Raw genomic sequence first — 143,740 nt, 5'->3', positions numbered from 1 at the left:
AACCGTGTCCCCTGCATCGGCAGGCGGACTCTCAACCACTGCGCCACCAGGGAAGCCCCTAAAAGTTGATTTTGTAAGACACTAAAGTCCTGCTCTCAATTAAGGTTACAATGTAAAAAGCAAAAACTGTGCGTGTGTGTGTGTGTGTGTGTGTGTGTGTGTGTGTATTTGCCCAGGGGTTGGGAGCTGAGGATTGGGGAAACAAATGGGAGAAAATTTTTAAGGCCAACATTTGGAAATATTAGTCTTTTTCCCTTTAGGGGCTTAATTTGAACCTGTGTAACATTATTGCTTTAAAAAAAAATCTAGGTTCTTTATCACTATTTTGTTTTCAAGTATAAAAACTAACTACATATAAAATTGCTAATACTGCTCAATTCAAAGACTAAAATGTGAAAATGTAGGCAAAATACAAATGAATTAAATTTGAAAAGTCTTTCAAGTAATAGAACAACAACCTATGGAAGAAAATCCCAAAAGTTAAAAATAAACTCTGACTTTACAGAATATACTGGCTTTTCCTTCCCAAGTATTATAATTAACTTGCCCTGAGTAGTCTCTATTCATATTTTCATATTATTTCCCTAGATATCTCTGACCTAAAATAGGAATTGATATTTTTTCCCAGTTCCAAAGATTTATTTTTAAAGCACTGAAATGCTTAACATATTAATCAAACTACTCTTAATCACACAGACATGGATGTGTAAATGTACACGTAAGCCCTAAGACAAATTTTTTAAAAATCAGTGGCTTTGTATATCCTTCTCTTAATGTTTAAAAGTCAAATACTTTTGAATTCTATTTATAGATGCTGAAATTCTCCTTCCTTCTCTCCTACCACTCTTTGTTCCTCTGTGGCTCTGAATTTGAGCGTGAAAATAAATATATTTATGCTCTTGTTGACAGAAAATTTTACTTATATAAAAGGAGAAGCTACATCAAAATCCATTAAAGCTCAGTTTGCAATAAGGTCTCATGATTCATCAGAGTGTAATAATATTATTTCTTTATAGGACTAAAGCATTTTCATCCTGTGGAGGAGGCAACCATGGTTATAACAATGAGTTTAAGAGCATGGAGGTAACTTACTGCCTTTTTTTTTTTTAACAAATATTTATTGAGCACCTACTTTGTGACAATGTTCAGGACTCTTGAATACCTTTGTGAACAACACAGATAAAGACCCCTGCCCTCATGAAGTTTTCATTCTAACAAGTGGATATAGACAATTGACATAACAAAGCAATGTATGGCTGGTATGTTAGGAGATAAGTGCTACAGGAAATAAAGAAAAAGTAAAGCAGAGTAGGTGGAAACTGGGGGTGTTTTGGGGTGACATGGGGGCAGAGTGCAACTTTAAATAAGATGGAGATGGTAAGATTCATTGAGATGACGGCTGAGCAGAGACTTGAAGAAGGTGCAAGAATTAACCTTTCAAGTATTCAGGGGACAGGTGTCCAAGGCAGAAGAAACAGCCAGTGTCAAGGGCCTAAGGTGGGAACGTGTCTGATATGTTGGAGGTGAGAGAACTTTTGTTAGGCTGTTGGGATATTGGACCATGGCTGCAGCTGATTGGAGAGGAAAGAGGGAGAGTTAGTTTGATATGTTAAATTCAAGATATTTATTAGACATGCAAGTGGAGATGTTACATATAGGCAATTAGAGAGTCTACCTAAAGGGATAAAAAAATTGAGTTTTGGGTATATAAATTATTTCAAAGATATGTGACTAGATAACATTCTCAGGGATTGAGCGTAGGTGGAGAGGAAGAGCAGGTACTGAGCCTTAAGCACTTTTCCTTGAAGAGATTGGGAGACATAGAGTTACTAGCAAAGAGACCTGGGAGTAGAGCCAGTGAGGGAAGAAGAAAACCAGGAGAGTGTGCTGTCCTTGGAGCCCAGGGAGGAAACTATTTGAAGGAGCCCATGAGTAAAGTGTAGCCAATATTCCGCCCTCGGTAAAGCTTCATGATTTTGCAACCTGATTGTCTTATCTAGTTCCATTTGTCACACACACACATGCCACTTTCCAAAGAAAGAAAAATGTGTTAGGCTCTATATGAATATACTGCCTCTTAACATTGTCATGATGAATTATATCTCTTTGTAAATACTTGAGAAGTTTCTGGAGACAGCATCCTTCTCTATTAATTAGGGTTCTATTTGATAATTGAGTTAATTACCGCAAGAAAAACCTATGCCTCCAATTCTTTGCTGATTATCTTGGGAAAATATATATGTGTATATTTATATTCCTGTTGCCTGAAAAGAATTGCCTATCCGTGTTTGATACTGTTCTTCTAGATATTTACAATCTAAAACAAATTAGATCTGTTATAAATAATATAATTAAGTTACCTTTAATTATTTAAACATAAATAAAAATATTTAGGTCTCTTCATCCCAAAAGTAAATGGGAGATGTCTTTGAGGAATCAGTGGGCAAGTTTAAGTTGTGCAAAAATATTTAATGCTTAGAAATGTCAACATTTTTTGTCATGTAGTAGTAATATATGTGAACAATGATAAGAAAGGAGTATAAAAAGAATATATGATGTTGTATGATGAATTTCTACTTTCTGTTGTCCAGATGTTGTAGAATTGTGTGGGCATCGGTTGTCCAGTGTTGCTTGTATTCTCCTAGTCTGTTGACATAGGAGGTGCTATGGAAGCAGGTGGATTTAGAAGTAAACACAGTATGGATTATATTTGATTGGACTTGCTACAACATCTCAGGTGGAAATGTTGCAAAAATCATTTTCGAATCTGGAAAGCAGCCAATATTTTACAATAACTATAAATGGAGCATTTAAAAATTGTGAATCACTATATTGCACACCTGTAACCTTTAATATTGTACAGCAAATGTACTTCAATAATAAAAAAAATCATACTGTTAAAAAAAATCTGGAAAGGAATTCTTAAAGAGGCTTAAGATACAAATAGAAGAGCTGTTAGAAAAAGAAAATTGTGTCTCTTCCAACATCTGTTTTTGAGATTACGTGGCATCAAGTAATAGGTGGACTATTACCGCCTAGGCTATCTTTCTGGCACATGGACCCAGTTTTAAACAGCAGACTGAAGTTGAACCATTTGACAATATTGAAATCTATAACCTAATGTGTGGTAAGTATACCTATATAACTTCAACAATCATATATGAATTGAGTTTTAAAAATATGAATTTTGAAGCTGGTGATAAATTGAATCCCAGAAGTAGATGCTCTGTCCTAAGGAGATGGAAAGTAGAAAGATGAGGTAGAATTATTTACTATTCAGAATTATTTAGCGGTCAATGTGAGTTCTTTTCATTTTGTTTTGTTTTAGTAATGATAAACATCAGACCCTGGGAGACCAACTTTTCTGTTAGTTACTACATGAAAATTTAATTTAATAGAACTTAGATAAATAAAATTACACTTCCAACTTTTCAGAGCAGGGATAGCATAGCAAAAAACAAGTATTTTCTTGTAATTACAGAGAGAAAGCTTCTGGAATAAAAGGATGGTAAAAAAGTCCTATTTGGATCGACACATTACACTCAATGTTAAAAAACCGTAAAGAATTAGAGTTTTGGGGAATCTAACCTACCTTCCTGCCTATGTGCTTACCTCAGACCACACATCATTTAGCTAGGCAAGGCAATAAATTGAGTTGCAATTTCACCTTTAGCTATAGGAATTTGGGAACATAAGTACGCTCGCAGTTGTCACTCTTAATCTTGCCACTGGCCTGTGGTAATTGAATGTAACTTAGAGACCAAAGAGTATCCATTTAAAAATAATGTGTTGTAGCATTAACTTAAATTCTTTGTTTCCAAGGCTGAGTTTATGGTCAGGGCTACTGGCCCTTTCCAGGAAAGGTTTAAAAAGAACTAGTTAGGATTGCAGTTCTAGGAGAGATCTCTTTGGTAGTCCATAGCAGGAACCACTTACAAGGCTATGTTTGTGCAATATTTGTATGTTCTGTTTTTATAGGAAAAACTATAAAAAGTTCTCTAAATTTGAAGCAAAATTCACTAGTTTAATACTTAAAAAGTATCCGTACTTAGAGTATTTTCCTATAATTAAATAAATATACTACAAGTAAGATTGTAAATTATTTAAGTTCTTTAAACTTGTTTTTACTAAAAGTATAGCTTTTTTTATGCTAGAAAACCATGATATGCTTAAGGCACAAAGTGATCATTTAAGCAAAGATGCTTTTCTCTGGAGGAACAGAAACAGTTCATAAACATTCCTGTGGCTCATTTACAGCAACTGTTCCTATTTTCTAGAAAGACTAGGTATGGAAATTGGGAGGGGAGGGGGACGTTGCTAAACTGAATGGTGTATGCAGCAGAATTTATTAAAGGAAGTGAACACTAAGTGTTTGTTTTCTTCCATCTTCTGCATAGATGTTGTTGCCTTCTAATTTAAAACTACTTTGAATTTAATTTTTAAACAGATCTTCTACACATTCAACCAGCACCAAACAATGGTACCCACGGTAGTTTAAACTATCTTCTGAAGGTGCCTTTTTATGAACCATCTCATGCAGAGGAAGTGTCAAAGTTTTCTGTTTGTGGCTTTACTGTTCCATTGCCCACAGATACTCTAGGATGTTCATGCCCCAGGCTACAAAGTGTAAGTAATAACTTCATGTATCCATAAGACTGTAAAGGGGCAAACTCATCTACAACAGAGTAGCTAACAACCAGGTTTGTGTTCTAGCTCAGATATTTACTAAGAGAATATGTGGTTTCTCTGAACCTTATCTGGAAATGAGAGGTACATTGTAAGATTAAGTATGTGAATATGTTTTGTAAACTGGAAAGCATTATTTGGCAATTGTTAATCCATGGTGAGCTAACTGTCCGTAATCGTTCAAAACAGTGGAATCCTGGGGCTCTCTTTGATTTCCCTCATAAACCATCTCTCTTACAGCTTAAGAATCAGATGGTCATACTCGGTTATTTCAGAGCAGAAATAGCTGGCGGGGGCAGGGACTGAGATCTGGCATCTGACACACCCACTAGGGTAGGTGCTTCGGAGTCTGCTCAGCAGGAAGCCTAGCATTTAAAGTGGGAGGTATTCTTTTGGGTAGTAGTGAAGAACCCTTTGATGAGAGGACGCTTGGAGGCTGGCTGACAAACAGTCAGCATTGGGAAGGTATTTCTAGTGGATCAGATGCCCAGCTGAGTTCAGGAGCGGGATTTCAGATCCCAGGAGACTCTCAACCAGGTGAAATTCCAGTGCTAAGAGGGGTCTCCCAAAGGCAAGCAATCAGAACAGGAGCTCAAAATGCAAGGACCAAGCCCCGCTGTGAGAATTAAAGCACATGGGTGGGGCTGGGATATCGGAATGGAATTGGAGCCCACTATCAAGAGTCCATCAAGCTAAAACTAATGTCAAGGTACATTTGATGCCAAGTTCCAAGGGTGGTTGTAAAGCTAAATAAACACCAGCTGCCTCAGGTAAGAATTGTTCCTTAGAGCCAGGGGACAGGGAAGACTTTCCATTCTCTGATCCTCAAAATAACATCATATCACAGAAATAAAAGCATAAGTAAATTACCAACCAAAAAAGATTTAAAGGGGCAAAAGTCTAAACTTCCCAGTAGAAATCAAATCCATCCTGAAGATCAGAGTAAATGTGTGGCTTTCCTACTGCTCCAGATAACCTGAATGGAACCACTATTTAAAGTAATAATAATAAATATTATAAAGTGGGTGTTTTCTTCCCCACTTTAGAGATAAAGAGGGCTCCGAAAAGTTAGGTAAATTGTCCAGTGTCACAGAAGCTCGGTCTATGTGACTGCAAACCCCAAGTTCTTCTCTGTAAGGAAGGTCCCTTCCTGCTCAGAGTGTGGTCCCAGGATCAACATCTGCATCACTTGCAAGCGCATTGGAGATCCAGAATCTCAGTCCTCCCCGAGCTTGGGCTTACACTGAATCAGAATGTACATTTTAGCAAGACTCTCAAGGGAGTTTCGTGTGTGTGTGTGTGTATATATATATATAAAAGCTTGAGAAACCCTGGATGTTGTCATCCTAGCTTAGTAGTTGATTCCAGCTATGGTCAGAATGATCTGCCCCATTATCAATTACATCTTTGCAGACTCCCACACAAAAAATGTGTTCCTGGGAGTAGCAATGTCTCTATACTTCTGAGATAGTGGCGGAACTGGAATTTAAACTCAAGTTAGTCTGGCTTTTTTGTTCCGTAGTGAAACATTCATGTGACTACTGCAGAAATAATCTTGATCACCTTTTAAATCATGTGTTGTTACTATGATTCACTTTCTCCCCATCTCCCACGTTATCTTGCAGAATGCTGACCTTGAACGCGTGAATCAAATGCTAAATCTCACCCAAGATGAAAGTAGGTCAATAGAAAGCATGTTAAGTCTTCCATGTTTAGACCTAACAGAATACCATATTGCCTTTTGGAGGTTCTCCAAAATAAGCTTACAGGTTCTTTTGAACATAAAGATTTTCTTGCCAATATACAAGAGGGAAAAATGCCCCAGATTTAATAACAACAGTAGCAGCATGGAATAGTTATGATGGTCCCAAACACTCAACAATTCCTTGAAATGGTGGTGCATAGTCTACAGTTCCCTATTCACTTTTTTAGATGGGAAGAGACAAACTGCCTGGGTTTAAGTCCTCTGCCTGGGTTTAAGTCCTATGTCTACTTCTTCCCCTCTGTGCAACCTGGGCCAAATTACTTAACCTCTCTGTGCCTCAGTCTCTTCATCTATAATAATGGTACTCACCTCACATAATTGAAAAGATTAAAAGAGTTAATCCATGACATGTACACACTGCTATATTTAAAATAGATAACCAACAAGAACCTACTGTATAGCAGAGGGAATGCTACTCAATATTTTGTAATGACCTAAATGGGAAAAGAATTTGAAAAAGAATAGATACATGAATATATGTATAACTGAATCACTTTGCTGCACACCTGAAACTAACACAACATTGTTAATCAACTGTGCTCTGACATAAAATAAAAATTTTAAAAAAAGAGCTAACCCTTGGAAAGAATGTAGAACAGTGTCTGCCCTGGAGCAATATTATTATTACCTGTTATCCCTTTTATTTTTTACTTTTAAAAATTTTTAACTGAAGTATAATTGACGTATAACATTTTATTAGTTTCAAGTGTACAATATAATGATTCAATATATGTATATATTGCGAAATGACCACCACAATAAGTCTAGTTAAGATCTGTCCCCATAAATAGTTATAAAAAATTTATTTTTCTTGTGATGAGGATTTTTAAGATTTACTCTCTTAGTGACTTTCAAATGTGCAATACTGTGTTATTAACTACAATCAACCTGTTATCTTTCAAGTATTCTTGTATTGAACTCTCTAGGCCTGTTTCGTCACTGTAAAATGGAAATACCTACTTTTAGAGTTGTTATGAAGACTAAATGAGTAAACATATGTGTGTATTTAGAATGGTGCCTGGTACACAGTAACAGTTCAGTAAATACGTTGGCTGTTTTGACAATCTTCTTATAATCTACTGAGTGTTATTCCATGGCATGAATACCCTGCACATTTTTTAACTATCAGTAATTGGTGGAATTTAGACTAATGGCAGACAATTAAAAATGAACAAATACAGTAGGCATACTTTTAATAAAATTCCAATTTCTTTCCTAGGACAATTATTAAAATAAGTCATCTTTGTTATAAAGTATGTGCTTTTGATTTTAAGGTTTTACCTCTTCAGATATGTCTTGTGAACTGTTAGCTGTTTAGCTAAATAATTTATCTAAGACTTAGTTTTATAATTTATAGAATGGAATAATAACACCTACTTCATAGGGTTGTTGTAAGACTTGAAAGAGGTTAAATATGTAAAATAGTTATCAGAGTACCTGGAAAATAATAATCCATCAGAGATGGGTAGTTACTATACATAGAAACATTTGCTAATTTTCACAAACATTTTTATTTTATGTTATTTTTATTTTAGTAACAACAACAGAGAAAGTAAATTTGCCATTTGGAAGGCCCAGGGTTATACAGAAGAACAAGGAACCCTGTCTTCTTTATCACAGGGAATATGTCAGTGGATTTGACAAAACTAGCAGGATGCCCCTTTGGAGTTCATATACAGTCCCTAAACCGGTAAGTTCCTGTGTCCATTGATTCACGCAGGCTGGAAAGAAATTGTAGTTCTTTACTATACTAAAAGTTGAATTTTGATTTGCAGTAGAGATCCCAAAGGGAGCTCAACGGACCTGTGGCTTGTATTGATAAGACAGCGTCCCAGGTTTTACTTACAAGTACTTGTAGGTGCTACATGGGTGCAAAAGAGGAATACATTGTGCTTTGCCTGGAGAAAGCAGAGTGTTTCCAGGCCAATTGGCTAATTGGTATGGCAGGTAGAAAAAAAGATTTCAAAGAGAAGCAACAGGAAGTACAGAGGCACACATTTCATTTGGTATTTCCCAAGTATATGGTGGGTGCACCTAAAAGGTGATGGTAACTAAGCTATAAAGGGTTTTGTTATTTATTTGATTACTTTAAAATACTATACTATCTGCTGTGTACCGTGGGAGGCACAGTAAACACAATGTGAATAAGAGGTAATCCTTCCCTAAAGGATCTAGTACTCTAAAAAGCCAGGCTAGACTTACATGTATAGGTGTCCTATGTTACAGGTCTCTGCAGATTGAGGTTGAGAATCCAATTGTTCAAATCCTCTTACCTCTTTCACTATCTGGCAAAAGCTCCTTTTCAATTAATGTCACCGGGATAATTGGCTACCATAGCAAAAAGAAATATTAGATCCCTACCTCATACCACATACAAAATTAAATTGATGATGAATTTATAGACTTGAATGTGAACAGCAAATCCATATTTTCCTTTGTGTATATCTTTATGACCTCAGGATAGGGAAGGATTTCTTAGGATACAGAACAACAACAAAAACAAAAATTACATAGAGGAAACTGATTAATTTACTACATTAACGTTAATGTGTGACCAAAAAAATGAAGTTATGGGTGGGACAATATATTTGCACCGCATATAAGAAGCAAGTGATGAGTATACAGAATACTAATTAGGATCCGGAATGGCTAGTAAATTTCTACCAATAAACAAGAGAATGGCAAGCATCTTAGTTAATAAATGGGCAAAGGATATGAACCAAGCAATTGAAACTTATTAGCAATCAGGGAAATGTAAATTAAAGCAAAAATCAAAGTTGGCCAAAAATCAGCCCAAACACTCCTTCATGGCAGGAATGGTTTTATTTAATGTATTCCCTGGCACAATACCGCTGCCCAGTAAATGGTTATTGAGTGAATGCATTAGATAAATTAATCCCAACCATTATTTTTAAAGAACTAAAGATGAAGCAGTACTTCCAACCAGAAGGGTAAATAAATAATCAGGAAGCTGTTTTTGTAGAGAAAATCTTAGTATTTTAGATACAAAGATTCTGATGACAAACCCCTACCTATTACTGTTCTTGTTAAGGGTACAGATCTTCCATCTCTTTTTATGGAAAGGAAATGATCGGTTGTATCCAGTTTATTTACTCTTCTTGTTCCAATTCAAGATTTCTGGAATAAGCATATTTTCCCACTACTAATTATGGCTTTATGTGTTCTGAAATTCAACTCGCCCGCTGACAATGGTTTAATTATGGTCAGTGGTAGGAGAGCACTAATGTTGTTTTCCAATGTGGGCAAGTATTTTACAAAGTTACCTGAGTTCATATGTATGGTTAATGGCAACATCACTTTCTTAATATGCACAGTGTTCAGTTGTCTGTGATTTTCTTCAACATGCTATGAAGCATACTATGAAACAATAATATGAAGTTATTTATTCCTTAAAATAATTTTTATTTTATTTTTGATTTTGAGAGGGGCAGTATATTCAAGGACAGTTTTATTATTCAATTCTCTATTTTGAAAAGTCCAGGTACCAGAGATTATGTGGAGTTAAGGGGAATGTTTATGTTTTTAATACTTTCCCCTGCTGTCTTGCATTCCTGAATTTATATGAGCTTTAGCGGAAACCAAAGGCAGAGAGATTTCAAGTGGGCTCAGACTCAGAGTTTAGTACAATTCTTTTTTTGTTATTGTTTTAAAACTAGCTTCTTTGTTACACAAAGTTCCTGTCCTTTCAGGATCCCACAGAACTACTTGTGTATTTCTCCTTCCATGTGAGAGGATGGAATTCTAGCAATTTTCTGCTTTCTAATTCAGAAATTACTCTGTTAGTATGTCGTGGTTCAAGAAAATTACATACAAGGATGTTTTGAGATTCACATAGAAATGTTGTAAATCAGCTCTGTGTTTGAAAAATCAGACGTTAAATAAGCACTTTTTGGAGCATGGACCCAATTGGCTTGTGTCTTTAAGTTTTATGGAACTTTTGTTCTTCTGTGGTTTTGGTGGGTTTTCTAATTGTTGTTGTTGTTATTATTTCAGAAGAGTTTGGGGGAAGTAGTTGTGATTTGAAATCACGGTCCTACAGCAGTTGCTTCAAAACCATTAAGGTTGATCAGACTGTATAAGGGTTTTGCTTCTGGCCCTCCTCAGTAGGAAGATGAGAATTGTTTTTTCTGTTGCTAGGTGGAAAATTAAAAATAATAGCAAGAATTACAATTATTTAGCCTATCTAATTCAGAATTTGAATATGAAGTCGAAAGGCTTTTTCAGAGAAGAAAATCTAGTACACTTTGAAAAATCTCTCCCTCTCTCTCTGTATATACATATGTATATATTGCCCATAACTAAATTTTTACAAAGTATTTTTTGTTTGTAAAGCTTCTTAGCACTGATATTGTAAATTATGACCCAACTGTGTTTTGTGAATCTCTAAAAACTAGGGACATTATTGTGTATTGCAAAAGGTTTTTTTTGTTTTTTGAACTATAAGAAATAGTTTTCCCTATAGAAAAAAATGACGACCAGAAAAATAATTTAAACATGTGTATAATTATTATCCTTACCATAAGGCAAGATCACAATTATCCAATCTTCAAATAAATACGTTTTAGCTTTGACATTCAGTCTACAGATAAGGAGAGTCTATATAACTTCAATAAAAATAGTTTTATCCCTTGTTTAAGCTCTATTTTGTCTCCATGCCAGACTAGAAATGAAAGTATCTCACTTTCCTGTCTGTGCTTATCATCTACTTCCCTTGAAGAATTTTGAGAGCTAGAGTTCAGATTTCATCTGAGTATCTGAATTCTATTTATCATTTTCCTGACTTTCTATCCCCTGGCTTAAAAAACTCTAAGGAACTCTGAACAGATGGAAGGATGAAACTATTTGTGTGTGTGTGTGTGTCTGTGTGTGTGTGTGTGTCTGTTTGTGTGTGTCTGTGTCTGTAGGGGAGTGGTGGGGTGGTAAGGTGGTAGTTCACTATGCCTTTTCTCAAGAGCCCAAGATTCAGAAATGATGTGACTATACCTCCCCTCCATCCTTCTAGAGAGCTGCCTACTGCATGATCTCACCTTTATAAAGGAGGCCATATCCTGTCTTTCCCAGTCTTGATGTATTTATATTTGGGGGTTCAAGTTTGATATATAAGAAACACATCTAAGATTTTCAGTTAGTAGAAAATGTGTAACTTTTATTAGTACTTTCTGACTAAAGCCATCCTGGTCCTTTTCTCCCAACCCAAAGTCTATGCCACTTTGAGAAAATAGTAAAAATTTTGCCTCAAACAACTGAATTGTTTGAGCACAACTTCCATAGCTGCAGGCTCATTAAAATTACAATAAACTTCCCTCCTTAAGATTTTTATAATTTTAACTATTGAATATAGGCATTTCACTTTCCTTATATTATGGAAAATGCATCAATGCCTATATTCATGTATTATATATTTCTTGAAGTAAAATGGTAAGGTGTGTGGTAGGAAACATCAACTCACAATATTCTGGGTGTCTATAGGGCTGACTGGGTCAGCTGTCAATCTCCCTAGTTCTCCCACTTTGCATCATCTCTATGTGCCCCTTTACACCAAATGAAGAAACCTGGTCATTCAGAATTGTTCACTATATGTTTTTGAAAGAATATAAACAAATGTTTTTAACTTTCTAGTATCTGCACCAGAAGGAGAATGAAATAAATGGTGGGAGCGGATACACTGCATCTAATACTAATATCTTCATATTTCTTGGTCTACTCCTTGTTTTGGTGACTATATCACTGAGGAGCTTCCTAAGAAAGGAAGAAGAGAAGATACATATTTGAGACTTTGTGCATCTCAAAATGTTTTTATTCTATCTATATGCTTAATTGATGGCTTAGCTTTAGAATTTTAGAAACAGTTTTTCTTCAAAATTAATAGGACATTAGACTTCTAATGTGTTTATATGTGCCTTCCTTTTTTCCGTCTCTTGTCTTTAACTCACTTTTTGACAAATATCTGCAATTTCATCTTCTAGAGCTTATTGAAAATTTTATTTCTGCTGTCATATTTTTAAATCCCAAGAGCTCTTTCTGTTATCTCTTTCCTTTTTAAATGCTTTCTGCTCTTTCTCTATGGATGCCATACATACTCTCATCTCTCTGAGAAGTGAGTTTTCTTCTGCTGTCTGTATTGTCTCTTTTTCTTCTTGGTTCCTCTCCCCAACCCCAATGCATATCTGGTGGTCCTTGGCTGTCAGTTCATATTTTAAGGGTGAGGCACTAAGCTACAGGGCTGAGCTTGCCAGCTGATAGGCTTCATTATAGGTTAATCAGGAGGAGAACCAGACATTTTGTTGGGGACTCCCAATTGTATCTAGTTTTCTTTTCAAGCTGGTTTGTTTTTCAAAGAAAGGACACTTCTCATGTGAACCAACATACATGAGGGTGATGAGACTGGAGGGAATCTTACCATTCAGTACATAGATTTTAAAATTTAATTCCATTGCTTTCACCTGCTTTCCAGGGTGCCTTGTGTCCTTTAGTCTGGTTGTCTCTTTGGATCAACTTCTCCAGTGAGTAAAGCTTCTGTCTGGCCTCTTTTACAGACTTTCAACCTATCCTCTTCTTTCCAACTTTACATACATCCCCTGTCTTTAGGAGACTCCAAGTTCTATGCTTCTGGTGTTCTACAGAAGGAATCAGTTTCTTTGGGTTTTTCCCAACCAGAGGCTCTTTGTTATCAGTGTTTACTGGTTTGCCAAGTCAAGGTTACAGTAGTAAACAAATATGCTTATCTGACTACCAGTTTCTGAAAATTTCTTATCATCTCTTATGTGTCTTCATCATTACTGTTCTTTTAATGGGATTTCAGAGGGGAGCAGAGATAAATGTTTGTGTACAATCAAGTTGAGAAATTTACTCCACTGCTGTATAGTGTTTTCCAACCGGAGTGTTGCAGCATGTTAGGGGTACATCCTCTGCTTGTGTTTCCCCTCATCTTCATCTCCTTCCTGTCCTATATCTCATCATGGGGCTCTCCTGCCTATGAATATAGCACACAGTGTATGTTGCCTTTTCCTTTGTGAATTGATCTTGTACATTTTATTTATTTATTTTCCCCCAGCTTTATTGAGATATAATTGACATACAACATTGTGTAAGTTTACAACGTGTACAATGTGATGATTTGATATATGCATATATTATAAAATAATTACCACATATGTTTTGGACACCATAGCTAATTTTTGCTTTTAGCACAATATAGTGAATAGAGGAAGAACATTCTAATTTAATTTAATCTTCTTTTTTATAAATTATAAAATATTATTTAAAGAAATATATATGTTGTGGGCAGTAGAGAGCATATAAATCAAAATTTCTGAAAAAATGAAATGAATAGCAAAATGTTTACATACTCATAATTATATGCTCATCAAAATATGATTATTAATACTGTATTACCTTAAGTACTTAGGCAGTGCATTTATAGATGCCTGCTAGTAAATAAATTATTGTGTTAGTCTTTAAAGTTGCAAAGAAAATTATAAAAAATATATTCCTATATTTCAAAATGAATAAAGCATAGCTACAAATTTATTAAAGTCCCCAAATAAGTAAATTTGTACAACTACAGCTTCTTTGAGTTAATCTTAGGTTAATTAGAAGTTCTTGCTCAACTGAAGATTATTATCCTTAAGTCATATCTGTATTTTAAAAATAGTTTATATTTTATTTTCAATTTTTATTTGCAAGCACAGTATATATCACCACCTAAAGTTAGAGCCTGAAATGGATTGGGGTTTTTAGCAGTAGTTCCCATTATCCCTCTGCACTCAATTCAGGTTTTAACCTGCAAATATTCCTTTCCAAGGTGTGTTTGATTTGCCCTTCCCGTGTCCCTAACCAGAAGGGAACCACAGAAGAAAACATTGCTGAAGACATCCATTTCCATTGCTTGCGTAGACCTGATTCACTAAGAAAATAAGAAAAGGTTAAATGAAAAACATTCTAGGGAAGTTACAAACCAAGTAAGGCGATGGGTGAGCCACAATGTGGGCGTCATTTTTTTTTTTCTTTTCTCTCTTTCAACAGGGAGACACATCGCCTCTTCCTCCCACTGTCCCAGACTGTCTGCGGGCTGATGTCAGGGTTGCTCCTTCTGAGAGCCAAAATTGTTCCTTCTATTTAGCAGACAAGAATATCACCCACGGCTTCCTCTATCCTCCTGGTTTGTATAACTCTTTTTTAGAGCAGCAGCTTAGAAAGCCCTCATCAGCTGGATGTGGGCATGTGCCCTAAACATATGCTCCCCACCAAAACTACCTGCTTGGGCTAAACTAGCTGCCCAAGAGGCTTCCAGTGATTGTGGGCTGGCCTGGAGCAGTGCAACAGCTATAATAAAGACTAATAAATTTTGCACTGGGAACCACACATCAGCTCTAATCTGGCCCAGATGTTCAGAGAGTTCGGTAGCTTTAAGTTTAATTTTAAAACTGAAGATTCTTTGGAGAGGGACACAAGTGTCTAAAAAACCATTTTTTTTTTCTTTTCTTTTTTTTTTTTTTTTTCTGGTGACTGGCCAAGCTAAGACTTGCACTGAGAATGCAGCTGTGCCTGTGAAGACGAATCAGGCTGGAATTTGGGCCTCTCGCTCAGGCTGTATATCCAACAGCTTTATGTGGATTAAGCAGCTGAATGAACTTGAAATATTTTTTCAGAAAGCTTCTCTCTTGGGAACATGCAAAAGCCAATGTGATTTTTCTAAAACCCAAATCTCTTCTCTGTTCAGCAGGGATTGTCATTTCCTTGATTTACTCATGAGATTTTCAACAATTTCAGCTTCTGAGAATGGGTTTTCTCCAGATATTTGGCTTCATTTTTCTGGAAGCCATGCCCAAAGAGGTCATTTTAGAGATTTGTAATTTAGAGGTTCTGAGATTTATAGTGGGAAAAAAAGCAAGTAGCACATCAATGTAAAATTCCTAACGGAGAATTAGGATAATAAACTGATATATCTTGTTACAATATCTAGAGACAATTAGAGCACCACCAAATTTATGTAAACCCTAGGATAAACCTTAAATAGTTGCAACATTTTATTAATAAAAAATTTTAAATTGGCATTATAAAATTGTATCTGTTAAGCCCTAATATATTGGTTGAGTTATAAATGTTTGTCTTGACAAGGAAATGAAATGAAAAACTAAACAGCTTGTCTCAAAAAATATTAAGCATTGAATGAAACCACCTTCTAACTCTCCATTACGAATTGTCAGCATTTCCATTATAAGCAAATTCTTATGTTTCCTGAAAAGAAGATAATGTTATGTTCATTGACTTTACAACTTTCAAAGTTTAGTTTAAAAAGTAGAAAATCCTTGTAGAGGATCTGAGGATGGTGAGCAGCATGAGAAATCTTAAAGAAAAAAACAAAAAAATCTTGCTTCTCCTTACCTTTTGGTTCCCATATATTGGCCTTTCATTTGAGTATTAGTTAAGGTAGCCAAGGGTAGTTTAAATATAAAAAACATTATAATAAACATTCATAGGCTTGCAGCAGTTTAAAATCCTCACAATATTTCAGTGAGAGAGATGCCATGAGACAAATGAAGTACAGAGGGACATAGCGCTTTGCCCAGGTGGGTCAGCTGGCGGGCAGTGGAGCTGAGATTCCAACCCGGGCAGGCTGGTTCCAGAGCATACAGGCTCAGCACACACTCCTCTAGAGGGCAAGTCCATGTGTCTTCAAAGCCGACCATTTGTGGTGCTGTCAGCAGTCTTCACTGAGTTAAAACCCACTTTCTTAAGAAAATTTTACTTTGGAAGAGTTATTTATCATAGCATTATTATTTTATGTGTATTCAATAATGATGCTTTCCTATCGGTATTATATTTGGTTTCTAGAGACTGCTGTAACAAATTACCCACAAACTTGGTGGCTTAAAACAACAGTGGTTTATTCTCTCAAAGTTCTAGAGGCCAGAAGTCTGAAATCAGGGTGTTGACAGGGCCACGCTCCCTTTGCAAGAGAGAATCTAGGGTAGAATCCTTCTTTACCTCTTCCAGCATCTGGGGGTTCCAGGTGTTGCTTGGCTTGTAGCTGCATCACTCCAATCTCTGCCTCCATCTTCACATAGATTTCTCCCCTGAGTCTCTCCTCTTCTCAATCCTCCTTCTCCTTATAGCGACACGAGTCACTGGATTTAGAACCCACCCTAAACCCAGGATAATCACATCTTGAACTTTTAATTACATTGCAAAGACACTATTTTCCTACCTATCACATTCAGAGGTAATGGGGGGGTTAGGACATGGACCTATCTTCTTGAGGGTCACCAGCCCCCTACAAGTATCACTCAAATGCATAAAACTGCCTGCATTATTGATGACTTCCACTGGAGAGTGCTTTGTATCTCTGTGTTTTGTGTGTTAATAAATTTACATTAGTATGTAATACTATTGGGCCTATTATGTGGAATGTCATACTTTCTCTTATAGCTAGATTTAATAAAATTCATTTGTTTTGCAGCAAACAATAGAACTTCTGAGAGTCAATATGATGCTTTAATTACAAGTAATTTGGTCCCTATGTATGAAGCATTCAAAAGTAAGTATATACTTAGATTATTAATTTTAAAATACCCAAGTGACTCCTTGAACTTCTAAACTAAACACATCTTTTATTGCAATTTGTTCCTGTTATCAGTCATTTTGTTCTAATTTTTTTTTTTTGGCCGCACCTTGTGGCATGGGGGATATTAGTTCCCCGACCAGGGATTGAACCTGCGCCCCCTGCAGTGGAAGCATGGAGTCTTAACCACTGGACCTCCAGGGAAGTCCCTGTTCTAATGTTTTAAATATTGAAACAGGAAGGATGTCTAACGCAAATTCTTTTCAACTTACTTCAACTTTGGGTGACTTGTTGCTAGAATTTTGATAATTTTTTAACCTTAATTTTACTGTAAAGAGCTAACCACAAAATAAAATTTTGCTGATACTCACCATAAGTAAATGAAAAATGTTTGTCCCTAGAGTCACAATTAATAAGGCAGTATGTGTGTTCTGACCATTTTTCAATACAGTCCCCAAAGCAACTCAGCCCTAGGGAGGCATTTGGAGACATATTTAACTGTAATTTCGAGACTGTAACTACATCAACAACAAAAAGCCATCATGGATGTGGCTGTTTATTTTTGTTGCATAGACTATTTTGCAGTATTACTCAATGACCACTGACAAGTATTAAAGCAGAATTGGATGCTATTTAAATGTACCCGTTTATAATAGAAAATATTTCCATGTTCAATAGAGGCAGACATTTTAACGCTTTATTCTTTTATTTTTAGCAATGTGGAATTACTTCCATAGTGTTCTTCTTGTAAAACATGCCATGGAAAGAAATGGAGTCAATGTGGTTAGTGGACCAATATTTGATTATAATTACGATGGTCATTTTGATGCTCCAGATGAAATTACAGAGTAAGTAATTTGAAACAAAATGGACTTTTGATTTGGCAATAGGGTATCATAAGGGGAAACCTCAATATTTAAAATTAAAGCTCAGTATTCTAAACGTTACATAACATATTTATATAGCGATGCAATTGTTGACTATTTTCAACTAGTCTATCTAAATATTTAGCAAAAATTTTATATGGCAAAGATTTAAACTAATAGGCAAAGAAAAAAATGTCCAGGAATAGTTTAGAAAAATTTTTATTTGGAAAATTTCTAAAGTAATGTGAAAGGGAAAACGTGGTTTTGTCAAGGTTAAGGAGGTAGGGAAGACTCACTGTGCTATCAGTAAATAGAGAACCAGTTCATCAATAAATAAAAAAAAAAAATCAAGAAGTGACTATTCAAAGTATTGCCCAATAGTTTGGATAGTGGATGATTCATAAAAGTATCTCCCAGGAGATAGTGTAGGCTTCCTATAGAAAACTAGTCCTACTAAACTGTACATCTTTGTACTAAACCTGGTCATACGTATTGCTAAGAATTACTTTTGATCCCAGCACACAGGAATAGAGAGTTTTAGAAGTGTCATCCATGATTTCTCTTTATTATCAAAATGGACAGTACTAAACTATTGTACTAAGCCTAGATTATGTAAAACAATGATTTCTACTTATACCTTCTGATAAGATAACATTCATCATCACTAAGTGTGTGGCCTTAAATTTTGTTTGCCTTGTCCTTATTTCAGTGTTTATTGATCCTGTCTTTCACCATTTAATAATCCTAGCAAACAATTTGATAGCACTTTACTTCATGCTAGGTATGCGTCTAAGAATTTACAGATACTTCATTTAATCTGAAAAACATCCACATGTTAGATTCCATTAGTTCCCATTAGGAAAGGAACCTGAGGCACAGAGAGGTTAACTAACTTGTCTAAGTTCCACAGCTAAGTAGTAAAGCCAGAACCCAGACAAGTCTAGCTCTGATTCTAAATCACAGTAATACATTACTACTTATACCAGTTCATTTTCCTTTTAGTGGTCTCATACTAATAGCTTACCTTTATTTTGCACTTGAAACTTTTAAAAGTACTTTCATGTTTGTTATCTGAGACTAAAGGACTGTCATATCGGTTGTATGGATTTGTCCCCGTCTATGCTGCGAAGTTGGTAGCATAGGAAAACCTCCATGTTAAAGTTGAGGAAAGTTAGAAAGTCATAGACTATTAGAGGATTTATTAGTACACATCCAAACGACTAGTAGAAGTACGCAGCTACAGTTGGAATCCCAGCTCCTTCATTTCCAGCCCCTGCTCTATTAGGAAACATCACTGTGATGTATAAGTCAACAAAGCTGGGAGGCAGAATACCATGCTCTGCTTTTCATTGTATTTTAATATTTTCCCATGATGTTAAAATGACCAGGCTTGGATTTCTATAAATCTTGATTCAGGCTCATTAAGGTTTAAAAATGTGTGGTAAGATTTTGTATTTTCTATTTATTTACTTTCTTTTACTATAATTTTACTTTGACATTTCTTTAAAAATATATAAAGACATTTCTAATCTTGAGAAGCAAAAGTATAATAACAACAAATCTTTTCAATTATGTTTTTAGATATGTAGTCAACACCAGTATTCCCATCCCAACACACTACTTCGTGGTGTTGACCAGTTGTAAAAATAAGAGCCAAACCCCTGATGCCTGCCCTGGGTGGTTGGACGTCTTACCTTTTGTCATCCCTCACCGACCTACCAACGTGGAGAGCTGTCCTGTGAGTCTGCTCCTGGAGAGGCCCTGGGCCCTGAGAAAATGATTAGTCAGAGCTCATCTGGGCTTTCATGAAAGTGGCTCTGACTACAGTATATTTTTTAGGTGTTTCATGGGTTAGAGTTGTAGTAAATATGACCTCAGTTTTGAACTTTTCCTTAGACTGTTGATCTCTATGTAATTAATATCAATTTAAACATGTATATGCTTACATGAACATGTGTTTATATATGCATGTCATATATTTTATTTAGATATATTTTATTCACATTCACTAATAAGGAAAGGGGTTGTATCTTATTAGGCTTTTTATTCTGAATGCAAACCTTAAGGTTCTGTCCCAAAGTTGGCACTAAATTAATGTTTCTTAAATGAATATGTAAATATAAAAATTCCATCAACTTGAAACATGAAGTCTGAAAATATATATATATATAGTGTGTATATATATGTGTATATATATTTACCTAAATACATATATACATATATGTATTTACAAAATAAGTTAGTTCGAATAACATTCCTTTTTCTTTTTTTATGCGGGCCTCTCACTGCTGTGGCCTCTCCCGTTGCGGAGCACAGGCTCCGGACGGGCAGGCTCAGCGGCCATGGCTCACGGGCCCAGCCGCTCCGCGGCATGTGGGATCTTCCCGGACCGGGGCACGAACCCGTGTGCCCTGCATCGGCAGGCGGACTCTCAGCCACTGCGCCACCAGGGAAGCCCAACATTCCTTTTTTAACATCATGTATTAGGCCACCTCAAAACCTTTTGGTTCAAGGCAAATTATATGTAAAAAGTTACTTCAACTTCATATATGTTCTTTATAGAAAAACATACGTATTCTGGTAATTGGGTTTTACTGAAGTCATTCAGCTAGTATATTGAATACCTTAAGTAAACAGTATCATGATAGAAGCTTTTTGGAATGTACCAAGGAAGAATACATTGTCTCTGCCCTCATGGAGTTCATGTATAACTTTGATATATAAATGAGATACAGACACATAAATGAGCCAGTCGATCATATAAGAATTATTTTAAAAATTAGAAGAAAGAGATATTACAAAGTTGGGATTCATTGTCAGATACTGTTGTAAGTATTTAGTGTTTCAAATTCAAAACACTTTTGGCTGGAATAGCCAATAAAGTTTACATAAGCTGAGGTGGGAGTAGGGCTAGGCCCTGAAGGATGGGCAGAATTTGAACAGATTGAAAGGATTTGGAAGACTCTTCTGTGGAGGAAATGAAGAAGGGAGGGACTTGGCCACTGGCTGGATGCAAGAGCCAAAGGAAAAGGGAGACTCAAAGCTGAATCAGAGATTTTAAATGCAGGTAATTAGGAGAAAAAAAAGAGGGAAGTTAGGAATGAGAACTGTTTTGACAGGTAGGTAGGATAATTAAGTGTAGGTAAATCTGGTTTGTAGAAATGGGCGTTCACATGGAAAATCCCATGAGCTAGGAGAGATGGAAATTAAAGCTTAGGTTCTAAGCCAGGTTGGGATTCATCTCTATTCTTTCATCTGTTCAACACATAACTGCCTTCACCATACTGTGTGCTATGGGCGATACACAGATAAATCAGACATGAATTCTAGCAAAAAAGGCTCATAGTCTATCACTTAGAAGCCTAGTAAAATAAAAGAAAGAAAAATAAGTCACACAAAGAGGGACAGATAAAATGTAGTAGGATTTCAAAGGAAAAATACTTTCTGGCAAGGAAGATGACATTCTAGCTGAGTCTTGAAGATAGGATTTGCACTTGAGTGTTGAATGGTTGCTTTCAGTGACTCAAGATGGATAACAAAGTTTAGAGGCTAAGCAGCGGGTCACTCATAGTCCTAGAATGAGGAAGAGTTTCCAAACAAGAAGCTATCAGGAAATGTTGTGTAGTTGAATCTCTTCCTATTTGTCCTGTCAGAAGTTTATTTAGTCGAGACAAGGGGAAGCCGTCATTCTTCACTTCCTCTTCCAGTGGCAGACTTTGGTGACTGATACGGTGTGGTGCTCTTTTCCACTGGATCAGGAATAAATAGTTCTTTATCACAGAGGTTTTAGGTAGCCATTTTGGATTGGTTAGAATGGGTGCGAAAAGAAGAAATGATTTGCAATCCCTGGTCTAGGCCCTTATTGTCTTCTATCAGGACTTTTGAAAATGAATCTTAAGTAGTTTTACTGTCTCCTGTCCTCTTCCCCTTCACCTCTGTATTTCACTATCAAGTTGCTCATCTTAAGATTTAGTTTTTCATGATGACATCCTTTCTCATCCATTTGATTATCTAGCTACCCTGAATAAAACTACAAAAATAAACAAACAAAAATCTCCCAGCCTGTACTTAAGGCTCTTCACAATTTACCCTCAGTTGACTTTGCAGACCCAAGTTCCAGGCCAACTGAGGTTCTTGAAATTACTTGAACACCCCCTGATTTTCCCTCTACCTCCATGTTTTTGCTCATGCTCTTCTCTCTTCTAGAGTGCCCTTCTTTTCCATCTGCTAAAAATTCCACCTACACTTCAAGGTAAAGTGCAAATGGTATGAAGCTTTCCCTGAACATCCAATGTGGAGATGATCTTGAAATTAACAGGGCATCATCTCTATTGAATAAGACATGATCACTAATAAATTGGACATATTCCAAAATTTTAAGGAATGGGCAGTATAGTAATCAGGCTATGATATCTATAAAGATAACTATGCGGCATAAGATGATGAGTATGAAACAAACTTAAACCAAGCTATAATTATAAGAGAGATTGTGACATTAATAAGATGTGACTGTCAATTAGATATAGGGAGGGAAGAGAGGATGATAGAGCCAAAGGTGACTGAAAATGTAGGTGTGATTGGCCAGGAAATGTATAAGACAATCAGTTGTTTTGGGAAGGATACATTTGCTCTTGGTGGTCTTCCGATTAAGAAACTAGTTGAATATCTAGGAGGGTATGTGAGAAGCAGTACAGAATAGAACGCAAATGCATGAGTTTTGGAGTTGGATATCTGGGTTCAGTTACTGATTTGGCCTCTTTGGGTAAACAACTGAGTGTCACTTTCTTCAAATGTATAAAAAACTCACCCCCTCATGATGTTGTTTTGAAAATTAAATAAGATATTTCATATAAACCCCTAAGAATTCTAAATAAATAGTAAGCAAATAGTAGTCATTATAAAGAAATCACATTTTATTAAGGAATTACATTCTAAAGTCAACATAAAGTGAAACTGTTTACAGATAAAATCACCCAGAATCAAATCACCCACAAAGTACTGTACATACACAAGCTGTACCTTAATAAGTGCAATTCAGCCAACATTTCCACAAGCATTAGAACAGGTAGTTGTGCTTTAAGCCCCCAATGAGATAGGCTTTCTTTAAGGGTCATGGTGTAAGAAAATTCTGCACTTTTAAATATTCTAATCACTGAGTGGGAGGAAGGTACTCGCACTATAAAATGTTTAAGGGAACAGATACCAGTTGTAGAAATGATAGATTCACAATTCCACCTCACACTTGGTGTAGGGAACTAGATTCTTATTTCCTTATATATTTTCTGTCTTCCTTTGTTCTTCCATCATTTCTTTCCTCCTCCTTTTTCTTTTTTTCCCCTCAACTTTGTATTGCTGAATTCCTGTCAGATAAATGAGAACGCTGCCATAACTCCAAGTGACTATCATTATTGTAACTTAGTATATATTGGAAATGCAATTGGGGGTACACAGTTGTACTGTAAATAGAATTAGGGGTAGACAATACAGGTATGGAACTTGGAAGAGAACAGAACTATAGAGATAGATTTGGTATTAAATCACGGGAGTGAAATAAAACTTCCAATGGGAAGAAAATAGAGAGAAGAGATCCAAAGATCAGATGGAGGGAAATGTCTATTCTTCCAGGATGGAAAAAACTAAAGTCAGCTGAGGAAACAGAAGGTGTCACCAAACAAGTAAGCAGAGGTATGGAAGACAAAGAAGGTACTTTCAGAAGCTTGGGTTAATAGCTAAGTGAAAGGTCTACAAAAATTCTACTCAGTTAGGTCATCCTTGACAAAATGGTTTTATTAGTGTGACGACAGTGATAACGAGACTGTAAGTGAATAAGGAAGAGATTAAGGAGGTGGTTAGGGGAGAAAAATACTGAAACTGGTATCGCCTCAAAAAACTAACAAATTGAGTTGTATTTTAGGTGTATACAATACTTCTATTTATGTAACAGGTCTAATACATGTGTAATCAACCAATAAATTATATATATATATAAATCTAAAAGTATATATTTAAATATGGCTCATAAAACCTCAATATACACAAGGCTTTTATTCTCTTGGGATGCAGTGGTACAGCTAGAGCAGTTGTCTACAGCTGGCTTCTGTTCAGATTGGTTGGTGCTGGTGAACTATCTGATATGGAATAGCTTGAGTATCACCCCTGCCTAGTTATAATTATGTTGTACTTAAGATCATTTAAGTACATTTCATTTCATTTAAGATCATTAAGATCATTTCATTGCAGTTTTAAAAAAGTGAATACTGTCAGGTGTTCCCTAAACATTCAGTTAGATGGATACCAAATAAGCTGGGAGAAAATAGAGTTATAAAAGCCACAGGGGGGGAAACTTTATGAAAAAAAGTCATCAAAACTATTAAATGTTACTAAAATGTGAAATAGTGCAGGCAAGAAAAAAACACTGAATTGGATTCCCATTAGAAATATGAGTTAATATTAGTACATCACATATTTATTTAAAAAAATAATAACTCACCTCATGAATCTCACATGGAGAAATACTTTAGAGGTTCGAAACAAACTGATTTCATCTTATACTTCCTCTGGCTCAAATAGTAGCTGCCTATTTTAATCTTGCATATTTAAAAAACAAGTGAACCAGTATGCTGAAGTCAACTGAAAGTCACTTAAGCAGACTCATCTAATTAAACAAACTTGTAAACTTTCTTACTTTTTAAAAATTTAACTGGAAATTTAGTAATATCATATGACTATCAGAAAATGAATAAATAAAGAATAAGGAATTTCACAGAAATCCATGGCTCTAAATTATTGCACTAACCTTTATATATACAGTATATATAGTATAAAAAATTTTTTTACTATATTATTTATTATACTATTTTTAACTATACTGTTTTTTATATGTAGTTAAAAACCTATTGAAAGTCAAATGGCCAAGAAATATCTGAAAAGATACTCAATAAAACTCAGGGTAATAACACAAACAGGGATAAAGCACTATTTCACATCATGGTTTGGTAAGGATGTGGGGAAATGGGGATTATCCTCCATTGCCAATGGAACTATAAATTGGTATAAACACTTTGAGGAGTGCTAGGTTTAATATCTGGTAAAGTTAAAGTTACATGTACTCTATGACCCAGCATCTCCATTTCTATATCCTAGAAACTCATGTTCTTGAACACAAAAGATGTGGTAATTTATCATGACACTATTATTTATAATGCCAAAAATACTAGCAATATGGCAATGAAAAAAATAAACTGTGCTACCACAAACCATAGCTAAAAACAAATGATTTAACTAGATCTAGATATTTCACTATGAATAGATTACAAACATAATATTGAATGAAAAAGTAATTATAGAATGGCACTTACATGATTTCTATAAATTTGAAAACATAAATCAATGCTATATATTGTATACTGATGTGCAGTAAAAGTGTAAAAACACAGACTGGATTCACACTGACTCATGATAACGATTAACTCTTAGTAGAGGAAGGTGGGGACTTAACTTCATCTTCAATGTCTCATTTAAAAAAAAAATTTGTATCTGAAGTAAATATAAAGATGGCTGGGGGCTTCCCTGGTGGCGCAGTGGTTGAGAGTCCGCCTGCCGATGCAGGGGACACGGATTCGTGCCCCGGTCTGGGAAGATCCCACATGCCGCGGAGCGGCTGGGCCCGTGAGCCATGGCCGCTGGGCCTGCGCGTCTGGAGCCTGTGCTCCGCAACGGGAGAGGCCACAACAGGGAGAGGCCCGCGTACCACACACACAAAAAAATGGCTGTACTTTATGACTTTATGGCAGTCTGTATTTGTTATAGTATACTTTGTACTTTTTCTTTTAATATACAACAAAATTTAGCTGTATCAAATTAAGGTTTAAGGCAATAAAAGCCACAAGAACAAACACTGAATCATTATGTTGTACACTTAAAACTAATATAATGCTGTTGATGTCAATTATACCTCAGTAAAAAAACAAAAACAACAACCAAAAAAACACAGGAAAAACGACAACTTCTAAGTAATAAAAGATCTTTCTGTTAATGAAAAATCATGCCCCAGGGAAAATAGTCTTTTGTTTTTCTTCTTCAGAAAAATAAACCAGAAGCTCTTTGGATTGAAGAAAGATTCAACGCACATGTTGCCCGGGTCCGTGATGTGGAACTTCTTACTGGGCTTGACTTTTATCAGGAAAAATTACAGCCTGTCTCTGAAATTTTGCAACTAAAGACATATTTGCCCACATTTGAAACAATTATTTAACTTAATATATAAAACAACTTTGGCAAACTGTAAATGATTTTTTCTGCTGAAGAATGTAAAACAAAGTTTTCTATTTTTCCTTAACTCCTCTAAAAGCCATGTTGTATAATTTTCATTATTCTCTTCTCTTTTTCATTTCAATAAAAATATATCATTTTAAAGTTACACTTTTTTTGCCAGAGATTATGCTATGTTGTTCCTTCTTTATTATATTTATTATCTCACTTATCCTGGGCTATATTTTTCTTCCCAGCATTATCTAAATAGAAGGGAGAGTAGGAGAAGTAGGTCTCCCTTTTGAATCAGTTCTACATCAGTTTTGTTATAAAACGTTTTATACTTGGCAATCAGGCAATATTTATTAAAATAAAAAGTACACATTACCTTTATTTAGTAATTTCATTTGTAAAAGTGGTGCCAACAGATATACTTTGCACAAATGCATGAAAATATCATCTTTTACGAAGACCAGAAAATAACCTAAAAGACTTGTTGAGCAAATTCTGGAGTTTATTTAAGCAATCAATGGGATGAGATTCCACTACTAGAAAGAAAGAAGTTGATCTACATATTGACTGTATGACTATTGCTAAATGAAGAGAAGTGGTAGAATAGCATGTATAATATACTATCATTTTTCAGGGGCTGGCAAAACTTCTCTTTAAGTGTTGGATAATAAAATGTTTCAGGCTGTACAGACTCTGCTGCAACTATTTAACTCTGCCATTACACCAAGGAAGTAGTCATAGATAATATGTAAAAAGAATTGGAGTAACTGGTGTCCAATAAAACTTTATTTACAAAAGTAGATGGGGGGCTAGAGTTGGCCCATGGTCTGAAGTTTGTCAACCTTGATTTGTACACTAAAGCCTGGGTGGAGAGAGGCAGGAATTAATACTAAGAGACAGAGGGAGATAAAATTTTTATCTTGTGACTTTTGGCATTGCATAAAAATTTTTTAAAACTCTCTATATATGTATCTCTTTAATTTTTCAAAATGTAATTATTAAGCAAAGAGATCCCAGTACTTATTTGGGAGGCAATACCATTGGTCAGATTTTTGGATTTGCAGACTGGCAATGTTCCAGATTCATTTCTGATATATATAGACCAGTTCATACAGGGGACACAGGCTTTGCTGGTGAGAAAAAAATCTTGTGGCACGAGCTTCAAAAGAACAAATTATTTCTATTAGGACTTCAATGGAATTATGGTCATTACAAGTAATTTAAATATTAGCTTAGGGCCATTAGGTTTTTTTTTTTTAAACTCTACTTATAGTGTTAGTTTTTAAATGTACAATTCAGAGAAGCTGAAAGACAAGAAAAAAATTGGAAACTATTTCCAGCTATGTGGCAAAAATGTTGATGCCCTGTATATAGACAGAATTCCTCCAATCAGTGGTCCCCTGCCCCACTGTGGCCTGGAAACTAGCTAAGATAACCTGGAATTTAGACTCCACTATGGGGGGAGACAAGTGAAGGATGGTTACAACCTTGAACTGAGTTTAACTCTGGTTGCCCTCATTGCTTCTGAGTTTCTCTTAAAGCAACTAAATTGTTTTTGATATCAGATCAAATGGGTGCTCAACATAGAAATAAAAATTTCAGTCAGAGAAACATTAAAATTGCATATTTTGCATAGAGAGAGTGTAATCTTTTTTGGTATAATCTTATCCCATTAAAAAGAAATATGTATGTGTAAAATCATTCTGAAGGAAAGACACCACTGATTTAACAATTCATGGAATTACAGGGGATTTACAATCGTTACTTTATAACTTTCAGTATGTAGCCTACTTTTTAAATAATGATTTTATCTTATTTTAAAAATCTGAAAATGTAAATAATAAAGTTAGTTGCATTTAAAAAATATTTATTTAGAAAGAACTTCAAAGATACAGAAAGGTTGTGAGAATAGTATAAAGAACTCTGTATAACCTTCACCCATCTTCACTGATTGTAAATATTCTCTCTGTGTATGTTTATGGATAGCTTTATTTTTTTCCCTGAACTTTCTGAGAGTACATTGGAGTCATTATACCCATTTACCCCCCCCAGAACTTTAAGGTGTATCTCCTAAGACCAAGGACATTAAGTCACACAACCACAGTCAGGAAGTTTAATGTTGATACAGTATCATTATTTAATTTCCAGATCAAATTTAATTTTTTCTCATTTTCAATAATGTCCTTTAAAATATTTTATTTTCTGGGATGCAAAACAGAATCATGCATTGCATTAAGTTTTCTTTCCTCTTTGGTACAACAGTTCCTCAGCCTTTACCGAATAAGGTCAACGTTTTGAAGAGTCCAGGCTATTTATTTTGTAGGCTGTCCCTCAGTTGGGGTTTGTCTGATATGTCCTTATGATTGGACCCATGTTTTGCATTTTTGGAAGGAACACTACATCGGTGATAGTGTGTCCTTGGTGCTTCACTTCTGGAAGCACAAGATGTTCAATTTTGCCATTATTATTGATGCCAAATTTGGTCAGTTGGTTAAGTTGGTGTTCACCAGGTTTCTCTGCTGCAAAGATAGTACTTTCTCCATATAATTTAGAAGTTATTTGTGGGGAGATACTCGAGCCCCTATAAATATTCTGTTTCTCATTAAATTTTCACCTGTCTTTAGTACCCAGTAATAATTCTTCCCTGATTCAATTTTTACGATGACAATTGCAAAAGGGTGATTTTAAAAACTGCCATTATTCCTTCTACATTTATTAGCTTTCTACTGTAAGGAAAAGCTTTCCCTTCTTATTTTTGTTTGTTTGTTTATTATTTGTTTCTTTTTTAAAATTTATTTTTATTTTTGGCTGCTTTGGGTCTTTGTTGCTGTGTGCGGGCTTTCTCTGGTTGCGGTGAGCGGGGGCTACTCTTCGTTGCGGTGCACGGGCTTCTCATTGCAGTGGCTTCTCTTATTGCGGAGCACAGGCTCTAGGCCCGTGGCCTTCAGTAGTTGTGGTGCAGGGGCTCAGCAGTTGTGGCGCGTGGGCTTAGCTGCTCCGCGGCATGTGGGATCTTCCCGGACCAGGGCTCGAACCCGTGTCCCCTGTATTGGCAGGCGGATTCTTAACAACTGTGCCACCAGGGAAGCCCTATTACTTGTTTCTTATTTATATAGACTCATGGATTCTTTTTTATTCCAATTGATTAAAATACATGGAATCATTGTTTAGTTAAGTACTCAAATTGCCCCAGATTTGGCCTGTGCAAGCTCCTACAGGTGGGTTCTTGTGTCCTTTTGACATATCCTCATTATTTTCTGAGCACTTCCTTACTTTCTGATACCAAAAATAATGTTTTAAGCTCGTCTTGTACTTATCTGTGCTAATTCTGGAATCAGCCATTTCTCCAAGGAGCCCTGGTTCCATTTAGTGGGTGCTGGTGCCCTAATTACTTCTGGCGTATCATTGTATCTAGGCTCCTTTAGTCAGCAAGAGTACAATCTATAGCTACATCTCTTTGTCTATGTATCTCTATTTATATTTATAATTACATGTATAAAATGCAATGAGTTCAATTACCATTCAGTACTACATGCTTCTTTCTAACCCTTTCCCATTTCATAATGGTATCTTCCTTCTCCAACAGTGAGAAACTTAGTGCCCAACATTATCAACATATTTACTCATTTGCTCAATCCTATAATATGAAGAATGAAGGAATTACTAACCAACACCATTGAGAGAAACAAATCTACTAAGTAGAATTCAAGAAATGTTTTTAGTTCTTTGTGTCTCTAGACTAAAAAATTATAATCACAATTCTGTGTTCCAGAATGACTTGTATTAATTTTTCCCCCTTCAGTGTAGTTATGTTATTCTTTCATGGATCACGCCTTTGGTGTTGTATCTAAAATGTCATCACCATACCCAAGGCCATCTAGGTTTTCTGCTATGCTCTCTTCTAGGAGTTTATAATTTTGTGTTTTACATTTACGTCTATGATCCATTTGGAGTTAATTTTGTGAAGGGTGTAAGGTCTAGATTAATTTTTTTTCTTTGCAAGTGGGTGTCCACTTGTTCTAGCACCATTTGTTGAAATGACTACCTTTGCTCCATTGTATTGCCTTCACTCCTTTGTCAAAGATCTGTTGACTACCATAGTTAATTAAGTCAATCTCCTATGTAAGGGCCTTTAACTGTTTCCAATATTTTGTAGTTACAAATATACAGCAATGAATAACCTAATCCATATGTAATTTTGTTCAAAGTGTATCTTCTGTGAAAATTCCTAGAAGTTGGTAAACATGTATACGGCACTTTTATTTTTTAAAAATAAAATTTTTTTAAATATTAAAATAAAAATATTAAATATTTTTTAAAAATAAAAGTACTATATTGACACAACTTTAATTCCTAAATTGGTATATTCAAAATCTGAATTTACTGAGATGTAGTTTTCCCCCACCAAGAACGGAAATAATTTATTTTTTCTAAATCATAAAAGAAACACATACTCATTGTAACACTAACCAAACTACATGTATATATTTATACTATTTATCTACATATACAAACATTTTATATATAAACTACATTTACATACAAAAAATATATAATATATATTACACATTATTAAAATCATACATAATCACATCAACCAATGATTATAACAGTTAAACTCTATTAATTCATGGCCCCTGGGCATAGCTCTCCTTTGAATGTAATATTTGAACATAGGATTTGGAGAAATGTCAATCCACATTACTTTGGTTCAGAGTCAAATGTTTTTCTCAGGTGAATTTCAAAATTTTCAGGAAAATACTTATGTTTTAAGGATTCAAAAAACCCTTTCTATCAGAAAATTTAACTTATTGGAGTAAGTCAGGAAATGACTACTTGATATTTCAGTAAATGCCTTGATTTTTTACAAATTGGTACCCAAAATGTGTAGCTGAGAATTAATGGGGCCTTAGGTGGGTGTAGTAAGAATCTGTGTTAGCATCCATGACCAGTCATCACCCCAAGTCTCCTTGAGTTATTTTTTGTCTTTTGGCCAATAGAACTATATCATCTCTCAGGTGATGCAGTTGTCTTTCCTTTCTATTCTGCTGACATCAAAGTATGTGATCAGCTAAAGTTTTGACAAGTGCTTTGGATATAAATGATAATTTAATTCTACAGAATTACTTGCTTTTTAAATAGAGTAAACTCATATTACTTCTGTTTTTAGTTGTACGTGTTTGGGTAGACAGGCATATAAGAGTGACATTTTTGTGAGTTCCAATGTTACTGAATCAAGGATTACAATTAATTCTTGTTTGTAGAAAGAGAACATTCTAACCCAAATGGGGTCAGCTAAGGTCTTGGGAGCAGACTTGGAAATTTTAAATGTTGGCTTATTTTCCAGATTTAGTTAAGATTATGGAAATTTATTTTTTCAATGTCTTTCTCCGTTCGTCCTTCTCTTTTTTTTCTTTCTTTCCTTCCTCTCTTTCTTCCTCTTTCTTTCTTTCTTCCTTCCTTCCTTTCTCTCTTTCTCTCTCTTTCTCTCTCTCTCTCTTTCTTTCTTTCTTTCTTTCCTTCCTTCCTTCCTTCCTTTCTTCCCTTCCCTTCCCCTGCTCTTCCCTCCCCTCCCCTCCCTCCCTCCCTTCCTCCTTTTCTTCCTTCCTTCCTTCTTTGCTTTCCTTTCATGGTTTTTAGTGCCATAGTCTGAACTAAGGAAGCTCAGATTCTGTTCTTCCATAAAACATCAGAAACAAATGAGTTTTCTGGGCAAGTAGAAGCAGATGGGTGGAGATGAATCGGATAAAGAGGTATACCTATTTATGTGCCAAGAATTCATCTTTAGCCATTAATTTAGCTGGCATTTAGTATAAGAATGTCCATCAGTGTTTGATCATTTTAGAATAAGTACATGAAACTTCTCTCAGTCTATATTTATGCTTATAGATTTGACTGATCTTGATGCTATAAATCCCATCTGGTTTTGGCACTTGAGTTTATTTCCAAATTACATTTGGGTTCTTTGAAAATCTTCTTGCCCTAGGGACATCTCTTTCCTTCCTCCACCTCCATCCCCACCCCTGCATCACCACTACCCTACCACTACTGCTTGTCATCTGTTTACTTTGAGAGGGCTGGGCCTGGGAATGGAGACAGGACATAAACTGAAACAGTTTTCAAAAACACAAACAAGGCTGTTGGAAGAAACAACTTCCGTTTTACACAGCACCCTTGGAAGACCACAATCACTCCCTCAATCAGTGGACTCACGCTTGAACAAACTTCAAGACAGGAACAAACCTCAGCCTTCCAACAACAGAGGATTCATGCAATTCTGACTTGTCCCAAATCCATGTTGTAAACGTAGTTGAATAACAACTAGTAAATCATGACACCAGACTTAGACCTAGGCTGGTTCTGTTATTCTACGATATTATGTTTCTCAGTGTGTAAATTAAAGATGCGTAGGTGTAGAAGAAATCTGGAGTGGCTAGCTAGTCCATCTCATATGGCTCACTCCACTAAAGTATAATGTTTTATATGTCTAAGGGTTAAACAAAGACCTTAAACAATTTTTCCTATTTCTTAAAATTAAGAAATTTTGCCTAATGATTTGCATAGTGTCTTCTCTATTTAATGTGTTAGCTGTAAAGTTTGTTTATAATAGTCTCCCAAGGAATCATCTCTTCTCTGTTGTGTTATGAGGTGGTAGTGAATTGATAAGACCATGAATTCCTAAGTTACAGACACCGGGGTTTAAATCCTGGCTTCCTAGCTGTGTGACCTGGAGCAAGTTTCTTAAACCTACAACTTAGTTTTCTCATCTGTAAAAGGAGAATCATTTAGTACCTACCTCATAGAGTTGTTATGAGGATTCAATAAGTTACCAGATCTAGAATATGTGCAACAGAGGCTCTGCCATGGTAGCATTGCCCTCTCTCAATCACATAGGAAGCACTCTTCTTGAATGAACAAGGCAATTGTTTCTGCTTCACTCAGGTTTGGGCACAATTTCAGTGACTCAAATTTGTGGATTGTGTCAGGTTGATCTTTGCCCTGTGATTTGGAGGTTTGACTCCTATATTTCCTGCCAGGATGAGTTAGTCACATTAACAGCATCCTCCATTATGGTTTGTGGTTGCCCTGATCTTTAAATTTGGTCTGCCTCTATTACAGTCCTTCTTCATTGGTTAGGTCCAAGAATATTTTTATAAGTTATGCACACATTAGCAATTTAAGGGGGAAGAAAAAGGAACCGTGGCATGCTTAATCTTGTTACCCTGGGATACTGAAAAAACTGGAAACAGATTGTCCACAGTGGCTCTTATCAACTGGCTTTGGCAGTAGATTCATATGTTTCCTCCGGATCTGTCTGGATGTCATCTCAGAAAATGGACTTATCCTGATGAGTTCATCATCAGCTATCAGCTCAGACTGTGACTTCAGTCTCTTACAGCATTTAAGCAGAGTTTTCCACAAATTAAAAACAGAAATTTAGGGGTTTCCCTGGTGGCGCAGTGGTTGAGAATCTGCCTGCTAATGCAGGGGACACGGGTTCGAGCCCTGGTCTGGGAGGATCCCACATGCCGCGGAGCAACTAGGCCCGTGAGCCACAACTACTGAGCCTGCGCGTCTGGAGCCTGTGCTCCGCAACAAGAGAGGCTGCGATAGTGAGAGGCCCGCGCACCGTGATGAAGAGTGGCCCCCGCTTGCTGCAACTAGAGAAAGTCCTCGCACAGAAACAAAGACCCAACACAGCAAAAATACATAAATTAATTAATAAATCATATAAAACAAAAAACCCCCAGAAATTTAGAATCAAATATGTAATCGATTACTTTGATATGAAATATCTTCCTCTCTTGCTGTCCCTTTGAGTCTGGAACCAACTACCATTTCCTAGTCATTCAACAACACATCTTGCCTGTTCAAGATCTTCTCATTAAATTTATTTATTCAACTAATGTTTACTGAGCTCTTACTATGTTCCAGACACTGTTCTAGGGGCTTTGGATAATCAGTGAACAAAATCAACAAAGATCCCTGCCCTTGAGAAGCTTATATGCTAGTGAGGAAGATAAACAATAAATAATAGGTACAACAAATAAGAAAACTAAATTGTATATGTTAGATAAGAGATAAATGCTATGGATAAAAAGGAAAAGTAAGGCAGAATAAAAAAGGACCAGGACAATGGGTAGTGGAAATGTGGAGGATAGTTTGCTAAAAATAATAAATAGGGTGGTCAGGGTAGGCCTCCTTGAGAAGGCGAGATCTGATAAAGAATTGGGGGAGATGAGGTGTTAGCCAGGCAGATGCATGGGGGAAGCTATGACGTAATGTGCCTGGTATGTTCAAGGAGCAGTGAGAAGCCAGAATGGCTATTAAGAAAAGTTTCTTGTCCCCTCAGACCTCTCATAACCATTTCCTGTGATACACGGTAAGAATAAAAAACTAGATAAAGGAGATTTTTTAAAAAGTTGCCACCAAATCAAAAAAGTAATCAAATTTTTTTCTTTCAGTTCTGTTTGACACTCTGAGTCATTCGGTCCCAGAATAAAATCTTCTTGTAGGCAGAGACGATAATGAATGGGGCCTACCAAGTCCTAATTAGCAATAACAAGTCTGTTAGCTATAATAATCTCAAGTATAACCCTGCATTTTACCACCTATTCATATTAGGATAAACCAAATGAAATTGCCCTTCTTGTAACTCAAAAACTGCTAAACATTGACAATTTCATATGTTTTGACCTATACCCCACTTTGGTAACATTAAAATGACATGTGTTTCATTTCTGGCTAAAAAACAAAATGAATAAATATTGATAACAGAAAAAAATAACATGAAGTGTATTGATTTTCAGAGATATACTTTGACATTGTCATGGAGTTTTAATTGTTTGCTTTATGAAACATTTCAAAATTCATAAGTGTATGTACCAAACACTTTCACATACCTTCTCATTTAATTTGATATAGTTATGATTACTCCCAGTCCGCATGTAACAAACCTGATAAGAATAGAGATTGAATTATTTCCTTGAGACCACAAAGTTACTAGAATGTTGAGCTAGGAATGGACTCCACGTTTTTTGATTCTAAGTCCAGTGCTCATTCCATTTTATCATAATTACAGTCTTTTACTATCAATTAATCAAGATATTGAAGGATACAAGGACTTAAAAACACAGGTCTTGCCATTAAGGAGCTGATAATCCAGCCAGGGCAGTGTTTTCTAAGGTGATTTCTGTGGAATCCTAAAGTACCGGTGTGACAGCTAATTTTACGTATTAGTTTGCCTGGGTCTATTCTGGGTATTTCTGTGAAGGTATTTGTGCCCCATTTAAATCTGTGGACTTTGAGAAAAGCAGATTGTTTTTCATAATGTGGTGGGCCTCATCCAATCAGTTGATGGACTGAATAGAACAAAAGTCTGCCGTCCTCAAGCAAGAGGGAATTCTCCAGACGACTTCCATCAGGTCTTCAGACTTGAACTGTATATTGTGTCCTCCCTGGGCCCCTAGAGTGTTGGCCCACCCTACAGACTTTGGACTCGCCAGCCTCCAAATTGTGTGAGCCAATCCTTAAAATCAATAAATCAATAAATATTATATATATTTAATATATATGTAATATACTATATATGCTGTTTATATCTTATTAGTTCTGTTTCTCTAGAGAAACCTAATAGACCTGGAAAGCTCCATTACAAAACAGTCTATATGTTTAGAAAGTACTAAACAGTATTATGTCCTTTGGAAATATACACAGTACACATTAATATATCAAAAGCTTCAAGGATTAGTTTTACTGAAAACAAACTTTAATCAAAACAGAAAGTACCAGCAACCTATGCGTAGAGTTCTAGTGTTCTAAAGAATACACCTTGGTAAATGTGGAGCAACAAAGCCAATTTGTATAAACTAGTACTACATGGAAAGACCTGCCAAGTGCTTTAGGCAAAGCACAGGGAAGAGGAAGTGTGCACAGTGGTCAGAGGCGGACTCTTGCATCACGTTGCATGAACTCCATGTGGTTCATTTTCATTGATAACAGGGGATAATTTAATGCCCGTTGTAAGCATTAAGTGAAATAACACATGAAATAAGCTTAGAAAAGTGAAACGTGCTTCAATTATAGGTTGATACTTCCCCTGAAAATTTATAGCAAGCCTATAGGTCCCAATGTGATAGAATTTAGACTAGTCTTAAAAATTAGATTGCAGAAAAAAAGGCATTTTAATGACCGTGTAAAACAACCCATGAATTTTAAAATATAATTTTTGAAACCACAGTAGAGGTACTATTAGACACATTACTGAGATTCAGTTACATTGTCAACTAGAGTCTTAGTGAAAGACTGGCTGATAGATCTTTGTTCTGTTCTGATGGACCTTAACTTCAGAACTTACGTTGACATCACTGTCTTTTAAAGTAATTTTAGTGCATATATTGTATCACAATGATTTACTTAGATGCTTGTGAGCAATTTGAGAGTAAGAACCTTGTCTTACTCATCTTTGTACCAGTAACTACCAATGTGTCTCATTGAGAAGGGCTCAATAAATGCTAAGTTAAACTTATCTGCACCCGTTTAAGCTTATTTTAGAAAAACGCTAAGAGCTTCGGCTACACTAAACTATGCTTAGAGAGACTTTAGATGTAAGGATGTAATAACATGATTTGTCCTGTCATATGTTTCAACCTGAGTGAGAACAAATTCTGCTCAATTCTGATCTTTCTTCTTTCCTCTAGCCACCCAGGTACCCTGTAGATTGCCTGTAGTTTATAAGACACATGGACAGCAGACTAAAAAATTTATCTCATAATTAACTGCATTATATTCAGGTATGCAGAGGAGTCACCATATGCTGGTTGACAGGGAAAAAAATTAACCAAACTCCAGTCCTTTTTAAAGCCTAGTGTGACCTTATAATGTAAGTGATGTTTTGGGGTAGTGTTCAGACACCCTAGGATGAAAATATTTAGTTCTCATATAGTGTCTCCCCTCTTCTTCTCTCTTGGTTGGAGCCCAGGTTTAAAAGAAGTGGAGTTTCTGACCTTGTGGGGCTGCGGGGAGAGATCCCTGGCCTCCTGTTGTCCGTGAGCCTGCGCTGGCTGGCATCTTCTGGCCTCAGAAGTAAGTTCCTTTCTGCCTTTCATGGAATTGCCCTATTCATCTCCAGGCTTAAAATCTACCAGTGGTGAACTCAAGGTCCATCCATTTGGCTTGGCCACCTCAGTCTCTGAGTCTCTCACGACATCCTCCGTCTTTCTGGCTGGCCCTGAAATCCAGTCTTATCCCCTATTGTGGGATTTCCTCTCTCACACTGCTGGCCCTGAGCTCAGGATCCAGGCCACGGGAAAACTGAGTAGCTCAGGAAAGCTAACTTCAGGGGCTCCAGCTGTCTACCACTCTGCTCTGTGTCTATGACTGTGCCTTACATTGGATCAGGATAGCTTCCTCCCCAAGTTCACAATGCAAGACCACCTCCCCTGTACCACCATAAGTTATTGCCTCATGAACCTAACATGTTTTGGGCTGCCAGAGATATAAAAACGGATACAAATATCTGATTGCTTCTTCTACTCGTTCTTTTTTCTCCTCCTTTCTGCAGTTCACTGAGGCCAAAAAGGAGCAGTCTTTTCTCCTTCTGGAGCTTCCTCAATGAAAGCTCTATGTTTTGGCAATCAAGTCAGTCCCTGAATATGTTAAAGGGGAGATGGAGGAATTTAGACAATCGTTTCCCCAAATAATAATCTGCCATAAAGGTCTAGTTGTCTTTATGCAAAGTCCTATTTTTGAATATTAGAACATCAGACTTTCTTTTGGTATTTGATAAAAGAATGCAAAACATTAATTTCTTCACTTCACCCGTATCCATATTTGGGCAAGTCAGGATGATGGCTTGTGCTCAAAATAGGCAAAAGAGAAAAATCACCTTAATGCTTTTCAAGATGAATTTTTTTGGAGAATTAAAGATGCTTCTTGCTTAATGAGTTTATGGGGGGGTAGTTATTATTAGTTACTTAAAAATGTTGCACACAGTACTTAGGGACATAAAAGATACTGGAAATGAGGTGGGTAAAACTTTAGTATTTCTTTAACTCACTGTACCTTTCTAGGAAGACTTTAAAATCCTTTCTCACTATTTTTCCACGCACACACAAAAATTATATTTGAAATAATTATAGACTCACAGGAAGTTCAAAAAATAGTACAAGAGTCCAGTATGCTCTTCACCCAGCTTTCCCCAGCGGTAACATCTTACACGACTATAGTAAAATACCAAAACCAGGAAATGTCATTGTACGATATTGTTAACTAGCCCATTGGCCTTATTCAGATTTCACCAGTTTTCACGTGCACTCATAAAATATTACTCGTTTATATTTACACAGTACCGTTTTTCTACACAACCCTGAGAGTAGGTACAGATGCAGCAAGTGAGGTTCAGAGAACGTAGAGTGTTGTCCCTTGTCCAATATGATGCCCCCCTCTGAAGAGTATATGGTGGCCAACAGGGTGAAACCAACTGGTATTAAGGGCCCTGCCCTGAGACAATTTCCTTCTGGAGTCTTAACTATGCCAATCAGAGAGTTGCTAAATTCACCTGAAACCTTTGCGCCTTTTTTGAACTGCATATATTCCTAAGAGATTAACTCACTCAGTTCTTTATTTTTTTTCTGGGATCTCAAGAAATGATAGATGGCTGAGATGTGGGTAACGCTTGGAGGATAAGATGCTGATGATAATGGGGGAAGCACTAGCAAAGGGGAGTCAGAGGCTATCCAGGGCTAACATGCTCTCCTCCTTCACAGATTTGCTGTGGGAAAGCTGTATTCATTAGGTACTTCTGGGACAACTGTGGAATGTGGCCGCCCCAGACAGAGTGGGTAACTTGGGTTTTGAGACGCAATGGCATATGAAGAAGTCGGCTATTAAAACCTAAAATTGTGATTGTCTTTATTTTAAAATAAGAATAACGTAGATAATATGTGAGCATAAATTTTGAAACCCCCAAAACAGCAAGGATGAAAGTGGAAGGGTTACACTCTTATGTTTCAAAAAGCAATTAGGGAAAAACAGCACAGTGCACCATAAGGCTGGAAACCAGTGGTCTGGAGGTTTGAGTAGTGCCAATGAGGAGAAAAAATTTCCATAGAATTTCAATAACCAAGCAGAGTCAGAGTGACTCAAGACACGTCTGGAGTTTAGACTTATTTGATGGAAACTTTGTAGGCTGGGTTTTCCTCTCTCCCACTCTGACTTTACAAGCCAGAGCCCACATACTTGGAAACAGTAACTGGGCAGTTACTAAATGGTTGCTGAGTGATGGTGTAAATAGTTGGAAAAAAGCTTGAATTTGGATTCATGACAGCTATCAAGGTAAGTCTTCCTACCCTCATGTTATAGTTTATATACTAATAGGACACATGATTATTGAAGCAAAGTCAAAGTTTGCTATGTATTTCCAATTAAAATTCATCTTGATTTGTCAAGTGTTATACAAAAGTATAGAGGAAAATTTTTTTTTTAGATTTCTAAAAAAGTTTTCTTAAAAAAATACTTTGCATTGGGAGGCTCCATGTGTTCTCGGAAGCCACCGCAGTGTGCTTTCTGAGAGGGCATACAGAAGGCTCCCACGTAGAGGGAACTTAAGTTAAGGAGCCCCAGTCCTGTCACCAAGGGCTCCAGGAATGGCCAGCTCTTTCTTCTCGGGAGCCAAAGCTTGGGGCAAGGACAGGCTGAGAGCAGAATTGAAAGAGTTCTTGTCACTTTCATATTGTATATTTATTCATAGATGTTTATGGGTATACAATGACTTTGTGTATTTATCCATCTGGTGGAAATAATATTCTCTTAGCTACGAAATTTCACTTCCATCACCACCACCACACACACATACCTGTTTTGTTGGGTGAATATTTTGATAAACTGCCTGAGAAGGAACATAAAACACTCACGGGCCAGACTTAACCCATGCTAAGTAGTTATTGGTCTGTTTTTTATTGCAACGGTGAGGGCTGTTGTTTGTGGAGGGTATTGCTGGCAACAAGCCCAAGGCTGGATTTCGGACAGTAGAGAGGATTTTCTGACCGACACAGGAGAAGGGGGCAAACAGTGAAGATTAACTTTACTAAGTCTTTCTGGGTGATATATGATGTAATTTCCTTTCTTCATCTCCCCTAGAAATCTTCAGTAAAATTGGCATTACTTATGAATGAATTTTAGTGTCGGATTTCTTTTGGGGATGTGGCAAAGAGCTGAGTTTAGTTTCAGAGTAGACACAGGGTGAGAACAGAAGCCACCACAGAATTTCAGGCACACCTGGGTTACTTAGACTTTCAGGCAGTGATCCATCTCTCAACTGAAAATGTTGTTATGATGATCAGGTTATCCGCTATTAATACTTGTCTTCCAACCTAGAATGTTGAAGCAAAAAATGACTTCTTTCTTAGATGGGAAAGTATTTTCTTTCATGTATGCTTTATGGTTCTCTCTGTGTGTCACTAACAAAAATTTAAACACATGTCAAACTCCTAATGTTAATAGGACCCTTTTTGCAAATGGGTATTTTGGACTATCCACTTAGACGGGAAACTTCAGGTGTAAAGAGAGATGAATTAATAAACACTAGCACGGAATTTAAAATATTACCTTAAAAGCTAAAAATAACTTTTTAATTTTACTTGTTTTAAACTTATAAATGTTTACTGTAAACAGAGAAATATAGACAGGCAAAAGAAATAATACTCGAAATACTACCAAGCAGAGCAAATCACTGCTAATATCTGAATGCATATCCTTCGAGTGCTGCTTGTATAAGGCCATATTCTGTGTATTATGATTTGTCTCCTATATCCAAGTACTGAGCTAAGTGCTCTACATACAATATTTTATTAAACCTCTTTCTATACTATGAAATAAATGCGATCTTACATACATGGAAGCACTTGGTTCTTCCAAGAGGTAGAAATTAACCCCTTGGGAAGTTTTCCAAAGAGCAGTCTTATTTATTTATGGCCTATGGCACATTAAATAGGTAAGCTTTGTTGTCACTTATGTTGCAATGCTCACCATAATTCTAGCTGTCCAGACACTGGTCTAAGTTGAAGAATTCCACAAGGAGATTTCAGGAATATAAAGAAATTCAGACCAAATCCAAATCTCCTAATCTACTGAGGAAAGAATGTGGGAATATCCAACATACAAAGAGTTCTCTCTTTGTTAACTGGAATTGGAATATAATATCCTTATACTTGCCTCATTTTCAAATATGAAAGTGTTAGGATTGCCAAAGGAGGAGCTTAGCCATCCCAAATAATCAAGACCGTGTGTTTGAACCTTATATATATTTTGGGATATTTGTTAAAACAGTTAGCATTACCATAATTAATGCAATTACAATAATAGTTGTGGTTAAGAAATGAATATAGAGACAACATGATGATGTGAAAAAATCTTATGATACAAAAAGTATATAACATAACACTTTTTAGCTTTAACAAGCTATGCATTCTTTTACCATGTTTCAATTTCTTAACAGACACACTGTACATTTGGGAAACATGAAAACTTCTTTCCACATGAAATTGTTAAAGGCAAAATTTATGAAATATGAGTCACCTGACAGACTTCCAAGAAACCAATACTGGGTTTACATACACATGGTGATTCACTCTTCCAGGATGTTTAAGCGGATGTCCTAGAAGGTGGGTGACAAAGAAGTGAAGCTAAGAGCAAGAACAAGAATTAAAGAGTATAATGTGTCTTATTTTACACATATGGCTTCTCACCTGAATGTATGTTCCTGGTATTTTCACCCATTTTGGGGAACTACTTGATCTTTTGGTTTTTTTCATTTCTACTCTATGATCTGTGGTAATTTACTTTAATATGGAAGTTATCAGGAAACAATGGGACCACTGAGGGGCTGAGTCTTTTTAAGTAGCTAAATTTTTCATGTGCCTGGAGGTTTACTTTAAGAAGCAATATTTAAAACCATGTAACCATACTTGAAGGATTGCTTTATAAAATGTATTACAGCCTTTCCTGCTCCATTAAATAAGCTACGCTACACATAACCAGATATTTTCCTAAAGACCCTGTGTGTTTTCACGAACAGCAGTGCACGCTGCCCTTTGGTCGGTATCCTTTTATAAATGTCTTGTGTTTGTTCTTCACTGTGTTCTTCCCCCACCACTTATGGTCCCCACATCCACCATGTTCTCTCCCTTGGCTTCAGGTGGTTGGATATCACTTCTCTTTCTGCTGTTGTGTGACTGCTTAGACCAGACTTGCCTGCCATTTTTCTCATTAGCATAACAGAGATGGTTTTATAGGCTGAATTGTGTTTCCCCAAAATCCATATGTCGAAGTCCTAACCCCTGTTACTTCAGAATGTCATTTCATTTGGAAATAGGATCTTGGCAGGTATAATTAAATCGAGATGAGATCATTATGATGGGCCCCACTCCAATACGACTGGTGTCCTTATAAGCAAAGAAAATTTGGACACAGATACTTACAGAGGGAAGATGATGTCAAGTTAGAGAAAGAAGATGGCCATGTACAAGCCAAGGAGAGAGGTCTGGAACAGATCCTTCCCCCAGACCCCTTAGAAGGAACCAACCCTGCTGACATCCTATCTAGGACTTCCGGTCTCCAGAACTGTGGGAAAGTAAATTTCTGTTGTTTAAGCTACAGAGTCTGTGGTACTTTGTTACAGCAGCCCTAGCAAACTAATACAGGTTGACTTGGAAATCATTAATACCATGAAAACTAGCTATAAACAGACTATGAGGGAATGAAAGAATATATCTTCTGTGAGTAGCTCTTATGAGCTTTATGATATGAATATTGGCTACCCTGAGTCCTAGTCACATTATGTTGCCTTCTTAGATGCTAATCTTCATTCATCCAATTATGTATTTAATCAGTGAATATTTATTGAACTCTTTCTGTGTACCAGACATTGTGCCAGACATGTCTGGCACAATGAAGTGTTTGTACAAACTTCAGGGAGCTTAAAAGTTTCAGAAAGGAAGACGGTCATGTATGAAACTAGTTACAGTAAAGCACTACAGGTGCATAGGATGTTGGCGAGATTCAAAGGAAGAAGTGATTTATTTTACTTGAAATCTGTCTATGGAAATGGTGATTCTTGAGCACACAGAAGGGAAAAGAGGGAATCACACTTGGGGCATGATTTGGCCTGAATTGTGTCTCCCCAAAATGCATAAGTTGAAGCCCTCATCCCTAATGTGATGGTATTTAGAGGTGGGGACTTTGGGAGATATTAGGTTTGGATGAGTTCATGAAGGTGGGGCCATTATGTTGGGATTAGTGCCCTTATAAGAAGAGACACCAGAGAGCTTGCTCACTCTCTCTCTCTCTCCACCATGTGAGCATTCAGTGAGAAGGGTAACCATCTATAACCCAAGAAAAGAGCTCTTACCAAAACGTGACCATGCTGGTACATTGATGTTGGACTTCTAGCCTCTGCAATGTGATAAAATGAATTTCTATTGTTTAAACCTCCCAGTCTAAGGTATTTCGTTTTGGCAGCCTGAATTGACTAAGACAGGGTATGAAGCACAGGGCATAAACAAAGAGTCAAAAGAAACTCATGGCTCGAGGGCTTAACTGTTCATTAACTTGTTCATTCATGCATACATTTATTCATTTGTTCTATAAATATTTATTGAACACCAACTATGTGTCAGGAACTGTATTAAACCTTGGGAGTTCAGTGGTGAACTAGCAAAGTCTTTGCTCTTACAGAATTTATATTCTAATGAATATATAATAAACTAGTAAGCAAATAAACAAGATACTTTGAGACTGTGAAATGCTATCAAAAAAAGAAATAAGAATGAGGTGAAGAGTAACCAGGGGCTACTATAGATAGAATGCCCAGAGAAAGTTTCTATGAATGAGTGACATTTAGCTAAGTTCTGAAAAATAAGAGTCAGACAGCCATTCAAAGATCTGAGGGAGAGTGGTCCAGGTAGATGGACCTGCAAATCCCAAGGCAGAAAAGAGCTCCATGCATTCTAGGACCCAGAAGGAGGCCAGTGGGGCTGCAACACTGTGAATAAAGGGAGAGATAGGTGAGAAAAATTGGAGAGGTATAGAGTGGCGAGGTTATGGACAGTTTTGTGTGCCATGCCAAAGACAATCTTGTGGACAATGGGGAATGTTTGAGGATATTAAGCCAGGAATACCATAGTAAATTTTCTGCTCACTTTGATGACAATATCGAAGACGTGTTTGTAGGGTTGTTGGATAAATTATAGTCTTCCCATCAATATTTGGAAAATATTTTCACTAAAAATATTGATTGTTTATCTGGAATTCAGACTTAATTGGGCATCTTGTATATTTATTTACTAGAATTGTCAGTCCTGGTTGGAAAGCATAGAGCAGAGGTGAGGCTGCTATTGTGTTTTCCCAGAGAGAGATGACAAAGGCCTGAAAAGGTAGGCAAGTGGAGGATTGAATAAAAGAGAAGGGAAATAGACCTAATTGGATATGGTAGTTGACTATTCTGGTGGTAAACAGAAGTGGAAACTGAGGGAAGGGGAGGAGTCAAGAGTGACTTTAAGTTTTTTTGACTTGAGTGGGTGACATTTCCTGTCTCTTAGAGATACAAGAAAAAGAGAAGATTTGGGGGAAGGAGTGAGTTAGGTTTTAGAAATGCTGAATTTAAAGTTCCAGTGGCCTATTCAGGTGAACATATGCAGGAGGTAATTAGATATAAAGGTCTGGACGTCAAGAAGAGAATTCTGTGTTCCTGATTTGTGAGTTATCAGCACACTGTTTTCAGTTTTATCTATGAAAATGATCACACACGAAGTACACATTAGAGTGATAAAGGGGCCTGGACAGATTTTATGATAATTCTGATATTTAAGGGGCAAGAAATGGGAAGAGAAACAAAGAGGAAGAGAAGCAATAAAATGTGGACACATCAAAGAAAAGGGAAGTTTAGAGAGAAACAGAATAACTTCCCATTTCAGGCACTAAGAAGGACCAGCTAACCAGAAACATCTTTGCTAAGTAACACCTAGGTATGTTGGAGAAGATATGACAAACATGCTTTAAACGTGTAGCTAAATTTGCAAAAATTAGCTACAACTAATAGGTGTGTGCGTGCACCTGTAGGCCTGTGTGTGTGTGTGTGTGTGTGTGTGTGTTTATGTTGAAAGAGACTGCGAATGTTTTGGTAAGTTGTGTAGAAGACACCAGGGCAGGTTTATAGAAGTGAACATATGAATAAATGAATGAAAAGTGGCCTTAACTTCCTCTGTCAACCGCAGAGAGAAAAGAATCCAGAAGACTTGAGATGTGTGAAATTTAAGAATAGTTCTGTGGGGCTGTGTGTGTGTGTGTGTGTGTGTGTGTGTGTGTGTGTGTGTGTTTATGTTGAAAGAGACTGCGAATGTTTTGGTAAGTTGTGTAGAAGACACCAGGGCAGGTTTATAGAAGTGAACATATGAATAAATGAATGAAAAGTGGCCTTAACTTCCTCTGTCAACCGCAGAGAGAAAAGAATCCAGAAGACTTGAGATGTGTGAAATTTAAGAATAGTTCTGTGGGGCTTGGAAAAGAAAGCTTATTATTGGTGAGCAGATTGATAGATAGATAGATAGATAGATAGATAGATAGATAGATAGACCAACCAGGTGGTTTTGAGTTCTGGAAGGTGAGTTCCCCAGACGGTTGAATTCAAAATACATGAAATATTATGATGTGTGTGTCTAGATATTTATCTATCTATATAACTACCTATATCTTTTAATCTATTAGCATGCTTCCTCACATCTTTCCTTAGCTTCAAAGTCTGCTGCAAGCTTATGGATGCTAGTAGCTAGGACAGAGTGGGCAAGTAGTTAGAAGCCATGCATTATGTCCTGCTCTGTTATTTATCTAGTTGAGTGACCACAAACAAGTCACTTAGCCTTTCTAAGCCTCAATACCTTCCAAAGTGGTTGTTTTGGGGATTAAATGAGATGAAATATGTCACAGGGCTTTGCAAAGTATAAGACCTTACATAGTCCAGTTATGATTTATTAAAGAAAAATGAATCTTTCCAGACAAATAAATAGTTAAAATTAATAAGTGACAGATGAAACCAGGGCTAAATCAGGTACAGGGAACATGTTGCTATCTAAAATTATCTTAGTTATTTTAGGTATTAAGTGGCTTTTTGTGTGCAAAGTTTGGTCTTAGTTGTTTTTACTGTGTCAATACCAGTTAAATGGTGCTTCCCGCTTGATTGGAAAATTGAGTGCTTACTCCCCTGTATATGTGGAAGCAGTTGGAGATGCTCTTAGTGGGACTGCGGACATTCCCTGACGGGCAACGTTAGTTTGTAGTTAGACTCACGGACTCGAAAACTATCCCCAACAAGTTACTTAACCTCCTTGTAAAAATGAGGCTAAAAGCGGTATCTGCCTTATTATGGGATTGTTAGGGGAATTACATGATTTGAGATTTATAAAGCACTTAGAGTGGCTGGCACATAATAAATGCTGTATAAATATTTGATTAATAAATACTTTCTGCACCTCCAAACCGTCAGCTTTTATCAACTGCTGCCACCGAGCTTTTCACCAAATGCTGGCTTTTCCTCTGTTTTCTTAACAACGCTGAGCACTGAAGCAATGCCTTCTCAGAAGGCCCCCGGGACTCTCCATTGTTCTGGATAACAATCTAACTCTGCTGCTTTCTCATTTTACAAGCTTGGGATGGGGGCAACAGAGGGACAATCATTTATATTATCTCAGTGAATTGTCAGAGCCCCAGTGGAAGGGCCTCCTGGCAAAGCAGTGGATCTGCCTCTTCCCTCTCCTAGGATTGTTTTTGGGATCATTGGTTTACCCTGCTCTTTGAAAAGGCTTTATGGCATTTTTCAAACATTGCTAGTGAACTGTTGTTGGAGATCATCTTTCTGGAGGACAATGTCTCAGAAACCTCAGTAAATGTGCTGGTTTGAGTCTGGCAATGTATTTTGAATAATTGGCAAGTGCTCGAAAATGTATGAATGATTCTGTTGTGTTGTTGCTTAAAGTAATAGTGAAAAATGAGGAACTACCTAAATGTTCAACAATATTGAACAAATTAATAAATGATGGTATGCTCATCTATATAGATGGCAGTAAAATAAGATAAATTTTAATTTGTATATGAAAAGATCTATTGCTAAGTAAAAAGCAAGTTACAAAACCATGTGTAGAATTCGACACTTTTCTTAAAAGAGTTAACTTTTATATGTTTATATTTGAATAGAAAAGGCTTGGAAGAATTGGCACAACATTATTAATGATAATTACCTCTGGGTAGTGGTATTTTGAGTGGTTTTAATTTACTTATTTTCTTTTTGTTGATCTATATTTTCTAAACTTTCTTCAATGATCATGAATAGAATACACAAGGGCCAAAAAAGGAGAAAAATAGTTTAAAGAGGCATTTTATAACTTTGGCTAGTTTATGTCATCAAATTATTTGGGAAAAAAAGTTTCCATGCATTCCAAGAGGGCTATAGGGGAGGAAAAACTTGCTTTTACCCTGCTAGGTTCTGTGGACTGAAATTGACAGAAGACAGAGTCACAGGAGAAAAGCATACATATTTTTATGTGTATATGGGTGTCTTCTAAAGGAAAATGACAACCAGAAGAAGCCATTGGACCCCAAAGCTTATATGTCTTTTTAAGCAAAGAATGATAAATTGTAGGAATACAATAAGACAAAGGGGTTTGGGCTAGGGGGAGTAAATTGTGAGACAGCGATAGAGAATGTATGCAGGAACTAATGGAAGATGAGGGTTAATTTAGTAGGTTTGTTTGTACACCAGTCTCTGGTGATGAGGATGTTCTTCTCTTCCTGGTGTAGGGTGGGCACCTACCTCATGGGAAATTTTATCATGTGCTTTTAGGTAGAAAAAGGAGGTCAGAGAGCCCTTCCCGTACCTGCTATTTCTTGAGTGCTTTCAACTCAAAATAATCAGTATGTCAAAGCAGCATATTTTGGGGTGGCATGTTCTGAACCCCTTCAGGGCCATCAGTGGCCTTAGGATTGCCATGTTTTTCCCGACACTACTGGTGAGGGCCACATACCTGCGGGTTTAGTGAAGGCTGATGGGGCAAACGCAAGTGCCGAGAAGCAGTACAATGGACACGTACTTCTTCCCCCCTCCCTCCCCTTCCTCCCCGCATTATTCTCAATGGGAAAGAAGATCTCTATTGCACAAGGTCAAAAGTGCTTTACTATCTAAGGTCTCAAGAGGGAAAAAGGGAGAGAACAATCTTTATCTCGACCTAGTAATCAATGGTGAGCTCTCCAAACCACAGTGGCTCCCTTTTGCTAAACTAATTATCTTGGTTGAAAGAGTATCTTTGAGCTACTCCCAATGGACAAGTCTCAGTGATGAGAAGAGGATCTGGAAGCTTTTGGCTAACAACTCCTAGGGGTGCTGCCAACAGGTCTCCTAAGGCTGTTTGCAGGCTTTGCAGGCAGATTCCCAAAGGCCAGAAGCCTAAAAAAAATAAAAATAAAAATGAACAGAAAAAGACTAGATTCTTTTCTCAGGGCTTAGGCAGCCAGCCTTGCGCTCTTCTCTCAAGCCAAGGCTTGGGGGTGAACCTGCCAGAATAACTGATCTCACACGTGGTATTCTCTGATACTCCTGCCAGGGGGTTCTTTTTGTTTCTAGTGGCCAGAGATTTCAGGTTCCACTAACTCATTGCCTAGCTGGGATCTTCCTTTTCATTAGAACACTTCTGATTAAATTCAGGCATCCATGGACCCAGTGTATGTAGAAGGAACAAGGCGGAGAGAGGCATTTTAGGGTAACGGTGAAGGACTAGGGCTCTGAGCCTGAGTCACCACTTACCAGCAATTTTTTAAGCAGATTTTCTAAGCCTCAGTCTCTGTCTTTGTGAAATGGGAATAAAAACAGTACTCATTTCAAGAGGTCACTGTGAGGACTAAATTCAATTGTGTCCTTAAATGCCTGGCATATAATAAGTATTTAATAAAAGTTGACATTAGCAAAGAACAGCTGTGAGGGAGTTCAGGATTGGCCTGATTCTGGTTTGAGGGGTGGTGGAAGGACAGACGGGACTGAGTTGATGACCAGACTCCATCTCACTGGGGAATGTGACCACCCTACTCCCCTCCAGGGGAGTCTTCTAGGTACTTAAGTCTTCAGTAAATGTACTTCTTTCTATTCCAAAACCCCAAACCATAGTATTTCAAACAGCACTACTGTTTCATGGAGGTTATGTTTGGATGTCTGTTTTCTTGAATAGTTCTTAAAATTTATGCCTATAAATCTATGTTCTTTAACCACAGAACTTCAGATGTGCAGAAATCTGCTGGGAACGTTACCAGGGAAAAAAGAATGCTTCTTCTCATGCTCTCAGTTTCCTGGTAAAGCAAATACCAGAAAGCTCAGAATATTTAGGTTACTTGAGAATAGTAGGAAAAAGTGAACTATGAAATACTAAAAATAAAAAAAAGCCATTGCATCTACTTAAACTGATCACTGCAGCTGGCAGCAGCTCTTTGAAAGTCAGATGCAAAATGTTATAGCTTTCAAAGAACCTTTTCATATATTTTCTGAAGTCTCCCTGAAAGGATTCCTTTTTTCGTGAACATTGCTATTTAGGAGGATGTCTAGAAACCAAAATGAATTTGAAGGTAAGCATGGTTCTTAAAGGAACAGAAGCCTGATTCAGAAATGTTTATCGAACTGGAGAACTCCAACTGACTTTCCCATCCAGACACACCAATTTTTCTCATTTTCCAAGCAGACCCCATGTTTCAAAGTCCCATTTAGGAAATCTGCCAACAGCTCCTCGTACACGGGTTAGTGCTACGTGTCTACAGTTTTCTGTGAGATTGGGCTTCTACCTGTGACGTTTCAGGTGACACACACAATCCGTGTCCTTTCAGATTCTGAAATCACTTTTGATGGCTGGAATGGCTTCTCTACCTCCACTTCTCCATTAAATATTTGCCTCTCAGGCTAAAATACTTGTTTTTTTTCCTCTTTGGAATCCTCACTGACCTTCACTGCGCGGAAATTTTTACAAACAATGGGATTCTGTTAATACAAAAGCAGTAATTCTAAGCCTTGGAAGGTGAGCCTGGATGTACAGAAGTGGTGACTTCCAGCGTTCCCGATGTACTTGGGGAGAGATGTCAGGTACGTGCGTGCATCAGGGCTCAGGCACTTTAATGCTAAATATGAGGATTAAATGAGATAATGTACCTGAGGAGTGCCTGACTCAGAGATGGGCCCCAAATGTTCTGCCTGTTCCTCAAATTCCAGCCCACCCCGGCAGCACCCTTTCTATAACAGAGGAAGCTATTATGTGTCCCCTGGTCCTTCTTTTCTCTCAGGGCAAACACCTGGGGCTTTCTTCTTTTCAGTCACTCCCGATATGAGTCTCTGTACTTCCTCAGCATCTTTGTAGTGCCCTCAGATTAACAATATCTCTTTCCATTTCAATTTTGGCACCTGGAACTGAACTCAGTACCCAGGTGAGGTGACTTCCGCAGAAGGTGGCCTTGTCTATCCTTTCTGAACAGGATTTCTCTAACAAAGCAGATCATAATCACTTTTTGGTTCACTCAATGTGCTACTGATCTACATCAAGTCGCAGAGTCTACCTACACATTTCACCATTCGTTGGTCAGGGACTCGTCCTTCAGTCTGCTGAGAAGATAACTACGTTATGAGTATCCCATAAAAGTTGTTATCAAATGCTTTTTGGAGATCTAGCTCTGCTCTTAGGGCATTGCCTTTATTTACCAGTCTCCAGAAAAAAGAACAGCGTGTTATTTTCAATGAGGGTGGGAATTTTTTCTCATTCAAAAGACATTTATTGAGTGCCCAGCCCATGGTAAGCACTCAATAAGTGACTTTAGAATGAATGAATAAATGAATGAATGAATTTGTATTAATACTTCATGAATTATATTGGCTTCTGTTACTCCCTCAGACTAGCTTTTAGCATATATGTTTTAAAGTCAAGCTATGGCTCATGCAATTTACTTGAGGAAATTGTAACTAAAGCAGCCCTACTCTCATCTTCCATCTCTCAGAAAATATATTTCCTTTTGCTTCTCAAAAGTAATTGAAAGTGGCTCAGAAATCTTAAAGGCAGTTTTCCTGGATGCTCACCACTTTACTTTGTGGGGATGAACTGGTTCAGAATAGCGTCCCTTTCTCTCTCACAACCTCACATATCTTAGGCATCTACATCCTCTCACTGATGTTTGTTCTACCACTCTTGGTCTGAAGTTCATTCTTCCCGAAAGAAGACCAAAAAAAAAGAATCGAACAAAATTTTTATTTCTGTCATTTGTTACCATTTAACATAAATAAATGACAATGTCATCCGTCATTTATTTCTGTCTTCCTCTCTGTCACTTGTTAACATTTCACTATGTGCCACAAGGAATGAGCCTGTTTTCTCTAATTTTCTAACTTTGAATACTATTAATGAGACTATTTTTTGTCCTTAGGTGTTTATGGCTTAAGAAACTTTGTGTGTCTTTCAGCTGCTGTTACCTAGGCTGGGAAGGAAGAAACTTTCCTCTACTCTTCTAGGGTCTTCTTTCTGGTCTAAGAATTAAATTGATATGAGACAGATTAACAGGAGAAAAGCAAACAATAGTTTAATAACACGTATACATGGGAGAGACTGAGAAAAACTGAGTAACTCGCCAAAATGGTGACTCCCTTAACCTAAATACCTTCAGCTAAGGACAAAAGAGGATATTGGAGGTAGTGGTTTGGGACCTCAAAGGGGAGGAAGGCAATTCACATGGAGATGGAAAAGCAAATGTTTGGTAAAGAAATGTTTGCTGGGCCAGGCAGAGACAGTGGGACACAGAGAGAAATTTTAACCAACAGGCTTTGCTGGGTTCTACCCTGTCTACGACACCTGGCTCATACCATAGTTATGAATGGTGACAGCTCCCTTCCTAGAACTGTTCCTCTATACACATTCTTTTAGGCAGTTAGGGGGAAGGTCAGAGTTTCTTTCAGAGTCTTTTGGGCCTTGACTGTTTTCAGCTAGAAATAATCCACATGCCAAAGCGACATTTTGTTCCCCTACACCTTCCATTAACTGAACTGCTGAAGTTCTTACAGAGAAACCTGGAAGAATTTAACACAATTTATGAGCTTCACATTTTTAGTAGTATCTACAGTACCAAAATGAGCAAGTATTTTTAAGTATTCAAGGTATCTTTATGACTTATAGAACATTGTTTGAAAAAAACAGCGCATTAAATCTTTTGTTAACTATTTCAAATAAAAATATTGTGATCAGTCATTACTATATCTGTGAAGCCTATGTCACACTGGGTGATTCACGTGTAATTCTTATAATGACACTATTGTTTACATTTTTATGGGGGTGGGGACTGAAACTTCAGAGTGTGTAGTAACTCACCCAACTAAAAGTGCAGTCAGTCAGTATTAGAATTCAGGTTTGCTTCCTCAAGGCTTCTACTCATCCATGACATGACCCTGCCTACTGACTTCCGTTTATCTGTTTGAAAAATATTTATTGAATGCATACTAGATGCCAGGCACTGTTTTTAGTGCTTAGGATACATCAGTGAATAAAGACAAAGTCTCCTGCCCTTATGAGTTTTAGATTCCAGTGGGAGAGACAGACAAAAGAAACAATATAATTTCGTATAAAATTATATACACGTTAACAGGTGCTAAGTGCTGGGGCAAAAAGAAAAAGAAGAGCCCAATCAGAGGAATCAGGAATGCTGGGCAGTGGGAGCCAGGGCAGGTTGCCATATTAGAGAGTGAGCCTCATTGGAAGGTGGCATATTAGCCAAGACTGGAAGGTGAGGGAGCCAGGCAGATCTCTGAGGAAAGGATTTCCAGGCAGGGGGAACAGTGGGAGCAAGCGCTCTGGAGAGGGATGTGCCTGGCCAGTCTGAGGACCGGCAAGGAGGTCAGGATGCTGAGTAGAAGGAGTGAAGGACAGAGGAGCCAGAGGTTAGGTCAGAGGGGAAACGAGGCTCCATGTAGGGCTGTGAATTTAATGGGTGGGTAGGAGGCACTGGAATGTTTGGAGCGGAAGCGTCATACATTCTGCCTTAACTTTGAGCAGCGTCACTACATCATCCACATTGAGAACAGGCTGTTAACAGGGAGAATGTAGAAGGCAGGCCATTTAGGAGGTATTGCAAAACCCAGGCAAGATTTAATATCACTTGTATTCTGATAATCCCGACGTCAGTGGGATCAGTGGAGGGAATAAGTGGTCAGACTCTGCATGGATTTTGAAAATAGAGCCACAGATCTGCTGAAGGATTAGAGAAAAGGATTGAAGTAGAAAGAAAAGTCAAGATGACACCAAAGTATTTGTTCTACCTCAAAGGATAAAGTTGACATTAACTAAAACAGAAAAGGCTAGGGAGAAGACGAGGAGCTTAGTTTTGACACCTTGAGGTTCAGATATTGATCAGACATCAAAATGCAGTAGTTGAGTAAGCAGTTGGGTACGTCTCAATCAATTTTATGCATCCTAATAGTTTATCAATAAAAGTCATTTACCATATATATGATTTGAATTGTTGGTAAGCCCTGAGTACCTTTCCCTCATAGTCCTTACTTGCTTATAATTATATTGTTGGTATGATTCATTTATTAGCACCTTCATTAGACTCTAAACTCCAGGAGGGCAGGGATCACCTTTGTTTGTGCTCATTTGGTCACTCTATTACCATTGCTTAGCAGTAGTGCCTGGCAGGTGGTAGGTTTCAAGGCACATATCAACCACCCAGTAAGTATTTGTTGAATGAATTGATATTTGCTAAAAGAATGAATTTTTTTTTAATTTGCAAGAGGGATGTTGATCTGTAAATATTTGGAGATAAGAACAAACTATTTTTTCAATTTTTCAAATCTCATTACCATGCTATTTTACCAGAAGTATCCACTAACTTTAATCCAAGACTAAAAAAACAATTTTATCAGAAATTATATTTGTCCTAGATATGAGATTTCGACAAGTTTGAGGCATCAGGACATGTGACTATTAATATAGCTTGTAAATTAATAGATGTATATTAAATATTTGCATATATAAATATATAAATCAAAAAGATATATGTATACGTATAAATTGTTCTCTTCAAGTGAGATGGCATGTCTGAAATGACAATGCATCCCAGGGAAAAACATTAATAAGATTTATAAAAATTGCAAATAAGCAAATCAGAACTTTTCTAGAATGCTACAAGCTTGTAAAGAAAGACTCACTTTATGTAAACGTTATGGATTTAAGTAGATGGTACTGAAATAAGTGAACAAGGAAATGGTGTGGGGTGAAGTGGGTGGAGGATCTTGATGCAGAAACCATGGGGAGTTTGGATTCTGAGATACTTGGCCCTCTGTGTGCTTCTGAGGGACTCGACCACAAGGAAAGTAAACAACGTGTCCTTGGATTCACCAGTGTCCCCACAGGGGAGTTTTCTGGGGTCTCAGAACCACTTCTCTGTCTGCTGAGGTTGAAGAAAGGAATGGCCAAGACCCAAGTGAAACAAGTACATCCTACTTGTTTCACTTCTTAGGCATTTCTGAACTCCTCATCCTGAGATAAGGAAAGCGCAGCTAAATCCCAGAGGAGCAGTGCTGCATGAGGTCCAGCAGGACAACGGTGTACCTCGGTGTATCTCAGTTCATTCAGCTTATTTCCGTGATTTTTCCTGAAGCACACAATTCTGACCTTGGTTGAAACCGGACTCTGATGTGGAAAAAGTGAGATAACGTGTATCTATTTTTCCAAGGTTTTCAGGCCAATTCGTGGGCCTGTAAAACCTGAACAAGCCAAGATTTCCTACAGCTTTCCTGACCTACACCCAGCTCCTTAAGGGAATGTCTCCCTCATCCATCAGAGAAATCCATCAGAGAATAAACTCTTGATAGATTAAATATCACAGACAGATCTAATGATATTGGTATCATTATCTAATGAAAATGGTATTGCTTATTGAGATTTGAATATATTTTACCAGTTCTCCATGCCTCCCTCTGCAGAGTGAATGAAAATGTGTGCCTTTGGCAGTTACACATAGCAACACAGTGAAAATTTCTGTAACTTTCTAAGCATCGATATTTTCATCTTTAAAATGGCATAATAGAATACGTCAGACATTTTTATGGATTAATATATGTAAAAATATATGCTTATCAAAATATCTGGTACAGATTAAGTGTTCTAGATAGTTGCTTTTAATACAGAAGAAGTTGTATGAAACATCATTGTGATGCGATCTAGGCACTGGGGCTCCCTAGCAACAGGTGTAAGCGCATTGTGTTCCTTTTAGAACGCATCACCACATTTCCCATATTCTGTGGGTCACTATCTTACCTCAATATTCTTAGTGACGTGGCTGAAAAATGCATATATCTCTGGTTGTGACTCCTCCTGTATACTGCCTTTGATCTTGAATTAACTGACTGAAGAGTCAAAAGCAAACAAACCTCCACAAATTTCTATCTTTGTAGCAACTGTGAGCAAAACAATTCCTGACAAAACCTAACAATGTAACTGCCATTGAAGGAACCAAGAAATGCATAAGTGTTTTGCCTTAAATTGGCAGAGGTTCCAAATAGAGGGCAGAATGTCTAGAAATGAACAGTAAATCCTCTGGCTGCCCTCAGGTATAAAGGATATAAAGTCCCTGTGGAGGGCTCCCTAGAGGAATGCTCCACGTTTCTGGGATCTGGGGATGGTCAGAGTTGTTTCTCACCTCCAGGGCCCATCATCTTTACCTCCTCCACCCCATCTGCTCTGATCTTCCCTCACTAACTCTGTTCCAGCCACACTGGCCTCCCCAGCATCCCTGGGACCGGCCAGGCAGGCTCCAGCCTCAGGGCTGTGCACTTCCTGCTTTCTGCAACACTCGTCCCCAGATGTCCCCCCTCTTCTCCTTCAGGTCTTGACTGAATTGTCAGTTTCTCTGTGAGGCCTTCCCTGGCCACCATGGTTAAAACTGCAGCCACCTCTCTCTCCCCACTTATTTATATCCACAGAATTGACCCCTTGCTAATATACCAGATGTCGTATTTATTTATTTTCCTTGTTGTCTGCATCCCCCCCACTAAATTGTAAATGCCAGGAAGACAGGGATCTGTGTCTCTTTCAGTCGCTGCTACATTCCCAGTGTCAGCCATGTAGCAGGCTCCCAGTATCTCTCTGTCTGATACATGGATGGATGCCCAATAAATAATGGGTGTAAGGGCCTTGATGGTGGTGGTGATGGTAATAGTAGAGATTCAAATAGGTAGCAAGGTGGACAGATTGACCATGAGGTGGGAAGACTGAGGGACTGAGAAGGTCTGATGGGCCTGGTGAGATTAAACATATTTCTGACCTAGTTCTACACTGGAAGTAGATTAGACATCTGGTGACAATTCCTGGGCCATCATGTCACTGATATTAAGTAACAGCACAGTTTCCTGAAAACAGAACCCTGAGGAGGACAACCCAGGAATCCAAGGGTCATGGGGATGGAGGATATTATAAGCTGTCGGAGTATAGATGTGACAGCCCTAGGAGGGTAGGAGATGCACTGAGATGCAGTAGAAACTAGGGCAACCTGAATACTTTGGGAATATGGATCATCAGTTCATGCCAAGGCTGTGTGCGTTCTTAGAGCGTTTCCACGTGTGCCCTCTGTAACACCTTCTCCAGGTGTGCCCGGCCACTTACCCTGGATTTTTTCATCCCTACTGACCAAGGGATGTTCCATTTTGTCCCACCTGCCTCATCAGATGCGGGATCCTGGTTCATCTGGCTCACTAGTTTCTGCTTTCTTTTATCCAGATAACGAATGCTATCGTGAAGGGGGAATGCTGTCAGGGACAGATTCAATAACATGAGGCTGGAAAATAAATAAACAAACTGATTTCAGAGTCCACAGTGTCCTCTGTGTGCCCCCTCATTTGTCACAGTCATTTCAGATGCTCAGTGCCCTCATCCTCTCTCGCTTCCTTCTCTGTCAGAACCAGCTCTCGAGTTGTCATAAATCCTTCTCCATTAAGTTATAAACACTAGATGGAACAAATTCTGTTATCCTTCTCAAGAATATTTGCATTTTGGTAAATAAATTGTAGATATAGGTAAATAAAGTGTTAAGCCAATCAAAGGCATTCCTAATGCAGTAATTATGTAATTTCAGCATCTCCTGGTTGGTGGTGAATACTGGAACCTGGAGGCTTTGGTTTCTGAGATCAGAGTCTTTGTCGGTGAGCAAGTAGACGAGATGCAGCCAGCCAGCCTTGCTGACACCTTCAGTTCTGTGCTTCCTAAGGCTGGGGACCCTCAGGGTCCTTGAAAGATTGATCCATGTACAGTAGGTGTTTTACTTTTGATTAGAGAATGTAGAGACCATAAAATCTTTAGACTTCACTCCTCTGGAATCACCATTGATCAAGAAGAAATGTAAATATTCAGTAAATCTTAGGTGTAGAAATCTAGCCAATTCATCATTTTCTTGGTCAATTCCCATTTGTTACTCTGTGTGGCAAACTGACTTCCATCTTTATTTCTCCGTAAGAAAAGGTCAACATCACAACATGTATGTGTTAACATTTCCTGATTGTTTCCTGATTGTTCCAGCATATGTGATTTCAACCTTGCTCATGGGTTTTCTGAGAGCTGTTAGTGCATTCTCACCAGCAGAGCTGTATTCCAGGAGTTGGAGACTAAGAAGCAATTAATCATGAAAAATACCTTCTGGTTGTAGTAGTGAAGTCTGGTTTCAATGCATTTTTCTATGGTACTTAGCAAAAGGCTTAAGCAAGCTCATGCTGATAAATGTGGGCCAGGCTTCCCCTCTTCCTCTTCCATGCTACTTCTCTCCCAGGAGATTGGTGTGGAGAAAATCGCTCTGTCTGGGATGGCGACTCTCCTTGTATTCAAACTCTCATCCGGAGCTCCGTCAGCTCATTTTCCAGGCACATGACTCAAGCTTCATTGTGACCCTTGGGCACTGGGTTTACAGTTCCTACAGGCAGGCTGACTGAGGAAGAGAGGTGTGGAGACAAACATGGGCATTTGTGCCCTGGGCTGGGGCAGTGATGGAGGCTGGATTTCTCTTTCTTGCACCCTGTGAAGCTGGTGGTCTCATTGACACCTACTCTCAGCAGGGATCTTGGCTGGGTCGTGAAAGTCAGGCAAATTCTCACAAAGAGCAGAAAGGAGGAAAAAGTCTGGAGAGCATTTCAACGTTTCAAACTTTGTGCCCCCCTTGGAAAACCAAATTAACAATAAATGATTTAAAATTTCAAAATAGGGCTTCCCTGGTGGCGCAGTGGTTGAGAGTCCGCCTGCCGATGCAGGGGACACGCGTTCGTGCCCCGGTCCGGGAAGATCCCACATACCGCGGAGCTGCTGGACCCGTGAGCTGTGGCCGCTGAGCCTGCGCGTCCGGAGCCTGTGCTCCGCAACGGGATAGGCCACAACAGTGAGAGGCCCGGGTACCGCAAAAATAGTACTGATTTTTTTTTTCAAAACACACATACCTCACTGAAAGTCTAATCTACACCACAGAAAATCTCTGCTCGGAAGTATGGGTGATCTCGCCAGGGGTCCTGGTTATCCTGTGGCTTGGGGCTGGGGGCTGGGGGGTAGAGAGCCACTGCAATTGCCCAGTTTCCTGCTCTACCAGTATCAACTAATGAGTGAGAGTACCTTCAGATGATTCCAGTCTCCAGCTGTCTAGTGACCCCAGCCCTCACTTCTTTACATCTGAGGCCCCAAACACTGTGGAGAAAGATCAGCTTTCTTCCTGTGACATTTCTGATTTCCTGACCTAAAGAACCTGTGAGCACAATATAATGGTTTTTTTAGTTACGCCACTAATTTTGGGGTGGTTTATTAAGCAGCAATGGTAACTAGAACGGGTAGGGGAAAAATAGAGTATTCATTCAATGGTTCTGGAAAAACAATAGGTGGCCATTTGAAAAATAAAACCCATATCTCATACCAAAATAAATTTCAGATGGGTCAAAGAGTGAAATGCAAAAACTTAAACAAAAATGTTACTAGGATAACATTGGAGAATTAAAAAAAAAAAGCTTAGAAGGAGGATTTTTCTAAGTGTGATATAAAACCCTGAAATTATAAAAAATCAATAAATATGACTACATAAAAAAATCATATGTTGCTTGGGAAAAAATCATAAGCAAGAGTCATAAGTAAAGTCAAAAGATCTTGACTATATTATGGGTCAGTAAGAAAAAAAACCAACAACCCAGCAGAAAAGGGGACTAACAAAAGGAGTAAACAGCCAACTCACAGAAAAAAGAACGGCAAATTCTTATATAAAGAATGTCAATCTTACTCATTATCTGAGAAATGCAAACAAACACTACAATGAGGTACCCCTTTTCACCCAACAGACTGACAAAAATAAAACTTGAACCACAGAATGTGGGAATTAAAAGTATGGGCCCTGGAATCCAAAGCTGCCTGGCTGACCTTCGGCAAATTTGTTAATCTTTGCCTGCCTCAGTTTCCTCATCTGTAAAATGGCGATGATAACAATAGTATTTATCTCTTAGGGTTTTGTGAGGATTAAGTGACTTAATGTATGTAAGCCATTTAAAACAGCTTCGAGCATTATAATAGGCATCAATAAGGGATTGCAGTTATTACTGCTAAATTGAGAGGCTGGGGGTGGGGACTGGAAAACATGCATTGCTTGTGGGAGAGTAAATTCATTTATTCCATGTAAGGGCCATTTGCCAGGCTCTTTAGAAACTAAAAGAAGTGACAATCCAGCATTTCCATGTATTTAAGTATATATCCTACAAATGTGGTCCACATTTGGGAAATAAGAAGTGACAATCCAGCATTTCCATGTATTTAAGTATATATCCTACAAATGTGGGCCACATTTGGGAAATAAGGTATATGCAGAGGTATTCATTGTAACATTGTTTGTAGTGGCAAGACTAGAAACAGCCTAATATCGCACTCCATCCACAGGGAATTGGTTTAAAAATGTGGTTCCTGGGCACAATAAAATCTTGTGAAACTACTGAAAACCTTTCAGTCTCCTCAGAGTAAACAGATGATGAGAACTGCCTCATGAGTAGGGAGGGAGGGTGAGGGCACAGCTCTCTAGCTGTCACTGTCTTGTAAACAGTGAAGAGAAGGGAGCAAAAGCAGTCTGTAAATTGCACAGCTCAGTGCCTAGCATATTGTAAAGGCCCCCAAAGTGGTAACTGGCATTGTTTTATTATTTGTCATCATTTATTTTCTCCATATAATAGAGCCACATTGCTGTATCAATGTCTACTTAGAGATATCATTGGCTTTAACCCTTTCTCAAAAAAAAAAAAAGCATCTCTCAGCTGCTTGCCAGACGGGTCTGTCACAAGCAGCTGTTTCCCAGCCAGCCCCAGTCATGGCTTACAGCCAGGGAGCAGGAGAGCATGCTTGAGTGAATCCTTAAAGTTCTTTTCATCTCTGCTTGGGATTGCTTCACTCTTGTTTACAGTACAGCAACTGCTAGAGAGCAGGGCTGCCCACGCTGCTCACGTGGCAACCTCTGCTCCCAGCTGGGAGGCCAATCGATTCCCTGTGGTCAAAGGCCTAACATTGTGACCCACAGAGTCCGCATCCCCCAACCCCGGTTGGAAAGACACATAGTAATTTACGGAAATAAAATTCTGATACATTTTACAATTTGTGACGAGGTTCAAATATTTCTAGTCTGAAGAAAGTGTAAAAATAACCAGGATGAATCTTTATGTTGTATTTTTTCATTTTGTCAAGCACGCATTCCTCTGAAATGTTTTTGCAAGTTTAACTGTGTAAGATTGAGGAGAAAAGGCACAACTTTCAATTTCCTTATAACCTATTGTAGATCACTTGTTACTTAGAGTGTCTTAGAACTCAAGTTAAAACAAGAAATATTTTTATTGATTTCCTTCCTCAACATCATTCGGTGATTTGCTTTCTTTTCAAATCTCCTTTCGGATGGATAACACCTCATTTACTGGGATAAAACCTTATTTTCAAATAGATATTTGAATCTATTTTCTAATTTACTGTTTCCTATGTTCAAAATGTACATACCTGAATCACATTTCAAACGTATATTATTGTTATCATCCCTTTCAAGTTTTTCTTTTTTTTAACTTGTCAATTCCAGTGCTTCCCTGTTCTCTGAATTACCAAACTATTTCTGGCATTGTCGGGGGGATCTTGACTTATTCTCATTTATAAAAGGGAACCCATAAAAATGGTGGATTAAGAACTGATGTCCGAATAGTTTCCAGTTTATGACTCATAGTCAATATATCTCATTTCTTCCTATACACAGATCTTACACAGCTAGCAAAAGCCATATTTCAAAATCATCTAGAACTGTGGTCTTATTTCTACTTCTTCCTTATTTTTCAAATCTCAGTGAAAGCATTCCATCCTCAGGGAACCCTTCACTGACCACATCCTCCTACCACAGATCGGTTCAGACATTCCAGTTATATATTCTGCCCTCTTATACTTTTTTACCATAGTGTTTATTACCATTTTTTATTATAGTTCTCAGCATTTATTTGATTAATATCGATCTCCCTTCACTAGACTCTTAAATTCCTTGAGGAGACCGATATTCTCTTACCCATGTATCCTGAGTCTAGAATAACGTTTGGCTCATAGTAGGGATTCAACAAATATTTAGTGAATAAATGAATAAATAGAGGTGAAAAAAATGAATAAATGACTAAAGTCCCCAGAACTGTGACCAGTATACTGTGGCATTCAATAAAATGGTAGTTGATATTATTATTGCTGGTCTCCATTCCAGATCAAAACAATTTGCTGAGTATTTTAGTTTGTTGAAGTCTTGATTGTGGCTTCAGAAACAAAGTTATGTGCTCTTTCAAATATGTGGTTTCTTACAATTGAATTCTTTTCTATAGTTGTGCAATAGACAAATAGAGATAGAAAGAGACACGTGTGTGTATGTGTACATGTGACTGTGTTAATAAGGAAAAAAATCAATAATTTTTTAGATATAAAAATATGTGAAATAATTTTTCTATTTAGTAATCATGCATATTATAACATATATACACCTTGATTTAATTTCTTATTAAAACAGTTAAATTTTTAGTATAAGTTTTATCAATTCTTATCAGGACTTCCAAAATCGAGACTCTATGACCAGAAGTAAACAAGGTTAATTACTTATACATTTTTTGCATTTTTTGAAAAGTTTGATTTTATTCCTTTTAATTTGAACACTTTAATAAAATTTGCAAGTTCAAGACTTCATTTTTCTTTAGAATAAAATATGATAATCTCAATTATATGGGGGTTTCTGGATAATTAGTTATTTTTCTGTTAAAATAAAGTTAATTTTCATTTTGATTCTCAATTTAGTGATAGCAAGGACTCAGAATTACTTGGTATTAGATCCACGTGGAAAGTTTGAGACTTGTGATTAATTACCATTCCATTGTTACATTTGATTTCTTAAAGTGAATTTACTTATAGCTCATAGACAATGAAGATATTTTGAAAGCACTTTTTTCCCATTGAAATTATTTTCTAAACAGAACATTTACACACAGCAATACTTTTATTAATTTTTCTATTGGAACCAGAATGTCACAACTCATTCTGTCTTTTAATTGGCTTGTCAAACTTTCCAGTAAACTGATTTGCCTTTTTTTGAGCTGTAGAAACAAATTTGTCATATACGGCTGGGCTCAGTTCACCCCATCATCTTTCTCATTCAGTGCCTAGATGCCAGCTGTACATTCCTGGTCTCTTTCCCGCTGCGATGTGCTTCGGCTGTACTCAAGTGCTTTCACTGCAAGTACTCTTTCTCGTGCCTGTGAGTTTTGTGTGGGCTGCTCCTTCATCCTCAAATACCATCCTTCTCATTCTTTGCCTGACTGTCACTGGTCCTTGGAAGTAACAGACTAATAACAGGAAGTCTTCCATGACCCCTGTTCTATTCTTTTTGTATGAAGGGAAAGAAACCCACTAAAATCAGATCATGGCCAAAAGGAGGGGCATTCTTTTGAGAATACAACAACAGGTAAGATCCAAAGACAGTAAGTAAGGTAGAGCTGAGCCACACCGGTAGTGGGTTAGGGTGTTGAAAATCAGGAGGTCACTTCACGTTTTCTCCTGACTCTGCTTCTCTCCAAGTGCCCACTCCATGCTTCCCTTTCTGTATCTACCAGGGTCCTCTTCTGACTCATCTTGCACAGTGTCCAGCGTGATCTCTGTCAGCTGCTCTTTCTACATTGTGACTTTCGGCTCTGTCTGATTGCAAAATTCTCAAGCGACAGCAAACCTTAGAGCTCAAGCCAGAGAAAACCCCGGTCACAGCAGAGTGAATGGATGGGCTGGATTTCTGTGAGGCATCTGATCAACTCATTTGTGACCACAAGAGCAGGGCCATGTCCCAGGGTATGTAAGGCTGTCCTATCTAGTGGCTCTCAGGAGGAGAGGTTTTCTAAAGTGGACTACAGGAGGTATAAGCAATGATAGTCATAAGGACTCTAGCCCTCCAATTTGGGACTGGTACCTTTCTATGGGCTCCCAATACCTTGTGCTGCCCTTTCATAGTTCTCAACATACTGTATTACAATTAACTGCGGATATTTCTGGCTTCCACACTGGGCTAGGAGCTTCTCGTGAGGTTGGACCATTTTTGTTTTTCTTTCTTTATCCCATGTTTCTGGTACAGTCCGTGGTATACAGTAAGTAATCAATAAATGTGTGTTCCAGAGGGCAGGCGGATTAGCATTCAGTATGCATAATTGCAACCTATTTTTCACACTAAATATATTTTTTGGGTCATTATATGGTAATTAGCCAAATATGTTGATGTGGTAATTTCTTGCCTTTCAGTTCTGGAGCCCTAGAGTCCAAAGGCTCTGTTTTATTTTCTCCACAGAATAAACCTCCAGTTTTCTGCTGACAAAGGGGAAGAGATAGTCACCAGCTGCATGGAACTGGGGAGAAGATCTGGCCCTCTAACTGCTTCTTAAACAGACTTCGAACCAATTTGCCTGTTTTTTAGTCCTACCTTCACAGCCTCTAAGAGAAGTACCTGGTGTAGCCCATTTTGCATATGTCTGGTTACATCTTGGTTTTCTTCACTTTTAGTTTAGGGTTAGGCTTTCTTTGGTCTGTTAAAGCATTTATCAAGTGTCCACCTGTTTTTCCATCCACTATTGTGTTATTCTCCTCATGTCTTGCCAATTCTCTTTGTCTCCGAGGATTTATGCCTTTAAAAAAGGCATTCTTTTGTCTTAGTATGGTCTGGGGAGAAAGTGAAAGCAAATGTACCTGTTTGATCCATCATCTTTTTCCAGACGTCCCTGTTTGCATGATTTCCTTTCTTTAATTTTTAAAAATCACTGTTATTGAGGTACATTTGATACATAGTAAAATTCTTTGATTTTAGGTCTACGATTCAATGAGTTTTGACAGATATATGCAGTCATATAACCACCAATATCATAATGTAGAGCATTTCTATCACTCCAAAAAGTCCCCTTGTGCCCATTTATAGTCAATTTCCTCCGCTCACCCTGATCCTAGGAAACACAAGCCTGCTTTCTGTCACTACAGTTTTGTCCTTCTAGAATTTCACATAAAGTTGTTTATAATATTCCCTTATCCTCCTAATGTTTGTAGAATCTGTAGTGTTTGTGCCACCTGTTTCACAATATTAGGAATTTCTTTCTTTCCCAATAAGTCGAATTAGAGGCTTATCAATTTTATTAAGCTTTGCAAAGAAATATCTTTTGGTGTCATTGAGTTTCTCCATTTCTTTCTGGGTTTGATGTCATTAATTTCTATCCTTCACTATGTTTGTTTCTTTATATAAAAGATAACAGTCCTCAGCTGCCCATTATTAATATGATGAAAAGACATTTTTAATATGTTTTGTCTAATTTTATTTTATTGGTAATATAGTATTCCTTTGATTGGCAATTCCCCTATTATTAGCCAGGGCATTGCTTTGAATGTTTTCCTGGCCATATGCTTTTCTATTTCTGGTAAGTGCCTTTTTTTTTTTTTTTAATAAAAAGAGTTGGGTTTTTTGTCATTTTTTAAAAATACTTAAGTTTTTCAAAATATCATTAACTTTAAATGATTATAAAGTTCCTTGCATATTAAGAAAGATCATACTTTATTTCTCTCATTTATTCATTCTTCTAAAAAATGTTTGTTTGAAAAACCAGGAGCTATGAGGTAGTTTTTGATAATCACCTATATTTTTTTCATATGCATTTGAGGGTTTTTTGTGCATGTGTTTATGTTCACATTTTTATCTTTTAGAAGTTTATACTGGAATAAAATATGAGATATCTTTTTTTATACTGTTTTTCCAATATTTTGGTTTTAGGTGGCTTAAGGTATAAAGAAGTACAAAGCTTTTTTTCCCACTATTCTCCATATTACGAGAATGAACAAATCTGTCTTACACTGGGCCAGACTTAAGCATCTGACGTTCTGGATGATGTCACCAGCACAGTGAGGAAGAGGAAATTCTTACTCTTTGGGGTTCACAGCTGCAACTTTCCTCCTTGTCTCCAAAGATTTTAGACTATCCTGCAACTATGGCATCTTTGTAGCAAATGTTCTCTCAGATGAGTGAGAAGGAAAGCCATGTGCTCGTCTCAGGCTCGCTCCTGTGTGTCCCATGATCATACCTAACCAGCTTTGATCACCACATCAACAGAAAAAATGGGATTCCCCATATTGATGAATCAAAAAAATGTCAGGATCTTTCCTATATACATGTTATATGTGATTATATACTTGCGGGGGTAAAAATGGATAACAATTTTGAAAAGAATGGTGAGTTAATTTTTTTTTTTTCTGTGTGAGGGATCTGATACCTGACCAACTAGAATTATCCACCTGCCTCAGAGCTGGGAGAGGAAGATAAGGTGGGCAGCCTTGGCTTTATTATGCCCAATATACAAAAATAAAGGAATTGCTACCAGTTTTCAACTGCAAAAATTTAATTGTAATACCCACTTCAAGGATATGTAACACCTACTTCAAAGCCAGGTGTTGTTAAGAGACAAAACAATTTCTAAATTTTTTAAGCTCCCACAAACAAATTAAGTGTGAGGCCTGAAAGACTTGAATGTTCAGTGTACTATAAATCCTGGGAATACAGAACTCAGGAGATGATGCATGAAAAGTCCCTGCTACACTGCAATGAGAGAAAGTTGACTCTTGGATTCTGTAGAGTGTGGAAAGGAGAAGGGTGAGAGGGAAGTGCTCAGTTAGACACCTTTATGATGGCTTTACCTTTTGGGAGCTGAAATCCTGGATGGGAAGGTAAGTGTTAGGTAGGTTGAATAGAAAGCCTGAAGCAGAGATGCTTCTACCCTACTTCCTGATTGGGCCTCTGTGGGCAGAACGTTCCCCTCATCGATATGGAGGGGCTTCGTCCAAATGAAAAATGTTTACACCGTGTGGCTAGGCAGAATCTGATGTAGCGGATGAAAGTTGGCTCTACTGTAGGAAGGGAGCAATACAGAATTTCTCGCATGCCTTTTGGGGATGTGGAAGTTACCTGAGTTGAGAGCCAGTGGAGTTACCCAGTGGGCCTTATAGTCAAAGATAAGATGACCCTAACAATCATCTCAGGGTTCCGTAAATTGACCAAAGGCAGACAAGTTGAGAAAGCATTTATTCTTGAAAAACTGCTAGGGTTGGATAAGAACAGTGGGAGTTTGTAGCCTTTAGCCATCAGAGGGGCAGACTTGATTTCGTGAGGTGATGGTGGAGTGTGAAAATGGCAAAATCTATAGAAAACAGCAGGAAGAATCTGAAGTTTTAAGTCCGGGAGAGTACTGAAAGAAAAAATTCTCAGAAAAATAATCCAAATCCAGAGTAGCTATAACATATTACCTACAAGTCCAGTTTTCAACCAAAAATTACAGTACTTGCAAGGAGGCAAGAAAGTTTGACTCAGATTCATGAAAATAAAATCAGTGTGTGTGTGTGTGTGTGTGTGTGTGTGTGTGTGTGTGTGTGTGTCTGTATGCATACTCTGTTTTCCTAATTTCTTTAAAAAAACCTAAGGTTTAAAACAATGATCATAACACTGTATCACTGGCTTTATAACATATAGATTAATACATATGATAATAATGGCAGAAATGAAGAATCAGAACATGGAGATCTATTACAGAAAACAATGTTATATTTTACCAGAATGAAGTCAGTATTAATCTGGAGTAGATGGTAAATTAAAGATGCATATTATAACCTCTAGAGCAACTACTAAGAAAATAACTCTTTAGAAAAGGTAAAATTCAACAGAGGAATTAACATGGTATAATAAAATATATTTGAAATACAATTTTAAAGAAGTGAAGGAGAAACAGAAGGACAAAAAAAAAAAGACACGAGGCATAGAAAAAACAAATAGCAAAATGGCAGGCATGAATTCAGATTATCTGGCAACCCCAGGTTTTGCTTGACATGAGGTATAAAAGAGACAATGGGGGGTGGCAGAGGCTGTGGACAACCAAAAAGTGAAGACTGGACAGCAGTTCCCTTTAGATGGGGTCTGCATTTGCCATTTTTCCACAGTTTCTATGACTCAATTGCATTCACTTTCTGCACTCACTTCACTGATTTTGTTACCTGACAACGAGGTGTTTTTTCTCCATCACAGAGGGGTCAGTATCCCTTCCTGATCCCATGGGCTCTCCCTTTGCAGATGCATGTAGCCAATGGGAGCTCTCAAACCTTCCCAGAAATTATATTTAAATCATTTATAGTTGTTATATTTAAATCATGCATAATTTATGTAAAATTAAATCATTTTATTCTCTTTCTTAGGGGTAAGGATTGGGTGATTTAAATATAAAAAGGATCTATTTAAATTTTTATATAAAGTTGGGAAAATGTAAAACATTTTGTTGACATTTAGAGATACTAGTGTAATTTTATGTTATTATTTGTAACACTAGTTTATAAATGAGGCAACCAAGGCTCAGAGAGTTCTTGTACTCTGTACAAGGTCACATTGCAATCCAAGCTTCTTCCGGGGGAGTATTTTTGCACTTACAAAAAAGAAAGAGAAATTAGGATGTCAGGCAAAGTCTTAAAAATAAATTAATGCCATGGAAAAAATTTTTTTTTTCTAGATCTCATAAAGATGAAAGAAACTTGTTTTTTCATTTTAGACTGGGCTAGACGTCTTCCATGTTTCACTGGAGAATTGGAGGGATTTCAGCTGGAGAAGCTCTGGAGCAGGTGCTAAAATAATTACTCTATAGTATATTTCATTTTTTAAAACCTGAGAAGAGTTGTTTCTCCATTTCGAGAAGTCATAGTTCAAACATAGATAACAAGTTGGTTGTGTTTGCTGTTTTGGCCTTACTCATATCCCAAGTTGCAGGCACCAAGGGGGAAGTGTTTACATATTTTTGTACAGTACAACTTAAGGAATCATAAAATCTTACACCTCATCTTTTCTGCTGTACTAGATTAGAGTTCTCAATCATTAGAGGCAGAGTGGTTGAGGACTAAGGATGACACATTCATTGTTCACCTTTACATTAACCGGAGAAGTTTTGTTGCAGTTTCTGTCTCTTGACCTTATTGTACTTTGGAGTGTGAAGCTGTCCCTCAGATCATTTTGAATATAAACAAGATGGAGACAAGACTTGTCTATAGCTCAGTGTATGGCTAAACAACATGAGTGGCCTACTTGATCCACTTTTATTCTAATTTTAGGGTTTCAACTGGACTTTTATAGTTACCCATAAAAGTCCCAGTTCGCACAGGCAAGGCCTGGGCATAAGGCAGAGGCCACATCCTGTTGGCCTGAGTGCCAGGCCCACCCTGCTGATGTGTTACATTTTGTTTGGCCTTGAAAGTATTTAAAGAAATTGTTTTTCTGAATTTTGTAGACAAACTTTTGCAGTCTGGAGAATTCACACAAACATCTAAATTTCCTGTTTCTCTTGAAAAATCTGACTATCTGGCCACAATGGGCACACAGTCCTTCTGAGTTAGTGCCATAGTCTTTAACAGGGCACACACTCACCTACAGGGGGCTGCCTCACTCTTTTATGGTTCCTGTTGGTCCCTGGATGTTTGCATTTGTGACCCTGCAGTCCTCTCCACCAATGGGTGGAGTCTTTAAAATGATTTGTTGACTTGGGATGCAGACAATACACTTATTTCATTTGTTTTCTCAAGTTCAAAGCCACTTTGGAATGACTCTGTTGAGTTGCTTTTAGAAGTTTTGACACTCATTTGACCAGTCTCCGTAAATCTTTGTCCTTGACTGATTTTTGGAAACAGTCAAAGGAAAATTTAGAGCCACGTTTGGGGTAAAAAAATATGTGACTATGTGAAAACCTGTTTCTCTTGGGTGGTTTGGTTTGAAAGCTGACTCAAAGGTAATTAAAAAAAAAACAAACAAAAAAGAGCTCAATAGTGTTTTGAGGGGTGGCCTTTACTTCTTCCAGATGTCAGTTACCCTTTCCACTAACCTCTCGTAATATCCTATGTGTGATTCTATTACGCATATATAATTTGGGTTTTAGTTTTTTGTTTACTGCCTTCACCCTGTTTGATCAGACTGAGAGCCACTTGGGAAAGATATACTTCTGTGCATCTTTGATATTGTTGGAGACCACTGACGTTGGAAGCCAAGAGATTGAACTGCAGGATTCATTATTGAACAAATGAATCAATCAAGCAATATAAATGGAAAGCATCCCAAGTTAACTATTTTAAAGGGGACAACACACATCTTATATCTATTAAGCATCCATTCTCATTTAAAAAAATATTTGTATATATTCCTGAAATCAAAATGAATTGAAAATTAATTGATATTGGAGGGTATAACTTTCCTTGGTCACTAAAGTCAGTTCCGGGTATGGAAAGTCATTGTTTTCCGCTTGCCAACCAAGACTCACGTCACTACACACTTGTGGTTTTTCTAATTGATGAGCAAGGAAATGTAAAAGTTGTAGAATCAAAAGTGAAGCAAAACCCACCAAGAATTATAGCCTACTGTTCGTGTCCTAGTTCAAAAACAAAGTATCAAAGTATTCCAGACTGTTTAAATTTTTGACGTTGCTAACAAGTATCGGCAGCAACCTCAGGAGAGCGCAGCGCGGACACTTTGAAGCTTTCGATGAATAAAGTCTAAAAGAACTAGTAAACAAATAAAGCAAGAGCAGCCCTCACCCCCAGCACAGAAAACCACAGAAAATTAAATATCTTTTATGTGTGCATTTGTAAATTCAAGTATTTTAAGGTTGGATAGTCCTAAGTAGCGTAGGTAGTGGATAGCAGGGCTTTGAGGGAATTCTTGTCTGTTTCTACGTAGGAGACAAAGGTCGCTTCCCCCAACGCTTGACCCCATAGCCTCTCTACTTGTCCATCCAGAAACGCACAGGTCTGTCCTGACTGCACTCTCCCGCCTTTGAGAAGCTGCACTGGCCCGGCGGCCGGATCCTTCCTCTCCTACGCTCTATTTTGGGGCCCCATGATCTCATGCCCTCTGAAGACCACGCTCTGCAGTTCCAGTCCAGCCCGCGCCCCGAGTCCACGCAGGGCGATTCCTGCAAGAGTTCGGCTGGTGGCCGGGGCGCGAGGCGGGGAAGGCTAGGGTGGGGGGAGTTAAAGACGCGCCCACGTAAAGGACCCAGAATAACCTACAAGCAGAGCGCCCGCCATCAGACAGGAAGCCAAATAATCCGGGGCGTTGAGCTGCTTTCCCCTCATTCGCAGCGTCGGGCTGCGGGCGCCGAGCCAAGGGTCTGGCGGCGAGGGGCGGGGCGGGGCGGGCGCGGCGGGCGGGGCGGGGCCTACGCGGAGCCTATTAAAGGCGCGGCGGGGCGGTGGGAGCCGAGCGCCCAGGGCCAGGATGGAGCGCGACGGCTGCGTGGGGGTTGGGAGCCGCGGCGGCGAGGGCGGGCGCGGCTCCCGGGAGGGCCCGGCGGGGAACGGCAGCCACCCGGGCCGTTGCTCTGCAGCCGAGGCGCCCGGGGAGCCGCAGGCGGCCTCGTCCCTGCTGGCCCCCATGGACCTGGGGGAGGAGCCGCTGGAGAAGGCGGCGAGCGCCCGCACGGCCAAGGACCCCAACACCTATAAAGTGCTCTCGCTGGTAGGTCCCGGCCGGCTCGGCGCGCAGGAGGGCGGGGAGGGCTGCACCCGCTCCTGCGCTCCGAGCGCGCGCGGTCAGCACCCGGGGCCCGGAGAGAGACAGCTTTTGTGCCGCTCCTCTTTGCCTTCTCGCTCTCCTCTGCTGGCTTTTATCGGTGCTCATCACCGCCGAGCCTTCTCTTCCCCGCGGGGGAATAGTTCACTCTCACTTGTATTACTGATGGTCAGAAGGGCCTGTTTATGAAACCAGGCTGTTAAAAATCGAGATCTTTAGAAATCCCACCTCTTCCGCCCCCCCAAGAGAGCACAAGGTTTTTCGTGGGGAAAAATGACCAGCCCGAAAATTGTTGGTCTTAGGAAGGACCGACAAGGTGTTTTTGTTTTTTTAATTTTATTTTTTAATTTAATTTTTTACCTCTTTTGGGGGAATCTAGGTGCAGTATTGATGACTTTCCTTTCATTAACCGATTCCACTTGAAAAGATTTAACAGAGCTCTTTAAGTTGTATCAGGAACTCTAGAAAATACTTTTTCTCTTGGCTCTGTTTAGGAATTTCCATGCAGCTGTTCAGAAATTCCGTCAATATTCATGTTATGTGAATGTGAAGAAAAGTTAATGATTCTTCGTCTACTCTTTTAATCATAGGTTACACGGTTTTTGTTGCTAACAGAAGTACTCACTCTCCCTCTGCTATTTTGTCCTGACAGTTGCAGGATCCACAGTCAATTTTATGAAATGTGGCATGGCTTTTCATTCTACACGTATGGTAGGAAGTGCTGGGCTGAGAGTCAGAAGCCTGGGTTCTTGCTTTCATGGCCGTTATTAATTGCTGGGGCCTCCTATAACTCTCCCCAAACCTCAATTTCTTCTATGTTAAAATGAGGACAACATCACTTCTGTGTGCATCACATAAGATTATTGTGAGGGTCACTGTGCAACACTGCATGTGGGGGAGTAGATTTGAAAACTACAAGGAGATATAATCATTTTACTGTATTATATGGAAGTGACAGTTCTATGTATACTGTACCTTAAAGCATATAATCACATATTATGATTAAACAATGCGGTGTAGGGGATATCTTTTCTGATTTTTGAAATCTTTCCTTTCATAAGCATTTCCATTTTCACTATGTCTTGGGTATCGTGGAGATGATACAGTGCTCTGAGGAACCAACATTCCTAGACTAAAGAGGTGGTGTCATATAATTAGTACTTAAAAATAAGCCTAAGATTCAAAGGGTAAGTGTCCCAAAACACATACTGTTTGTATCTCAGGATTCATTTCTGCATCATATATCACTGTTTAAGAATACCTGATATTGATGAGAACTTAGTTTTAGTCTTTTGAGTCACCTTTTTTGTTTTTGTCAATGGAAGACCTTAGCTTTTGCAACACTATCACTTAACTTAGTATCAGTACTTTTCAGAGTTTGGCAGGCATTCAATAATTGTACATCGAATCTGTATGTAACTCCCGTGTGAAATCACTTCTACGTGCCAATCTACAGTCTTGAAAGTTTGGTAAATTGCCAGTTGCTAAATTCCATTTTAAAATCTTACCTATTCATTTACCTATAAATCCACAATAGGTATCAGCAGAGATCTGCCTTTGGAACATGCATTTCAGTCTTTGACACCTGCAGTCAGCTGGTCAAAAAGCATTTCTTTATGCTCTGATGATGCAACTCTGGGCTTTGACATGGAAGTGTCTTTAGTACTTTTACAAGTAGGACAATCATGAATATTATTTATGCCATTAGGAGGGGTCTCTTGCTGTAACACTCGTTCAATTGGACAGAATTCTTACTTCATGACTTCTGATGAAATGCAGTGGGCCATTAATGTACACCAAAACTCATTGCTGTATTTTTGAAACTCTCAATTAATGGTTTCAGGTGAAAGTGAAACCTCTTACCCATTCTTCTTTCCCTTCCCTACTTCAATACCCTTCTTCCCTCTAGACTTTCCCAAATGATGCACTTCTAAAGGGAAAAGTATCCAAGAGGAGCTTGACAGTTGTCATCAAATAGCTCTGGGACATGTCTTCTAGAGAGAAGCTGCAATTATGGGATTCCTTTTTCAGGTGAAACATCAGCACATGTTTCATAAACCTGAAGAAATCGTTGCATCTGGGATGGGATTACGAGAGCCAACCACTGAGGTGGTCCTCAACCACACGGTTGTTATCTAGTAGGATAAACACAAGAGTTGCCTTCTGGAGAGATAGGCAGTGGTGACATGACTGTTGCATTTTTCTGAAAGTGTTTCAGATAAACTTAAATGCCGGAGGTATGTGAGAGTAGACGCAGAAGGGACGCTCCTGCCCTACCGTGGCTTCTCCCCATTTGATCCCTAGGAAGACCACAGGCTCTGCTCTGGAGGCTTTGGCCCTGGGCTCTGGAAGTACTCATGCGTAGGCACTGAGCCAGACTGTGGAAAACCCCAGAAAGGCAAATAAGTACATGATTCAGTAGATATGTTCGATCTGGATGCCTTTACTGGTTCCAAGTTAAGTTTTGAACTGAAATGTCAGCTTCCACTGAGGTTGGCCACGGACATTTATTTGAAATAACTTTCCCGTTCCCTGGCAGGTATTTTCAACCACGTTGCAGTACACCTCTCCACTGTACAGTAAGCTCTTCCACGGCCTAATTTTGTGTTTGTGACCTTCTTCTGTGCTTATGAATACATATACCTCTGTGTGTGTTCATAAGGGGCCTTGTGTGTGGGTGGCTGTGAGTGAAGACAGCTTTCACCTTTGATGAAAGAGTTCTTTGTAAGTGGCAGAAGTTGCCCTTGTTTATCAGAAATTTCAGTGTGAAAGTTATTAATTCTGTTAGCTTTTCTCTCCCTCTTGCATCATATCTTATTTCTAGAATACAGCATGGAGAATATTCAAGATAGTCCTCTGCTCTTAATCTAATTCAGAATTGACATTGCTTTTTGGTTTGTAAAATTTTATATCTGTCCAGCTATAGTTGAACATTTTATTTCAAAAATAACCAGAACATCTTAGGGGCCAGAGACATCTCCTGTTTTCCCTTTATGGTGTTCGTTGCACATGTTCTAATAAAATGTACCCAAGGTTTCTAGGAACCCAGCAAGACTGTTGTGTTTACTTCTGGGCCTAAGATGGTACCTCACACTCAGTGTCAGCTTTTGGTCGAATGAATTAAGTGCACTTTTTCTTAGACTGAGTAACACTTTGACTTGGAAAAGGACAAGATGGGAAGACTAAATACACAACCACATACCCATATGGCCAGTTGAAAGTCAGGAATCCAAATATAGATGCATTAATAGAGATGACATTGGGTGTCAATTCAGGGATAAGATCAAACTGGAATATCATTTGTTTAGCACATAGGGAGATGGAAGAGGCAGTGAATGAATGATAAACAAAAGTTCCCAACTAAGGCCAGCATACCGAAGAGGCCAGCAGGGCCTCCATGATAACTTGGATTCAGAATCAAGATCTAGCCACTGGGCACGCCCTCAGAAAGAAACAAGGCAGGTGCAGCCGTTTGGCAGGTACAAATAAGGCCATCCTTCAGGTACAAATGGGTCTCCCTTGCTTATACCAAGGCATCTTCTGTTTTGGTGACTTTGCTGTCACACCCCAAATTCAGTCTTTGTGGCTCTTGTAGGGAACTGTTTTCTTCAGCATTGCGTTCTGTGACTTCCTTTCTTCTGCTTTGAGTCATATTCTGGTCTTTCTCTCTCTCACCATTTATATTTCAGCTGTTTCTACTTCATGCAGGCTCTTAGGAATACACAGGAACCCTTTCAACCCTTGTTTTTTTCCATTCTATTCCACTTTTTCAGTTACCTCTGGGCACTCAGTGTTGCTTTCTCCTGCCCCATCATATCCTAATCATGACTGAATCATGACTCTCCCTAGAGCCATGTTGAGAGACGTTATGCATTTTGTATAATAAAGATCTGGGGGCCATTAACCTTTTTAGAATATTTATAGGAATATTTTATCAGCTTCTTATCTTCCTCCAGGCAACTCTTTTTCTTAGGTATCAGTATTAAAGGCAAATGAAAATAGTTTTAAATTCAGTTTTGTTTTTGAGTTTGATAAATTCCATTGCAAAGTATCTGTGTTACTTTTAAGACATAGCAAATGTATTTCATCTGTATTACGGATATTTTAGACAAGCCAAAGAACTTAATCATGATTCATAACTTTTTGGGAGGGTAGGTGGGGGAAAGCCACTTCAAGTTTCAAACAACATAGGAACAAAAACCTTTTGGAATACAACTTGTAATTAGAGATCTGCCTCTGGTTAAAATAAACATGCCTCCATCAACCATGAAATATCCCCCAAACAACAAAAATAAACAAGAAGGCTTTTAGCAAATGAGCCCAAGGCAGAATATAGATTACTCTTCTAAGTTCTGTGCAACAGGAACTGATTTTCAGAGTGCTGACCCAATATGAAAGCCCTTTGGCATCAAACAAGAGCTAAGTTATGTATTTACCAAGGAAAGGAAGTATAATAATATATTTAAAAGGGCTTCTCAAAAGAATGACCAGAATGTTCAGCTAAATATTAACTGGAACATTCTATTTACTGCGTGTTTTAATTGTATGAGGTTTGATTACAAGAATTAAGGTATTATCGATAGTATTTTTCATTTTATCTCCCACTTTTGGTTTTTAGAATAACGTTTGGTGGAAAAGTAGGCGGTAAAAGTTCAGATGATTATTACAGAGCACTTTGCACTTTCAGAAGCATTTTCTCATATATTTTTAATTGATCTTTGACATATCAGCAACTCTGAAATAGGCAAGTATGGTGACAGTCAATCCTACTTTACAGATAAGGAAACTGAGGCTCGCAGAGGTGTTTCTTAAACATTAGGGTGCATAGGAACCAGCTGGGAACTGTTAAAGACCATAGATTCCAGGGCTCCAATCCCAGAGATTGTGATTTAGAAGATCTGAAATTGTTATGGACTGAAGGATTGTGTCCCTCCCAAATTCATATGTTGAAGTCCCAACCCACCAATGTGATGATATACGGAAGTGGGACCTTTCAGAGGTAATTAGATTCAGATGAGGTCATGAGGCTGGAACTCTCATGATGGGATTTGTGGCCTTGTAAAAAGGGGAAGAGAGAGAGGAGATCTGAGCACACGCACCCACCCATAGAGGAAAGACCATGTGAAGACATGGTGAGAAGGCAGCCATCTGCCAGCCAGGGAAAGAGCCCTCACCAGGAAGCAAATTGGTCAATTCCTTCATCTTGGACTTCTGAGCCTCTAGAACTGTGAGAAATAAATTCCTGTTATTTAAGTCACCCAGTCTATGGCGTTTTGTTACAGCAACTTGAACAGACTAAGATAGGAGTGGATCTAAAGAGTCTGTATTTTTTAAACAAGTACCTCAAGTTGTTCAGATGTAGTTGGTTCAGTTATTCCACTTCTAGAAACAGTGGGTTAAATTTATAGGCATAAGTCACATCATTTGTAAGTAGTGGACTGTGATAACTGAAAGGACTTTTAACTACAGATTTTTATTCTGGACTAATGGCTAAACGCCCCCCCACCCCCATTTATTTCCCTTTTATCAGTGTGAAGTCAATAATCATGTTATTGTGAGCTTCCAATGTATACAGATTTGGGGGAAAGTGACTTTCTTCTTAATCTGAGTTTCCTTCTTAATATATCTTTAGATGTACTACAACAGGAAAATAGAGTCATGATAGTCGTTTAGGAGTGAGTGAATTTTCGCAGGCATATCTCATTTGTGGGTCAATCATTTTCTCACCATACCTTAGGACTTCACACAGATGTAGGTGGCAAATATCCTGTCACTGATGTGGTTTGAGACCCTTAAAGATCACTCTATCTTGGTTTTCAGGGAGTAGTCCTGAGAAAGTATTGGGCTGGCCAAAAAGTTCGTTCGTCTAATGAATATGTTGTTCAATAAAGTTCTTGGTGAAAATGAAAAATGTCTTTTATGTTTACTTAAAACCGAAGGAACTTTTTGGCCAACCCAGTAGTTTATTCCTAGAGCTGATTTCTTTCCCTTGATAAGTTTTTTGGCATTAGCAAACATCTGGAGCCTTTGGTCTCTCATGGAGAGAGAGAAATGAAAAACTCAACAGTTTTTTTATGATGCTATTATACAATAAAATAAATTTAGCTATTATTATGTGATTTTTTTTTTTTTCCAAATAGGGTTTCATATTACTCCAGAGTACCTGTAAGTGATTTTGGATAAATATGTTTAGAAACAAAAGGCAAGACAGGTAGAACAAAGCTTCAGCCAGAGTATTTCAAGCAACAGTTCTCAAAGTGTGCTCTGTAAATCCCTGAGGGGTCCTTAAGAGCCTTCCAAGGGGACTGTGAAGTCTAAACCATTTGAACATTAATAGACATTATTCATCCTTCTCACTGTGCTGCCGTTTACACTGCCGGAAAACTGCTTGCCCCTCAGCAGGAATCAGGGCAGTGGCACTAATTGTACAAGTCCTCATGCATCTGCAGTTAAAACTGAAAAGCCAGTTTCACTTAATGAAGAAGTAAAAATGTCCTCAATGACGCAGATTTTATTAAATTTGAACCTAAATTACCTTCCTTTTTAATATTCTGTGCGACAACATTGGAAGTCTGCCTTTAGCACGTCTGCTGCAGCCTGAAGTACTGTTGTTTTCTGGAGGGAAAGCAGTTGAGCTGCTGTTTGAGTTGTGAGCTGAACTAGCTGCCTTTTTCATGGAACACCATTTTTATTGGAAAGAGCAGCTGACAAACCAGTGATTCAGACTTGGGTATTTGGCACATACTTTCATAAAAATGAAAAGCATTAGCTTGTCACTTCCAGGAAAACAAAATGAGGTACCTGCTGCCTGTGACAAATTTCGATCTTTTAGGTAAAAATTGAAATTTTGGAGAACTTGTTTCTGCCACTGTAGGCTTGACAGCATCCCGATCCTTAAAGATTTTTCTGACGAAATAGATGGAGATAGTAAGGAATGTGATTTTTTTCATCTGGTACGATGACATGTGTCAACATTTGAAAGAAATACGTAGCTCAGTGAACCAATATTTTCCAAAGGACCAATGGATGATTTACAGAATTATGCATGGGTGTAAGTTCCAATCAAACTGCAAGATAGACTAATGAATTTTAATATAATGGTATGAAAAGTTCATTAATATTGTTTCAAGTTTCATGTTGCATTTCGCCTTTAAGAAATTATAACTAAGAATTTTAGTCTAGTTTTAAATAAGAATGTACACAATTATCTGAAAAGGCTTCTTAGGGTCCTCAGTAATTTTTAAGAGTATAAAGGGATTCTGAAACCAACAGTTTTGAGAATATCTGCTTTAAGGAAAGGTGTGTTCATTCAATACTATTTTCAGTACTAGGGAGAGAGGGAAAGGAAATTAGGCATATAAAAAGAATCAGCTATTTACAACAGTTCTATCTTTATTTAGGTAAGGTCCTTTATGGATTTCAAAATACTTTTTCATCTACCACCTGGTTTGGTCCAAACCACAGCTCTGCCATTATCTCCATGTTAGAGATGAAAAAATCATGCTTAGAGAAATTAAGGGGGCTTTCCAAGATCACAAAACAAGTATAATAATTCTCTTAATCTCATTGCTGTAGCTTATTGAGAAATAAAGTCAGACAGAATTGGATTTGTATCCTGGTACTGTTATTAGCTGGTTTTGAAGGTAGGCAAATAACTTAAGTTTCCTGAATATCAGCTTCCACAACCATAAGATAGGCTTGATAAAACCCTGTTTGGTGTTGTTAGGAGAATTAAATTAGATAAAGTATACAAAGTGGCACATAGTCTGCCCTGAATAAGTGGTCATTTTTCTTGTTATTTTTGATAAGCTTCAGTGTTACTGAATTTTTAAATTTTTCCTTATTCAGAAGACACTTTACATCTTTGCTACCCAAAGTGTGGTCTGTAGACTAGCATATCAGCATCATCTCCTTGGAACTTTTACAGAATGCAGACTCTTGGGCCCCACCCCAGACCTACCATACCAGAATCTATATTTTCACAATCCCCAGGGATCTGTCTGCACATTGAACTTTGAGGAACAGCACTCCATAGGGCTATGAGGAGGCACAGAAGGCGCCCCAACCTGGATTTCTTTAGCTGGGGGTTCCAGTCAACCCTTATCCTGCCATTGACTTCCTACATGTTGCTATGATTTAAAAAAAAATTACTGAATGTTGACCTCAACTGTGTTAGCGTTGGGTGGAAGTGGTGCTGCTGCTGGTTGCATTTGCCGCTTTCCTTCCTTGAACTTAAGAGGCACATTGATTAAAGTAGCCCCACCGCTTTTGTCGTGTCTACAGGACATTTCATACGCAGTCTGTTTGTTTCTTCAATTGCCTTTCCTTACCCTGCCTTGGCTTGTCCTTTAATTGCTCTTTATTGCTGTCTGCTGTGCCAGTCTTCTGCCTTTGCTGTGATCTGATAATGCTCCAATGTTCTTTCCAATTCAACCATCCATCTATCAGAATATCAAGTAGATTTCACTTTACATTGCTCCATCAGTAGAACTCTTCAATTAAGTTTCCACTTCAGTACATTCCCCAACAATCTACAGTATACTTGACATAATACCAAAACAAAGGAGTCTTAGACCAGGACTTTTTCAGGTGGTGTTGAGGTATGGAGTCAGGTTTGATGTCTTTGGCACAGAGTTTACTCCATAATACTTCATCGTCCAAACACATTGGCTTCCTATAAAGTGCCACCCAGCACCATTTAGATTAGAAACTTCCGAGACCAGGAGAAATAGGTGAATGAAGTATATTCAGGTGGGAAGGGTGTGGGTTAGGAGCACTGTGAATAGACTGTTGATCTTTTCTCTTTTGGGATTAGCCAGAGAAACAGTACAAAACAACTCTGCTTATACACTATTTAAATACCTTACTGATCAGCTTATAGGGAGTAAATGTGAAGAATGTTGACATAGGAAAGTATTTATGCCTTTGTCATTTCTTGGAAACTTTCAGAGGAAAAGAGAACGTTGATTTTTCTGGGAAGCTTCAAAGATCTTGAGAGACGGGTCATGTGAAGGGTCCTAAACTTGGAGTCAAAATAATTATTTGCTTTGTGACCTTTGAGCAGTTGTTTCACTTTCTGTGACCATAATATGAGGGTTTTGGATTAGGTGGATTTCTTCTAGGTTTTAAATCTTTGTATAGAGAGCTTATAATATTTTCCCCTTGTTATAAAGATACTACGTATTGCAGAAATTTCAGAAAGTATAAAAAAAGTATAAAGGAGAAAATAAAGATTGTGTACTTGTTATTAATATTTTGGTTTTTTCTCTCAGGACTTTTCTATGTGTATGTATCACTTTTTTTTTTAAACAATAATGGGATCATGCTGCATATACTGTTCTATTTTCTTTTTTAACTTATATTTCCATTATGAGATTTTCCCTTTGCTAGATGCCTTTTTTTTTCTTTTAATTTTTCATTTTTGGCTGTGTCGGATCTTAGTTGTGGCACGCAGGATCTTTGTTGATGCACGTGGGATCTTTCATTGCAGCGTGCGTGCTCTTCCTTGCGGTGCGCAGGCTTCTCTCTAGTTGTGGCGTGCAGGTTTTCTCTTCTCTATTTGTGGCGCGTGGCTCCAGAGTGCCTGAGCTCTGTAGTTTGCGGCACGCAGGTTCTCTAGTTGAGGCGCACGGGCTCAGTATTTGTGGCACTCGGGCTTAGTTGTCCTGCGGCATGGGGGATCTTAGTTCCTCGACCAGGGATTGAACCCGCATCCCCTGCATTGGAAGGCGGATTCTTTACCACTGGACCACCAGGGAAGTCCTGCTAGACAGCTTTTTAATGCACCTTTCATGAATGGGATTTTGAGACTTTTATCAACTTTAGTTCATGGAGTAATCTTTTTTTTTTTTTTTTTTTTTTTTGCGTTACGCGGGCCTCTCACTGCTGTGGCCTCTCCCGTTGCGGAGCACAGGCTCTGGACGTGCAGGCTCAGCGGCCATGGCTCACGGTCCCAGCTGCTCCGCAGCATGTGGTATCTTCCCGGACCGGGGCACGAACCCATGTCCCCTGCATTGTCAGGTGGACTCTCAACCACTGCGCCACCAGGGAAGCCCCATGGGGTAATCTTTGAAAGCATCTCTACTCATACCTCAGACATAATCATTCCCCAAGAATTTAAATAATTTTTAGGACACAGTTTTTGTTTCATTCATCCCTCAACTCCATCTCCATTGCCTATGTCTCTTCTTATGGTTCGATTATTAGTTTTCTGAAAATAATTACTTCCTTGCACTTTGTTTCCGCTCAGAATTTCTCAGAGACTGCCACAACACATGTGGGAAATTGTGTACTCCTAAATGCACTCTTCTTTTCAGCCTTATTTCTCATTACTCAAGTAACAGTGTTACCACTTGAGGGCTTAACACTTACAGCTTCATCCATTCATAGCAATCCTGCAGGCCTAGGACATATATGTGTAGCCATTTGTTAGTCCATATTTGTCAAGCACTCAGAGCAGACCCATCACATAGTAAGTGCTGTGTGTTTGTTGAATTCCCATATGCCTCTATTGAGTTTACTCTATGTCACACCCAATGTTAAGCCCTTTATCTGCTTAACTGGCACAGTTGTGTGAGGCAGGAGGGAGCAAACGTGTTGGCTGGTGAGTGAGTCTGGTATGGAGCCCACACCTCAGGGGACTCTATGTCCCATATGTTATAGGGGACTCGCACATGTTATATGCATAACTTGGATTTAGAAGTTCAAAGGGTTCAGGTTATTTTTCAACTTCTGCTCTGGTGGTACTTTGCCAATTTAGAGGGTCAGAAAGGGTCTCAAGATGCCTATCTCACAAAAGTTCCAGCTGTGTTGAAACACACCTTCCATTACAGCTCAGATTTTTACTGTTCTCCAGATACACTTTACAGGGACCATTTCTTTTCTCTACCCCAGAAGTGGTCTTTCACCTCCTTTCTTCTCACCCAACACCAGGTACCCCCTGGGATCCAACTGAATTTATCCTCCCAAAGGAAACGCTCCTTTACTGCTCTTTGGCTTGTATCCCCTGTCCCTGGATCACTTAACCGCATTTGCCACTTAATCATATAAAGGCCGTAGAGCTGAGTGGTTAAGGGCCAGGCTGCTGGAGTTGAATCCTGTCTCTGCCCATAACTGTTGTGTGTCCTTGGTCAAGTCCCTTAACTTCACTATGCCTCAGTCTCCTCACCTATAAAATGGAGATAATAATAGTAGCTACCTCACAGGTTTGTTTTGAGGGTTATATGAATTAATCTATGTAAACTAATTAGAAAAGTGCCTGAAAGATAGTAGAGGCTAGATTAGGGGTTATTGTTATTATTATGGTTATGGTTAGTAACTTTTTCAACAAATATTTAGAGTTCCTATTGTGTGGGCAGTAATGGTTAAGGGGCTGGGGGCTAAATGGTGGTGAGGGGAGAGGAAAGACTTACTCCTTGTTCGCCTGGTCCATCCCCACAGGACTGGATATTTATCAAAAAATCCTGCAAGAGTGTCTCTCACTGCAGCTGTGATTGGTGCTGTCTAGAAATTATATGCAGGGCTGTGAAAGAGGGTAGTGAGGGGAAGTTGGCTTAGTCAGAGAGGTCTAAGAAGGTGTCCAGGAGGAAGTGACAGGCAAGCAGAAGAGGATTCTGAGGGGAGGCAGCAGCACATACAAAGGGCCTGGGGTAGCAGGGAGCATGGCGTGACCCAGAATTGGGAGATGACCAGGTAGCTGATAGGCAGAGAGATGTGTGATGGGTGATGAGGCAGGAAAGGTAGTCAGGGGCCAGGTCCAGGCAGGGCCTTGCAGACCATCATAGGGCTTTGGGGTTTTGTTTTAAGAGCAATTGAAAATCACTGACATATTTTTCTGTTTGCTTGGTTTTGTTTCCACTTTTGTTCATAGTGACAAAGTCTCATTTACATTTTGGAAAGGTCATTTTAGCTTTAGCGGCAAGAACAAATTAAAGAGAGCATGTTGGGTGTAGAAAGAGCACCGTCTTATTTTTTTACTTGGCTATTTCGTAACTACTTTCTCTTTTCTACTAGATTTTTAAGTTTCACATGTGACTATGCAAATTAAAATTTGCATGAATTAAAGTTAAAAAGCTTAAAAAGGATTCATTTCCTCATCATGCTGGCCACTTTTTAAGTGCTCAGCAGTGATGTGCTGGTACCACCCTGTAGGGCAGCACAGGCAGAGGGAACATTTTATCATCGTGAAAACTTGAATTGAATCATTGCCAAAGATGGTGATATCATAGGGCTTTTTACTTTTATGTTTTTTTCCAGCAAGTAATAATTGAAAATGTGCATAAAACAAATGTTTGTTGAAGAAACATTTGTTAGAAGAAAAGAAGTTGCTTAAGAGAGTTAAGTTGTGAATGTTTTTACAAATATAATTTTAAGATTCCTTATCCAAATGAATGCATGTAGTTGTGTTGACTTAAGCCTAAATATACACATTAAAAGGTGACACATTTCTAAAATTATGGTTCCCTCCTAAATGATAAACCTCTATATCCATTAGCAGATTTTAAGTTCTGTCTTTAAGTTGCCACTGTAATTGTGATTGAGTGTAATTGTGATTGAGTACCTAACCACTGGGTCTTTAAAGAAAGTAAATGGTCATTTTAATCTCCCTGTTAATCCTATTCTTTGTCCTCAGGAAGAATACCAAAAATCCTCTGGAAGTTATCTTTTTGTTGTCTGTTTCCACTGAGCTCATTTTTCAAGAATAAATGCAAGGTGCTCTAGTCATTATGTTCCAAAAATTATTTCAGAAAAAAACTAGAAATAAATCACATAAACTTGACTGAACATGATGTTCTTTCTCTTTTTGCGTTTCTTCGTCTCTGACCTACCACCTGCATAGGAAGGAAACCTGCCTAGGCAAGAAAAGCACTGTCGTTTAGACAAAGCCCATAGCCCTTTACCTCTTAGTCCATCTGTTTCATCCTCCGCCTGAGGGTGGCAAGGGCTGTCCTGTACCATTAATAAACTGGTTTCCTCTCTTTCCTGTCTTATGAGCTAAAACAAAACTTAAAACATTTTTTCCTAAAATGACTTAATACTCCTTTTATTTAGTGAGTCATGTCTTTGTTGATTGTAGCTTCTAATGAAACAAACTGTTTTCAGGATTATTTTGGCAGTGCTTTTTTTTTTCCCCTTGATATCCAGCTGAAGCAAGATCTAATTAAAATATGTTTTGCCTCTAGGAGACTGAGAATTAAAAACAAGTAAACTCTCAGAATGAAAAGTTCTTTGCCTATATTTAATTTAGCTTCGTTTATGCCTTGGGGTATACGTATGTGTATATCTGATGTCTGATCATTTGCTATACGGCCAATTAGAAAAATAAAAGTCCATACCTGGTAATTTAATCAAGAGAATTTAATATAAGAAACCAGTTACAAAGGTGTTGGAAGAGCTGAAAGTCAAATATTGGAAGAGCCGAAAGCCAAACGGGATGGTATGGCAATGTGGCAACCCAGGGAATAGTACCAGAAAGAAGCTTGTACTACCTTGAGGGCAGGAAAGGCAAAGGGAAAAGCTGATGAAATCCAGAGCTGGCAGCCAGGACTTCCCTGTAGGAGCTGGGACCCTGGAGAGATGCAGCCCCTGCCAGGGGTCCTGTCTGAGGTTAGAACAGGGAAGATGTATTCTGACTTCTCCCGTCTTCCCACCCTCCGATCTTCTGTTATTGTTTCCCATTGGCTTATCCTGGTCTGATGCTAGAGCCAGAGAGCCTGGGTAATATACTGATATTTACTAAGAGGTCATTTCTCTGAGATAGAAGCTCAGGAGAAAGACAGTGTCAGAGTTTGGGTTTCTCAGGAAACCGACTCTGAGATGGAGACTGGCATCCCAGGGGTTTTATCAGGTGTGCCCTTGAGATCAGCTCCTATGGAAGGAAAAGGACTGTGGGGAGGGTGAGGTGAGCTGTGAGGCCGTCTCTCAGTGGAGGCCTCCTCCGCCCACTCTGTGAGCTCTTCCTCCTAGCATGACCATTTAGAGCTGTCCAGGAGGGAGCTGGCTTTCCTGTGAAGGGGTGTGGCATTGGGCAAGTGCTCTCTTCAGCTGAGGCAGGCCCTGCCGGCTGGCACCCCCAGCAGCCAGGGGAGTAATTCCTTCCTTTCCGAAGGCAAATCCAGGCAGCTTATCACAGTCTCCACCACTGAACGGCGGCAGATGTGAAAGCAGCGTCTGCACATTGTTTAGTTTTAAAAATCATATAGCACTGAAATGTATAAAGCGGAGGTTCAGCTTTTTCACTTAACAATACCATGTATTGTTTAAATGGGTCATCCCAACCTATGGCTCTAACTAAATTTAAAAATATATATATTTTAAAGAATTTAGTGATAAAATAAGAAATGCTTATGAAATAGTATTACATGCAAAAAAGACACACAATTATGTATAGAATAATTTCTTGATTAAAAAATGTACATAGAAAAAATTGTGTACATTTATGTGTGTGTGCATGCATTTTTTTAAAAATTAAAAGAAAGTAGCCAACGTTTTTAAATAGTGGAAATTTTGTGGTGGAATAATATGTATTCATGCCTATTTCTTTTTTTCCTTCCCTTTTTAATAAACTTTGTATTTATAGAATGGTTTTAGATTTACTGAAAAGTTGCAAAGCTAGTACAGAGAGTTTCGACATACCACACACCCAGTTTCCCTGTCACTAACATCTTATATTAGTATAGTACATTTGTCACAACTAATGAACCAATGTTGGTACAGCCTTATTAACTAACGTCCAAACTTTATTCATACTTCCTTAGTTTCTTCCTGATGTCCTTTTTGTTTGTTGTTCTGATATCCAACCCAGGAGTACCATGTTACATTTTGATGTCACGTCTCGTTAGGTTCCTCTTGGCTGAGTTTCTCAGACATTCTCAGACTTTCCTTGTTTTTGATGACCTGGACAGTTTTGAGGAGGACTGGTCATGTATATTTGTGGCATGTCTGATGTTTCCCTCATGCTGAGACGGGTATCATGTGCTTTTGGGAGACAGACCACAGAGGTTGAAGTGTCCTTCTCAACATACCATATCAAGAGTCTCTGCTATTAATATGACTTAATCATCGATGATGTTAACTTTAATTACCTGGCTGAGGTAGTGTTTATCAGGATTCTCCACCTCAAAGATACTCTCTTTTGTGCCTTTCCATTCTTTACTCTTTGGCAGGAAGTCACTGTGTTCAGCCCACACTTAAAGAGGAGACAGTTCTGTCTCACCTTGAGAGTGGGGTATCTACATAGATTGTTTGGAATTCTTCTGTACTGGAGATTTGTCTACTCTTATTAATTTATTCAATCATTTATTTATATCAGCATTAACTCATTGATATTTATTTTACACTTTGGATTATAACCTAATAATATGTTGTTCATATTTTTGCTCAAATTATTCCAGCTTTGGCCATGGGGAGTTGGCTCCTGTGTCCCTTTGACATACCCCCATCATTGTGTATATGTGTTTAGTACTCCCTTACTTTCTGGTGCTAGAAGATGAGTCTGAAAGTCTAAAACATCATCACACATGGTTACAGTTTTTTGTTTTGTGATGAGAACTTTTAAGTTCTACTCTCTTAGCAACTTTCAAATATACACTACGGTATTAGTAATTACAGTCACGATACTGTATGTTACATCTCCAGCACTTATCGCTTATTTATTTTATAACTGGGAGTTTATACTTTTTGACATACCCCATTATTGTGTGTGTGTGTGTGTGTGTGTGTGTCTGTATGTGAGTGTGTGTGTCTGTATGTGAGTGTATGTGTGCCTCCCCTTATTTTCTGGGATAGGACTTTTAGGCTCCTCTTGTCCTATTTTTTTTCCCCTAAATGTTTACTAACATTCTTGCTGCTATAAAACAACTAGTGAGTGTAACCAAAAGTCCACTTCTCCACCTGAAAATTAGAAGTGGACTTACGTACACATATATGCCTAAATTCTCTGTGCATTTACGAAAGGGAGAAAAGTATACATCACGCCACTCACATCCCTTTATCACTCTGTGGAATAGTTTTCAGACATTTCCCTTCTCTGTGAAGTGATGAAGAACCAGGTGGTTACCTCTGAATGAAGCTGGCCAGCTGTGCACTTTCAGCAGAATCAGCTATTAGATTCCTTCATTTACCATTTTGCTGTGGAAATGGTTTAGGCATAAAGTCTGGGAGAAAGAAAAGCAAGCATGTTCTCTCATGTGATCAGGAAGCCATGTTGGTTAGTACCACCAGCTTGATAAATTCATCTCTGTTCAGCATCTGGTCATCAGCTCTGTAGACTCAAAAGCCCCTCGTGGTTTTTGATGCATCAGGGATTCAGGAAAGGCTTGGCTGGGCAGGTGTGGCTCAGGGTCTGTCATGCAGTTGCAGTCAGATGGTGGCTGGAGTTGCAACAGGGAATGGAGCATCTAGATCCTGGCCAGGCATCTCTCTCCCACTTCATGTAGTTTTAGGACGTCCCCACTGGTCTCTGTGCCTGGGATAGTCTGGGCTTACTCGCAACATGATGGCCTCAGAGTAGACTGCCAGCATGGGGGCTGAAGGCTTTAAGGGTAAGTATTTCAGTGGTGGATTTACATAATTTTAAAGTAATTGGATAGTATTTTGTATTGTTTGGGTGTTTACCATAATGCATTATATTAACTCAATTTTTATTAACAGAAATTTAGGTTATTTGCGTGTCTTTGGAATTACAAATAATGCTGCAATAAATAAATATCTCTGTGCATATCTTTATCTGCTTATGTGAACATTTCTATCAGATAAGTTAAGAGATTTGGAATTGCAAGAGTGGAGGATATGTACATTTTGAATTTAGATAGATTCATCTAAATGACCTTTGAGAAAGACACTTATGCTTCTGTGAAGGCAGTATGAAAGTGCCTGTCTCTCCTTATATCCTTGACAGCGCTTGTAATTATCAATCTTTTTAACATTTGTCGATTTCATTGGGTAAAAAAGGGACTCTTTGATTTATACTTCGATTTTTAATGAAGGCGTATGACATATTTTTATTAGCTGTTTTATTTCCTGAAATATCTGGTTTATTACTTTTGGTATTTTAAAATTGTGAGTTATCTTTTTCTACTTAACTTTTTTTTTTTTTTTTTTTTTTTTTTTTTTTGCGGTACGCAGGCCTCTCACTGTTGTGGCCTCTCCCATTGCGGAGCACAGGCTCCGCGGCCATGGCTCATGGGCCCAGCCGCTCCACAGCATGTGGGATCTTCCCGGACCAGGGCACAAACCCGTGTCCCCTGCCGTGGCATGTGGGATCTTCCTGGACCGGGGCACGAACACGTGTCGCCTGCATTGGCAGGCGGACTCTCAACCACTGTGCCACCAGGGAAGCCCTCTACTTAACTTTTATACACTCATAATCTATCATGGAAATTAACTTTTTGTCATATGTTGGAAAGTTTTACCTTAGTTTCTCCCACCCTGATTTTTCTTGTGGTAGGGGTTCTTTTTTTTTTGGAATTTTTACAGAAATTCCGAATTTTTATGAAATCAAATATATCAGCTTTTCCATTATAATTTTTGGATTTTGTGCCTTGCTTGTAAAGGTATTTATCACCCTAAAAATATAAAAATATTTGCCTATATTTTCTTCTAGTGATTTCATGTTAAACCTTTAAATATTTATTTCAGATGTTATTTTGTTGGCAAGAGATAGAAATCCAGTTTACTATATACTTCCCTCAAGATCTCTTTTCTCAATAGATTGCTTTTCTTAAAAAGCTAAGGTAATTCTGAAGATTAGATAAAGAGAGGCCACAAAAATGTATTTTTCAATACTAACAGTCCTGTTGAAGACAGAAGATGGTTAAATAAGCCATCAGACTAGGAACAGTGTTGATATTTAATAATTCTGTGATCCCTTGTGGGCATTACCCATTTGTGGATGTAAATAGAAATTCTAGTGGCAGGAGGCTATGTCTGAGGAGTTACCCACCAGCTTTTTAAGAGGATCCTGCTTTGTGTTGAGGTGTTTGCTGTTACTGATCTTGCTGATTAGGTGCTTGCCTCTCAAGATTCAGTGAGGGTGTGGGAGTCATGGCAGGAAGCTTGCCATCAAAGCAGAATCTCTGCTGAGACCATTACTTTAAACTACCAAATGGACTTTTATCCTTTGACCTTTAACTTCAGAGGGAAATGGTCTGTGAAAGCAGTCACTGCGATCTGGGAGAAGTGATTTGCTCACTCAAGCAGAAGTTATAAGTACTGGGTGTTTTTTCCTTTGAAAATGTTTGGTACTTTTGGAAACAAATAAATGATCATGTTTTTCTTTTTATTGTATCTGTATGAGATGATGAATGTTAGCTGAGCCTGTTGTGATAATCATTTCACTATATATTTAAATCACACCATCATACTGTACGCCTGAAACTTATACAGTGATATATGTTAATTATTTCTTAATAAAACTGGGGGAAAAAAATGAACACTACAGGAAAGGAGAATTACTGGCCTAGATAAAGCAGTTCTCTGGAGGCCTTGCAGGATCCCCAGGAAAAGTTCTGATACGGAGGATATGGCTCAGGTGAGTTTCTGACCCCCTTTCTGCTTCAACTGGGAAAGTAAGGCTTGCAGGCTAGTGTTTCAGGTACTTCTCATGACAGGCCTAATAGTTTATTCCAATGGCCTGTGTTCAACAAGAAATCTTAATACATGTATATATTTGGGGTAATACTCCTTAAGAGAGGAGGGTACAGGATGTGGGGTTAGGGGTGATCCAAATAAAGGTAAGATCAAATGTCAGGGGAAAGTAGATTCATAGATATTTTAGATTTATTAGGGAGAAGAGAAAATACCCAGTCCAACCCAATAAAGGGGCTATAGATAACGTGCTTTACTCAATATCACAAAGCTCCAGAGGTAACTCACATCTTAATTTGGATATAAAGGCATGAGAGTTATTGGTCTCTTTGAGATTAGGGCTACAGTTTTGCCAGACTTATATTTTTAATCGAAAATGGATAGAATTTTAATAATTTCCTTACAGTTTATGGTAAAGTTCTAACATTGTTTCTGTTTTCTTAAGCTAGAGTTCTAATTTGATATTCCATTTTAACCTGTTCTCCTAAAAAAATATTTTCCAATTATCATTACTAGCTCCCATGGGCTACTAATTTGAGCTTTCTTTGAGACTTTTCTTCAAATGCTTATTTTACCAGGATAATTCATTGAAAATTAGGGAAATGATGCAATGACTATTTGCTTGGATATTAAAAGTGCCAAAACCCTTCTCTGGACTATTAGAGTTTAGACAAGACTCTCATAGTTTTATCTGCCCAAGAGACTGGTTCAACCAAGTGTGTACAGCACTGTGCTTATTCAAGATAATTGTTTTGAACTGCACTTTCTATTATCAGCGACTCCTAACAGATTTATATTTGATTGAGGGCGTTATCTTCTCTATCTTTCATGTACATAGTGTCATATCTGAATGGTAAAAGATATGTCTGCCATTATCTTTCTTTCTCACTTAGGAAAGGGTTAAAAGCTCAGAGCCACTAAGTGACAGATGGGGGGAGCCTTTAAGAGTCCGTATTTAAAATAATAATAATATAAATATTACATTAAATATTTAAATATTAATTTAATGATATTTTGTACCTCATAAAACTGCTCTACTGCCTTCTAAGTTTATTTCTCCTCTTTTCTTTTTTAAAAGGATATGAGAAAAAAGAATACCAAAGAAGAGTGTGTAGTTTCACAATGTGAATATGTTTCTTTTTACTCATGACTAGAATTCACTTTGGTAAAGTCCATTAAACTCAGCCTGCTGCTGATTTCCCCCATTCACTAAATACGAGAAGTAGTTTGTATCTTAAGAAATGTACCAGATTTCATGGCAATATTTCTGACCTAAATTGGAAGAAGTACTGTTGGAAATGATGGTATACATCCATCAATTCTGTTAATCATTATTGTGAAAAAATGTGTCGATGATGAATTCTTAGAAAGTCAACCAAAATTTCTGTGATACGTCTTTGAAGCTTGTTTTTGTGGACTCCTGTCTTAGCATCTCTCATTTTAAAGGTAATATTTTCCCTTTTGTGTTTGTGGGAAATACAGTATCTGCAGAGCAGGGGTTCCTTCTACCCATAGAAGTAAGAGTCTCTCTGAGGGGGAGTGCTATGGCTTGTGATCTTAGCTTGCTTATAACTCATACAGAGGTCCTAGAAGTGCTTTAGCAGCTGGGCTTGCACAGGTAGTGACACGTTCTACCCCACATGTTTGGATCTGTCCAGAGTCAAAGGAACCCACCATGGTGTTCCTCTCCGTTATGTTGTCATTAGCCTCGTGATTGGTCCTTCTAGTTACTCCTATAAGCAGTGGTTTGATAAATGGCCTTGATCACCAAGACCCTGGATATTTGGGGGGTTTTGTTGTCATTCTTTGTGTGTGTGTGTGTGTGTGTGTATTATGGTTTAAGAAAATTCTAGTTATTGCTTGAAACTTCATAAAATGACTCCCCCATTACACTTTTATTTTAGCACCTCTTCTTCCCTGTGTCATTGTAATCTTCAACCTATGCTAGTCCTAAGTTGGTATTGCGATAATGATTTCTGTGACTCCTAATTGAGACCTGTCAATGAGAGAATAAATATTACCATTATTTTCTTAATTGCCAATGCTGATGTAATTGTGAGGGTAAAGGACATTCAGCTTAATACAGCTGTCCTTTGAGATATTTCCTGGAATAGTACTGGCAGGGACTAATATTTCTTAAATTGAAATTGAAGAGGTTGAGCATGGGCCAGAGAGACAGAGATATAAAAGATATGTTTTTGGAAACGATCAGAAATCAGAAATTGAGATATGGTTTTGAAGTCATAATTTCATTTTATGAAGAAATTGTGCATGCTTATATACCTTATGAGCTATGTATTATATTCTAAGTGAATTATCTTATATATGTAATATGTTGTATGAAGTTGGAACATCCTGTGGAGGACATAGGTATTGTGTAATTTATGGTGTATCCTCCATATATAAAGATATATACAAGCTGATCTCACTTTGTCTACCTCAAGCTGTGAAGATGGTCTCAAGCTTGAAATTTCCCCAATGTTTTTGGCAGAAGCAAACATAAATCCTTTTTGGAGGAAAACACCATTATCCTCAGCTTCAAAAAATTCTGAAAATTTTTAACATCAATGAACAGAACACGGTTAAAAACAACGGAGCACACAAAGGAAAACGGCAACCTGAGCAAAAACCGGAAGAAGTATCACACAGCAGAAGCAAACAAACAATGACTTCAGATGGTAGTGTTATCAGACACAGATTATAAAGTTCTTGTCCTTTTTAAACAAAATATGGAAGAAATAATAGTGAATTGAATTAGAAGGATAATTTCTTGTGACTTTCTTTGTGATACATGCTAGATAATGTCTTCTGATCTATTTTTCAGCTTACAAATTCTATCTTCCACTACTCTACATCTCTTCTGATGTGAAGCCTAATCCCTTAATTAATTTTGTTCATTTTATTTCTAAAAATTTTATTTGGTTCTTTAAAAAACTTTCTAGGTTTACTGATTTCTGATAGTATTATCCCTTTTACCTTTTATTTTGGACACTATTTGAAGAGATGACAATTTTCGAGAACTGACGAAAGACATCAGTCCTTAGATTCAAGTAGCTCATTGAATCGTAAGCAGAATAAATAAAAGAAATATATGTCAAAAAGCAACAGAATAACATTGCAGAATACAAAGGTAAAAATAAAAATCATTGACGGTATAGGAGAAAAATGACAAATTTTCTTCAAGTGTGACAGACTGACAGCTGAATTCTCATAGTATAATGAGATCTTCACTGTGCCAAGAGAAAACAATTGCCAGACTGGAATTGTATACCCCTGCAGAAATACCTTTCAAGAATGAGAACAAAATAAAGACATGTATATACTAACAAACACTGACAGAATCTGCCATGAGGAAAATTTTAAAAGATTTCTTTATGCAGAAGGAAACTGATTCCAGATGTTTCCAGATGAAAAGTGTAAAGGAAAAAATGCATTAAAATGCATAAACTTGTAAATATTTGGGTAAACCTAAATGTACTTATAAAACAACAATGTCTTAGCGGTTTAAAAGTTAGAATAAAAGTAACATTAAAAGAGAATAGGGCTTCCCTGGTGGCGCAGTGGTTGAGAGTCTGCCTGACGATGCAGGGGACACGGGTTCGTGCCCTGGTCCGGGAAGATCCCACATGCCGCGGAGCGGCTGGGCCCGTGAGCCATGGCCGCTGAGCCTGCGCGTCCGGAGCCTGTGCTCCACAATGGGAGAGGCCACAACAGTGAGAGGCCCGTGTACCGCAAAAAAAAAAACAACAACAAAAAAAAACAGAATAAAGTCTAAAAAAGCTAAAACCTAAGCGTCCATATCAACAACTTAATAAAAGAAAACCCAGAAAATTATACCTGGGATATGGAAGGAAAAAAAAAAAAAAAGATAAGACCAGAAATCAGTAAAATAAAAAAGAGACTGACAAAGTAAAAAGCAGATTCTTTGAAAAGGTATGATCCCCCATGGTGAGCCTGATTATGCAAAAAAAGAAGGCACAAATTACATCAGGAATGAAAAAAAGGAACACAAATTCAGTGCTACAGACACTGAAAAAATAGCAAGTGACTACTGTAAATCACTTTATACCAATACATTTGAAACTGCAGATGAAGTGAAAAATTCCAAGAAAAACTGAGTCAAGAAAAATTAGAGAATCTAAGTAATTCTATAATCAATGAAGAGATTGAACCAGAAGTCAATAAACTTCTTGCACAGACCTTTCTAGGCCCAGAGAGCTTCCGCAGTTAGTTCTATCTTTCAAGGAAAAACTAACTCTGATCTTATACTTCTTTACTGCTTATTGTGAAGTGAAGTTGGCATAGCCTTTCACTTGAAGATCTTTTTATTGTTAGTGTTCTGGTATTTTATAGTGCTGTGAATAAGTGTGAGCCTTTGATTTATTATTCTGGTTACTTGATATTAGTAGTATGAGCCTTTTGATTTCAAGATTTGTATGTAACTTCTTGAATCCTATTGAGAATACTATTTAGATGGGTTTGTTTTAAATGTGTTTCTCTCTTCTCCTCCCTGTTTTTCCTTTGTGTTGATCTTAGACCTTTTCTTTTTTTTTTTTTTTTTTTTTTTTTGTGGTATGCGGGCCTCCCTCTGTTGTGGCCTCTCCCGTTGCGGGGCACAGGCTCCGGACGCGCAGGCTCAGCGGCCATGGCTCACGGGCCCAGCCGCTCCGCGGCACGTGGGATCCTCCCAGACCGGGGCGCGAACCCGGTTCCCCTGCATCGGCAGGCGGACGCGCAACCACTGCGCCACCAGGGAAGCCCAGACCTTTTCTTTTTGTTGATCTCATATTGTAGGCTTACCTCAAATGACTGGTGAATCATGGTGGTTCATTGATATTTCAGAATGAGGGATTAGGTAGGTTAAATGGAGGCAGAATTTGTTGATTAGAGTTTGCTTAGAGTAAGTGGGCAGGGAGGACTTCCTGTTATGCTGAAGATCACTAAAATGCCAGAATGAGGTAAACTTTACTCTGGGTCACTAGTATCCATGCTAGCCCCCTGGGTTCTCCAGTATACTGATTCTAAAAGTATATGGGTTCATTGTGGAAACTGGAAAATAAAGGTAAGTACCAAGAAGATAACAAGAGTCACTGTGAGCCCATCAGCCAGAGATAAGACTATTTGTAAACTATGTATTATGTATAACATAAAATTAGCACCATATTCCCTGTTCTGTTTTATAGTTTGCAGTTCATACGCAACAGTGTCTTTCCCCAGGTCATTAAATATTCTTCTAAATCATAACTGTTAATGGCTGTATAATACTAATATTATATACATAGTCTTTCTTTAGCCATTTTCCTATTATTAGACATTGTACCTATGTCTCTTTTTTGTTATAAATAGTACTGCATGTATATATTTGTATCTAAATATTTGTACATAATTTTTTTGGCTTAGGATAAAGTGTAGGAAGTGTAGTTTTTGAGACGTATATCTACGTCAAGGTGTTTGTTTCAGACTTTTTCTAGAGATTTTTATATGCACAGTGCTTGGATCAGTCCACAGCTAATCTTTGTTAAGTGTGCAGATACGAATCTGTAGTAAATCTCTAATACACAAATTGGTGTTTACATGGATCCCTTTTTCAGTGGCATGGGTTGGAGAGCTGCTGTATAGGTATAACTAAAGTTACCAGTACAGCCATTCCCCTGCAAAATAATAATTTGCTTTTCTTCTCTATTACACCTTTTTGACATATTTTCTTTACCAGTGTATGGTCTTCAATCACTGTTAAACAGATTACTGCAGAATTAAACCCCCCCCCCCAAGAAAAAGGGAAATATTAGTATACTAGTTTATGGCATTTCTTTTAACAGTAAATAAGAAAGAATGCCCTGAAGTTTGATTAAACCTTGAAAAGGTTATATTGTTCCTGTGGAAGAATCTGTAATGTCTCAGTGCTCTAAGTGAGTTGGATATTCCTCGTAGAAACTGTCATTTATGGAGTACCTCAGTGCCATAGTCACCAATCTGGGTACTTTCTGTAAATTATGTCCAAGGCTTGTGCCAGTTTTTTGAGGTGTGTATTATCACCACTTCATAGATAGAAAATAATGTTTAGCAAGGATATGAAACATTTCTAGGTCACATAGTTGGTGGTTGTCTATAAGTCACAAGAAGGTAAGCTCCATGAAAGCACTGAAATGTTTTCGTTTCCTGGTGTATACCCAGCACGAGACTCTACTTAACACATAGTAGCCTCTCAGGAAGTATTTGTTGAATGCTGAAAAAAATGAATGAACAGAGGTGGGATTTGAACCCTCGCCATTTTGAAATGGAACCCCTTTCTGCCAGGTAGATGTCAACTCCTTCAGCGTGTTCAGGTTTCACTGAGAGGTTGAGTGTGAGGTTTGCCCCTAAGTGATGTGCTTGTCCAGTGCATAGTATCTCCTTCCCCCATTTTCATTTGACTAGTTATATAAATTCCTTCACATAAAACTTCACTGCCATTTGGGAGAATCTTCAGTTAAGTCAAATGTAACTAAAACGATACTGAGTATATAAGAGGCCAAGCAAAAGTTAGAACCTTGTCTTTAAAAAACTTCTCAATGCGCTCAAGCAGTTGTTCTAACTTCTACACTGAACTTTGTAACACTTCAAAGTTCTTCAAAAACAAGACATTATCTTTGAGCATGACATCCCTCTGAGCCCCCGGTGGGAGTTTCTTGGCACTGGGCTTATTGCATTAGGATCTAATCCTCATCCTCTAGGAAAGGAAATCCCTTGAAGACTCCAGCAACGCGTAGGTCTGAGTTCCCACGGAGTCGTTTCCAGAAAGCATGCTGCTTGAGTAAAAGGTCAGATGACTGACTGATAGGCAGTGTGGTCAGCTAATTCATCTTCAAACTGGAGAGGCATCTGTCACATTTGAATACCAAATCCAGCAATTGTCCATTTCCTAAAAAAATGCTTTTCGCCTGTATTTATTATAGGCAGCCTTGTATAAAGGCACTTAACAAACTGATTGACTTTGTCAACTCAGATGAAGAAAAGGGGGAGATTTATAGTTTTCCCCCCAAATTGTTTAATTAAATCAGTTTACTGATTTTTCAGGTCAGCAGTTATTTTGAATGTCTATGCGCTAGGCACTCTGCTAGACCTAGAAAATACAGAGATGAGTCAATAAATCCATGCCTCACTGGAGCTCACAGTGCAGTCAAAGACAGGCAGACAGACAAATCTCCCAGAGCGTGGTCAGGGCTGCAGTAATTGGAAAGACCCAGAGGAGGACAGAGCATCTCCTGAGAGAAGACAGGCAGGTGAGTGACTTATGGCTCAGCCTTTCACAGTGTCACCAAAGGATCTTTCTAGAATTTATAAATCCAGTCATGTCACTTTCATGTTTAAATCCACAGCAGCTCCACACTGCCCCGAAGGCCACAGCCACCTTTCAGCCACTCCCGTGTCCCTCCCTCCTGCCCCACTCTCTTTACAATCTGGCTGCTTAAGTCCTAATCTTGCCCATGTCGCTTATCAACTGTGTGATCCTTGGCAAGTTGCTAACCTCTCTGCAGCTAAGTTTCCTTAAACTGGGTAAATACAGTAATCCGTGTCATAGCGTTATTGTGAGGATTAAATGATTTGATAGAAAACTCTTAGAAAAGTGCCTAGCACATAGTAAGTACTACAGAAGGGATGGTTGCTATTGTTCTGTAGAAGTGATGGCTACTACTGTAGTCACTGTTATTCTCTCTTTCCCAGACTGGTGTTATTTTCTATACTTCCCTGGCTTTGCACAAAGCACCATTGCATAGATTTGTTACTGAATTAGACACCAGGCCCCTCTCTTGGGGCCCTAGCTGAACTGAGGCCCCCTGGCTGGATCAGGGAGTTCTTTCCCACTCAGGTTCACGCTGCCAGTAACGAAACTGAGTTTGGTGAAAGCAAGACAGGCTTTTATTCAATGGCCAGGGAATGGAGAAGGGGAGCTCATGCTCTAAAGGCACCATCTCCTCTAAGGGAGGGAAGTAAGGGAATCTTAAGGGTCAGGAGACAGGTCATCAGGGCACTAGGGAAGGGGTGGAGATTTCCAGGGGCAGTCCGGGCACGTGCGGTCTTCCACACTCCTTTGCACACGGCACCAGTTGTGCAAGCAGAGTACTCCTCCAGGTTTCATCTGCACAGATGCGGTCCTGTGGTCAAGTCAGGGCCGGGTTCCGAGCGGTCGACCGCTGTGTATCTCTCAAAGCATGTATCTCTCCCAGTACAGCTGCAAACCATCGGCCCAACACCGGGTACTTTTGAAACAAACACAGAGTTAAATCAGGGCAAGTGTCCTTCAGCTCTCAGGGGTTGATGTGGAAACACAGAGATAAATCAAGTCAAGGAAACTGGTGACCATTAGCCTACTTTGTCTGCCATCTTGGATCTAGCTGGTTCAGTCTGGTTTTGCCACGGGCCTTTGTGGCATCTTGTTGATAAAACACAGCAAGCCTGTACAGTTAAAAAATAGTTTCTGTACCTATGCATGGGTGCATGGGTGACACATTGTCACTATGTAGTTTAATTCTTAGGTTACTTCTCACTGTCTCATGTCTTTATCATCAACAAATTCTAGAGTTGTTGCCCTGAGTAGATTATCAACTCAGATTAGGGATTTCACCACAAATTCTTTTTGTTTTAATTTTGTACTTCTCCGCAGAATCGAAATCCAGTGCATTTTGCAGGCACTCAAACATTTGTTTATTGATTGAAGGGGAAACTCCTTTTTTCCCACCTCTCTCTTTGTGAAGCCTTTTGTAACCATTCTCTCCTTTTCTTCTCTCCAGTGTGCTGGTAGCATGTTAACATTTTTTACATATTTCAACTGTAGCTCTTGTCCATTCCACTGTAATCATTCATTGTAATGTCCACATGCTTTCTCTGTCAGGGGAGGACTTGCTTTCATTTGCATCTCTGGCCTTTAGCAAAGGCCAGTAGACACATATTTGTATGAATACTTGATAAAGAAAGAATAATACTCATGTTAACGCCACTGTGTTTGAGGGAATTTGTGAGAAAAAAAATTGAGTGATTTCTTTATATCTGTTTTGGTTCACTAAATGTCCAAGAAATGATTCAGGGACTCTAACTAAACAAGCAGGAAACTCCAAATAAATGTTGTTCTAACATAGAGGCAAAACATTCCAACTTCACTTTTACTTATATGTCTCCAAGCTGCATGTTTTCTAAGATAAAATATTTTGTCTATAGCTTCTAAGAAAATATGAAAACTTGAAAACTACCTAAATTGTTATAGAGGTATGAAAGGATGGTGGATTTTGACATTGTTGGATTAAACTACTTTGAGAAGAAAATTCAAATTGAATTAGATTTCACAGCTCTGATAATCGTTGGAGAGAAATTTCCTACTAAAAACTATTCTGATTGGGTGTTGTGTAACAAAGTAGTAGGTAATTTAAATTTCATCTTTTACAGAGGTGAAATGATTGTTTCTATGGTCATACTTTAGCTTCAGTTTCATGCTATGCATTATCTAAAAGGTAAACCTAAATAACATCTTTTAGTAACAAAGAGGTGATTAAAAAAATCAGCATGCCTCTTCCGTAGCTTAACAAGAGGGCACAGATTTTCATATATCATGTATGCTTTAAACGCATGGTTGCAATTTAAATGCTTGCTTACCACTAAATCTTTTCATAGTTTTCTTCAAGATGAGACTTATTTGTAGCAGAACTGTTCACAAGTTTTGTTTTATATTTACTTAGAACAGTAAGGTTATTGGTAATACATCTTCATGACTGAATTTCTTCAGCAGTGAGGGAATATGTATTGTAAGTCAATAAATTTGAGAATATAAATAACTTATCATGATTTTCATTCATTGTCAAAAGGTTAACTCCTATTACTAGTAAAAGTAGTAGAACTTTTTCGTCTTCTTACTTCCAGCAAGTACCTTATGCCAATTTCAGGTTTCTACTTTTGGGTTCACCTTCACTCCAAACCGTCCGACTTCTGAGAACTCAGACTCTGAAATTCTCTTCAGAGTCCATAACTTCTGTTCTTCTTTCTTCCTCACTCCCTCCCTCATTCCCACTCCTTCATTCGCTCGATCCTTCAATTCTCACAGTTCTCCATCCAAATACCCATGTTCACATGGTCCTAACCCTCCCTGTTCAGCTGTTGCAGTCACACCTTGACTCTCTTGTCCCCTTTTCTGTTTCCCCTCCCTTCCTATCTCCCCATGCCATGTTATCTTTTTATCCCACTCCCCCACTCCTACTCCTGGAATTCCAGGCCTCTGGGTCTTAGTACAAACAATTCATGATCTCAGTTAAGCTGGGCCCCCAGAGCTGGAGGGTGTGTTCACACTTCCCTTATTGACTCCATCTCTGTTGTCCCTACTGATTTGCTGCCATCCTTCACGTGGGGTCTCCTAAGCCTCCTTCATCACTTCAGAGCCCCACCTTGGCTTCCCCACTCCCCACAGATGCTTCTTACTCACAGAGAAGGATTGAAGGGCTGCTTCCAACTTCCTATGGCTACCCCTGGGCCTTTTTTGGTTTTTGTATCTTTAAGCCTTCTTTTTACGCACCTATCTCTGAGGCTAATCCCCTGAGAGTATTTTATTGTATGATTAACCTGACTGTTTAAACCAGTTTCTTATAATGAGCTTAGGTTGTTTCTGGTTTTTTGTTTCTTTTTTTCAAATACGAACAGTTCTGAATTAACCGTCCTTGGATATATATCTTATTATGTTATATACTATATTACTGCCCACTTGTGAGAGTACAGGCAGTGCCAGCTTTGCGTGGTTCTCTGACATGTACAATTTCAGTTCCCACAGTTTAATTAAATAACACCAGTCTCCCAACAACATGGTTCAAATTTCAGTAACTAAGATTTATTGACTGTGAGTAATTGCATAAAGTACAATCTTTGCTACTAGCTTTTTCAGTCCACAAAACACTATGCAAATAGCAGATGCATATCATGGTCAGTGACCAATGTCACTTCTTTTAAAGTGTGTCAGTGATTGGTTACTATGCATCTGTCGGTCAGTTCAGCACAGACAGAAAAACAAGTACTTGTGTTGCTTTTTTATCCGCCAGTGGTAGACCTACATCACATTTTATAGAAATGAATAATTGAAAGAGGGAATTGGCTGATAAAGTGCAGTTTAAAAAAGAAAAGTGATAATGCTGGAAATAAAATTCAGATCAAATGTAGATGGAGTTACGGAAGAGATAGCTGACTGTGGGTAGGCTGTCACTGCCGCTGTTCAATAGACTCTAGATATACAGCCAAAGGAACTTAGTGACAACGAATTTATTGACGTGAGAAGCATGGTTGTGATGAAAAGGATGAAGGTGTCCCAGAGGAAGTGACAGTGATACAAAGATTCATATTAATGGAATTTTTGGAGATATTTCATGATATTAAAAGTACAAAGGTTAAAACATTGGAACCTTATCTAAACTTAGAAAGGAATGTGACAATTTGCCAAGGCATATGAAAGGTTCTCACTCTGTATTGTGAGAAGTAGATAAAGTACTGTTCAAACGATTCTTGATAGGTTTATTACAAAGAAATAAAACTTTAATTTTCCACGGTTTAAATTACAGGATACTAAATACAGATTAGTTTTACTATTTTTTCATTTCCCTATATATTTATAATTGACAGTAAGAGAGTTTTTATTGTTTTTGATAGATCCTTTAGAATTACTCTTCCATAGTTTGTGTTAGTTTACACCACCATTAAAGACTTAGGAGAATCCATTAGTACTCTTATGACCTTGTTCTATTTGCCATTCTTTACTTATTTGTTCAAGCTCTTCTTCTGATGGCTCTTTATTTTAATGGACATATATACATTTAGGTTTTTTTTTTTTTTTCTTTTTTTTTTTTTTTTGCGGTAGGCGGGCCTCTCACTGTTGTGGCCTCTCCCGCTGCGGAGCACAGGATCCGGACGCGCAGGCCCAGCGGCCATGGCTCACGGGCCCAGCCGCTCCGCGGCATGTGGGATCTTCCCGGACCGGGGCACGAACCCGTGTCCCCTGCATCGGCAGGCGGATTCTCAACCACTGCGCCACCAGGGAAGCCCATTTAGGTTTTTGATTTCCTAAAAAAACAACCTGACCTAGACCCTGTTGTATTTTAGACCCACTGTACTTTCACTCTTCTTTCCTTTACCTTCATTTTCTTTTGAAAATGAGTTAGACCTGCTTCCTCAGTTTGCCATTCACTTCCTCTTTAGTTCTGCAGTCCCTTGACAGTAGGCATGCTGAGGACAGAGGTCATGTCTCTTTTATTACTGAGTACCCAGTACCTAAACCGATCAGCATACAGTCAATACTCAGTATGTTTTATTTGAGGGAATGAGTTCAGAAAACATAAAAAAAGCCTCTACCCACCACCCACCCTGTCCCATTCACACATCCCTCCCGTCTTTAGTATCTCTTCATCTTGGCTTTTGGGAAATGCCACGCCACCTTTCCATACTGTGTCCATTCCCCTTTTTCATATTCTTGGTTCCAGCCAAAGTAGGCTGCTCATCATTCATCTGCCACCTCCCATATGCCTTCCTTCCTGCAAGCCTTTCCTTATACTGACTTTTCTCTGCTCTGCCCTCTCTTCCCTTCCCTCAGCTCTGCCTGGCAATATCATGCCATCATTTCCCCTCTTCAGAGTCCAGCCCAGAGGCTTCCTCTATGAAATCTTTTCTGATCTCTTTCTCACCAGCCACCCCAGCTTTTCTTCTTTAAACAGCTATAGAAGTCTGCAACTAGAGTCTTCCAAATATGAGCCATTTGTGCTGTTGCTTTTGCCTTTTCCCCCAAAGTAGAAGCTCCCTGGGGGATCTCTTATTCTTTCCTTCAATGCATAGTATAGTCTTTACACATAGTTGGTGCTCAATGCATATTTTATTGAATTTTCCTGAAATGTGACATTCCAGAGAGCTGCCAAGGGAACTCCATTCCACTGAAAAATATTGACTATTTTGTAGATTATTCTCCTTTTTTTTTTTTTCTAACTCACAAATAAACGTCTGTCATTGTTTTGGGAGTTATATGGTGTAAGCACTTACACCATATTAACCAAATGATCTAGTTAAAGTCAAATGTCAAAGTCCAGAATAGTGGAGAATGAGAAAGTTGCAAAATGTTAGAGCTGGAAAGATTTTTAGGGACCCAAGGAGTCCAGCCCTTTAATTTTATAAGTGAGTAAATTGATGTCTGGAATGTTAAAGTGACCTGCTCCAAATCTCTACACAACCAGTTTGTGGTGACATTTGGGTCCGGGATGTAGGCATCCGACCCTGTCTGTTGCTCATTCCACAAGCTGTCACAGTGAATATGAGAATAGTGTTTAGGTTTGTGTAATTAAACTGTTAAAAGAGGCATCTGATATTCTCATATTGCCTTTTATGGATTAACAAGTAGAAAATTGTTAGGTTTTCTTTTCTCCCTACCTTAATTATTATAAATTTTTGGACTGGATTCATTTACATCAACTGGGAAATTTCTGGCAACATTAACCTAGGAAGGCATAGATTTGTTTGCTAATATTTAAGTAAACTTTTTGTTGAAGTATGACATACATACAGAAAAGTACCTGAAGCAAAAATGTGCAGTTTGAATTTTTCCAACGTGCACACATCATGTGACCAGCACCAGATTAGGAAACAGAGCAGCACCAACAAGTTTAGAAGTATTTAAAGAAATAAAACATTTGCAGAAATAAAAGGGCTTTGAAACTACATCATTTTTTTTTTCTCTCCACAGGTATTGTCAGTCTGTGTGTTAACGACAATCCTTGGTTGTATATTTGGGTTGAAACCAAGCTGTGCCAAAGAAGGTAATTAGTACAGTAATTAGTGTGTGTGTGTGTGTGTGTGTGTGTGTGTGTGTGTGTGTGTGTGTGTAGGGGTACTAGTCAGCCTTTTTCAGAATGTGATTGAGATAAGCGTTATGTCCTAATCCCTTGAGTACTCCATAGATAGTGCAAATTTGATACTGGTTTGAGCCTTTTTCTTGAAGCTCTTTTATTATTTTAGCCATATACTATTTTATTTACTTGCAGAACTTCATCCCAAAATGATGAAGAGGGGCTATGACCAAAAAACCAACCAACCAACCAAACAGAAAAACCTCAAAACAACAAAAAATAAAGACCAAAGACACAAACAAGCAGCTGGCTGACAGGTTCTGGTGCTGTGCTCCTGGAGCCTCTCTCCCTGACTTTCTCCAGTGACTCCCAAACACTTTTTCTCCCTAAGGAGTTAGCCCTGGAGGTTACTAGGTAACCAGTTAGCATCCCTGGGCAACCAGAAACTTATCCTTACATGCTTGTAAGTCTTTTAAAATTGCAGACATTTCAAAGCAACAGTGATATTTTTAGGCTTCTATATATATATATATATTTTTTTTTTATTGAGCGCAGAAATCTAGCCAACACTGACAAGATTACTATGAATAATAAAACTATGAATCACAGTACGCTGTAGCAGTCATTATTTTGGCTCTGAGGTAGTTTTTATTTTTTCCCCGTTAAAATCATTGATGGTCTTCCTAGGGAATTTGGTTTTGAAAATTGAACAAATCCTTCTGTTCAACTATTCTGTAATTGTAATATTAGTCATTTAAAAAATTTTAGTGATTGTTAAGCTGTCATTTATTGTTGAAATGAATGAAATGTAATTTTATATATTTAGTCAGCAACTATTCAGAGCAAACTGTCAATGTTTAATAAAATTAAAAAGCTATAGACTTTAGTGTTCACCTATGTAGCCTTTAGACACAAAGTAATTCCCCTTGAGTTTAGTTTGCCGTGTAAAAATAAAACCGAATGATTGAAGACAGCAATTTTAATCTAAACTCAACATGGAATGCATATTATTTTTTAAATGACTAGGAACATATTAGTGAGCTCCAAGTAATAGCTATTATTATAATAGCTTTTCCCCCTTGGGTCAGGAAAGTTAATATTTTTGACCCTAGAAATTATTATTGTCATTTCATGTCCTTAAAATTGCCTAGTTTCCCGGTGTTAAATGAGAGTTAAACTCTGTGGCAGTGTCTTCTTGGGTCAGGAGACCATTGCAGTCAAGAGCTAGGATTATTCATTTTTTTCTTTTGGACTTCCGTTATTTTATAAGTGGATTTTTTTTCTTACCATCCTGATGTTTTAGTAATCCAGTAAAAACTTAGCTTATTCTAGGTAATTAGTAAAGAGTTACAATGTAAAATTGTTTTTAATGAAAAGTATTTTCCATCTATATCTGCCATTTATCCATTTAACAAAAACTTAGTAGTACCAGCTATAGTCAAGGCTCTTGCTAGGCACCAGGGATACAGTGTACTGGGTTAACATCCAGATGTAGTCTTTGTTCTTAAGAAGTTTGTGCTCTAGGGTGAGACTGGGATATTAACCAAAATGATCTAGTTACAAATGGAAGTAAGTGACTGAGATGAAGGGTAAGGTTTTATACAAACTTAAGAAAAGGAAAAAGGACCTAGACTGGGAGTTTGGGAAAGTTTCTCAAAGGGAGCAGGCTGGAACTGAAGGTGCAATGGATGTTTTAGGTGATGGTGGGAGATGGGTCCCGCAGAACATGTTCTGTACAAACACATTACTTCTCCTTTACAAACCAGACTGAGAATGATGTAAGTCAGGTATTCTCTGTCTTTCTGAAATATTCATAGATTATCACTTTTTAGAGAACTCTGCATAAAATCTTCAGAACAAGCTCTTCTTATTTTTCTTTTCTTTATTATTCAAAAGTATTTAAGGGCTTCCCTGGTGGCGCAGTGGTTGCGCGTCCGCCTGCCGATGCGGGGGAGCCGGGTTCGCGCCCCGGTTTGGGAGGATCCCGCATGCCGCGGAGCGGCTGGGCCCGTGGGCCGTGGCCGCTGGGCCTGCGCGTCCGGAGCCTGTGCTCCGCAACGGGAGAGGCCGCAGCAGGGGGAGGCCCGCATACCACAAAAAAAAAAAAAAAAAAAAAGTATTTAAGTTTTATTACCCCCAGTAGAGTTTATAATATATAAAAGAAAAAAGTCATCTTTTTTTCCTATGGCAAGAGATAAAATTGCAAACTCTATAAGGTTACTGCCTTCTGTTTGTGTCACTTTCTACATGTATTTGTGAAAAGATTCTTGGTTAACTTTATTGCCCACCCCATCTGTGTTTTCTAAAACAATATTTGAACCTGACTATAACTAACTTAGGTGTATTAATTGATGTTTGCTTTGTAATTATATAATGATTAGAAACATCTAACTCCTTCAATATTTTCAGTTAAAAGTTGCAAAGGTCGCTGTTTTGAGAGAACATTTGGGAACTGTCGCTGTGACGTTGCCTGCGTTGACCTTGGAAACTGCTGTCTAGATTACCAGGAGACGTGTATAGAACCAGGTAAAAATATGCAGGGGAAAAGATGGAGTCATGGGCCTTGGTAAAAGAGCAAAGAAAAGTTCTACATCTTTTAGGTATGTGATTTACCTAACCCATTTGAGATTTTAAAAAATTTGGCCTTTATATTTTCTGAGAGAAAAAACATTTACATATTTTGCCTTGTTAAAAGTTTTATGGATAGCAAAACTGCCTGTTTTTAATGTATGCTGACAGCCTATGTAGTCTAATTTGCATTTCACCTAAGTTCAAAAAAAGGCTGCCTAAAATTATGAATATTTCTATGGGCTTATTAAAGCAAGAGTTCTTAAGATGTCCACTTAAACTTCAAAGTAAAACTATCAGACTATGGAAATTTTCTGTTTGATTTGGTCTTCTCTACGTATGACATGGAATAACATTTAAATGAGAGCGAGCCAGGTTTAGATTAAATTTTGAGAACTCTGACAATGACTGGTGGAAGAAGCCAAGATGGACATGGGAGTTGTATAATAAGAATTATGTTTGTTAACGTTTTAAAATGATGAGATTCTGGCTTTTTAGTGAATAATAATTACTGCCTGCGTATTTTCTCTTAGTTCAGAGTGACCACTGTGGTCGCAGGTTCTGTGACTGACTAAGGGTTAGCAAATGGTCCATTGTCTCTTCCTGGATCATGTTCCAGAGACATTTCTGTATTCACTTTGGACATGTTGAATTTGGACCATGAAATGTATTATGTTGATATTTGTTTCTAGAACGGATATGGACTTGCAACAAATTCAGGTGTGGTGAGAAAAGGTTGTCCCGAAGCCTCTGCTCCTGTTCGGATGACTGCAAGGACAAGGGTGACTGCTGCATCAACCATGGCTCCGTGTGCCAAGGTCAGGAGGTCATGCCCTTGCCGGGTTCAGATGCAGGCTTACATCTTCCTAGGTCCTAGCGGGGTTTAGCACAGATGTATTTTTTACATTAGAAGTCATAGTTATTGACCAACCATACTGGCTGAAAAAATATTTAAAAAACATTGTATTACGGAAAATTTCAAACATATTTACCTGAATAGAGAGAATATGTGATGAAGCTTGCATCACCCAGCTTAATAATTACCATTATCGAACACGGCCAATGTTGTTTTATCTGTAGTCACTCCCTCTCCTGCTATAACCCCCTCATGTTATTTTGATATTAGCTGCATATTTAACGCTGTACTTGTGGAAAGATCACTTTTGCGGTCCTGGCTGACTATATAACAGGTTCCTTTATAGTAAGTGAGGACGATGTCTGCTGTGCATTGAGAGAGTGGATGTGAAGTTAGTGCATAAGATTCTGCGTAAACTGATGTTATTATGATGTCTCCTCTAGGTGTTACAGGGTTCCTTGAAATTCTTTGACAGAACCTGGCTCTGTATGAGAGGAACTGAGACATCAAGGATTTAATACCAGAAGATTTTTTTGGGTGGATAGAAGGAGGGTTGTAAATTTTGGCTGAAAATATTAACAATTTGAAAATGGAAAAGGTGCCTTCAAGTTCTCCCAAATACAGTAGTATGTTTTAGTCTTGCAACTATACATTCATTTTTAATGCCTGATATCAGCTAACTTTTATTTTGAAACAGAATAACTCCCTTTATTTGCTTTGTTTCCCTAGAATCACGTCCCATATTATCTATGTATCTGTTAACATATTTTGTTTTTGGAATCTGTCCTAATGTGTCTCACAGACATCACAATCATTGTTTCTATTGAGTGTGTTTAACTCATTGTACTTCTTGAAAATGTTTTAGGTGAGAAAAGTTGGGCAGAAGAAACATGTGAGAGCATTAATGATCCACAGTGTCCAGCAGGGTAAGGTTATATTCTGAGATACTAATTTTTTTTTAGGAGTACCATTTTTTTCTCTTTCCAAATAAAAATAATAATTATTCATTGGTTCGGTAAATATTATTTTTAGTTAAGCCTTCTTTTGGCACTGGTGGTATAGAGATGATTATGGCATGACTCCCCACTCTGGAAGCTAGTGGAAAGAAGAGAGGTCATAAATATTTAGTATTCATGAGTGTTGGGTGAAAGTATTTGTGTTTTCCTTCTTAGGAAGGAAGGATCTTTACATTCATTTGACGTTTTTCACGTTGAACTTATAGCAAATTACAGCTTCTTTTTATTTCTTTTTGTGTTTTGGTTCATTTATATATTTTTGGGATAACATGTCTGTGAGAAGATGTTACATAATTTTTATAATTTATACTTGTTATTTTTTTATTTAGAGTATTTTTACAATACCTTTTGTTTACAAGGTCATCAAAAAAATTTATGTGGAATTCAGAAGGTGGAAATTTGGTGACAGTATTAAACATAATTATCTTTGCTCCACTTGAACAAAGATATATGAATTCAAATTCATATAATTTGAATTATCAATCTTCAGAAATATATTTTTATGTTTTTAAAATAATGATTTTTCCAGACTGTTAAACATTTTAAAGCTGTATTTTAGCTTACTTATGTATATAATTTATTTTTGTTTTTTAAATATGTATTTTTGTTTTCTGTTGGTTGGAAGAGTTCTTTTCTGTTTAAAACAACAGTAATAACAGCAGCAAAAACTAAACCCAAAAAATTCCAACAGAAGAGACTTTTTTCAAAGAGGACTTCTCATATATCCTAAGATGTCTGTTAAGTCCAAGGTATATTGGAAATTTTACACTTAATGAATTTTGAATCTTCCTTTTCCTTCTAAACATTGACTATTATTTTCCAATTGTAATGTTGACTCTGTTAGTGGAAAATATATGTCCTCCTTTCTTTACAAGAAGACCATAATTTAGGACACATTTTATTATACTGGAAATTATTATACCCGTATATTTACCTGGAGGCCCAGCAAACTGTTTTTATGTTTTCTGTTGATTGAATAGAAATAATTATATATAGACATGGACCATTGAGACTATATGCAGCTGATTCTGCAGAGTCTCCCAACAGAACTATGGTACAAATACTAGTTACTGGAAATTATACACAAATTTCCTCCTTTTTCCATTTGTGTTTGGGTATGAGAGTAAGCTGGGGAGGCAGTAGAGTTGGAAAAGGCAAGGTAAGGTAAATCTTTGTGCTCAGATTTTTAAATTACTGAGTAAACTTTCAGTGGAAAGTTTTTTCATGGTTATCCAATGATATACGACTTTCCTACTGTCTATCAGATGTCATTAGAAGCTGCAAAATTTCTGAAGCATGCCTGTTTTGGTGTAGCCATGGAATGGTTGTCCATAGTTATTCTCTTTTGTTGAGTATATCATTATACATGTTTTTTTGCTTCCCTCTTTGGATTTCCATACCACACATGTAAATCTGTGTGTGTGTGTGTGTGTGTGTGTGTGTGTATGTGTACCTTCATTGTTTGTTCATTTCTAGCTTTGGATCATTTCTTTGTTGTTTATATATTTAAATGTAGTAAATACCTCACCAACTTCTCTATTAAATATTAATATCTTTTAAATATAAACTTAGAAGCTAAATATTGTATATAATTTATGTAATATGAGATACTATCTATTAGGTTCAAGTAGAGACAATATCAGAAAATGCTTTTACAGGAAAAAAATAGTGGAAACGAGAACATAATTTAGAACATGCTATTTAACATTTATTCTCTTGCAAATTGGGAAAATATTATTACATTTTAGTTGCTTTTGGTCTAGCTTTTGGAATAGCAGGAATCATAAATGATGGTCTCTGTATGGTGGCTCAAAATGGTATGAGTGCTTAATCAGTACTATTTGATGATATATATAATAAAATATAAAAACATATATATGAATATAGATGCTTACAAAATATTCTTTATGAGGATGTTTGTTGAGCTTGTTAGTTTACCTTAGATTACATACCATCCTCAGTGGAAAATCTTCACTGGATCTGTGTCTTCTTTCTTCTTTAAACAATGTTTTTTTCTTTCTTTCTCATTATCCAGGTTTGAAATGCCTCCTACCCTTTTATTTTCTTTGGATGGTTTCAGGGCAGAATATTTACACACTTGGGGTGGACTTCTTCCTGTTATTAGCAAGCTGAGTGAGTAACTTTAGAGTTTACTATTGGAGTGCCACAGTTTCAGTGAGGTAGACTAAGGAGGGAGTCTTTTTTTGGAAAAATACTGGCAGAATCTGTTTTACTAAACTCCTCTATTGCAAAAGAGTTCAACCTAATGATAAGGAACTAGTATTTAATATTGTAATTGTTCTGAAACTGCCTTTTAAATAATTCTGAGATAATAGTAGTTATTTTAGGATTTTTATCCCTTGGTGATAGATGGAGATATAAGGATGAGATAAGATATACTTTTTTTTCTTAGACTTTTGGATTCCTTTTATGGACAAATTATTTATATATTTATCTAATATGTATTACATCTTAAAATAGCATTTCAAAAACTGAAGGTATTTCTGCTATGTTTCTAGTAGTGTAGATATAGAATATTTTTTATTTATCTTATAGTATCGTGTAGCATCCTTCCAACTTCTTTATCTCAATAAAGCCTTAATTGAATGATTATTGTATAAGTTACTAATGCAATAGTAGAATAGTCTTTTCTTAGTATTAATGCCAAAGTTTTAAATCACATTAACCACCAATAATATGGGCATCACTTGTATCATCATTGTTACTGAAAAAAGAAAAAATTAAATATGGGTATAAAAACTGTAGAACATTGCTTATTATCAGTGATCAGTATTTAAGTAGCCAGAGTATAATGCTGGACTGAACTAGAAGTAAGTAAATACACTGTTTTGCTGTTCTTCTGGAGTTCTGAAACATTATTTACTAGACTTGAGTATATGAGGTTGGTTTAAACATCACAGTCACTCTCAGTAAATACATAGGTACGTTTATTGTACTTCTTTTGTGACAAGCCAAAATAATCTTTGGAGAACTTTAAAAAATTTCAGTTTTTAATTTCTCCTGGGAAGAAAATAGTTGTTTTTTTTTTCCAAAATGTTGCTTTGTAATTCACCCTGAATTTTTATATGGTTGTAAATCCCTTCTGGGTTCATTTTTCAGTACTATTTAGAAGTCTGTGATACCAAAGCTAAATGAGGGAAACAGATTGTTAGTTGTATTTAGTAACAATATTTAATTTTTTTCCCTTGTAGAAACCTGTGGAACATATGCTAAAAACATGAGACCAGTATATCCAACAAAAACTTTCCCCAATCACTACAGCATTGTCACAGTAAGCTCTGCATTTCAACTTTTATATGTTCACAGAAGTGAGATGTAAATGTAACATTTTTCAAGAGAATAAGTAGATTTCAGATCAGAAAAAAAATAACTTCTTTTTCATTGTGTAGTTAAGCAAGGAAACCTAGGTTCTGGTCTTAGCTTTTCTATTAACTAGTTGTGGCCTTGGGCAGGTCACTTTACCTTCTGGGTCTCCATTTCCCATCTGTGAAAAAAGGTGACTGAAGACTCCAAGAAATGATTTCTTGGTTCCCTTTCAATTTAAGAGTCTCTGTTTTTTCTGATTAGTTTTTATCTTACTTTATTTGAGCCCCAGACTGTCCGCACTCACATGTTCTCAGCTGTCTTTCCAATCATCTTGATGTATGAGTTCTAAGCAAGCCACTTTGTCTGATTTTAGGTAGGATTACAGCTCTATTTTTGTTTCACTCAAAGTTTGAAGATTTAATTTGAATCCAGAAAAAAAAAGTAGAATTCATTAGGCCTTAGGGTTGAAGCCGGAGAGTTAATACTTTAGCTTGTGTTGGTACAAGCTATTCTTGGACCCAACCAAAAAGGAGTTTGTTCTGCAGAAATGTTTCACTGAGCAATGCAAAAGGACAACACAGTACTTTTTTCAAAATTAGGCTGCTTCTTAATATAGAACTTCATCCATATCATTCCTAATTTATTTTCTCCTATTACATAAATTAAAACACAAATACTCCATAAAATCTTGAGTGGTTGGTTGTGTTTTAACAATACCCATTGTTTTGTTCTTCTCTCCTTAAGCTGGGTTAAGTTCCATGTAGCTTAAGTTGTCTATTTCTCTTTGATGATTTTATTCTGTAACTTTAAAAACTTAAAACTTGCATAAAACTTCTATTTTGTATCTTTTAGGGACTTTATCCAGAATCCCATGGCCTCATTGACAATAAAATGTATGATCCCCAAATGAATGCTTACTTTGCACTTAAAAGTGAAGAGAAATTTAATCCTGAGTGGTACAAAGGAGAACCAGTGAGTTGTTTGTTTTAGCTATTAAAATTATTTTTATTATTCTCATCTGTTTCTATCAGAGTAAAATATCAGATTCCCTGGAATCTTTTAATAACTCATTTAATTTACTATGTTTTGTGCCATCCTTATGCAAACAGAGATGAATTCAGGTAACTCTAAATACAGCTTGTATCATTATGTAGTTTATTCCAGAATGGGGTTTGGGTTATGCTGAGCCAGTTTTCTGCTTGATTTTACCTTTTTGTTCTAGTAGCGAAGAGCAGTAGTCTGGGGGTGATATTTTGATCTACACAAAGCTGTTTCTACAGGTGTAAACTTTGACTTCGTTTGCGTTTGCTAACTTAGAAGATTCTCTCTGATTGTGATTTAGATGTGTTCTCCTTTTGAGTTTTTATAAATTGCCATGACAATTCTATAAGGTCTATTTGGATAGTCTTGATATTCCTCTTGGAAGGAGAAGAGCATTTGCAAGTTATAAATTCAAATTTTAGCCCTGACATTTAAAGCTGTGTGACTTTGGGTAAATTATTCTTTCTGTGCCTCAGTTTTCTCGTATCTGTACTGTAAATAATACTGTAAATACTGTTAACTACCTTATAGAGTTATTGTGATGATTAGTTGAATTAATAATCTAGGATGCTTATAGGAATACTATTTAGAACTGTAATTGGCAATAATAAGTGCTTAATAAATGTTAGTTACATAAGCAAAAATGTCAATAAGTTAAAGATATGTATATTTGTAAATTTTTCTTTTCTTTTTCCTTTCATGAATTTTCCTTCTTTTAACAAGGAACCTATTAAGTAGAAGTATGACTATAAAAGTTGCAGGAGTTATCAACTGTTCATATTTTTTAGGTTAATTTAATTTCTGATTATTTAATTTCTCTTTGCTGCTGTTCAAAGTCATATTACATTGGTATTTTGTAGTCTAACTGCTGGAGCTTATTAACGTCAAAAACATTCTAGCATTTGGGAGGAAAGCATTGGTGTTGCGTGAACACATGGTTTCCTAAGAAATGAATGTTTGCATAATTTCCTAACTTTCCTTCACTGGCTTCCCCAGATTTGGCTTACAGCTAAATATCAAGGCCTGAAGACAGGCACATTTTTTTGGCCAGGATCAGATGTGAAAATTAATGGAATTTTCCCAGACATCTATAAGATGTATAATGGGTATGTATAGCTGTACTTTTTCTCGGACCTATAACATAGAATTGTTTATTTTCTTATCATAGCCTGAGTTCTCGCATTTGAATGATATGTTGTTTGAAAAATGAGACCTGTCAGAATAAGAAGTCTGTCTCAGAGTTTTAGATGGATGATAGATAGATAGTAAAACTATGACGAGTTTTTTCCTGGAGGTTTTCTAGAAAGCACTGGTAACATGTTAGAGTTTGCATTCAGATCTTTTGGGCAAGAATAAGAATTGAAGTCCTGGTGAATGTAGAGGTCCTGCACATTTTCACTCTAGGGAGAAAGAACGAGGAGAAGGAGGTGAAAGTATTAAAGGGACACAGGTAGGAGTGACTCTCTGGTACCTGGAAATACTATTTAAAAGAAGATATTAATGGCACCCCTGGATTTGCATTTTCAAATTACTTTGTTAAATGTTCCATTTAATGTGAGAACTGATTGGAGGAACCTCCCTGTGATATTCAAAATCCATGAGGTACCATGAAAAAAACAGAAACTTTTCTGGAAAACTCTCTTTGGATCATTTTAGGGAGACTAACAAAATAGTTTTGTCTTTCACTTGGGAAATTTATGTCATAAAATCAATACGATAATGTATTTGAGGGATGAAAGGAAAAGTTCATAAATTCCAAACAAGAAATGCATAATGATTTTCTTTGGTGACATTATGCTGTTGTTTATTCCTTATGGTTCACACGAGCACCTTGTTATTTGCCGTTAATTTCATTCCATAGATGGTTATTGAGATTCTATGTGCCAGGCGCTGTCCTAGGCCTGGGGGCTTTGAAGAGTAGTGATATATGTTCTCTGGCTTCTCAAGGTCTGATAGAGACCTTCTCAAGGTACAACTAAGTGTACTTGGGGTTGGGCAAGCACTCTGATGGAGACGTGTAAGCAAAATCCTGTGCCCACAGGAAGGTGTCGTTAATTCTGCCCAGAAATTGTTGCCTGGAGACCTGTCTGCTCATTAGGTGTCCACTTCCCAATTTTACTAAGAGTCATCAATGAGTGAGTTCTTCATGAGATCCTCTTTGAAGAATATATTGACACATAGGTTATTCATGCCATAGCAATTGCTATTCTCAGGTCCAGGAGTAAGATCCTCAGGTAGAGTATAGGAAGCAAATCTTTTAAACCCGGCTACAACTTCCATGTGTGTAAAATTTAATGTTTGTTTCTTTGTCAGGAAAACAATTTTAAGTTTTCGGATGAAACTCTTACATTGCTTGGAACACATTTGATGCCTTGAATTGTTTTAGTCTCTCTGAATGCAATTTTCAGTGAGACATACATTTATATCTTAAACCCAAACAGTTGTCACAGATTTGTTTTCATTTTGTTTATCTTTCATATTAGTTCAGTACCATTTGAAGAAAGAATTTTAGCTGTTCTTAAGTGGCTGCAGCTTCCTAAAGATGAAAGGTATGTAGATGATTAATTTCTGTCATAAAATACTCCTTTGTTTTATAAAAATGTCAGAATGTTTTTAATAGATGACAGAAAAACTTTGCTATTGGCTATGATGTTTTATATCCAAATGAACTCTTTAGTGCCCTATTACAGCCACATTTTGAAGAACTCTAAACATGTAAATTATTTCTCAGCAATTTTAGAAATGTTGCCCCAGTGTTGTATTAACTTTTATTCACTATCAGTTGTTGAATTATTCTTTCTATTCTGTTTTACAATGTGTTCGTAAAATATTACATTTTGATACTGTTTGATTTAGACCACACTTTTACACTCTGTATTTAGAAGAACCAGATTCCTCAGGTCACTCTTATGGACCAGTCAGCAGTGAAGTAAGTACATTTTTATCAGTGATTACTTCATTAAACCTGGTAATATCTAACTGAACCTTGCTTTGAAGCAGGTTTCTAGAACATTCTATAAGAATCCATGATTTCTGGAAAGAGTGAGTATTAAGCACATTTTTATTAAACCAAAAGATGCACTTTAATCAAAAAGAGTTGGGAGCATTGTTTTGTTTTACACTATCTACAGTGCTAAATTGAACCAGTGATGAGTTAAATTCTATATTTTCAATTTCAGATGAGACCTGTCACACTCCACCCTTTGTACTCTTTCCATCAAAACCTATCTCCAGTAACTTCAGTGTAGTTAACATGCCCTTGCTTTGATTCTGTCCTTCAGCTAAGTAGAAATGCTCCTTCTTAGAGGTGGGAGATGTGTGGCCGTCAATGTGGCCATGTCATAATTAGACAAATGGAAGTTTCTTGTAGTTCTTATCTTGGTTTGAACAATTGGCCAGATGCTAGTATAATTTTTATTCTTTCACTATTAAGACCCGTGTCTAGGTCAGTTTGGCTACAAGTAAGTCTAAGGATCATTTTGTAATTGATTATCAGATCACATAAGTTTTAAGACCAGTGCTATTTTTTCTATTCACTAAAGATTTCCCAAAGTACCTGGTTTTCTGTTTCATCTTCATTCAAGGTCGAGCCCATTACTTTTCAAATCATATTCATCAATTTATAAACTCAGTTAAACGCTAGTATTATTGGCTCATTGAAACCCACTTTATCTTCATACTTAAAAATTCCAATCCATGTTGCTTGGATATCTTTGAGTGAAAGAAAGACCATGTTGAAAGAGCTTGTTTAATAATACAGTGAAATACACAGACTATAGATAAAGGTTAGACTGTTTTGATACAGTACCAAAGACACAGGCAAAACTGCACAAGAGGGCTTCCCTGGTGGCGCAGTGGTTGAGAGTCCGCCTGCCGATGCAGGGGATACGGGTTCGTGCCCCGGTCTGGGAAGATCCCACATGCCACGGAGCGGCTGGGCCCATGAGCCATGGCCGCCGAGCCTGCGCATCTGGAGCCTGTGCTCCGCAACGGGGGAGGCCACAACAAGTGAGAGGCACGCGTACTGCAAAAAACAAAAAAACAAAAAAACTGCACAAGAATTTGCCTCCGGTGGTTTTGACCGGAGAGAAGAGCCAGAGGTAATTTGCCAAAATCATAATGCCATTCTGTGTTCTTGTGATATTCATATGCAAGATAATACAGTTTGTATGGAAACAATGGGTTGTAGTCCTAGAAGTTCTAATTTTAAAAAATTAAGTACATAGAACTATAAGAAGCATTTCATGAATACTTTTAACTGCATGACATGAGATTGTTTCCCTTTCTTAGGTCATCAGAGCTTTGCAGAGGGTTGACAACATGGTTGGCATGCTGATGGATGGTCTAAAAGAGTTGAACTTGCATAGATGTTTGAACCTCATCCTTATCTCAGATCATGGTAACCTGAATTTGCATCATTTTTCCTTCAGGTTAAATGGTGCCCCCAGAAGTTTACTTGATTGATTAGTGTTTTATTATTTCCTCTGACTTTTGTAGTTAATTCTTTCTTTTAAATGTGATTTCTTGTAGAAAGCCTTTAGAAAATACTACATTAAATATAAATCACAAGTGAAACGTAGAATTCACAGAAACCTAAGAGCCTATTAACCACAATGCACTCATCTCCTGATTTGGGGAGGGCTTACACCAGGAACTTGGAGAGTTAAAACAATTTTTTTTAATATTAAATTTTGGTAAATCTACTCTAAAAATTTTAGCTGTAATTTGAATAGATTATTATGTGCTGCTTCTGTTTTCTCTAGCATGATAAAGCTGACTTTTAAAAGCAGTATGTATTAATTTTGGCAATATTTTAAGTTAACTTTTACTTCCTGTGACCTTTAGAACATGTATGTGTATAGCCTTGGGACTGTAAAAGCGATGTATATACAAGAAAATAGGAGAGAGGTTCTTTTTGTTTGTTTTTTGTTGTTGTTATTATTGTTTGCTTCAAAAATAATTACTGAAAACTATTTCTAGAAACAGTCCTAAGAAGCTGTATCCTAAAGAAGCCCCCAGTCCTTGAATGAGGATGAGTTTTATACTCATAGTTAATATGCTAGGTGATTCTGAGAAAGTAACTACGCTTTCATATTCAGTCTAAAACTGTGATATTCCTCATCATTCACATAAAGATATTGTAATATATAAATAAGAAGAAACACTAGTTTTGGATGAAGGAAAGGGAAAAGATTTTTTTTTAAGTGATGTGGTAGATATACATGAAATTCTGTGTCTTACCTATTAGATGTTCAACTGTCATGAGTGCTGACCTCATGTTTATTGATTTAAATTCTGGAAGTGAAAGAAATTCTGTCCTACATGTTAAATGTTTTTTATTAAAGTTGTAACATGTTTGGGGATTTTTTTCTCCTAGGCATGGAACAAGGCAGTTGTAAGAAATATGTGTATCTGAGTAAATATCTGGGAGATATTAAAAATGTTAAAGTTATATATGGACCTGCAGCTCGATTGAGACCCTCTGATGTACCAGATAAATACTATTCATGTAAGTATATCTCTATGCTAATTTTGAATATGATTATATTCACAATACATTCCTCGGAATCATTATGTCTCTGAATTAAAGGGGATCAATTAATTTCCTTTTCATGACTAAATCTCCAGGGCTGATCTTCTGCACCCAAAGGGATTTTATGGAACTAGATGTTAGGGCACAAGTCTAACTGCTTATCTGTTATTCATGGCTAAGAATATTATTTGATGAACTTGGTACAATTTTATGTTATCATTGTGTCTTTTGCTTGTGTTGGGTTCAAGATTACTTGTACTAGAAAAATAAAAACTTCAGAGAAAAGTTCAGCTACATTTATTCAACTTTAACTAATGTCATTTCATTAAAATAATTTACAGATGTTATAGGATAATATTCCATTATGAGGAAGAATGCTGGCAGAGATGATTAATTCTATAAGCAACTAATTTCTGTTCTCAGAAATGACTTTCTTAAACTATTCCAAAAAACAATGAGAATGTGTTTTTTGAACAGAGAAGAAGAAATTTCACATTCTCTCTTGACCCCATGTTGTACTCAAACTAAACTACCAAGAAATTTTAAATATTCATTCTTTTGAAAGTCAAGCCTCAGAACTGATTGCACCTCTATTATACCCCTCTTTTTGATTACCATCCTTGGTAATTCTCAAATACTAAGGGCAGTTTTGTTTATCTTTTTGTTACAATTACCTTTGAAATGGAAAGAGAAAAGAGCTTTTCTGGCAGTCATCAGCATTGGATTAGGTTTGGGTGTATGCAGTGCTATATGTTTTGGTAGATACTGTTGAATATTCATGAGAAGAAGTAGATTTCCCTGCAGGAAAATAGTTATGCAAATATATTAACATAGTAACCCAAAGCGCAGACTCTAACTTGTACAATAACAAGTTTTAATTAGTGTTTAAAAATTTTATTAAAGTAGTACATGATTGTTATAAAACCTGTTATAAAACTATACAGGCAATGGCAGTCCCCAGAGATGTTTAGGATAGAATGGCTAAGCTTAGCCACACCCTTATCTCAATTAGGCCCCTAAGTTTCCCAATTTAAAGTAAAAATTACATATCTCTGTATCTACATTCATACAGTAAAATATATATACAGTACATATTCTTTTATCTGGATAATTTTCTCAAACTTATGTAAAGTATAGCTAAAAGAATCATAGGGAGCTAGGCAGTTACTGTTTACAGCACAGAGTACAGTAAGTAAGTACACTGTGGGCTTGCTGTGCAAATTCAGTTTCAAAACTCTTCTACCTGCCCTCACTTCTAAATTCCCCTATGTCCTTATTTGGAAATTCTGGAATTTTCCTTGAATATCAAAGTATGTAAAGAGTAACAGTTTTCCACCCTAATTCACAACTCAGTTCCTCTCTCTAGAGATACATACTTAGATTTGGGATGTGTCTTCTCAGGTATTTGCTATGTATATGTAAAACACATTCATTTTTATTTTTACAAAGTGACATTATACAGGATCTAGATGGGTGGATGGAAGGATGGATAGATATTTGGATGCATGGACAGATAGATGGATGGATGGACACACATATGAATGACAGATGGATAAATTGATGTTCTATAACTTGCCTTTTCCCTCAACGATAGGACATAATTTCACAGGCATGGTGGTAGTGAAGGTTGGGTGGTTCCTAAAGATCTGTCTTATTCCTGTCAATGGCTAATATATAATAATTGAAATCAATGGTCCCCAACCTTTTTGGCACCAGGGACTGGTTTCGTGGAAGACAATTTTTCCACGGATGCGGAGGGGGGATACTTCAGGCGGTAATGTGAGCAGTGGGGAGTGATGGGGAGCGGCGGGGAGCGGCAGATGAAGCTTTGTTCACTAGCCCGTTGCTCACCTCTTGCTATGCAGCCCAGTTCCTAACAGTCTGCAGACGGGTACCGGTACGTGGCCTGGGGGTTGGGGACCCCTGATTTAAATGATCTGTTTGAAACCAGCTTTGGTATTTAAATATAGGGCTTGAGTCTGACATTATATATTTTTTGTATTATTTTTATTTCTAACGGTAACATACCATTCGACTATTAATTCTTATCTTTGCCCCCCTTCAGTTAATTATGAAGGCATTGCCAAAAATCTTTCTGTGAGTATGTTTTTTTCCCCCATTACTTTGTTATTACTAGTTTTGTATAAAATATATTTAGAAGAAAGTTTCAGTATTTGTTCTTGGGATTATAGAATTTAATTTTTTGAGTATCTGGGCCAACATTTAAATGCTCTGTAGTTTTTAAAGGTCTTTAAGGACATACCCGAATAATGTAGGTTTTTAAAATTTTAAGAATTTATTTATTGACATTGTTAAATTTATATGACAGTACAAGAAATAAAACAATAGAAGGGAAAACCCTATAGCTGTACTACCATAAACACTGTTAGCATTATGATATATTTTCTACCAGTCTTTCTTATGCCTTTTTTTTAAAATAAGCTTTTGTCCTAGTGCTGATTTATCTATACTACATTTTTTTACTTGATAGAAAATTCTTACAGTTTTAAAGAAAATTCTTAAATTTTTTTTTTTTTTTTTTTTTTTTTTTTTTTCCGGTACGCGGGCCTCCTCCCAGACCGGGGCGCGAACCCGGTTCCCCTGCATCGGCAGGCGGACGCGCAACCACTGCGCCACCAGGGAAGCCCTTAAAATTTTTATAAGAGTGTTTGAAAATATGATCATCAGTAGTAACACAAAGGTAAACTAGTGACTCAATCTAAGCATCCTGGGACTCTTACGTAATAATTATGATTTTTCTATAAAAATAACATTCAATAGTTGGGAATATTCAACTTTTACTTTATATAGGTAGTAAGAACTCAGTTTATTTGCATCTGTGACTTATTGGCCATACTGATTAAATGTTTGTGAGAAAAAATTCATATGGAATTAGAAAGCAATTTCAAGGGAAGTTTACACTTAAGAAAATATGGAAATAATGGTTTTTCTTTGCCTTCTACAATTTCAGTGCCAGGAGCCAAACCAGCACTTCAAACCTTACCTGAAACATTTCTTACCCAAGCGTTTGCACTTTGCCAAAAGTGACAGGATTGAGCCCTTGACATTCTATTTGGACCCTCAGTGGCAACTTGCATTGTAAGTTCTGACAATCGCCCAGGTAAACTTAGCTTGATCTTGTAGTAATTCAAGATAACCATTGGGCCCTTTCCAATGATGTCGTTATATGAAAACTACAAATATGATTCTCTTCACTCTATCCCAGTGTCTCTCAACCTTGGCCTATTGACATTTTGGATCAGATAATTCTTTGTAGTTGGGGAGTTGTCCTATCTGTTGTGGGATATTTGAAAACATCCCTGGCTTCTGCTCACTAGATGAAAAAACACCTTTTCTATAGTTGTGACAACCAAAAATATCTGCAGACATTACCTGAAGTCCCCTGGGGAGGGGAGTCACCTCCAGCTGAGAACCAATGCTCTGTCCCCTCACATCCGTCTTGATTATTTCTTATGCTCCACATTTGTGTAACCGCTTGCCATTGTATCTCTTCTGCATGTTACAGTTATGCCTAATACTACCTTCAGAGTCTAACAAATAATTGGCAAAACTCTTTATAATAATGAGCCATTACCTTCTTCATTAGACAAACCTGTTTTTTCATTCTTGTTATACTAGTCCATTAATAAACCTCAGTTTATTGGTGTGTTCAGCAAATTATTTGGATGGTTCGTATTGTTAATATCTCAAAACTTGATCATTAACTCTGTATGGTTGCCAGGAAGCCAGGGATGATAAATACCCCTGTCCAGCAAAACCTAAGCAGGGAACCATAATTCAGTCAACAGAATTGTACTGTCTCTCCTTTATTAGAGAGCTGTGCTTTCAGTGTTTAGAGAAAGAATATGAAAGAAGAGGAGGTCCTTACCTTCATGGGAGAACTAATATTAGTGAGCATCTACTGTGTTCTAAGCATTTCTTTAGTACAAACCATTTAATTCTTATAAACCCAGCATGACAAATTGAAACCACGAGAAGATAATTAAATTGCCAAAGTCACAGCTGAGTAAATAGTATGGTTAGGGTTCAAAACCATGCTAATGGTTTTCTCCTTTATACCATATTGCTTATAATTGATTTGTCTACAAAATGAAAGATGAAGGTGGCTGCCCCTTAATGCTTTTCAAAGGCAAGTGGTTTTATTTACTTTTTTTTGATTTGCTTAACAATAGTTACTTATTTTTTATCAAAGAATATTAAAAAATGTACAAAAATATTAAAGAAAAATATTAAATATTAAAGAATAGTTACTCTTTATTATTGGAAATAATGTCATGATTGTCAGTTTTGCTTTATGAATGGACTTTACATTGTTAATTTATATTATGTGAAAATTAGGAATCCTTCAGAAAGGAAATATTGTGGAGGTGGATTTCACGGCTCTGACAATGCATTTTCAAATATGCAAGTGAGTAAACCTTTTATAAAGTAAAAATTATAGTTTATATCTGAAGAAAAAACTGATATATAAAGTTTTAGACTTAAAATCTTAGACTGTCATTATATATCTTGAATGAGAATTAATGAAGCTTATAATTTCATATAGCTGTTTTACTTTGGACATTAAATAAATTAATAGAATTTTGTTAAATATTTATATTCATGTTTTATGAATGTGACTTATACCTCATACTAAATTTCTAATAATTATTTTGTATGTATTTGTGCTTCATTAAGAATGTTGCTCCACAGTAAATGAAAGCCGGTAATTTAACAGGGGAAAAGATATCATAGTTATGTTTTAAATAAAGATAATGCCGGGAATTCCCTGGTGGTCCAGTGGTTAGGACTCCGTGCTCTCACTGTTGAGGGCCTGGGTTCAATCCCTGGTCAGGGAAGTAAAATCCCACAAGCTACGCAGCGCGGCCGCCCCCAAAATAATAATGCCTTCCCATTTACCTAGCACTTTAAAATTTTCAAAATATACTCATAATAATTTTCTGATTTGATCCCTACGGCACTGTGTGTGGTGGGAAGAATGAGGTTCAGATCCCATTTCACAGTTGAAAAAAGATTTCATCATCATTCTGTTCTGATTGTCACGTTAGGAATTATAATGCAGTTAAGAAAAATAACCTAGATGTCCTTAGATTAAAAGTGCAACAGGGGTTAAAATAATATCCTAGAAAGTCCACTGGGCACAGTATTTTTCCACTTACCTTATTAATATAACCAGTTTATATATGTACAATGGGGAAGATATAAAATACCATTTTGGTGACCAACTCCATACATAACTGAAATGAGTAGATAAACTGTTTCTTTTCTGGCCAACCTAGGCCCTCTTTATTGGCTACGGACCTGGATTCAAGCATGGCATTGAAGTTGATTCCTTTGAAAATATTGAAGTCTATAACTTAATGTGTGGTAAGTGTGAACAGGCATCTTTTCTCCCTTCTGAACACAGAGCTGGAATAGGATTATCAAAAGTAGGTCACATGTTGGGCACCTTTCTGGAAGTGATGATACGGCAAGACAGACCCTTATATTTCCACCTTTCTTCTTCCTGACCCAGAGTCATTGAAAAAATGTGCAGAACATAATCATCTGATGACTGACCTGTTCCTTCCACTAGACTGCACAGTGGTAAAGTACAACACTCAGAGCAGGGAGGTCTGTACATCCCAAGCGCCCAGTACTTTGCCAGGCCCTGGACTTCATTAAATGACAGTTGAACCAGATCAGGGTGGAAGCCAGAGAAAAGAGTTTGGGGTTGTGAAAGGTAGACAAAACAGGTGGACCCTCTGGTAGCAATAACAGTTGAATGGGTGGCAATGTCAAGGTTATAGAAATGGAGGAGGACATATTGACTATGTTCTTAGTTTACTCTGTACCTTCCAAATTAGCACTTTTATGGTTGAGTATTGCATTTTAAATATTACTTCCTTTTTCTGATAACAATACTGGGCATTTGTAAAACCTTAAATATGTTCTAAGTATAATTATTTTAGTGAGAGCCTGTATACTTAAATGAGTTAATATATCCTAAAGCACTTAAAACAGTGCCTGGTATATAATAAGTGCTTTAGTTGTATAAGTGTTTGCTATCATTATTATCAAGAGTGTGAGTCTTAGACTTGGACAGAGCTGGTTTTGAATCCTAGGTCTACTACATTAGTAGCTTGAAATCTTGAGCTAAGCACTCTGGTTACAGGCATACCTTAGAGAAATCGCGGGTTCAGTTCTAGACCACCACAATAAAGTGAATACTGTAATAAAGCAAGTCACATGATTTTTTTGGATTCCCAGTGCATGAAAAGTTACATTTGTATTATACTGTAGTCTATTAATAGCTTAATATTAAGCTATTAATATAGCTTAATATTAAGCTATTAATATTAAGCTTCTGTGCAATAGCTTCTGTCTAAAGAAACAATGTACCTACCTTAATTAAAAAGTACTTTATTATTAAAACATGCTAACCATCATCTGACAATGTGGGGTTGCCACAAACCAATTTGTAAAAAATGCAGTGTCTCTGAAGTGCAATAAAATGAAATGCAGTGAAACAAAGTCTGCCTGTACTCATCTACCAAATATTGACAATAACTTATTAAACTGTTTTAAGGATTAAGTAAGAAAAATAATATTAGCATACTGATTGGCATATAATAAGCATTCAACAGGAGAGAACTATATTTATTGTATACATTAAAATTTAGAAATTTTTGTAGAGAAGTACAACATGCATATCAGTATTTCCATTGAGAATAGCATGGTCATAAATACTCTACAACCCAAGAGAGAGAGATTTATAGTTTTATTTTAGGTGAAGAGTTAAGGACTCTTAAATAGATTTGGCTTTATAAGGTAAAATTCATAGTGCAAGTCTACTATTTATTTAGTTTTGAAATTTCTAAGTAAATCTTTATTTACCATCCTTGAAATCATGCAGATTTACTGAATTTGACACCAGCTCCTAATAATGGAACTCATGGAAGCCTTAACCACCTTCTAAAGAATCCTGTTTATACCCCAAAGCATCCCAAAGAATTCCGCTCCTTGGTCCAGTGCCCCTTCACAAGAGCCCCCAGGGAGAGCCTCGATTGCTCGTGTGATCCCTCGGTAAGTAGTCCCAAGACGTTTAGCCCAGTGGGTATGATTTTTTAACACCCTCTGCATAGCATATGTTGTAGAAATACATAATGATTAAATTAAAATTTATGAGTGGGAGTAAACGTATATTTATTTTCAATTCCAGTGACACATGCCGACCTTTTTATTATTTATTTTTCCTGCTCTGGGTTTTTGCCCTCTCGCTCTATTTTTATCCCCCTGTGTCGAGACTTGATTTGGCTGCAGGCTGGGAGAGGTCAAGCTGAGTCCTGAAATGTACTGAATCCCAGAATCCGTGCTGATATCCTAGCAGTGAGGTCTCTTGTGAACCAATCACAATATTCCTTTTCTAAAATACATCCCAACCTATTTTAAATTTAGAGGGAAAATATCATTTTTGGGCATGAAATGGATTTATGACACTTTTCCTTTTTTACTCCTATCTTAATATGCAGTTGTTGTAAGGAGATGAAAATGTATGAGAAGTTATGAACAAAATTGATAGTGTCCATAAAAATAGACATTTGAGTAGTTCATCTTATGCTTTCCATTTTGTTTTAGGTTTAATTTAGACTTGTGAAAAGACTGTTAGAGTAGAGATAAGAATTATAAAGCGGCAATTACATTTTTGTTTTCGATGACTTGTGTTATGCTATGCCAACAATTTTGTCTTTTTGCAACTGTTATCCCTATTCTTTTATCTCTTCTCCAAAAAAAATAACTTTCACCTGCACAAAATGATTTTAAATTTATCTTTGTTCTATGGTGGAATACTTAAGCTGTAAAATTCATTTATTACAAAATGAAAGCATGTTTCTCAGTCCTTAAAAATTGTATCATTAATTTTTTAGATTTTGCCAATTGTGGATTTTCAGACACAGTTGAATCTGACAGTGGCAGAAGGTAAGGCATGCTTAGTCCTGAGCCTGGGATGTGGAAGCAAGCTTTTTCTCAACAATGTGAACCACAGAATTAGTTTTGGGTCATTGTCTGAGAATAACCAACAAAATAAGGTAGTAATGGAGGACCATATGATGAACCGGAGAGATTTCTAAGCTTGATAGTCTGGACTATTAGTCATAAGGAAAGAAGGCGTGTTTACAGTGGAAACAGCATGTAGTATAATTAGTGGAAGCTGAATCACTCTTTATGAACTTAGTGGAGTGTTTTGAAGATATTTATAGGTTTTTACAATATTATAATAATAGATCCTCAGATTTCCATTTAAAATACCCATTAGCTTTCTATCTTACCTAATTCTTAGTTAATTATAAGGGAGTATAAATTGATTTATTTATCTAAAGTTATTTCTTCATAACTTTTGAATGAAAATTAAGAATATGCAGAGGCAGCTGATGAAATGTGGAGATTTAACATCACTTTGACACAGTCTCTGACCCTTAAGTTACTTGGCTCACAGGTTTTTCTTGCTGGAATAAAAAGGTGAATTATGCATTCATATATGCAGAATGAATGAAGTTCTGCATTCATTTATATGAATGAAGTTCTATTCATATGGAATTTCTCTATATCAAATCTCTGTAAATGTTCAGATTAGAGAAATCTCTGATGGCCCCAAGGTGGCAGAGTTTTGTGGTGAAAAGTGACACCTTGGAACTGAGTAGATATGGGTTTGAATATGAGCTTAGGAACCGTATGTCGATGGAAAAAGCATTTACTCCCTATAAATTGCTGTTTTCTCATCTATCAAATGGGCATATAACCTTAATTCTTAGGGCTCTATAAGAATTAAATTCAATGATGTATACAAAGAACTCTAAAAAAGCATCTGATGCTTGGAAAAATGGTATACATACTATTGTTGTTTCATTCAGTGTAGTCTCATAATTTCAGTTTTGAACTTTTGCTTTCCAGGTACACACATCATCCAGAAAATTTTCCTTCTGTAGTATATCCTGGAAAATAAGTAATAAAGACAATGTTAAAGAATTTTAGTAATATAATTTAAGTCCTAATTGCTGAAATTCCTAGCAATTTCGTGTAGTATCTTGTGATATCTTAGTGTTACATTGATCTTTCAGAATCTTCATAGGCAAAAACTGCAGTGAACTTTTTTTTTAAATTGTTTATGGTTCTGCTCTTTGTAATTAGTTTAATTTTATAGTTAGGAATAATTTTTCAATAGGGTTCAGTAGAGGAAAGAATTAGATCAGTGTATCATCATGTATTATCATATCATGCACATTACGTATATTTGAATGGTGGTTTCATTTTCCGCCTGTGACCCAAGAGAAGGCCATTAAGCGTGGCACTCTACCTTATGGAAGACCCAGGGTTCTCCGGAAGAACAGCACTGTCTGTCTGCTTTACCAGCACCAATTTGTGAGTGGTTACAGCCATGACATCCTGATGCCCCTTTGGACAGCCTACACCATCGACAGAAATGCAAGTATTTGTCACCTCTTTACCTCTGTGTGGTTATTTTATATTATCATTAAGCAAAACATTGAAAGCGTAGTTTCTCACTGTCAATCTTGGCTCTGTAATCAGTTCCCAAATTAGAAGATCACTGAACTGAGAGTCAGAAAAATTAGACTCTGGTTCTAGCTCTGCTCCTAACTAGCTACGTGACTTTGACACTCAGAGCAAACTTCTTCTGTGAAATGAGGGTGTGCAGTGAAGATTTCTCCCTTGCTTTTGTTTTTTTCTCAGTTTTAATATTTGATGATTCTAATTTCTAATTTAATGAACTCAGTTTTACAATCAGTTTATCTCAAAATACATAGCTGTGTAAGTACAAGGATTTCCCCGAATCGTAGGGGGTCCTCAGTGATGGAGAAGGCCATTAAAGCTCAGTCACCTCACTGTGTATACCACCTATAGGAAGACACCCAGACTAAACCAGGGAAAGGTCAGGGATCCTGTCTACCACCCAGACTAGAAGAGTTTGACCTTGAAAGAAGTAAGGGAAAATATCCCAGAATAAGACCACCATTCCCCCTCTCTCTCGTCCCTTGAGGGCAGTGGTAGAAAGATAAATGATGAAGGAAATAGGCCTTGAGAAAGAGAATGGGGGGAGGAGTTGAGACTTAGATCTTATCTGGAAGTGAAGTTTTAAACTAGACTGACCAGATTTTCAAAAACTGAAAATGTCTGGCAAGCTATAGGATGCCCTTAAGAGATGGAAAGGGGATTTGAGAGCGCTTAGTTGACTGTAGCAGTTAGATTTTAAAAACAGAGCTTTTGTTACTACTCACTAAGACTGCTAAATAAAAAGATAGGGAGACGTGTATATATATGTAATTTCTGTGTCTATATATAGATATGTTGAATACACACAGACATTTCACGTATTAACATGTTTTTACCTTAATTTGATTTTTAATTTTTAAAGAGCATCTTCAAACACATTTTACTTGACTTTGTAGTGTATAGCAGTTTACCCAGTGTTTTGTAGGTCCCCATCCTGTTTATTGTTGTTTAATACCTTAATTACGGTGTTCTTGGACTCTGAATTTTCAGTTTTCTTATATAATGAAAGCTGCAGAAATTCAGAGTCATGACTACTCCTGAGATTTTCATATCGAACTGCTGTTCTGTGGCTTTTCTCCACCCCCTAAGCCTCACTACTTTTGTTGTTGTGGCTGTGTTGGATATGAAAGAGTCTGATCTCTAAAAATCAGCAATTCACTACCCAAAAGTTTGAAACTGAGTAGACAAAAACATTATAAACAAAATTAGCACAGCATAGTAGGAAAATATTTGCACATATATGATTAATACCCTTAATATTGTAAAGAGTTCTTACACTTCGGTTAGAAGCAAGATGAATACTCTGGTAGAAAAATGGAAAATGGTGAAGGACATGAACCGACAGCCAGAACTCCATGATTTTATGTTGTGGTTCACCTTTAACTATTTATAAAACTCTCTCTTTTTCTTCCGTATGCCTGATCCCTGATGGTCCTTTTCATTTTGTTCTTCAGGATAGTTTCTCTACAGAAGACTTTTCCAATTGTCTTTACCAGGATCTCCGAATTCCTCTTAGACCTGTCCATAAATGTTCGTTTTATAAAAATAACACTAAACTGAGTTATGGGTTCCTTTCCCCACCACGTAAGTCTCTTCCTCTTTGACCTTCCCTTTCCCTTATCTTCTTTCTCTCTTGCGTTTCCTTTTCTTTCTTATGGGGCAGTGTACGTCTTGTTTATTTATTGGTGAAAACTGTGAATGGGAAATAGAACTATTAGGGAAAATTTTCAAGTGTCTAAAACCTGAGTTTTGGAAACCTTTTTACTTTTGTTTGGAGGGTGATGGATTTAGTGCAGGCACTGCAGGTAGAACATTCTTCACTTTTCTGCATTTCTTTTAAACAGAATTTGAGAAAACTCAGGTCAGAAGGATGCATCAGGGTGCTTAGGAAGGAGATATTTTGTTGTTTGAAAAGAAAAATGTGACTTGTCAAAGAATTAGGTAAAGGGAGAGCCTAAGTGTGCGTGTTCTTCCACTGATACAAAGCCCCTAGGGAATGGCTTTTTTCGAAGTTAAGTGTTCTGCGTTTTCAAGTGGCAGACTTGTATGTTAATGAGAGGACAATTTGAATCCGTCCTAAAAAGGCAAAACTCAGAAGCCTCCAGGTGCTCAAATACACTCAATATCCAATCGAGTCCCCAGAGCAAGCTTCTGAAGTCAGAACTTGGCTATTGCATTATAAAAATAGACAGGTCTAAGCCAAAAGTCCATACAAAGAAGCCTTGTACAGCATTTTTTTTTTTTTTGCGTTACGCGGGCCTCTCACTGTTGTGGCCTCTCCCGTTGCGGAGCACAGGCTCCGGACGCGCAGGCCCAGCGGCCATGGCTCACGGCGGACCGGGGCACGAACCCGTGTCCCCTGCATCGGCAGGCGGACTCTCAACCACTGCGCTACCAGGGCAGCCCCTTGTACAGCATTTTGAGGCAGACATCCTGTCATGTTTTTTCTAGTTAGTAGGTGTTGTTCTGAAGCCAGATATTCTCTTTTTTCTTTTCACTGTGAGAGAGTTTAAGGAAAGAAGATTGTCAACACAATATACTTTAGTTGAAATAAGGCAAATGAAGTAAAATTTGAATATGTTTAATTTGGGACCTTCGTATTAAAGATTCTGTTTCATTGATAAATTCATCTTGAGGAAGAAAAGATCCAAATATTTTGTTTTTTTTAAGGGACTTGACTAAAACACATTGCATTTCCCCTTGACCCAGTACCTGGGAAAGTTTTACAAGTTTAAGATGATACTCAGCTGATGTTTTTAAATGCCTCCCATGAGAAAGTATAATTCCTAGTGTTATTTGTGAAGAATGAAATAGACCTTGTTATTTTCTTTGTAGAATTAAATAAAGGTTCGAGTCAAGTATCTTCTGAAGCATTGCTCGCTACTAATATAGTGCCCATGTACCAGAGTTTTCAAGGTAAAAAATTTTAATCTTATATCTCATAATTTCAATGAATTTCCCTAAATTATAGGTATGATTTACATGTAATAAGGCTGATGCTCTAAATTAAATGACTAAACATCAGATGTGTTCTTATAGGTTTGTTTAACTTTGAGAATACCAGTACACAAAAAATTCTACAAGTATTAGAATTATGATATATTCCTATAGTTATTATTATGCTTTGTACTTAAGTGTTTACAAACATTTCTGGCGGAAAAAGTATGTAATGTTCTTCCTAAGTTATGTAGCTAATACAGTCTACTAACATATATTAAATTTCAGTCTATTGTACTATTTAACTATTTGGAAGTTCTTGATAATTGTTTTTTATTTTAAAATGAATAGATTTTACATCATTATTAATTATTGCAGTACTTGACTCTTATAAAAATAAATACACATTTATACTTTGTGACATATAGAATTTCAAAATATAGAGCATACAAGGAAATTTTTACTCTAATTTACATCTAGAATGCTTTTGAATATTTCAAAAAAATTCAGATATTAACAATAAATTTGAATAACCTGCCTTGTTTGTGTTCATGATTTTTTTTTAATGCTTAAGGATGATGTGTGATCACAGCACATGTTTAATGCACATGTTTAAGGATGCCTGAAGTAGAGTTGAATTCAGCATTTGCTGGTTAGTCCTTCCAAGGGCCAAAGCTGAACAGTGTATTCTTGGCCAAACTTGACTTTATCCCTAATAATGACAAACGCTAAATTTGAATCATGGTGCTGATTTATTTCACATGACCACACAGCACCTTGTTCTTTTGAAACTATACTGTCTTCCTTCTTGTTTCAGTTATATGGCACTACTTTCATGGCACCCTACTGCAAAGGTATGCTGAAGAAAGAAATGGTCTCAATGTTGTCAGTGGTCCCGTCTTTGATTCTGATTATGACGGACATTATGATTCCTTGGAGACTCTGAAGCAGTAAGAACGTATTTGATTTACTCTTAAAAACAGCTCTCAAGTGAGATTACCATCCAGCTGAGTCAGCAGAACCTTTTCTATCTGATACCATTCATATTTAGGTACATGACATTTCTGATTACACTGGAAACCCCTTGCAATATCTGATTAATTGGGATGTTTTGCTCAGTGTTAAATATTTTTTAGATGAAAGTAGTGTTTATCGCCCACTCAGCTCAGATGAATAATTCTGTAGTTCATATTAAATACTGAACTCTGCCTTTGTTAAGAAGATAACATCAGTGTTGAAAATCTCTCTGTGTGGCTATTGTTAAGGTACTGTCTTAACTCGCATGCTGCCAATTAGAAGATGAAGAATGATATAGTGTGGCTGGAGGCATCCTGAGTCAAGGAAGGCTTGTAAAGCGGTAGTGCCCCAGGGTTGCCTGGTTGAATGTCACAGCTTTTACCCAACTCTGCCGGGAGGGGAGTGATTCCGTGACCTTCTTGAGAAACCACCAGTGGTGCTATTTTTATAAAGGAGAGGGGAAGAACATTTTAGAGACTAGTTAATCTATTCCGTGGTGTTCTTGAGAAACCACCAGTGGTGCTATTTTTATAAAGGAGAGGGGAAGAACATTTTAGAGACTAGTTAATCTTTATTAAAACAATAATTACAAGATTTTTGGAAGCAATTTTGCTGTTCAGACTGTAAGAAAAAGAGAGTGAAACATCCACTGAGATTCAGCCCCTTTCTGAGAACCCCTCTCTCAGGCAGATTTAGGGATTACTGTTTACACACATACACCTGTGACCACTTTAGTTTGTAAAATTACATTTTTCTTTTTTCCTTTTTTTTTTTTTTACTATATCCCTTGAGACATAAGGGTCCCATGTAAATGCCTCAGAGATGACAGCAGTAGAATGGGTAAAGAAGAGAACTTATACCTTTACCATTCACAGCTTCAACCGGAGCGCTGTTTCCATCTATTTTATGTATCATGGTTCCACATACGATTATGTTTAAAAACAATGATACCACTACCTTAAATTTTGAAAGATGCTAAAATACCACCCAAACAAATCTAGTTTTTTTTTTTTAATGTCAAACAAATCTAGTTTTGAGACCAAAGGAAATGGAAGAATTAAGATGAGGTAAAAGTGTCACTTGGGACATCTTTGAGAATATGCTTCAATTAAAAAAAAGAAAGTTACGGGATAAGAAAGAAGATCCAGGTAAAACATAGGAGAATTCATAGGTTCTCTGAAGGATCTAGAATAAAAAAATCCCAAACCAGTTCTCTTTCACTCTCTGTTCATAACTTCCTAGAATATAAAAGACTATCAGTAATGCTTTAGAGTCTTGGTTGTACATATTCAAAATTGATATTTTTCTCTTTACTGTCTCAATTTCAGTTTGTTAATTTAGAATTACCCCCCAAAATCCAAAGTTTAATAAATTTCTATAGAAAATCACATTATTTAGATTGTGTTTAGCTGTCTTGTAATTCTTATTCTTTCTCCATCTGGCAGAAAATGTTGAGGTATTACGATAACTAGCTTCTTACAGTATGTTTAATTATTTGACTGAATTTTATTTTGGGATGCGTTGTATTAACAATATACTTGAGTGAAATATTCAATCAGAGCAAGATAGTTATTTCTTTCTTAAAGTGAATATTACCATATTTTACAGAAACAGCAGAATCATCCGTAATCAAGAAATTCTGATTCCAACTCACTTCTTCATTGTGCTGACAAGTTGTAAAAATACATCTCAGACTCCCTCACAGTGTGAAAATCTAGATACCTTGGCTTTCATTTTGCCTCACAGGACTGATAACAGTGAGAGCTGTGCTGTAAGTAACCTTTTTAAATTTACCTTAAACATTGATACATAAATATGTTTGTGTGTGTCATGTCTAACATAACTGGTATATACATGTACTTCGAAATTATAGGTTGGTTTTAAATTTGATCCTCTAAGATGACATATCTTCAGAGAAGATCATTCTTGTTTGTTAAAAGCACTAACAGTAAGATCAAAATGTCAAAACTTAGTGACTTCGTATGGCTTAGCCATTAAATCCATGTATGAATTCTGGGCCCTCTCCTGCAAAAAAAGGCAGCAATAGACTTATGCTTACATTTCACTGACCACAATAATGTTAAGTGCCATGAATTAGGCATTGAGTTCCTTTTCCATCTGTACCATTCCAAAAGCTATTGTACCGATATCTTAAATACAAGCATTTAACAAATTCTATAATGGCAGTGTAATTAGAAGACACTAAATATTGAACGTGAACCAGAAAGAGGATTATTTGAAGGTGTATCACACATACTTATGGAAATAGTGACTAAGGATTAGCTGGATATTGGCCGGAGAGGACAGATCCCTTGTGTGTACTTTTTATTTATTCCTGTAAGTATTGGAACAGATGGCAGATATCTACTGGCCAAGTAGTCTATTGAGTCAGGGCTATTCCCCTGAAAGCCAGAGTGAGGACTGCTGCAGGGGAGGAAACTGAGTGGAGCAGCAGTTTTGGGTAGTGGATGATTGCAGGCTAATGGGAAAGTGGAAATTATTGGTCTGTTCCTTTTTATGTGAAAAGTCTATATTTACCATTTCCAACTAATAATATCTTAAGGGTACATGAACCTTTATTGAAGTATGCCTTTAAAGGATAATCATAGCACACCAACCAGTGGATATGTTCTTCATCTGACTTTCTCCAGTAGCCATTTTCAGAAAAATGTATACCAACACATGGATGTATGATTTCCATCCCAATTACCTGCCTTAGCTACTATCTCTGCTTCCATGTGCCAGAGCATAAGGCTTTAATTCTTTCTTGATCTTGTATTAGCTAAAACTTCACTACCTCACCAGAAATGAAAGTGCATTTTACCACTTCCCCTAATCCTTTCTTCATCGCAACCACATAGATAACTGATTCGGATAAGAACTAGCGTTTGTATAGTGCATTTGCACACATCTTTACGTTTGATCTTCAGAGTAACCCAGTAAGGAGGGTGCAGGTAAGAGAATTAGGATTCAGATGTTAAATAACTTGCCTCAGTTTACCTGGTAGGATCATGGTAGAAACAGAACTTGAATCCAAGTTTCTTTATGCTAACTTCCATATTCTTTCTACATGGCATGTTGCTTCTGTTTTCTAACATTTTTTAACCCCGTACTGTTGAAGTTTATGCACCAAAATAATAGCGGAACATCTGTTCCACATATACTTTTCCCAAATTTGATACGTCTATTAAACAAACATGCATGGTACGTATTAGATAGCGAGCTACTCAAGAGCAGGGATTATGCCTAACAACTCTCGTGGTATCTGCCATTTAAGAGCCAAGGTGTCACGGCTGATTAAAATGGGGGAGATGGAAAGTTCATAGGGAAGGTTAACTGACTGCTCTCCAGTGACTTTTCTTCCTTTCCCACCCTCATAGCATGGGAAGCATGAATCCTCATGGGTTGAAGAGTTGTTGAGGCGACACAGAGCTCGAATTGCAGATGTTGAACACATCACTGGACTCAGCTTCTATCAAGAAAGGAAAGAGCCCATTTCAGACATTTTAAAGTTGAAAACACATTTGCCAACCTTTAACCAAGAAGGCTGATGTTTTTTATTCCAAAACCACGCCGTAAATCTTTTTGAAAGAACCTTCTGTTTTATACATCCTCTATTTACACTATTGCATTGTTTGGAGACTGTTGACCGGAGTTAGAACTGGGAATCCTCTTGTGATACACAACCATCTCAGGGAAACTTGTGGCCTCCGCATAACAGTAGGAAAGTGTTCCTATTGAGTCACGCACGTGTCTGAATGTGTAAGAATTGTTCAGATTTGGGAATAAAGACAGACCATACCTAAAACTGCTCTTCTACTTCTCTTAAGGGCAGAAGTAGCTGTGAACATTCTCTGGACACCAGATGTTTGAATCTTATTATCATTAATAAACTTCTATGATGCTGGCAAACACTAGACTAATGAGTAGGATTGGAATAGGCCATGTTTCATTCGTTTCTTCACAAGAATTTAAAAGTGATTCTGGATTCTTTTTAACTTGGAGTTTATTTTAATCTTAATCATAAACGTTAATGGAAGCAAAAATATTTGAGGCCCTATTTCTATCTTTTCTGTATAGCCCCCCAAAAGCCAAAGTATGTAATCCTGTGTTATGTTTTAACTGTGACTGGGCTTCTTCAGATTTAATGATTCTTTCAAGTTAAACTTTGAGGGAAGACCTGTATTGAGTACATCTTTTTATAAAATTTTACTCTACATTTGTACCAAAGAAGAAAAATATTCCCATCCTTCTCACTGGTATTTAACATAGGTTGAAAATAACTCCCAAAATGGTTATTTTAGACTGTTAAAAGTATGTCTTGTCTTAGTGAAGCTTCACAGAGCTTGTCAACTCATGCAAGGTGGCATTTTTCATCCAGATAGTAGGAATGTTTTCCTCTGTGCACAAAAAATGACGCTACCAGCAGCAGAGCTATACTGTTCTGAGCTGTTCATTTTGAAGTTCCATTGTTTTGAAGAGAATGTGTTACCATCATTTTATATCTTCTCGGTAGTCATGATAAATGAACTTGATTTCTCTGCTTCATAGACTATACCCTTTAGTACCAACCTGTGGACTTTCAAAAGCTACGTTCACTTTTAGGCTACTTGGGTCTGATACAAGTGCTATATTAATACAACAAAGATCTGTATTTGTCCTTCATATGATACTTGTTCTTCAAAAGCATAGGGGCCACAAAGACCTAATTTAGATAATACAGTTTGCATCTGAAAATTATTTACTAATTTAGAAAGTCTCATTGGTTTTGTTTTAGTCCCACAGATCCCTGAGATTCTGTACATTTTTTTTCCCCAGTCTGTTTTTTTCTCAGATTGGGTAATTTCTATTGTTCTTTCTGTCTTCAAGTTCGTGGATTCTCTCCTCTGTCTAATCCATTCTGCTGTTGAGCCCATCCACTGATTTTTATATTTCAGCTATTGTGTTTTTTATTTCTAAAATTTCCATTTGATTCTTCTTTGTAGCTTTTATTTCTTTGCTGAGAAATTTTATCTCTTTGCTGAGACTTTCCATTTTTACATTTGTTTCAAACATGTTCATAATTGCTTATTGAAGATTTTTATGATGGCTGTTGTAAAATCCTTGTCAGATAATTCCTACACGTGTCATCTTTGTGTTGGCATCTGTTGTCTTTTTTCATTCAAAAAGATTTTTCTGGTTCTTGTTGTAGTGAATGATTTTCAACTGAAACCTGGATATTTTAGGGATTATGTATGAAACTATGGATCTTATTTAAACCTTCTGTTTTAGCTGACTTTCTCTGTCATCACCCTAGCAGGGGAATTGGGGGCACTGTCTTATTATTGCCAGGTTCCTTACTCAGCCTCTATTGACATGGGGTAATAGGGGACCCTTGTTACTAGGCAGGGTGAGAATTCAGCTTCCCACTGGGTCTCCGTTGATGCTTCCCTGGCTGAGATGTGCAGGGCACCTTGTTACTGCCCCCATGTGGTCTCCACTGATGTGGACAGGGTGGCAGGGAAAACTTTATTATCACTAGGTGGGAATGAAATTACCAGTTTCCTACTCAGTCTTCTCTGATGCTATCCTGGCAGAGGACTTGGGGCACCTTTTCACAACCTGGCAAACCTCTGTCTTTGCTGGCATCGGTGAGATCATGGTCTTTGATGTGGTGTGTAGTTGGAGTGGAGCAGTTATTGTTTTCTCCCTTGCTAGGCCACTCCTCTTCTGGTCCTCTGGCTGGTGAGATAGCAGGCTTTTCTTGGGGCTTCTTTTTGTCTGTACTCGTTGACATTTCCAGGTTGCTGACTTCTTCAGCAGCAAGTCTGGCATATATGAACTAAAAGAAAACCCAGCAGAACTCATTACAGTGTTGTTCCTTGGGTCCCGAGATCCCTAGCCTGTCTGCCTTCTCCTCTCCACCTTTCAGAATCTTCCTATGTTTGTTTTATGTATAATAATGAAGATTTTTATCTGCACTTAGCAGAAGGATATCTACTTCTTTATAGAAGTGTCTCATTGATTTTTATATATTTTTCAAAACACATGCAGACACAGTTGCCTCTACATAGAGCATCTTAGCAGATCTTAATTAAATGGATGGATGCCTTTCTCCTTTGCCAGACAGCAAGAATACGGAGAAAAGCAAGTTACAATCCTTCCAGTCTTGGTGAGAGAGAGGAGGCAGCAGAAGTGTAAATGATCCCTAAAAGATGGTAAATGTTATAATGGAGCCATGGGCAGGGTGCCAGGGAGTACAAAGCAGGCACTGGGTGCAGCTTGGCAGTATCAGCAGTGGCTTCCCAGAGGTGGTAATGATTGGGCTAGGACTTGCAGGATGAATTGGAGCTCTGCAGGTGAATAGGTGAAACAGCATTCTAGCCTCCCTTGGGTGGATACATTTGGGGCATTTTTCCATTTACTGCTACTTCCGATATTTTCTACAAGTGTCACTGTGACCAACTTACAATATGCAACTCTTTCATTTTTCTTACTTTGTTAATCTCCCGTTTTTAAAGGAAATGTCAGACTATAAATTCTGTGCTGATTCTTTAAAGGAAAAGGCATCCACATCTGTTCCTACTTAGCTTTCAGTTGCTCTTATACAATATGCTTTTTTTTTTTTCTCGTCTTGAAAGAGACCCTTTCTTGCACCCTTTCATCTACTTAAGACATGTGACTAGTCACCAGTTTGAACGGTAAATTCACATGATCATATATGGAAATGTATGTATCCTACTTTTTTCAATAAAGGCTATTCTTTCCTTTTCAAATGCACAGCAAAACCTTTATTTATCCCTAATTTTGCTGCCATGCCTCCAGTCAGTACTTCTTAAATGAGGTAAGTAACTCTCATACATAATTTTCTAGCTGGTTAGTTTATTCATGGCAGAGCAAAAAATCAGGTGAAACCTAAAAATATTTCCAAGAATCCAGAGAAAAGAGGGCAAACCTTAGGGGGAAGAAGGCGAATGTTCAGGTTCCGGCAGGGTAAGGAGATATGCACAGCATGGTTAGGCCAGTTGGCCTGGTTGGTCCTGTTTAAGGAGATAAGACCCACCAGGATAGAGCTGAACCACTGAGTCCTCCAGGATAGGCTACGGCCACCCCGCCTTGACTATTTTCTGCCATTAGCTGCAATAACTGTCCAGCCCGGATCTGTGGGTACGTGTTTATCTGTAATTGAAACTGTTGTTTGAACTTTGAAACTAAATGTGATTATACTTCACGCTGAAGCCTATCACAGGAATTTGGTGTGTGGGTGCTTTCATAAGCACCAAGTTAAATTTTATCATGGCTACAGTCCAAGGGCATTTTCCCTGATTTTTTGGCCAGTCTAAATATTGTAAGGTAGGGAAAACAAACAAAACAAAACAAAACAAACAAACAAAAAACTTCTATAGAATAAGTGTCTCTAAACTAAGAAATGTGAATTTACAAATAAAAGTTGTATATACAGAATCTTGGCTGCTTTCCTGCCTGGATGTGGATGTGTGTTTGGAGGGTGGGGTCAGGAAGGGCGGGTGATGGTGTTTCTCCAGGGATTGGTGCTGAGTACAAGGGTTGTAGACAATTAACTCCAGCTGTGTTGTCAGGAGGAGGAAAAAAGATCCGAAGTTCATTTCAGGTTCACAGAGTTAACCATTTCTGATTTGTGACCTATATCCTTGTTTGTGGTATTTTAATTACATGTAGTCGTACTTCTAGGTAACAACGAGTGAGTGACAGGCATATATAAATATCTTTCCAGTATTTCAAATGGTCTGAAACCAGGAGGAAAGTCTCCAACTTGTAACTTCCATAGATTTTTTTCAACATAAAATTTTTGCATTTATCCTTTCCGTGATAGATAATGAGTGAAAAAAAAGATATTTGCTAGAAATCATATCTGTACCAGAAACCATAGAGGTATGAAATACGTTTTAGTGTACTAGAAATAAAAGAATCTCTGGAATAGGTATTATACCCATGGGATGGCAAGAGGAAGCAATGTAATCCTACCCCAATGTGGTTGTTTTAAATTTAACTTCATACTTTCACTCAAATCCTCAATTCAAGGGACAGTTTGAGGATTTTAATAAAAATATCTAACACATTAAAATCTCATAACCAATTTCATTATATATCAGAAATTCAGAACTCAGAATAGACTTCGGCTTTCACAGAATAGAGATACAAAACAATTTAATAAACATCCAGGAAATGAGATTTTTACATCTCTTGATAATTTTGCCCCATGATGTCCAGGTATTTTTCACTATCAAAAATCGTTTATGCCTACACTTAGATGGCATTGCGCTGGGTTTAAATAAAGGAAGCAAAACGGGTCAGAACTGAACGTTTATAAGCTAATAAAAACTTGAAACAATTTTAAATAAATGAGAACAAAATTTTCTCAGTCCAATGAGTAGATCTCATTGCTCAAATTTTCACAATTTAAAAAATCTCAAAATTCTCAATCATAAACTATTCTATACCTTGACACAATTTCACTCTTTTGAAGAGTTACTTTTATTAAGGTCAAAACAGAAACAGGCTGGTAGATCTATGGGGCTTTTATTTGTGTACTTGTTTGTTTTTAAGATAACGCCACTGTTTAACTTAATAGCACACTTTAAGACAGTGCAACTAGATTAGATTCAATTAGATCAAGATTGACAATAAATTTCAAAGCTGTGCTTACTCTGTGTCGAGGAATTAGGCATTAGAGATAAATTGGGGAACAGGACAGATGGGATGCCTGTCCCCTTGGTACTTACTTATCAACCTCTTAAGTTCTAGCCCAATGCACATGTCCTTTTGAAACCTCGTCTCTATCCTGCTAAGGGATCGATGATGGGATCATACCCTCCTAGACTTTGGAGATTATAAATAAATAGCACATGCCCTCAAGGCTAGACATTCTTACATAGTTGCACCCAACTGCCCATGTTCCATAACCTGGGCACAGTGTTGCTAGATGGCATTGAGACCTCCTAAGAGATTGTCCCCAGCCCCTCTCTTCCCCCACTGCCCCGCCCCCCCACCCCATGCTAGGTCTAAATACATGGCTTGCTAAAGGCAACCTGCAACCATAAAAGGAAATAAAATGATTTTAAGGTGATGTGGTTATAGGTATAAGAGGATTGTTGGCTTCTACTTGGGGCTTCCAGGGAGGGACCTGGCAGGACTGTATCCTAAAGAGAACACATTACCACAAACCATGTAAGGAAAATGAGAAGTCCCAAGAAGCTGCATCATCTATACTTTTCCCAGCCTGTGATCTTGTGTTAAATTTGCTAAGACTGTATCCTTTGAGCTTATCCCCCAAAACTATAACTTTGATGAGATATATGTTGAGTGATGTTGAATGTGCTCTTTCGCCAGGAATGCAACTCTATACTGTGGGATTTCTTTCCTCCCAGTGGTTGTAACCATCAAAGAAAATCAGTCAATCTAAGAAAGAATTGGAAAATTTTATTGGAGCCAAATTTGAGGATTATAACCTGGGAAGAGCATCTCAGAAAGCTATGAGAACTGTTCTGCCTGTTAGAAGTCAAGACACAGTTTAACAGATGGCTGTACATTAAATGATGTATTATTGACAGTTTACATAATCCAGATTTAAGTGCCATGATGGTGGGTCATGTGATCCTTTACAAGATTAAGAAGGAATGTTATCTTCTAAGGACTTGTTGATGCTAGGAGAATGTTGCTGTTTATGGTTGAGCAGGTATTCCTGCTGAAGGGGAAGGTTTGGTAAATGCATAATGCAGATATACAATGCACAGTGGGGGGAGAGGGGAGGCCAAAGGGCAGAAAAGAATTTTTATGTTTAAATTTTTCCTGTCTTGCCATAAATATGAATTTTATTTCACATAACTCTCATTTGGTATTTAGCATGTTTCTTAAATTGATATATTCCTTTCATGTATTTATTGTCTTGTCTGCAAAGTCATCTGTCACTGAGAACAGAAATAATCTTTATATCCTCTGTTTCTAGCACAATGCCTGGCACATAGTAGTTGCTCAATTTAAAAAATGCCCAGGTGAATACAAACCAATGAGATGATCCTAGCAAAACATCCATTTAAGATAGCCAAGGAATCACAGGTTACAGAAATGCAGCTGGAGGACAATCACACTGAAATTAATTATTCTTTGCATCCCTAGTTTTTAAGCACCAGATGGAATTTTCAATGGGACAGTTTTTAAAAAGAGTTTACAGATACGTTTCTAGTGCACAACGCAGATTTTTTAAAAAAATAATAGATAAAAGATCAAGAATGCCTTTCAAGGGTCATTCACAGTTGTTTCATTGACTACATCCTGTGGAAAGTATGATGTCTGGTGAACTGAAAACGAAAGAAGGAACTCTTCAGAGTTTTGACATGTCAAACGAAAACCTCTCCATAAAGCACGCAGCGTTTCTCCAGTAACAAGCTGCTGTCATAAACATTCAGTGGCAAAGGTGAAGGTGCATGGGAGTGTCATCCATGCTATGTAGCCCAGGGCCCAGGAGCAAAAACTGTTTTTTTTAACTATCCAGGCGGCTGCCACAAAGGCCTGGGGCAAACCAGACTGAACTGGCTTGATCCAAGATGGTGGACAAAGTAGGCTAAATGTCACCACATTCCTTGCCTTGATTTATCCATACCAACACCTGAAAGCTGAAAGACACTTCCCCTGACTCATCTCTGTGTTTGTTTCAAAAGTACCTGGTGTTGGGCAGAGGTGCTTTGCAGCTGTACTAGGAGAGATAACATGCTTTGAGAGATACACAGCAGTCAGCTGCTCCAAACCTGGCCAGGAATTGGTGGTCCTTGACCACAGGACCACACCTGTGCAGATGAAGCCTGGAGGAGTCTAAGAGTTACCTTTGCTTCATCCCCATGCTAAGATCTTCACCCAGCGGGGGGATTTGTACTCTGCTTGCACAATTGGTGCCGTGTGCAAAGGAGTGTGGTAGACCGCCTGGGGTTCCCCTGGAAATCTCCATCCCTTTCCTAGTTCCTTGATGACCTGTCTGCCTCCTGACCCTTAAATTTCCCTTATTCCCCTCCCTTAGAGGAGATGGTGCCTTTAGAGCATGAGCTCCCCTTCTCCATTCTCTGGCCATTGAATAAAAGCCTGTCTTGCTTGCACCAAACTCAGTTTCATTATTGGCAGCACGAACCTGAGTGGGAAAGAAGCCCCTGACTGAGCTCGGGGGTGGCGGTGGGGGGGCCTTGGTTCAGCTAGGGGCCCAAGAGGGGGGCCTTACCTCTCATACAGGAGAATATCTTAGTTCTCATGGTCATCAACTCCAGGTAACACCTTCTGCTGTGGGGGAAAGCAAATCAGCCTGGAAGAAATAAGTAGGTGGTAGCAACCACACCGGAGCTTCTGGAACAGACAGACTTCAGGCAACTTCCCTTTATCAAAGAGGAGAGATTTTCCTCTTTCCCACACCTCCCTCCTATCTTTGAAATTTAGGGCAATGTAATCTAGCATTGGCTAAGATAGTAGTGAACCTAGAAGTGTTAGAAGTGGGTGAAATCGTCTCATCCATCTCTGATGGGAGGTTGACAAATGATTAAACTTAAATTCTCAAATAACCAATGAATCAGTAATATTATTATGATAACAAAGATCTTGAGACCAAATATGATGTTAATTATAATAAGTACCCATTACTGGGTACTTATTTTGTTCCAGACATTGTGCTAAATGATTTACATATATATTCTCAACAATCCTGTAATGTGAAAATACTCATCTAACCATAGCTAGTGGGTTATCCCTGGCAGGGATTTGAACCCAGGTACTGGCAAAGTTCATACATTTAAGGAGTATGTCATATTGCCTTCTTAATAAACACATTGAAAATGTTCAAGTTCATGAAGTTCTACTCCATCACTAATTGAAATCTGAAACAGTTCTTGAAATAAATTTATTAATAGTGTATTAATAGTATGACAGGGCTTCCCTGGTGGCGCAGTGGTTGAGAGTCCGCCTGCCGATGCAGGGGACACGGGTTCGTGCCCCGGTCCGGCAGGATCCCACATGCCGCGGAGCGGCTGGGCCCGTGAGCCATGGCCGCTGAGCCTGCGCGTCCGGAGCCTGTGCTCCGCAACGGGAGAGGCCACAACA

General features: G+C 37.6%; 2 protein-coding genes and 1 long non-coding RNA gene across 3 annotated transcripts in view; all 3 read left to right on the top strand.

The window, feature by feature from the left end:
* The window catches only part of ENPP3 (ectonucleotide pyrophosphatase/phosphodiesterase 3), an 80,685-nt gene extending 54,440 nt beyond the window's left edge, over positions 1-26,245 (top strand). Inside the window, exons 16-25 of the mRNA XM_024122683.2 lie at positions 1,017-1,083; positions 3,040-3,127; positions 4,448-4,626; positions 6,312-6,363; positions 7,987-8,141; positions 14,498-14,633; positions 16,935-17,012; positions 17,752-17,884; positions 19,484-19,640; positions 25,986-26,245. Coding sequence (XP_023978451.1) covers positions 1,017-1,083; positions 3,040-3,127; positions 4,448-4,626; positions 6,312-6,363; positions 7,987-8,141; positions 14,498-14,633; positions 16,935-17,012; positions 17,752-17,884; positions 19,484-19,640; positions 25,986-26,156 — 1,216 coding nt within the window. The 3' untranslated portion in view covers positions 26,157-26,245. The remainder of the gene's footprint in view (positions 1-1,016; positions 1,084-3,039; positions 3,128-4,447; positions 4,627-6,311; positions 6,364-7,986; positions 8,142-14,497; positions 14,634-16,934; positions 17,013-17,751; positions 17,885-19,483; positions 19,641-25,985) is intronic.
* Positions 26,246-63,083: 36,838 nt separating this feature from the next.
* On the top strand, positions 63,084-65,210 carry LOC102990665 (uncharacterized). The gene is made up of 3 exons (XR_447313.3): positions 63,084-63,229; positions 63,378-63,606; positions 64,097-65,210. It is a non-coding gene; the product is annotated as an uncharacterized lncRNA (long non-coding RNA).
* Positions 65,211-71,071: 5,861 nt separating this feature from the next.
* On the top strand, positions 71,072-138,916 carry ENPP1 (ectonucleotide pyrophosphatase/phosphodiesterase 1). The gene is made up of 25 exons (XM_024122620.3): positions 71,072-71,311; positions 103,680-103,752; positions 106,192-106,308; positions 107,043-107,168; positions 108,072-108,132; positions 110,258-110,355; positions 111,435-111,514; positions 112,402-112,521; positions 113,587-113,696; positions 115,074-115,139; positions 115,447-115,519; positions 116,881-116,989; positions 117,968-118,099; positions 120,189-120,220; positions 121,095-121,222; positions 122,483-122,552; positions 123,424-123,511; positions 125,040-125,209; positions 126,052-126,103; positions 127,452-127,606; positions 129,148-129,277; positions 130,529-130,609; positions 131,448-131,580; positions 133,256-133,418; positions 135,028-138,916. The coding sequence occupies exons 1-25, from the start codon at positions 71,072-71,074 to the stop codon at positions 135,196-135,198; spliced, it is 2,778 nt and encodes a 925-aa protein (XP_023978388.1). The 3' UTR covers positions 135,199-138,916.
* Positions 138,917-143,740: the final 4,824 nt, after the last annotated feature.

This window comes from Physeter macrocephalus, chromosome 10, assembly GCF_002837175.3.
Source record: "Physeter macrocephalus isolate SW-GA chromosome 10, ASM283717v5, whole genome shotgun sequence".
NCBI lineage: Eukaryota > Metazoa > Chordata > Mammalia > Artiodactyla > Physeteridae > Physeter > Physeter macrocephalus.
Note: the sequence above shows the minus strand (reverse complement) of the source record. Positions and strands in the feature narration are given on the sequence as shown.

Excerpts from the sequence above, each read along its gene's own strand:
- ENPP1 (XM_024122620.3), top strand. The coding sequence starts at position 71,072 with ATGGAGCGCGACGGCTGCGTGGGGGTTGGGAGCCGCGGCGGCGAGGGC. Across the intron at positions 71,312-103,679 it reads CCTATAAAGTGCTCTCGCTG|GTATTGTCAGTCTGTGTGTT; the intron begins GTAGGTCCCGGC and ends TTCTCTCCACAG. Across the intron at positions 112,522-113,586 it reads AGTGGTACAAAGGAGAACCA|ATTTGGCTTACAGCTAAATA; the intron begins GTGAGTTGTTTG and ends TGGCTTCCCCAG.